The sequence below is a fragment of the Chamaea fasciata genome, unplaced genomic scaffold (assembly GCF_029207755.1).
Source record: "Chamaea fasciata isolate MVZ Bird 193981 ecotype frontalis unplaced genomic scaffold, bChaFas1.0.hap1 SCAF_5, whole genome shotgun sequence".
In the NCBI taxonomy this organism is placed as follows: domain Eukaryota; kingdom Metazoa; phylum Chordata; class Aves; order Passeriformes; family Sylviidae; genus Chamaea; species Chamaea fasciata.
The window spans coordinates 37,579,633-37,723,811 of record NW_027094090.1 but is presented as its reverse complement, the minus strand read 5'-3'; the positions used below and the strand labels follow the sequence as shown (position 1 = coordinate 37,723,811).

General features: G+C 39.8%; 2 protein-coding genes across 9 annotated transcripts; both read left to right on the top strand.

Moving 5' to 3' along the window:
• The first annotated feature begins 43,302 nt into the window (after positions 1–43,302).
• On the top strand, positions 43,303–127,483 carry OSBPL8 (oxysterol binding protein like 8). Of its 8 annotated transcripts, XM_066183280.1 has the most exons (25): positions 69,247–69,265; positions 70,529–70,686; positions 72,479–72,582; positions 77,884–77,920; positions 81,687–81,821; positions 98,501–98,571; positions 101,925–102,005; positions 102,805–102,906; positions 103,601–103,804; positions 107,578–107,662; positions 108,783–108,954; positions 112,570–112,804; positions 114,134–114,318; positions 115,017–115,098; positions 115,817–115,915; positions 116,161–116,257; positions 116,594–116,692; positions 117,455–117,552; positions 118,246–118,335; positions 118,911–119,047; positions 119,363–119,548; positions 121,854–121,941; positions 122,343–122,445; positions 122,990–123,095; positions 123,331–127,483. In XM_066183280.1, exons 3-25 carry the CDS (start codon positions 72,541–72,543, stop codon positions 123,464–123,466), a joined length of 2,670 nt encoding a protein of 889 aa, XP_066039377.1. In that variant the 5' UTR covers positions 69,247–69,265; positions 70,529–70,686; positions 72,479–72,540; the 3' UTR covers positions 123,467–127,483. The 8 variants fall into 8 exon arrangements, with proteins under 8 accessions (XP_066039376.1, XP_066039377.1, XP_066039378.1 ...); XM_066183279.1 differs by lacking the exons at positions 69,247–69,265; positions 70,529–70,686 and adding an exon at positions 43,303–43,440; XM_066183281.1 differs by lacking the exon at positions 69,247–69,265 and having other exon boundaries at positions 70,517–70,686.
• Positions 127,484–127,647: 164 nt separating this feature from the next.
• BBS10 (Bardet-Biedl syndrome 10) lies at positions 127,648–129,692 on the top strand. Its single transcript, XM_066184588.1, has 2 exons — positions 127,648–127,835; positions 127,905–129,692. Exons 1-2 carry the CDS (start codon positions 127,648–127,650, stop codon positions 129,664–129,666), a joined length of 1,950 nt encoding a protein of 649 aa, XP_066040685.1. The 3' UTR covers positions 129,667–129,692.
• Positions 129,693–144,179: the final 14,487 nt, after the last annotated feature.

Below are 144,179 nucleotides of genomic sequence, written 5' to 3'. Positions count from 1 at the left end.
TGCAGATGCCAGCTGGATTACCCCCTAAGGCTCTCAGCTCCAGAATTAGCAGAGCCAGTTCATGTGAGCCTCGCTCGGGGTCAGGATCATGCAGAGCCAGCTGTGCACGTGGTCAAAGATGCACAGCAGAACCAAGTCCCAAACGTTTTTACATTAGTTTTACGAGAGACAACAAAACAAAAGAGATCTTCAATTTAAAGGAAAAAATGAAGAGACTTCAGACACTGTAATGCAGTTGCCCCACAGAAGCACAACTCGTGGCAAGCTATGTTGTGTAAGGCACTGTGCTGTTTGGTTGGAAACCCAGTCAGCCCTCACAGTTTGCCCTTCACAAATGTCCGGTTCCTAAGACCCAGGTAGATCCAAATAGAAGGCAGATCAGAAATGCAAAATAGCAAAAGGAGCCACATGTAGCTGTATTACTCTTTTAAAGAAGCAATACAGGAAGACCCACAACATTGGGGTTATGGTCATTCTAAATCTTAAAGCTATCTCTTATGAGGCTTGAGCACTTCAAATCTACGATTATGAACTCCTTGCTTACCAAGCCATGGGTTTTCCTACACATAGGCAGCTGCCAAAATTGGGAAGGAGGCAGTAGGTAACCTTTGCAAGAAATTGGGTGGGAAAAAACCCAAGAGTGAATTTAAAACATTAAATATTTAAATATTAACCATGAGTATTTATCTCCTTCTCAAATTTGCTGCTTGGCAAGAATGAAGCGTCTCAGAGTTCTACTGGTGAGATAGGTGGTTAATGAGGAACCTGGTCCAACTTCTCTCATGCACCCTAAGTGGATGAAAGCCAGTTTCTGTAGTGGTGAGAGAGACCCTACATCCTGCCTGTGAAAGCTATAGCACTGTTCAGACATCAACCTATCATCCTGTGTTAAGATGGGAGAATTCGTGTGTGACCCCCAACAGAGGCTACTGTCTTTGGCACTCCACTGGAGAGTGATATAATTTCACCCTATCACTCCTCTGGGGGATATTTTTTTAAATTGCTTTGGCTCCAAAGTAATGTATGTTTTTCTGAAGATAATACATTTATGCAAATGGATGACAGCTTGAATCTATGTGCATTTGTTTTGCAGTGGTATTTCAAGTGCTTGTCAAATGCATGGCAAAGAAGGTGTTTGTAATGAAGGAAGAATAAATGAAAAAACTTGGCAGCAGTAGCCTCAAATTGTGAGACTTTTGCAGACATAAACCTTACATTTTTTTCAGCAAAATCAGTAAAATCATTGTAGTGACCTGCCTTTTAGTGAAATATCTTATGCTACAGTCTTACTTGCTTCCAGAAGGAATCACTGGAGTTATATGGAGAAAGTCTATTGTGATTGTCTTGCTGTTTCATTTCTCAAAGTGTTGTTGACTTTCAGGTTCCCCGTCTTCTCCTTTGATCCTAAAGAATATCAACAATCTGTAGACTTGGCACCTTCGTAGCAGCCAGCTGGTAGGAAATCTCCCAAATACTGATACTGAGAAATCTAGCCTGATTCCTTCACATGCTGTCCATTCAATTCATTAAGATATATATTCCTTAAAACATCTGTTTGGAAGTGCCCATTATATGTATGAAACAGGTCATATGCAATGCTCCTAAGAAGTCTTATTTATCTATGACATTGCTTCGGTGGTGACAGAAGGAAAGACAATGGAGGTTTAGACGTAATATTAATTAGAAAGCTGATTAATGAATTTGACACCTTTATCTGAAAGACAGGAATATATTTCTGTGTAGTTCTACTTGTGTTGCAAGCACAACGGACATCTGAAATATAGTATTCTGGGGACAGCATTAACATGCTTTTTTTCAGTGGTGGTTTTTGTGAAATTAAGACTACCTAGGGTAGGTGAAGTTTTTCAGAATATGAAGAGGATGAAGTGAAAAGCATGGGCAGAAAGAACAGCAAAATATGAAAGGTTGCAAAATTGTCTTCCACCCTGTAGCCTGTTATTCTGCAGTAAAGAGGCTGGCTAAGAGAGGAGCCTGGCCTCTCTGATGCATTATGACAGAGGAAAAAAGAGATATGTGTTCTGTTTATCTGCCATGAATCAACAAGAAAGAGGTCAGCAGGAACATGAAATGAATTTTTATGAGAATGTTGGACATCAAAAATTGCTTGCTCTCTCTTGCCTGGATTATCACTCCAGGTTTTCTTTCTGTATTTATGGTTTTGACTTCTACTGGGAACAATTAAAAAGGAACAACGAGCCTCTGCTGTCCCGACATAAAATGTGCAATAAAATCTAGCCTCTGGAAGAAAAGCTTATAATCCTTCAGGGAGAAAATACATCCCCCTGATAATTGCAATGGCAGAGCATTCAGGACCCTCTGAGGATATGAGGCATGAGATTATAGATCTAATAAAAATGTCTGTAAAATAGAAAGTAATTGAGATGTTTTAGAATATATTCAGCAACTATGAAGGGACACAATAGGACAAAAAGATATCAGTCTGCTTGAAATAACAGAATCAGCAGCCTTGCAGTGTTTCCATCAAGGACAATAGCGTGGGTTTGGGGGGTTTTTTCTGTACTATACCTTGGAGGAGTTTTCGGTTTTTAAAAGCACAATAGTGCCAGAGCAGGTTCTGTCAAACATGAATAATTGAATTTGAACTGAAATGCAGAGACTCTGAAAACACAACTGAAGACTTTGGAAAACACTCAGAAAATGTACAGGCTAGGTTTGCTGCTCCTGGTCTCATATCACTAAACTTGGCCTACCTCCGCTGAGAGCACTGAAGTTCTGCTGGTGCAAAATTTCAGCAGATACCTGTGAATCAGGCCCAGTATTTGCAGGGGTCTTTCTTAACTAAAAGGATCAGTGTGTATCTTTCCAAACATTGGTGTTGACATTATCATAATATTAATATCAATTAAATTACTTAAGACTTCCATTAATCCATGCTCTGAGATCATCATCTGCTCTTCTCTTTTGCTCCAGTGACAAGTCGCCACTTTCTGATTGTGCTTATTGCCTTAGGCACTAATGAACCTCAATGCTTTCTCCAAGGGCACAGTGCAGATTACTGAAGCCTAATGACTTCTTAAGTTGTTTATTCCTCAAAGAGCTCACCAATGTGGTCCTGCTCTCTGCCAGTACCCTTGTCTTAACCTGGCAGCAATCTCAATAGATAGGTTAAGAAATAAAAAGAGGAACGGACGAGGTGCAAATTAAGGAGTGGAGGGGAACGTGCGAAGCCAGGAAAAGATCCTTGAATGGAAAGAAAATAATATGAGTCTGTAAAGCTTTGGAGGAAATAGAGAGAATTGCAGACAAACCATTACAACAGGCAGCAAATGGTAGAGAAAGAAGGGTACTAAAGAGGAAAAGAAGGGTGGCTAGGGAAAGAATATGGGTTATCTCAGCCATGTTCCCTAGAAGTTTTCTTTTTCATAAAGTATTTGTTAATCTTAAAGGCACTGCTTTATAATTTTTCAGTTGTACTAAATCTTCTGCTACAGAATGTAAACAGCCTGCAGGCTGGAGCAAGGGAACAAGGCCATGGGGTCTCATGCACCTGAAGTGCAATACTAGCCATAATTTTTTCTTTCTCTGTGATTGAGCAGTGTTTGACTTCTAGCTTAGCTGACTTTGAAATGACAAGAATAGCATCAAAGCTTTGGCCTGTTTCTAGTGTTTCAAATCCCACGCACTCAAAAATGGAAAAGAATATACTTTCTTCCCCAGGGCTTTGCAGATAGAGGGTATTTCCAAAAACAATACATAGAGAATCAGAAAATCAGGCAACAGAACCTCCTTTCTAACCAAGCAGCTGCTGTTAAAACTGAAGACTGTATGCACAGTGTGCCATTAGTGCCATTGCTAAGAGTGGCTTTACACTCCACATGTACCCCCTTGAAAAGAAAGCCCCACGCAGACAATTCCTTGTATATATATCTAAGTCTGCATTTCTTACTCTCCCACACTATGAATACAAAACCGATTTATTTAAAGATCAATTTACTCCTGCTGGATAGTCCTTATTTCACCTGGATGATATCTGGTAAGTGGTTCAAGACACCTGAGATGCAGAAAACATCCTGTTGTGTCAGAAAAAGGCCTGTGTGTTTGTCTGATTTGAAAATTCATTGACTATTGATGACTCAGGGTATCTTTACGAACAAAAATCAGTGCAGTATGCCACTAGAAGGCTAATCATTATCCAGTCCAGCCTTCCAAAAATGTACAGCAGTTTGTTTTCTAGGCTCAGTGGTTCATGAGAGCTTGAAGATTAAAATCACATTACTTTCACTAACATCCTCTCTGCTTGCATTGATTCACTAGTTCTGACCCAATTTAAGTGGCTGCTGCCTCCAAGTGATTTATGTTTGAAACAATGCCATGTTTCATCTGAAAACATATAGTCACAGCTTCCAAGCTATGTGAAGCATTCATCTCCAACTCCAGCACTTTGTGGAAGTACTGGCTCCAAAGCTAATTCAGGATTTTAAAGGTATGGGTGAGAATTATTACAATTGTACAATTTCCAAGGTCGCTATTATTAACCATATTCAATTTTTTCAGAAATTTTCTGTTGAGACTGTTCGGTAGTCTTCTAACCAGACAGAGCAGCATATATGTAAATAAGAGAAAATTGGAGAGCAGCAGATAAATAAGAAAATTAAACAGAAAGGAAGACACAATATCTGTGAGCTTTCAGGGGGTGAGGAAGCAGGTGGGACTGGGAAAGAGGCTCTGCATCACCAAATTCAACTCCCTGCAATCACACTGTCATGGCACCGACATCTGGATCAGATACATCCTCAGTGTATCTTCTCTCTCACCTAAACCTCACACCACAGAGCAATCTCTGAGACCATGTAACAGCTGCAAAACCATTAATGCAAAAGGCAAAAAGTCTCAAAAATTACACCATGGCATCACTTTTAGGAGAACATAAGAGAGGCACAGCACTGCCATTAGTGAAACGTCCGTGGAGAATGTCTGACAGATGGACACAGCACTATGCCCTATAGGAAATTTAACCCTCAAATAAACACCAAAACTGACAATTAGTTTGGTCCTGGGAATATGAGCAAGATATTGCAGCCAGCAACCTGAGAGATTTGTCAGACTGTGGTCCTGACCCAGCTCTTGTTGTGGCCAATCCTATTACATGTCAGAGAAAGTGGATCACAGACCTTTCTCTGTGCCAATACCTGGTGGTAGCATTGCCAAATATCCGCTACAACAGAGGATATCAGTAATAACAAGCTCAACTTCTCTGGCATATATGAGACAGCACTTTCCCTCATTTGTCCTCTGCTTACCTGCTCAAGGTCAGACCTGAGAATTGCTTCTCCCAGAAGCCTAGCAAGTGACTGGGAGATTTGTGCATCAGCCCCTAAAACCTGACTCAATCACATGATCAATGCAGTGACTACTGTGCTGTCCCTACACCTGACCTGACCCAGTCCAGAAGGAGCTCACCCTCTCCTCTGTAGATCCTCAGCTGTGAGGCCTTCAATGTGTAAAACTGAAATAATAAACTTAATCTCTCTGTTCACTTACACTATTATATCCAGACAGCTGAGGATTCAAATTCATCCAAGCAGCGTATCCTCATATTCACCCAAACGCCAGTCTGAAGACCATCTACCTCAAAGGCTTCTCTCTTCTCCTACTGAGAATACCCCTCTTCCAACAGATCTAGCTCCAGCTCCAGTCAAATTCTAGCCAGATAACCATCAACAGTAGCAAAAAACAACAGAATCCCTTTCCATTTCCCTAAATTTGAAAATGCAGAAGACTCAAGCACTCCAGCCTAATCTAGGCTAATTTCTGCTTCTCTAACTGGTGGTGTTCAAACAAGGCCAAGAGAGATGAGGTCATTGGTCATAATTATAAAGAGAAATAGCATCAGTGCACAAACAATCCATTTTCCAACTGCACCTGCAGTGAAATCCCAGCCCTCTTCAACAGTGCCAATATTTTCACTAAAGATAATTCCTATCTTAGAATTAATTTGCAGACAGAACCAAAGCAGAAGTATTACTCAAGTAACTGAACCACAGGAAACGATAATGCTATAGAAGAGGGTAGTTTAATTATAAGGATTTTAGGTATTTATATTTTATCTCAAAAATATCAGTAATGTAAAGATACAATTTCATTTGACTTTGTTTGTTCAGTTTTAAATATTTTCACCATCCTATCTCCAACTAACTTGCTAGTCATTAAATAAATGTATCTGGTCTCACTAGATTGTTTGTTTTACCAAATTCACCAAGTAAATTTACTGAGTAGTTTCAGTGTAGCAGAACGGGAGTCAGTACCATGTTATCCCATTGGGGACCAGCATATAGCATCAGCAGGAACTTAGTGCCATTTGCAAGTCTAATAAATCCTGTAGCTCCAGCTGAAGGTAGCCCAGTTCCACCAGTTCTGAGTTTCAAAGAGACATGTGAGTTTGATTTGGGGAAGGGGGAGAAAGGGGTAATCAATCTTGACTGGTCAAAAAGAGCTGATGGCACACTTCCTCAAGGACTTTTGTGACTGACTCTGCCCTGACAATGACTTGTGCTCAGTAGGACCACAGAAAGGAATCTACATTGAAAAGTCTGCTAGACATACTGCCTTGTCACTGAATGGAGATGAGAATCTGACAATGCAACAGGAAAATAGGACTGAATAAGAAAGGAGTAAGTTGTAGACTGAAAGTGAAACTTTCCATCTTAATACACTCTGGAGGACTCAAATAAGTGTTTTCTAATTAGCTTGCATTTCGCTTGACATATTTATGGCTGTCGCAGCACAAGTAGACCAATATACAGGGCTTTTTATTAAAGGGTCTCCAGAGAAAAGCATCCAAACCTGCCAGCAACCATGTTTCAAAGGTTTAACCTCTCTAAACCTTTATGGTTCGGTTAAAGTTCTTCCTTCACATGTGCCAAATACATCATTCTGCCAAGTGAACTGTAAGATTGACTTAGGCAATTACCTTCTCTATTTAACATGCAATTGCATTCCTTCTTATTTGTGGTCAGTTTTGTATTATTTCATCATAAATCTTGCCTAATTATATAAAGATATGGTAACACAAATGCTAAACCTAACTATTGATTTACAGAAAGCAGATGTAGCAAGCAGACACTGTGTTCATGACCAGAAGATCACTATACATTGAGGCATGAGTAATCCACACAGCATCTAACCTGAGCAGATGTGCCGTGCTACAGCTTGGTTTTCTGACCTGTGCTGTGTTACACAGGTCCCTTTGCTGCAGAGTAAACTTGGGTGCTTGCTGGATGAACCTGCAAGCAGTTTGGCAATCACAGAACCTGCATGTCCTCACCTTTATCTGAAACTGCAGCAAGTTCTTCTCTAAACGCCCTTTCTATCTGACAGCACAAATGATGAATAGAGTTTTGCTTTAAGAAAATTCTGAAAGAGCAGGAATTAACATAAAATAAAAGGTAGTTTAAACTTCTACATGGATGGGATCTGATGGCCTGTCTGAAGCTGCGCAATACAGCGTTAGCAGCATCTGGAAGGACATAAGATTATCTATACTACCTGTCTTTCTCTATAACACTGATGCAAATAAATAGCAGTGCTTGTCAGAGTCTGAATGCCTTTCTTACTGGGATCTTAAAACCTAGCACCTCCTGCTGCAAAGCAGCAGCTAAAAAAGCAGTGTCCAAGTCTGTACTCTGCTTTATCTACTGCACTGGTGTCATCACTCCCATAATTTTTCTCTAAATAGCGAGGTGCTTAATTGGACTGGAAAAACTGGATCTTGCTTGAATTTCTTTTTCCTCATCAGCTGGGAGAACTAGTTTGATTTTCATGCTCCTAATTTTGGTGGCTTTTGTTTGTCCAGTACAAGAGGTTGAGACTTCCAATACTACCCTAACAACCTCTCTCTCTTTTTTCCCTTTTCTTGAGGTTTAGTGTAACTTGATTCTAGCAATGAATTTTCAGGTCATCAACCTACATGTCACCAACCTCCTGGCCACTCAGTCCAGCATTTTCCTGACAGACCCCTGCCTAACTATCCATGTCCATCTTGGTTGCTCAAAATTTTTTTTAGCATTGACTAGCTACCAAGCAAATGAGCCAGCTGCATGTTTTACCCTCCAAGTGAACATTTTTCAGCCTGTTTGTTTTCCTGTTCTTCACTGAACTGGGATAGAATGATGTTAAGATATTTGTATCTGGCACGAATTAACAAGTACCACCCATCAGAGCTGCTAAATGTAACCTTGGTTTTATCCCACAGAGGGATTCAGGGATTTTTTTTTTTCATGTAGCCCCCATGCCTTCCTTCACAATTGTTCCTTCTTTTTCCCCTTTGGAAGAGCACCATCTTTTTATCATTTGCTTTCAGCCAGAGGTTCCCTAAGGGAATCCCTCAGCTATTTCCTTGGATGTGTCCCTTGTGTCTATAAAGCACACTGGAGCATGATGTAGCAGTGCTGACTTGGAATCAGCTGAACAGAGCTCAGCTCCATTCCTGAAGGTGTCACTCACTTGGCTCTGCTGAGAAACGAGAAACATTAAATCCCAGGCAAAAGGCACAGAGATGCCACTTCCTTTATTTCCAACTCCTAAAATGTGCATTGTGTATCTTTTTCCCTAGTACTCCTACCCTTTTTTTTGCTTACACATGTATTTTGAGCAACTGTATATGAAAACATGCTTTGAGTATTGTCACTATGCTAACTATTCTGAAACAAGTTTGTATATATTGCAAATATATTTTGTATATATTATATATATCTTTCTCTAAACTGAAATCCTACTTTTTTCTTGATTTGTGTGGGGTGGGTTTTTTTTTTTTCTCAATCTCTTCATGGATTGTCAACATTTAATCTTACCCAAAGTGGAATATGTCCTTCTCTTGCATGTGTCACAATGAACATCCTGAGTCATCTGACAAGGAAATTAGGAAAGTTCGTTAACTTTTCTTCCACTGCTTATGTTCAAGCAAAGGTGAAATGAAAATGCTTACAAAGTATACCTGTATACTGAGGGAGCTGAGGCTGTTTAGCCTGGAGAAAAGGAGATTCAGAGGTGACCTTATCACTCTCTACATCTTCCTGAAAGGTGGTTGTACTCAGGTGGGGTCGGTCTCTTTCTCCAGGCAGCAACTGACAGAACAAGAGGATACAATCTTAAGCTGCGTCAAGGGAAATATAAGTTGGATATTAGGAAAAAGTTTTTTACAGAAAGAGTGATAAAGTATTGGAATTGTCTGCCCAGGGAGGTGGTGGAGTCACCATCCCTGGATGTGTTTAAAGAAAGACTGGATGCGGCACTTGGTGCCATGGTTTAGTTGAGGTGTTAGCATGGGTTGGACTCAATGATCTTGAAGGTCTCTTCCAACCTAATAACTCTGTGATTCTGTGGTTCTGTAATTCTGTAGTGGTTTGACCTGGCTGAAAGACTGGTATCCATCAAAGCCACTCTGTCACTCCCCTCCTCAGTTGCACAGGGGAGAGAAAGTGGGAGAAAAGGCTCATGAGTTGAAATTAAGGATAGCAAGAGACCACTCACTGATTACAGGGAAAATATACTCCATTTAGGGAAATTAGCTGAATTTATTACTCATCAAAATCAGAGTAGGATAATGAGAAGTAAAATAAATCTTATAAACAGCTTCCCTCCACCTGTTCCTCCTTTCCAGGCTAAACTTTATTCCTGATTCTCTACCTCCTCCTACTCAGTGATGCAAGGTCACGGGAAATGGAAGTTACAGTCAGTTCATCACATGTTGTTTCTGCCACTGCTTCCTCTGCAGGGAAAGGAGTCCTTCCCCAGCTCCAGAATCCTCGACAAACTTGTCCAACATGAATCCTTCCCACGGGCTACAGTTCTTCATGAACTGCTCCAGCGTGGCTCCCTTTCATGGTGGAGTCCTTCAGGAACAGGCTACTCCAGTGTGGGTCTCCCACAGGGCCACAGGTCCTACCAGCAAACCTGCTCCAGTGTGGACTCCTCTTCCTAAGGGTCTGTCCCTGCCAGGAGCCTGTTCCTGCACGGTTTCCCACAAGGTCACAACACTATTTTGGGCATCCACCTGCCCCAGTGTGGGTCTCCTCCATGGGCTGCAGGTGGATCTCTGCTTCCCCATGGACCCCCATCAGCCACAGGAGGACGGCCTGCCTCCACCACAGGCTGCAGGGGAATCCCAGTTCTGGTGCTTGGAACATCTCCTCCCTCTCCTTCCTCACTGACTCTGGTACCTGCAGAGACTTTTTTCCCACAGTCTCACTCCTCTCTTCTCTGGTTGCATTTACTTCTGCTCAAGAATTTTACTTATGAAATATGTTATTACAGAGGCATTACTTCCATCACTGATTGGTTTGGCCATGGACAGCAGTGGGTCCGTCTTGGAGCCGGCTGGCATTGGCTCTGTTGGATATGGGGGAAGCTTCTTGCAGTTTCTCTCTGATGTCACCCCTGTAGCTCCTCAGGTCACAGTGAGGCCTGAGGGCAGGGGGGATGTAACTAAAGTCAGCCTCTCTGAGCCTCTATGCTCCCCTGCTGCCAGAGCACTTGCCATGCAAATGCTACACAATAACCAAACAAAACACACACACACACACAAATAAAAAATCAAAAGATACCTTTGTTCAGTGGTGACTCAATAAAAAAGAAATTATAGTAGATGTATGATAGCTAGATAAGATAAAAAATAATCCTTAGGCTGTGGAAGAAAATCAATGTAATCAAAATGAGCATGCTCAGTATCCATACATAATTAATATACCATTATTTGTACCGGGTAAATATTTTTCACTTAAACAAGAAGTTTCAGTCTTTCATTGCAAGGACTGGGCAAAATCCAAATTGCTTATTGACAAGCTGCAGTAACTATGTACAAACAAGAGATGAAAAATTTTTAGCTTGTCATTCATGATATATCCTAAAAACATAAAAATGAATCATTCTCAAGTAAGCCCTAGGCTGACTAAAGCTAAAAGGGGAATCTCACCCAAATTTCCATAAAATAATTTTTAAGAGGTGCCTAGAACTTTTATCTTTTGCAGTGGTTTAGTGCTCAATACTGGCACAGGAAGTCTGAACAGAAATTAAGGGTTGCTTCCTTGCAAAAAGGAATAATTGGGTAAGCATGAATGTTAATTTTTTAGGAGGAGGAAAGGAAGAGAAATGGATTTCAGGAAAGATCATCTGTTTTGCAAATTGAAACAAGTGTTTAAAAATTTTAATAAACTTAGGATCTTGGCAGCTAAAATTAAACACGTCTGTTGGTATGCAGTTTGGGAAATAACCTAGCAATTGAAGCTAAAACCCAGTAATAGTTCTGGAAAAATTGGATGGGTGAAACTGATATGAGACACAAAAGCAGAGAGAGAAGCTGTATGAGCACAGGGCAGGTGGTGACATCTCCATATGTGAGCAAATTGCTGGCTAAGGGGATTATGATGCTGCTTCCATCCTTTGGCTGTACAACATGACCAAGGAAAGGAAGTGCTGCTTGTATTGATAAGGCTACACCCTTTTATGCTAGTAATTTCCCTTTAGTTTTCCTTTCCTGTCAAAAAAACAGGCTGCAGCTATCAAATGCCCCCTAAGTTGATAAAGAAGGACCTCTAGTAATAGCTTGACCAAATAGTTTGCTTTTTTCTTCCTTGAAGTATAGAACACAAGGATTTGGTCATGCTGTTGCATGTATAGGTCTGGGTGATTGTGTGTGTACATACACACATATGCACACAGACTGGTCTATATTTTGATAATATTTTTTCAACTATACCAGACACATGTGAGTGCATTAAAGATAGCATCTTAATAAATTCTAGCCTTCCAGTCCTCTGCTTTGCTGATTATGGTCTTCTAAATTGCACATTTGAGGTGAATTGCCTTAAAAGTACTGCAGCTGGAGAAAAAAGGCAGGATGGGATAAAAAAACTCCCAATAATGTTCCATTAAAGCTGTTATCTCAAGTCTTGGAGTAATTTTATTTTTTTGTAAAATGCTTTATTATAACTCAGAGGCAATTTTCTACCCAGGTTAGAGAAATTACGTTGATTGTCATTTACCATGCAATACTGAATTGTGTTCATTAATGAAGTGCAATCCTGTAAATAACACAGGCATAGCTCATGAATACTATATACTTAGTTGGGGTCTCAGCTTGAAATGTCTCCCAGCTGACAGTGAAAGACAGACAACATTATCCTAGATGTAACCCCACTGAAGTGATACACCACAAATATCTTACTCTTTCATGCATTTAAGGGAATGGAAATAGTATCCTGAAAATGATCTAAACAATGTGCTAGTCTTTCATGCTTTCAGACCTGTGTCAATGATTCTCATAATGGCCTTGGTCTCCAAATAACTTTCGCTGTATGCTCTAAAGCATTTCCAGCCTGAGCACTGTTATTAAAATACTGAGACTTTCTTAGAGAAACTAATTTGCTATTTTCCTTATTATATTATATAGCTTAGGACATAAACACTTGCATGCCCTGGTAAAGGAGAAAATTGGAAAAGCTAGCACCATCCTGCAGCACAGAGTTTAAATTAAACGATATATATGGATAGTGTGCCTCAGAGACCTCTATTACCTCCTCAGTGGGGTCAAACAAGTACAGAAACTGTTGAGAGTTACAGTAACAAGAAACCAAATGTATTTTCAACAAGCAAGACAATAAAAGCATCTTTTATTAGCTATCTACAAATAATGTAAATTCCTATATATGACCCAGTAGAGAGGGATTTTCTGCCAAGATCATTGTTATAGAATAATTCAAGCTAGAAGTGCCCTCTGGAGGTCACCTAGTCCATTGGCCTCCTCAAAGAAGGCATAGCTAGAACAGATTGTTCAGAATCCCACCAAGGGTTAGTTAAGTATCTCCAAGGAAGGAGAGCCTGTAATCTTTGAGGATCCCTTTTCCTGTGCCTTATCACCTGGATCCCCAGCCTCAAAATCAAGCTTTTCAAAGCCTCTGAGTGACCGTGGCCATTCTGTGTCACAGTGACAGTTTGAAAGTCATCTTACACACAGTGGGCTCTACAAAATCAGAGAGGTCTCCAGTGATGCAATGGGTGGAGGTGGCTTAATCCTGTATCACCTTCTCAGCAGTGCTCCAATGCTGCTGAAGCACTTTGAGGCTCCAGGGAACTGCTGTGGGTAATGAGAGGTTAATGAGAGACCTCTCCTGGGGAAGGCAACTGCAGAACCACCATTGTTCACACATTGATCGTTTTGGCAACAAAATTAAAAATATAAAAATTAAGCCAGATATTTGTAGTGGAGATTTTAAAAAAGAAAACTCCACTTTGCAACCTTCTTCATAGCACAAAAATTGCCTGTATAAATTTTGGAACAAGCTTAATATTTAAATTTATGCAGTACCTTAATGCCAAAATACAAACACAGGGTTTATAAATACAATACGGAAAATATAAATATCTAATTATGTTGAATATTTGTATGGTACTTCTCATTCTCTAGATTGTCAGCTTGACTCTTTTGCCTTCATACATAGAAGCAAGTAAAACTTTAATAAAATGAACCAAAGTCCTAACCAATCACTTCTGCTAAGGATGTGAGTTCATGGGCACTCATTTCCATGTGGGCATCATGAAAATCTCAATAGTTATCATAGCCTTTTCTTTTGGCATACAGTTCACCAGAAACATTCAGACACTGATCATGCAAGAACTGAGGGCCTGTGGAAGGGCTTCTAGACACTTCAGTCCCTTGTGCCTACAGCAAACCTGTTGACTCAAGAATTGCTTTTCACCAGCTGATAATAGCCAATCTTTGTATGGCTTCACATAGCAGCCTTTTTCCTCTTGAGCCTGGGTGCTGACAAGAAACTTCACTGATTCTGGAGAATAGCTCAGCTCCTAGTGCAAGGATTTGAACATGGTTCTCTCTCTTGGTTACTCCTGAGGCTGAATGATGTAGCATTCCAGCCCAAACCCTCCTCTTCACAAGAGAACCTGGGTTATGGCTAATATCTGCATAATGGGAGTGGTACAAACATCTCATGCTTTGTCAAGCCACTGCTTTCATCCCTACAGATGGTTTGTTTCCAGCACAGATCTATCGGGCCACACCTCAGGGGGTGCAAGTGGACTGTAGCAGGCAATATCATCATGACTGAGCAACAGCATGGACTCCAGTGGAAGCTGAGCACTGAGCAGTCATGGACCTGGCCATTTGCACGTTCCCTATTCAGCATGCACACAGCTAGCAGCAGGCTGAAGAGTGCTCTCTCAGCCTACCACCATTCTCAGCCACAGTAAGTATTTCTTGGTTTTTATACACCAAGAAAGTTCTCTGGCTGATCCTAAAAAAAGAAAAAATGAGAAAAGGAAGAAAGGAGAAAAGGCAGAAAGGAGAAAATAAGAAGAAAAAAATTTAAAATATAAAAAGGAAAAAAATATAAATAAAAAAGGAAAAAGAAAGAGAAAAAAGAAATAAGCTACAACAACCACAGAATAAGGTAATTTCACTGGAATCTACCCCAGCAGAAACCCATCCTGAGAGACCTTCTCAGATTGTCCCTGCTTCCCAGCTTCTGGCACACCCCTCTTCACTATGTATGCCACACAATCAGTTTTCTGCCGAGGTGACTTTTTTCCTGGGATGTCCCACTGCAGCTGCTCCCTTTGATACCTTCCTTTCTACCTCTGGAGGCTCACAGGGCCCCAGGAGGGAAAAAGTTATGCAGGCTTCTACTTAGAAGCACAATGAGCCCTTTTCATCCCACTGTTCCTGCTACACTCCATTATCCTCTGCTTTTTGGCACAAGCGAACATCTGGTCCTTTTCTGTAACCAACATTTTCCAGAAGATTAGAGCAACTTCTCTTGTACTGATCTAGTGGCCAAAGGGGACAGCTAAAATGTGACATGGCAACATCTCCTGGTGAAAAGAAGTGCCTACAGGCACTAAATTTAAAGCTGTGTTTTAGTTGACTGAGTTACCAGATTGTGTTTAAGAGCAGCAGTGATACTTCTGGTAGACAGGAGGTTTTGGAACAGATACTGCTGTAGCAGAACAATTTGCATGTGATACTGGGTGAATGAATACAAAAGTCTAAACTCAGTTCTCCACCAATTAAAAGAATGAATCAAGACTAAAAGCCTTAACTATTGAGACCACTGTCTCTCTGGCTGTCTTTGGAAATGTTCCAGCAAGAGACTGGATTCACCCCATACAGTATGACTTCTCTGCTGTTAGCCACCCGATATTTCATTAAATAGTTTTCTTTCTCCAGTCTCTTCCTCTTTCATGGAATCGTAGAATAGTTTGAGTTGGGAGGACCTTTAAAGATCATCTAGTCAAAACTCCCTGCAATGAGCAGAGACAGCTTCAACTAGATCAGGCCGCTGATATTTGGTAAATATAAATTAAATACCTCCACTCTTACTTATATTTATCACAGCTTTGCTCCTCCGTGAAGAGGAGGTCACCGTGAGGTTCTCAAACACAACAATCTGGCATTTCATTGAAGATTAATGTAGTTATTTCTGTGAACTGTTCTCTGTGAGACTTCTGTGGTGCTAAGGAGGTCCTCTAAGTCAAATGTTCTACTTTTAACACAGCCCATATGCATCCCAAACAGAACCAAACCCATCCACTTATTAAGATCTAGCCAATAATTAAATATTTAGTAGCACAAAATTACATGTGCCTAAATAGTATTTTGTACCTTTCCAGAAATATAAAATAAAATTGAGACCTTCAGAAAATCAAGAAGTAAATGTGAAGCCTTAAATTTAATAACTCATCCAGACACCTCTTTTATAGGTGGAACATAAGAGGAACAGATGGAACATTAGAAAAATAGAGACTCAGTTCTTTATTTAGTTACATCAATAAATTATATTACCTTTTTCCAAACAGCACAATGCTGTCATAAAAGCATCTTTGCATTGGTTGGTGTGACAAAAATCATTCATTCCAAGTAAACATTTAATGGAAACATTTTTGTATTTGCTGGGTAAATACGACTAAGTTTTGCTGTCTGTTGACCACAAAATTGATTTTACCTCTTGAATTACAAATTTTCCCAGTTGAGCCCCAGCTTGTAATGACCAGCAAACCAGCTATGAAGCTTCCTCCCCTTAAAGTCATAGGCTGCCATAGGAGATCTTGCCAAGCTCCACATTATCTCCCTGTGTAATTACAGCTCTTTAGTTCAGTGGGGTGTGATTAGCTCAAGCTGTAACTCATTAAGTGCACTATAATTACAGTGCACTCAGCTTCACAGTTGGTTTTGACCTAGAAAGGGTGTGTTCCTGGGGTTATTTTAACAATCTGTTGGCAGTGCTCTTAGGCACTACCAAGCCTCGCAAGGAAAACATCTGAAATTCGACAGGCACTTGACAGTCTCATTAGTGGCTGCCAGTGCTAAACGTGTCTGGATATTTCTGAGTGTTCTGCATGTTGGTCTCATTCATGTGTCTTTACCTAACATTTCAAGATTATCTCTTCTTTTGGCAACAGATGCCCAGTGGGAAAAAAAAAAAGGTTTATTTATTAACTATGACATTGTTAATTTTTGAATAGAATAATCAAAAATATAAAAATGCAGTAAGTGCTGGAGTTGTAAAAGGCAGTAAAAATAACAAGCTTTTCACAGGAGAAGTCTCATTTTATGATAAGGAATTATATTTTAGTGCAATTAGGGCAGCAGATGCTTAATGCATGACCTGAAAACAATTAAACACAGTTTCCACAAAAATCTTTTATGACAGTTTGTCATTACAGATGTGTATAAAAGAGCAATATCATAGCCATCTTCAAAAGATTGTCCTCCATTTTTTGCATTTATTTTTAACCCTTTATTTGAATAAATCATTGCATCAATTTAACCACACCCATGAAGAAAAGCTGCCAATTCATTTCCGTTATGTTTGGTGGCCTAGTGACAAAAAGCCTTACCTGCTAGTGTCTTAGGTTTTGTAACCAAAAAGAAAAAAATACAGTATTCTATTCCATCTGTTGAAACCCACTTGGGGAGGTGTTTTTCTGTTGTAACTCCAGGAGGGAGGGTGCAACCACCTTTTGGAGTACAAGCCAGCTGTTAAAACCAAGTGGGGCATTGTTTCTTATCTCTGCTCACCCTCTCATTCCCCCTGTGGGGATATCTTTTGTTAATGGGCCATTAAAGCTCACCAATGACATGACACATTACATCATCCCATTGTGAGATGCTCTACCCAGGGAGGAGGAGCCAAACCATTTCCATCCAGATAAAAGGAGCCACAAGTGTGCCCAGACATGCGGTGTTCCCATGGGATTCCCAGAGGAAAACTGGACCCATTGCTGCACCCTTGGCTTCACAGGACCATCTCTGCTTCCAACAGAACCACTTCTGCTATTCCAGGAGGGCTTACTTTTGGACTGTTTCCAGCACCCTGACCAGCAGGGTGTCAGGTTGTATTTCTGACTCTGTCAGGGTTTTCTAGGATTTCTTGTTTGTTTGTTTGCTTGCTTATTCTGCTGTACTACAACATTTGTTTGTTTTTTATATATCCCTAGTAAAGAACTGCCATATCCATTCCCAAAATCTTTGCCTGACAGCCTTTATTTGCAAATTTATAATAATTTGGAAAAGGGAAGAGGGGGGCTTACATTCCAAGGGAGACTCCAATCTTCCCTGGCAGATACTTGTCTATCTAAACCAAGACAGCTAGTCACATCAAATATTCTCTTTTTTTCTGCGTTAAAAAGAGTCTTCCTGAAAATCTCTCCTCTCTTTCTTTCAAGAGGTGTTGTTTTCACCAGTTATTTCTGGACATATGAATGCTGATAAATTGTTTCTGCAAGACCAGAATTGCTTTTCACTTATTAATAAGCAAGAATTAATCATACAAACTATAGAGTAAAGACAAAATTAAATTGGACTTTTGTTTGATCAGTAGGGGAGGAGAATATTTCATTCAAAAAACTTGTGGAGGGCAGGGCAATGTTTTTAAATTACACATAATTAAGCACAATGGCCTGCAGTATTGTGACAGTTTTGTATGACCTTCTCTTGGAATTTTCTACCTTCAGGTGGCCAAAAGGGGTGCAGAAAAGCATCACTGGTATAAATGTGACTAAGAGTAGCCTGTAGCATAGTAGATAGACTACACTATTGTTGCAGAAAACAAACATTTCAGCTTTGATTCTGTGAAAAATACCCCTGCTCCACAAGAAATTCTGTTCCCATCAGGGGAGCATAGTGGAAGAACTCAGAAAAGTGGCTGCCAAAGATGTAACAGGTGGCTTTTTCTCAACAGTGGGTTAACTTCACTCTTTCATGTGCAAGACTGAGTTCTCTGAATTGCTCTGAAGTTCTGCTGCCACTTATGCCTCACTGTTCTGGTCTTTTAACCCAAAGGCCTGCAAGGCACCCCCAGCCAAAGCACGAAGAAACATCCCTCTTCTCTGAATGATGAAGGTGTCCCAGCAGATTAGCAGAGCACTGCTTGTGGCAGGCAGTATCTGTGTGAACAATGGACTACAAAGCCAAGGCACTGTGCTTTCTTACACAGAGAAATTGAAAGAAAACTATCAGTCAGGCCTGCTGAGGGAATCTGAAAGAGATGAAACTCAAGGACCTTCAAGAACTCCTTTTCTTTAGGCTCTGCATGCAACTGCCTGTTGTACAGCCTCCATGGCTAAACCATGCTGGTTAAAAGCACAGGGAAGATCATGTAATCTTCTAAAGTGACATTATTACAGATGGCAACTGTGGGAAGGATTCATTTACCATCCATCATTTACCACCAAATGCTGTGGCTACTCTTTACACATTGCAAAGCTTTTCTTACATGTCCCAAAGGGTTGTGTAATTCTAGCAAAAGCTTCTGCTGCTCTAGCCCAGGATAGTTGGCATTTGGGGAAGTTTTCCCAAGGTCTTGTCTGGTTAAATACGCATTTTATTAAAAGCCCAAGTCTGCTACTGTTTGCCACGGTGAGAGATGTTGTGGGCAGTCAGGGCAAAGTCTTGAGTCCTAAAAAATTAGGCAACAGAAATTTTATAGATTGACAGACTTGATTCAAAGTAAAAATACATCAGGCCTTTCTTTTTGTCCTCTTTTCATTTTTCCACTGTCACTTTTCTGAGACATTATTTCACAAATTCAGTTTCTACAAACATAAAACTGGTTATAAAAGCAGTTACTTCTTCATGAAACACTGCCCAGCTGATTTTATCACTAGAGGTCCTGCTAAAATAAATAAATGATTGTGCAGAAGAGGAGTGTTTCCTTCCAAGCAGAGGGTAGAACATATGTCATGAGCTAGTTACTAAAATACCTATGTGCACTAGTGTGGATGGATACACCAATCAGGTGGTATTCCAATGATTTTATTAACACTTTCTTTTATTATTATTATTATTTTCTAGTGGTATTTTAACTGTTCCAGATACAAAGTTAAGAAAAATAAATCTTGCAAATTAGAATTCCATAGATGTACTCTTCAAAGAAAACATTTAAATATGAGTTTTATCTTTGTGCAGGTGATTGCGCTGGAGTCAGCAGAAGTTTTGCAAGAGTGAAGTCAGCTTCTCAAATGTTTAGGACATGCCTAGTGAAGTCGTTTCTGCAACTCAGTTGCTGGGTCAGCAGAGTAGGATGTATGCAGCTTGATTCAAGTCTCTGTCTTGGTGTTTCCACGCAGAATCACAGAATCATCAAGGTTGGAAAGTACCTTTAATATCATCAATTTCCAACCATCCATCCAGGACAGTCACTGGTAACCACCGAACCACTAAACTACATCACCCCGCACCAGATCCAGACACCTCCTTAACACCTCCCGGGATTGTGACTCCAGCACTTCCCTGGGCAGCCCATTCCAATGCCTGACCACCCTAACAGTAAAAATCATTTTCTATTATCTATCATGATACTGACAGCAAAGAACTTAAGAAAAAAGAATAGATAATACAGTCTGCCTTTTAAAACTGGGCCAGCACACAGCAAATAAGATTTCCAAGGCAGGGAAACAAGAGAGCAAGAGGCAACATAAACCTGCAGCCCAGTGAAAAGAGAACTTGATTTGATTTGCCTTTCTCTCCTCACTAAGCTATGTGCAAGCTCTTCCTTGTCCCAAAAATTTAAAATTTTCTTCTCTGCTGTCACCCTCTAAAAGGCAGAGTGGGGAGGGAGGGCACTCAGAAGTCAGGTTAGGTGCCTAAGAGAAAAAGGGAGTTCATCCTGGGATTAGGAGAGAGCTGAATTCAGGAGCATTCCCTACAGTACGGTTTCTTCATGGCTGTGTTTCCCTCAGCCCATCTTATCAGCAGACAGGCTTGTTTTCATCCCATTTCTGACTCACCACACAGAGAGAAGTTGCTAACTTCCACGTGTGAATTTTAGGATCTGGCTCCAGCACTCAAGTTTTGTGCATCCAAATCAGTAAGAAGTAGCACATCAAAAAGGACATACTGTTTAATTACTGGGGTATCAGGGGCCAACTTCATGCCCTTTGGTCATCTGCCTAAAGTAACACTGCATCAAGGCCCTCAACACATGGCAATTACTGACAGCCACTCCTGCCCACCTGAGAGTAGAGAGTCATCTCAGACCTTCCTGGTCTGTTCTATTTCCCCCACATTTCTTTTCCTTTGCGTGAATATATCCATATTGCACTTATAAGGGAGGAAACAGCTTAGCATACCTGCTCTCATGCTTCTTCCTTTTTCTTTGTCACTCTTCTGAAATACATTCCAGCTCCTTACTCTGCTTGAACTGACTGGAATAATGAGGAGTCTTATTCAACATCTTGGCTGTTCTCTGCCTTATGTTTCACTTCTTAATGAGTGGAAAAGGTCAAATTACTAGTATAAATTCACTCCAGCAGCTGATCTGACTATCCACTCTTTCAGCCAGTGCTGCTTTACTTGGACCAATTACCTTCTTCTAATTCGCTTTTTCTTGCCAGTGTCAGTCTCTTGGTGCCTGACACCTTCTTACAGTTTCCACTAATACATCTCTATCCAGCAGCTCTGACCCAAAGGTGCCCCTCTGCCCTTTAGGAGAGTTCAAACATCTTCATTACATTACTGGAATCATTCTCTGGCTTTCTTCACTGTGAAATGTAGTCAGCCACTTTCCCCAAAGGGAGACTTCTCTCAGTCTGCTTTGGGAAGCGCATTTTCCTATGGCACAATGCAGACACATATTTGCTGTCTGCAGGGCTCAAAAGTTAACTCAGAAGTACAATGAAAGCATTGGAGGTGATAATTCCTCCCCCTCACCCCCCCCACCCCCCCCCAGCTGAGAATCACAAATGTAAGGAAAAGAAATGAATGAAAAGTACGGGTCCTTTTGTTAGACTACAATTTGAAGGGTCTTGTAATTTGACCCTCACTCTCTAAATCCTTGATCTGTCTATGGAAACACAAAAAAATCAGAAAGGGTTAAAAGTTACTGAGAGAGACACTTTTGTAGGTCATAATTAATTTTTTCATTGACTTTCTTTACTTACATTACACTTTCTTGTGCATGTCAGTTTTAGTCATGTGTCTGTAAGTTGAAATGAACAAACACTGCTCCTTATCTCTGCCACGAGGGTAGCAGCTATCCATCAGCGTCACATTAGGTTATTGGTCTGATTATTACAAACCCAAACTTGTGCCCTATAGAAGTATCCTTTTGAAAGATGTGCCCGTTATTTACTGACTACTTCTTGCAGACAATTGCTAGTTTAGAAGTAATTGTTCTTTTCAGGGATGCATGCCTCTTGCTTACTTTTCTAAGGTATTACCTATTTGGTACTCCTTGGAAACCCATGGCGATTCATCAGGAAATTTGCAAATTTGTAGATTTTAAAAGAGACCAAGAGGACCTCTCTGTTTAGACAGCAGTATAACAACATCATCAAGTGGATTATGTTGATTTAAACTGGTTTCTGATGTTAGGTTCACAGTGGATGATATAATTGATGCAAGACATTTATTGCCAAGTGGAAATTTACAGTCATAATAAAAACGAAATTAATAAGCATTTTTAAAGAAAAACAAAAACAAGAACAAGAACAAAAAAAGAAAAGGATTTTCACATAGTTCTACAATATGAAATGAGATTTCGATTACAGGGTGATGGGCTAAACAGGGATGACTCAGGTTATTAAACACATACACCTTCCTTTACTTGAGTAATTTGGTATTGGTTTCCAGTCAAGGAGAAAATATTAGTAGAATTTGGTGCTGCAAAAGCATAACAAACCTGGAGATGTAATTTTTTTAAGTCTAGAAAGGTCATTCAGGTGTGTGCTGAGAACACTACATTGCTCTTTATTGAACTGGGTAACACACACAAATTCTAGTCCCATCTGTACCAGACATCCAGAGATTAATATAGGACTGTAATATTATAGTTGTCATTTTAAAGTCTTTCCTCCAAAGATAAAAGAGCCTCAGAGTCATTAGTGAATGAGATCACATGCAGTATTCCACTGAAACAAGCTTTGCAAAGATGAAACACAGGAGCAGCAGCGAAAAGGACTCAGTTTCCACTTGCTTCGAGAGGTGTGGTGGAGCTGTGTGTCCATTTGTGGTTTCCTTTTATCAACAACCAGCAAAACACAATGGCTGCAGAAGGAGGTGCTTACACAATTGGAACTGGAAACCTCTCTCTGTTTTGGGCTGTATGGAGAGCTCTGTCCATCCCTGTTTTTTCTCAATCCCAGGCTATGTGCTCCTTAAGTCCTAAAGGACACATACATGGCCTAAGGGTTGGGCCTGGCACAAGGAACAAAGTTTCACTCCTGATGCCCAGAAGCAGTGCAGAAAAACAATCCTACACAGAAGTTAGCCATATAAACTGTATCTTTTTGGCAAGTCAGTAGCAAAACTAGAAACAGAATCCCATTTTTCTTCCACTTTTCTTCTACACAGGCACAATTAATTTAGATGTTCACTCCAAAGGAAACATATTTGAGAATGCTGAGGCTTTCCTCAGTACTGCTCTGTGTCCAGTGGAGTCAATGGATTGGCAGCAGGGATGAAATTTCTCTTGGTCTAATTCACAGTGCCTAATTAGACAGCTATTTGCTAAGGAGTCCATTTTCACTTATCGTTCTTACTCTTTTATTCTCCTCTTCCATTTCTGCAGTTAATCCTGTTCAGTCTTTCTGCAGGAGCTCTACAGAGGAAAAATAATGAAGTTACCAGTATGCTGTTAATTAAACTCCCTCCCTTTATTAATTGTGCCAGGAACACTCAGAAGTGAAGGCAGAATTTTTATGATTTTGTTGATGACGGAACATTGCCAGTTACTCTAAATTGTCAACAATATAAAACAAATCACAGGCATAACAGTGCTTCAACAATTAGTGTAGGAAGCTGGAGTGCAAACTCTTCTAGAAAGAACAGTTGAATGGGATACATATGAGGTGAAGTCCTGTAAGACTTCCTGTAGGAAGTTGCTGTTTCTGGTTTTAAAGCTGTTCTGTAATGCTTCATGACAGCTCTTGTCATCTTCATGTTTATTTTCCAGATATCCATCATATTTTTTATCATATAAAATATGATGAATGAACATATTTTAAATTACTTTCCTTTTCTCTGTCCTCTACCGCCTCAGTATCCAAATGTTTCAAGCAATATCTTTGCAGGTCTATTTTATTGCTAGTCCCTCTTTCTTGTCTCTTGTTCATCCTAATTTCCATTACTAGTTAATTATTTTGAATATTGTTTTCCATCTTATTTAGAAAGAGATTGTTGGTCTTTCATGCTTTCACAATGTCGTTTCTTTTCCTTAGGAGTAACTAATTTTTCTTGCATCCCAGACTCTTTTCTCAAAGTACAGGAAATTGTCAAATCCCTTATCCAGTTTTATACGGGTTCTAGCATTTGTCCTCTTCCAAAAACTCCCTTCTCCAGTGTTCTTTCTAGGCACCTTGCCCCTTTTCACCACTCTACTCCAACTCCCCATCACTCCCTGCTGTCCTCCAGTTCTTGTCCTGTTGCTGCCAGAATTGATGCAGTAGAAGGAGCCCGGAAAATCCCAAATAGGCCAGCTCTTTGCTCTCAGCTGTTTTATCAAGAACCACAGGGTGCTTTGCTGGAGCTGGATTTGCACCCCCTCCCCCCCAGCCAAGGAGAAGCAGGATCTGTCAACAAGAACCTGAGTTACCCTCGCCTTCAGGGCTGGTCATAACCCTTCCTAACCTGGATGTTCACATTACTCAAAAGAGGCTCTGAAGATCACCATGAAGGGTCAGACTATTACCCAACATGATAGTGAATCAAATTATGTTGACAGCATTCACTGCTGCATCACTCCAGCACAAGATTCACAATACCTCCCTACCAAACCACTTTCAGTTCTGCTCTCTTAAAAGAGTTTTGTTCTGCCCTACTCTATTCTTGATTTTTCACCTTTTTGGCTTCTGGAACTGCAGATGGGTGTGTCCCTATCCATTTATCTATCTTTGCTTCGTATCATTAGACTTAGCCTCTGACTTGCTCATAAAGAATCTTTCTGCTTCAGAGATGTGGTTCCTAATGCCAACCCATCATTTCAACACAATCAGATAATATCCCAATTCTTGCAGTCATTTACAGATAAAAGTAGCATTAGGAAGTAAGGGTTTGGCTTTTTATTCATGCATCATAGTACCTAGGGAAAAGTAAGAATGAGTACTCCACATTTTCTGTGAGTCACCAATAATTTCTCTATGAAACATGGAGATGTTGAATGTAGCTGTGCCAGGGAGGCTGGTGTGAGAAGGAAGTATGGAGACAATCTCCAGTCTTCCTCCCATGTGGCTGATATAGAACTGACAAGGTGAAGCATCAAGGAAAGGAGAGCCTATATGGAAACCATGAACTACCAAAGTGCATGCACAGGTGAAAGATTAACAAATTCTAGAACTGTGACCCAGGCCTGAGGTAAGATCACTAAATCAATAGATATTTTTGTGTGTGTTTATTATTCCCAGATCACTTCCTCTACTAGCTCTGAAATCTTCTTACCATCTCCAGTACTATTCCACCTTCCAAAGCACAAGAAACTATCTGCCTCCATTCTCCACTCCCTCTGCACCATGCAGAGAGGTCAGCTGTGCTTGTGGATTTAGGGGTGTGCAACTGAGGGAATAACTGGCCATCTTGCAGATAGTTATGCCCAGAAGATGCATCAAATTTGCCTTCACTTTCCTCCTTCTCCTTATTCCCAGATCTCAGGGCAGTAAATTGCTTTTGATTTGCTGCCCCAGCAAGTCTGACCAGCAAGTACAGCAAAAAGGAATCAAGGCTCTGCCCTCTGCCTGGCTACCCTTGGTGAGGGGAATCATATAAACAGCTCTGAACATTCAGGTGTCAGGTCTCAATAGAACTCTTAAGGTTGTAGGTGAGCTTCTCAACTTCCAGGACTAGTACATGGCTTTAACCACGGTCTAATTCTGAGTTTTACCCTAATCTGCAGGGCTCTGAAGCTGTTAATTCCTGATGCTTGCCTGCCAGCTCCCAGCAGCACCAGTACGCAACAGAAGGCTCCAAATGTTGCTCTCACTGACAGTGAGAGCAGCAAAATCTTCTGGGGCATATTAGTACTGCTGATAGGTGGGAAGACAACAGATGGAAAATAGGTTTTAAAGCTCTGGGAACATCCACGATGCTCCAGGGACTGCAGATGGCTGGGAATGAACACAGTAAAAGCTGCAGCAAAATTATTCAGGGTGTCTTACTGTCCTAGAGTTGAAGGAGTGATTTGGCTACTTTGTAAACAACGCCCGTGACAGATGGTTGAATATCTATCTGTTCAGAGGTTGCTAATAGAAGTGCTATGGCAAACCTTGAATTCTGCTAATCCACAAATTCTAAACCTGCACAAAAGGTACACGGTAATGTTAACTCAGAAGCCAAACAGCCTAAATAAAACCGACACATCTGGAGACATGAATTGGTATTTCCTTACTCTTATTTAATGTGGTTCATTTGAAGAACAAGAAATATATGACAGCTGATTTTTTAAGTGACATTCTGTCTGCTCCACTGACCTTGATTTTGAATAGAATGTATGAATTAATACAGAGCCACACTGCATTCAATCCTCTCCTTACTTCTACCTTCTCAGAGAGGGGGAAAAGTTCTTGAATCCTCATCTATTTAAAATTCTGCTTGTATTGAGAGAGCACAGGCAGAAGAATTAACTTGCATTGTAGGGTTTCACAGCTGGGCTACAATCTGAGGAAGACACAAGCTGGTAGCAGAGCAGGGAACTGCACCTGCCCATCAATTCTAATGGATTGACTTGAAGAATAAGACATCAGATGAGAAATGTGAGAGAATTGGACTCTGAAAAAAATTATTTGACCACATACTTCTGTAGCTGAAAAACATTCTATTTATTTATCATTAAAAAAATCAAGCAAGACAATAAAAAACAACTTTGGCACATACTGAATGAGTGTCAGATAACTTGTTGCTGTTCCCAGTGGAAGTACACCCTTCCTACTTGGGCTATTAAAAGAAGTTTCTAGACCCTAAAACAAAAATTTCAATAACAAAACAAGAATGAATTGTTATCACTAAGAAACCTAAAGTGCAGTGTTTGCCAGAAGATGAGATCTTAGGAGCTATTTCAAAGTTGAACTAAAAGGATGTATTTAGATCAAGAGTTCATGCTTACAGTCCATTTCCTAGTCATCATTCTAACTCTTCTCTATCGTATCTGAGCACCTAATAAAGACAAATTCATACAAAGAATATAACCTTATCTCTTAAGGGCATTGTATCAATTTTTCAGGTAGAAAGTTGAAAAACTCACTGATGAGTGACTTGCCAAAAGGTGTACAGAGAAAAAGATATCGATGCCTGGAGTTTAAACCCTGCTGCCTTACCAAGCAGCTGCTTTACCACATAGTGGTGAATCGTGAAAGTTCTGGCTTCTTTTTCTGCCAAGGTCAGGATTAATAGCACGAGAGATGAAGTTTGGGTTCAGACTTAGATGTTTATTAATTCTTATCTATACTCCAGCCTCACAAGTCGTGAGTTCTGCAGTACCTCTAGTCAACAAGGTGCAAAGTGGAGTACCTGTCTATCTCTACAAGGTCTTTTCAAGGACAATGCGTCCACCTAAATTATTTTTACTTTAAACCCAATAACTACCACTTGAAGTCCACGATGTACACTTTATTAACCAATTACGGAAAACCACCCAAACCCATGAAGAAGAAAGTGAAAAAAAAAGAACAACTAACCTCCACCCTAAATTCTCCGTCTTACTCCATATATAATTACTATATACCAAAATCTTAAAATCTAAGTTTCCAGAATTCCAACAGTGAATGAAGACTTTAAAAGCATCTGTAGCAAATTATTATTTTCTCACATTATTTAAACAATTTACTAGAGTAAGTAGCATAGTCAAGCATCATAGGAGTAGCCATATGATGTCATTTGAAAGGTCTATCTACTGCAGTATCCTTCATCAGTGGCTGAAAACAGATGTTGAGAGCTGTCACAAAAGCTGGAATATCCTTCTACTACCCTTCTACTCAGCACATTTGCTTGTCTGAACTTCCTCAACTGCATGTCAAAGCTATCTGGAAAAACTCCGTGGGCTTTCATACGTTTTGTGGAGAAGGTATGACAATTCAGCTGTAGATTAAATCTGAGCTACATGGACTATTGCTAGCTGTGCTGCCAGGTGACTTCCACATCTCTTCCATCAGAAGACATTATTTATTTTCTTATCTGACTCCATCAGATTTTTCAGGGATCTACAAGTAAAAAAAAGGCTGGATGTTGCTTCTTTAGAGAACAGGTTTTGGGTCATTCAACTTGCTGTTGCCAGTTTGTAGCCGAGAAAGTTCTGCCATCTGCTGGAGAGAAGAAAATCCACTCTGGTTCCTGCAGCTGTAACTACTCCTCTTCCTGCATCTCGTGTTCTCTTGTCTCATTGTTGTTTCAGTATTTTTTTAAAATTATTATTAATTTTAAAGTTTAGGGAGGTTTAATTATCCTGTCTGCACAAAAATTTGTCTAAGCCATTTGTGTGCCTGCACATGTTAATATCTTGGGCATTAACTTTGTCTTTTAATTCCTGCTTCTGTTTCACAGGGAGGCAAACACAGACTAACATCATTTGTACAATAAGCTGCATGCAGAGAAAAAAGCTTACTCCAGCATAGTTTATTACTTCTTGAGGTGTAAGGTGACTTGATCTAGTACATTTCTGAAAAGCAGGGTTTTCTTGCTGACTAGAACAGAATAGAAGCAAATTAACTCAATAGTAGCACTTCAATCCAGTACAGCTCATTAGTTATCACTTTGCAATTTCCCACTAGCTTATTCCTAGGAACCAAAACCAGCAATTCTACCTGTGCCTTTGTCTGGGAACGGGAATGGCTTTAGTCAGCTCTTCAAATCCCAGTCAATATTGCAGGTGAATTGAGCCACTTGAACAAAGCACTTGTCACAGCAGATGTTCTTCACTTTTCAGAGGCCATCTGAGACTGAAAACAAGGAGAAGCCCCTGAACTCCATTACCTGCTGGGTGGTTTGACACCATTTTTTCTTACAGTACACAGTATATGCAGCGCTGACCCATGCACTACCTGTCCCTTCCAGCAAAAGGAATTCTGTGAAGGACTAACATGGGCTGGCTGTGTTGGGAGACAAGATATCTCCCCAAGAATCCATTTCTCTGGGACCCTTTTCACAGCCAGCCTTCTTCAAGACCCCAGACCACTACAGAACATGTGCCCATTACACATTTAAAGCATGATAACAGTTTCTCTTTGTCCATCTTGCCACCCTGGTATCTGTTTCAACACAGTTCAAGTTGTGTGAAGGATGAACACATCACGGTGACATTCCTGTCCATGTGAGTGCACTCAATGGCAGACCCTGATTCAAGAAGACAGAAGGTTGGCATATTTGCCATCCCCGCCACAAGGTGTTTGTGCCCTGTGTTAAACACAGGACACCAGCTCTTAAATGCAAGCACACGTACATGCCTGCAAGCTTGATCTTGCATCCTGCCTCCATCTGCCAAGGCTTTGATGTATGCATTGGTTGGAGTCAGAGCAACAGTTATGGCCCTCTCTTATGCTGCTTCTCCTGTAGCATCACCCTGACTCCTGCAGCAAGCCCAAGAGCAAAGACACCAGCAAAGCATTCTTGGATGGGTCTGCTGGGGTTGCACAGAGCTTGGCCGTGTCACAGACATTTACTGCAACTCTACCTACCTTTTACCCATGTAAATACTAGTGGTATTTCTCTTGCAGGCAACTTGAGCTTTTGTGCTATGATAGAGCATAACAAAAAACTGCAGGAACTAGGCAGATAGAAGTTTTTTCCTCTATTCTTCCTCAGTTGCACTATTTAAACCCCAAATGTAACCCCAATGTCCAAGGCATACCCATCTAGGCTGCCTGTTTTTAAACAGTATTTACAATGATGTACAATCTAGGAGGTGAACTCTTCCATAACTCTGGAAGTCACAGGTTTCAAAAATACTATTTTATTCTTTTTACCATGTGTAAAGCAAGAAAACCAAAAGCAATGCGATCCCTATTTTGAACATGCTTATTCTGCTTTAGTCATCTGCAGTAACGTCATCAAAAGAAGCAGAGTGATTTATAGCCTAATATATGTCTGCATTATGAAACAGTAAAACTAAAAGGAAAGTAGCTAAAGTATCTTTGATTTCATATATTATTTCTCTTCTCAAGCACATAAATGAAAACAGTAGGTTTCACTCTGCATTCTGTGTATCTTGTACCTAGAATAATAAAATGTACCTAGAATCATGTAAAAGGACATCTGTCTAACAATCCAAAATCCTTTCTTTAAAAAGGTGAAAATCCATCCAGCCAAATGCAGTGTATCCAAAGATGGAATAATCTAATTCTGGCAGATCATTTAGTTCTAGGGAATTTTCTGCAAAATGGAAGTCAAGCACATGCTGGCAGGGAATGAGGGCTCTGGGAGATTTTATTACAAAGTTACAGCCTGGAGTGGTAGTTGCAAGGTGTGTCTCCACTGATTTCTATTCTATGCACTATTCGCAGCAATGCAACAGTTACCATAAAACTTCTGCCTGACTAAAATGCATTGGGCATTAGCCAGGATATTCTCCTTTTTATAAGACACTGCTTCAGATTAGAATTTCTTTTCATTGTACAGCTAGGTAAGAATATCATGCTGAAGTCTCTTGATGCTTTACATTTTCTGCAAGAATAGCCACATACAGAATTGAAAAAAAAAAACCTAGAAAAATAGCTTGCACCAAAATAAGTCCCTTGGTGTGCCTAAGGTATTCTAAACAAGAACATCGTAGATTTTCTCAGGGATTATCAGAAAGAAATATTGTAAACAATTTAAAATGCATATATGCAAGAAAATGCAGGAAAGATGTAAAAATAAAAAACTGGAAGAAGCAGAACAGCTAATTCTTATGATGTTTGAGTGACAAGAGAAAATCCACACTAGAGTCTTGCTTGCAGACACAGCTATATTACTCCAGGTAAATTATGACTTAAATTGGTTTATTTGATGTAGCACCCCTACAGTCTGCCCTATAGACACCCACACAGATTTTATCAGCTATTTGTTTGGACCATCAACTTGATAAAAATCAACATAAAACAACTTAGGGCAATATACATACTGACCTGCATAGGTATCATTGAAAAATTCTAAAATCTCATTGAAATCTGTACGTGGAGAAGAATTGAAATATCTTACTGGGTAGTGCTCAAACCAGCAAAAATCTCTTTTGGAGAATCCATTGCTAATGCTTCCATCATTCTGGAAACCAAGGTCAGAGAAAAATGCGTTCTCTCCCATAGGCCTGTGAGTGAAATGAATAAGCACATCCTTGCTTTACAGCTCTTTGATCACTCTAGCTCCTTAGACACCTATGAACCTCAACACCACTCAGGTTTACGCATGCAGGGCCACACATGCCCAAAAACCAGGTTTGGAAGAACACTAGTGTTTCAGAAATGCAGAGCCAGAAAATGAGCAAGAGAAGGGTGCCTTTGCTGGCTTGTTTCAGTGCCTGATCACATGCAGTCCTCACCCAGTACAATTTCTCATCTGAATCAGCACAGGGAATGTACCTGTACTGGGGATAAGCAGTAAGTAAACAAAAGGTGCCTTCAGAGATCAAAACAGGGATAATTTTAAAGGTAACAGATGCTAGTAAGAACACTCAGACACTGAGAATGTTCATTCCACTTGCTAAGAAGGTCACCATCATGAAAATTTTGGTAATATTTTTAATTAGAAAAAACCCCTGCACCGCCCAGTTGAAATGAGACTTCTCGCCTGAGCCCGCCCTTACCAAATTGGCAGTTTAGTCCCTGTCTCCCACAGCCACTTGGTCTAGTCATGCTCCAGCTACAGATGTCTTCCTCTCATCTACAAGTTCTTTTCCTCACAAACCCTGAGGGTTTCTGTTCACCATATTTTTTCCTATAGCCTTTTCTCTCTCAGACTGCACCCTCCCACATCGCTTGCTCTCTGTAGCTGAGACAATTTTGAATACTCCCCTCATCTGGTGTCTTGCTCCCCCATTCACCCTCTCAAGTAAAAACTTCCTTGAACAAAACTCAATCTATAGCACAACTGTATTTTTTACAGACATGTAAAAACTACATATTTTTATATTTATTACAGGCATGATTGTAGAAATCCAAGCCAAACGCAACATACTTAACAAGCATCATGAAAATAGCTCCCTAATGCCAGCAACAGAGACAAAAGCTGTGAATTCTTTTTTTCTGACTGACTCTTATTTATAGTAAGCAGGCAAGCACTGGGGTGACTGCAAGTGACTCCAGGCCAAACAGGATGATGGTGAGATTTGCCAGGATGTGAACCTGTCATCACGCTCTCTCACTGTAAAACACAGAAAAATAGGGAATGAGGCTTTCCTGCCTTCCCCAGGCTTCTGAATAGCCCATTCTCTACCTCAATAAAAGTACAAAATGAAGCAAGCATTTCTTCCTGCAGCAGTGTGCTAGCAAAATGATGAGGCATTGGTCTTCCTGCTAGCTGAAAGTCTTGTGCTTTTTGGCAAACTCCTTGTTATTTGAGATGAATTTCCCTGCCATTTCCTAATGAGTTAAAATGCCCAAGGCACTGAAAGAAACAGCAGGCAGATGGTGCTAGTGATTTATGCATTGTCGGGCACAGAGGATAAGTGAGAGCTCTTATAGGAGCCATCTGCAGCTTCATACACTGATCCTACAGTCCGTTCATTATATTTGGGCTTGACACCAGCAAGGGGAGCCTCCAGCACACAGGTGGCTGTGAGCTATAGTGCAAGTGTGCTAATGTCAGTTGTAATAAAGATTTTGAGCTTCCCGGGAAGAGTAGCTTACCTTAGCCTTGCTGAGGCAGGAAGCTCCTGCTGAAGGTACCCCAGGGCATCACTCGCAGACAAAAGAGCCTTTCCAGGGTAAGACTTTCTTTTGTTTGAGAAACAGCCATAAATCCTGACATGCTTATTCTTTGGAACCTGGGTCAAATTCTTTAACTTTCTACTTCAATACATCAATCTATGAAAAAAAAAAAAAAAGGGATACTTTACTTAGCTCTTGGAGATATTATGAAGATATTTCTATATTATTATATTGCTCTTTACATGCAAATGCACTCTACAGTGAAATACAATGTATATTGCTTTTGAAAGGCTGCCAGGCCGTGTTTTGGGAAATTAAAAAGCATGAGTTTCAAGACTGTTTCTCCAATGTACAGTAGAGATGAGTCTTACTTGTAGTAATTCAGACAAGGCTCACACTGTACCAAAACATTTGACTTAGTTGTTTAGACTGAAGAGTTCAGGGCCAGGCCTATCTACTTTAGCAGACACTGACCATGAAGGAGAAATACCATGGCTTTCAGATAAGGGAAAAATCCTGGCCCCATGGAATTTAATCAGAAGTTTGACTGGGGTCCAATTTTAGCACTTCAGGATGGAAAGTTTGACAACGTCTTTTTGTTATCCCTCAGCCCCTGGCTCGTAGATCTGGGTAAGCAATACCAAGTTTGGGACTCAAGCCAGAGAGAGGGTATCAGAGTGTATCCCTACAGCTCTTGAAAACTACAGGACGGAGAACACTTCAACAAATGTGGAAATTTATCAGGGAGACACTTTCCCATGATTCAAAGCAAAGGGATGGCCCAGAGGTAAAGCACATCTTCATTAATGCAGACAAATATTCTTGAAAAATTCTGAGCAAGCTGGGACAGTCATGACATTGAGGAAATGAGAAAATACAAACACTGCGGCATTAAGACACCAATTTAGCAAGGGGAAAAAATACCCCACATCAAACCCTGAGTAACACCCTGAGCATACACTTTTGGGAAAAATATTTCTGAGACTGCCCTTCACCTAAAGTCTCGGCAAATACAGCAATAGAAGAAAAAAGCTTTGTGCCTCTGAGGCTTTAGATTCAAATTGCTTAAGAAGGCAAGGCATTTTCACAACCCATCACCATCCTCACAGGCTGGTATCACAGCAGTACATGATTTGCAGAGATAGAAAAAAAAAAACCTGCATATGTGAGAACTTTCTGTCTTTCAAGAAGAAAACTTAGACTTCTGGGGACAAAAGTAACTTAGCTACCACTTGATCATATTATTGTTCACAAGTGTTTGCACTAGCAGAGATGGAGTGCCTGGAAGTATTTTGGCTTGTTTTTAGTTTTCACCACATAGGGCCACTTGGCAAATAGGTTTAGTAAGAGGCAGTCTCTCCCCATCATCAATAGGCTGCTTTAGTGGACACAAAAATTGTATCTGATGGAAGACAGCGGAGGGTATTTAGGGGCAAAACCACACATTTGCACCTAGATTTGGGTTGGATTTAATCAGTAGCATTTTAAAACTTTTCAGTATAAGATTGTTTAAAAGTAACATTTTCTTTCTAGAATTTTTTGCATGTATATGAATAGTGGTATTAACAATTCTATGGCCTGCCTAGCCATTTTTGCAGTACCAGAGAAAACCATGGATTTACCAGAAAGAAAAGGTGTTTAAGACCTCTGTTACAGCAGGGGATGTCATGTAAAATGTCAAGGATATGCAGCCCCAGAGAGGCCTGAAGAGAAGAAGTGAGAAAGGAAGGGGTTGTAGAGAGGAGAGTGGCAGAGAACAGTCATGACACAAACACTACCTCCCCCCGGGGTGATTATACGTGACCTGCAGTGAAACAGGAGACTAGGATGGCAGCAGGAGACGTGTTTGGCCGATGCAGAGCCTGAGGAATGAAAGGTGTCTCTTAAAGTGTTTAAATATGTTGTCTCTTTTTTTCCACCTAATACCTGAACCAGTGATTAGTATCTGGTGCTAACTGGGAATAAATAACGTAAAAATTCTCTGAGCTGAGAGTGTTTCACCTGAGACAGGACAAAGAGAAAAAAAAAAAAAAAAACAAAACCAATAAACCCAAACCCAGCTATCTCCCCTCCTTGTAATTCCAGGAAATTCAAAATTGCCTCCCTCCACTTTTTTATTAATCCTAGCAAAGGGCTGGTTTCTCAGAGGCTCACAGGCTGGGTATCTACCAGCAGTTACCCTCCCATCTCTCACTTGTGCAGCTGCGCCCTTCACTGTCCTGCTGCACCACATGCTCTCTCTTTTCATCTCATTTGCTATCAGGTCTCAAATCCACATTTTTTTCTCCTGTTCCTATTTGTATACCTCCCTCTGCTGATTGTTTTTTAATTCTAGATTTCACAGTTGTATCATTTGTATGTATGAAGTACAGCAGTTCAGAACACATTCTCCCAACAAGCAGTACTTTTCTAAGGTGTGCTAGGAGAGAAGCAGGTGGTTTTAGTCATATTCACACTAACACTATAATGATCACTCCACTGACTTGACAGAACTCTACCCATGGAGGCAGGATTGAATTCAGAATCACTACAATTTATTAGAAGTAATCATCTAGGTTTAGACTCAGTCATTTTTAGTTATGAGAAGAATTATTTAATGGACCTATTTGCTAAGATAAAACTTTCATGAAAAAAATCAAACCTTGAAACTACGTTTTTCGGTTTTCAGGATGCAATAGCTTGAATCCACACCCATTCCCTCTGCTGAAGCTCATTAGGAAGAGGTAGATTCATTTCTGTAGTATAAAAGTACCACAGTACAGAATCAGGTCAGAAATGCACACAGGAGAATAATGTAATAAAGTGTCTAATTGCAGTGGGTTTTTTTTACTTATATGTGCTTGTGGTTATTGAAGAAAGCTTACACTGGGTGAATGCTTTCCTTCAGCAAATAAATGCTGTAGACTGACTGGACTTCATGAACTTTCACATTTATTTCAATACAGTACATGGAATTAAGGATTTTAACCACGTTCTAAAACCCACAGGTGCCACTGTCAACTTTTCCATTTCTCAAACCAGAATATTAAAATACAATGTATATTATATTCCCACTTTACAGATGTTATATGTAGACTGTATCCTCGTACTTACTACGTTATTACCAAATTTAAAATATATTGACTTTGACTTATAAAACATAATGACTTTGTCCCATTCAGAAAATTCCTTGGGCAGAGAAAACGAGGGTAATGCCACATGATTTTTTCTGATTTATTAATGCCACTGTTGCTCATTACCTTGTTATCTTCTAGGGGTTACACATAGATAACTTATGCTGGGCTATTTCTAGGAAAGGAAAAGCAGTTAAGTGTATTTTCCTTGGTTGTCTTCTCCCCTTCCATCTTTTCAAAGGTGGCCACTGTGATTTCTATTTCACAGGCCTCTAGCATTTCCCTCATCCTTGATAATCTATATTCTCTTCTGCAAATAAATAAAGGGCTCAGGACTCAGGCTGTTGCTCATGGACAAGTTTCATGACAACTGTACACACACAAATAAAACCTAAGAGGAAAAGACAGCTCAGATATTTCATAAGACAGAAATGCAGAGCCATCTAGGCAACTTCCAACTAGATTTGCAGACAGCAAGACTACAAGCAGAGACGAATGACAAGAAGTTTCCTGTGGCTGGGGCAATGGTGAGCATATACATCATATTTCATTTGTGATGTTTACATCTATAAACATAGCTCTGAGCATATCAAGATCAGCCTGTCGAGGACCAGATGTGAGACACTGACCTTTTATATTAAGAAGATAAGAAAAACATGAGGAAGAATGCAAAACATGGAATTGCATGACTTGGAAAGGACCTAAAATCACATGGGGTGTGTTACTTTTACATAGTTTTCTCTGCATCAGGCTTTCTTATAATAAAAACAAAGTGTCAGATGACACAGGAGCTGAAAGAGAGAAAATTGCTTGAGCTGCCTTTCTCTGATTAGAAAATGTTTCATAAGCTTCTGACAGGCTGGAGACCATGTAATCACAACACACATTTGCAGAGGTGGATGGAGTCTTGATTCAATTGCCCTACTGCTAAATAAGAATCCAAACAAGACTCTGAGAGATGTTTGTGCTTTACACTGAATTAATGAATGCTTGTCTGTGAGAGGAAATGGAATGTGACAGTACACTTCCTTTGACAAAATCCCCCAAGCACTGACTATATAACTACCCTGAACAGTGAATATATGTTTTGTTTTCAGTAATGATGTGCTGGCGAGCAAGCATTTACAGGCTAACTGAACACAGCTATCTGCCAAGAAATGAAGGAACAGAGACATGATCAACACTGCTTAAGGTTACGATGAGGCCTGGGAATAGAATATGTTTTGTGGATTATGCATTAAGGACATACAATATAAAGAAATAAAACCTACATACATTAAGGGTATGAATCAAGCTGGCAGTCAAGGAGGGAGGCTTATAGCAAGACAGCATCTGCTAAGGACCAGTTGCAGTTGTTGCTTCACCTTAGGCATCGATCTCAACAGCTAGTCACAGGGGGACCGTATTGGTAACTGTCATAGTCCAGCTGAATGGGCTTGCTTAGCAAGCAAACTAAAATAGATCTGAGAAAAGGGAGGGCCTGGACTCATTCTGAATGACATGAACTTTCTTTTTCCAAATTTAGGCTATAAAATGGTATTGCATCCAATATAGGAGAGAGCTATAAAAAAAAAAAAAAAAAAAAAAAAAAAAAAGTGCAAGAATCAATAATCATCCCAGGGAACAAAAAAATTCACAAAAGAAAACAGAGAAGAGATCCTTGATAAAAAGCCTGTAATGGAGGGACCAGGAGATATCGCCCACTGACTTGACAAGAGAACAGAAGCCTCACACTATGGAGGTCCCTTCCTCCCCCCCACAAGTAGGCTCTCTCCTTTTGAAAGACAGGTTTATGAATATATTTATTCCATTCTGTAACTGAGGAAAACACAATATATCAGCAAGAAATTATGGAACAGAAGGTCCAACCTGGAGCATAATCACCTTAATGTGTGTATATGTTCCTTCCTTCTAAAAAAATTGGCATGTGGTAAAGGAATTGTGCCAATGGGTTATCGGCAGCCAGCATCTTGGCCCCATGCAACTGCCCACTCATGCACCCCACACCCCCTCCGTGGGATGGGGAGAGAATCTAAAAGGTGAAAATGAGAAAACTCGTGGGTAGAGATAAAGATATTTTAACAGGGAAAAAAAAGCCACCCAGATAAGCAAAGGAAAATAAGGAATACATTCATCACTTCCCAGCAGCAAGCAGCAAGAACTGACACTCCCTACAATGTGAATGTTTTACATCTTTCATGTTTACCATTCAGTGCAAGAGTTGATGCATTGTTGCTTTCTATTTCTTCACAATACCAAAACTAATACAAAGAGTTCTGAGAAAACTGACTGCAAATGTGTGTAAGCTAAGTGGCAGGTGAAACAGGTGCATTAGGTCTCCTTGCTGGAAGAACTCTCTCTCAACAGGATTATTGGATTAAAATCCTACTGATACAGCTAAATATAATCCTATCAAGCTCAGTTCACTGTACAGGAGAAATGTGAAGTTCTCTGCATGAAAGTTGAAGGCTAAAAACAGACACATGGGGGGAAGGAGCTTCTCCAAGACAGAAGAGGAGCTGATACAGCAGATATTTAAAGAGGACTTGTCAGACAAGAGCATACTGAAATCTGCAGAAATGACAAACCAGATCAGGGCTAAGAATACTTGAACTGGTGATGCAAAAGAATAAAAATATGCGGGTACTTGAAAAATGCCTGAGTTGAATTAAAAATCCTGTACCATCATGTCCTAAATAACTAAATATAATGCAGAAAATCAGGACTGACATATCTCATGGAGACAAGCTTGGATCTAAAGGAGGGAGGAACATTCTGCTGTGTCAAGGTTTGTGACAGAATGAGTAGCTCTGCATCTAATAAAATAAAAATGTGATCTAACTGTGGAAAACAAAGTTTGACTTCTTTTATGTTAGCCCTGTGAATGGCTGGGGTAAATGATGGATTACTGCAGCAAAAGTAATTTCCTAAGGATAGCATTCATAACTGTGAGGAAATTGAACACAGTAAGAATTACTGTACTGTAAATAAGAAACACTTCAGATACCTGCCATACAGCCTTTAGAATTAAAGTGGAATTATTTTCATCTCATTTTAATTAGCGTAAATGTGCTGACTTTAAATGAGACACTCGAATCGTTAGCAATGTCAGTGGTTTTAAAGCTTCAAAACATTTGTTCTAAACCAACTGTGCATTACCAAACTCGATGATAAAAAGGCTACCCCTAAACATTGTTCCCTACCATGTACAATGTACTTACCACTCAATAATAATTCTTTCTAATTTTAATTAAAATTCTAATTTCACTGACGTCAGAATGCAGATAATTGCTCCAAAATATGAAGCTGTGCAGGGAGGCCACAAGAGCTCAGAGGCCACAGAGCTCACGGCCCTATCAGCAGCAAGCTGGTAGGCTTAGCAAGCAGCTAAGGCTCTCCCACAGAGAAAGGACCCAAAACTGAGCTTCCTTCCATCAGAACACACTAAAACCACCCTAAGCGAGCCTTTACCTACAAAGCTTTTCACTTCTCTGCCAAACCCCTGCTGCTTGTTAATTAAAATCAAATTTTGTTAATTAGAACAATGGTCCCAAATTTAACTTTTACTTAAAATTATTTTTTTAAGCTAAGAACAAAAGCCTCTGCTCTCTTTGACAGATGTTGGAAGCTGAAACTTCCAGGAAGTGCAAGGAAGACAGCTTCCCTGAAAACATCAAATTGCTGTATTTTTCCTCTTAATATTTTTAGTACAGTATTTTTTTATCTGGTTTTGTTGATTTCCCCATGTTGTCAGAGTTCCCTACATCTGTAGACGTAGCATGAAACTACTATCCACTTCAGAGAGACCAAAAAATAAAGTGAGTTTGTGCAGAAGTCTCCTTTGCTAGGACTGCAGAATTCTCACATTACTTCAGAGTCTGCTGTTGCTTTTAGTCTTTCTCTGTTTTCCTTTACCAGTAAAGCCCCATGTGGTGTGTGTTAACACTAGATAATAAGACAACACCCAGCAGGATTACAATGAATATCCTCTAGCTACTCTGCAAGCATGTTATCTGAGAATAATGCAAATTTTATCTTCTTTTAGAACAGATCTTGTTTGTGTTTCTATAGTATCTACCAGCCCTTATCATAATCAAAGAGGTGTACAACCACAAAACAAAACATTCCGCCTTCTTGTTGATCACCTTCAACTGTGAAGTATTTTATCTTGTTTTCTGAGAAAAGGTGCACTTGGGAACTAACCCTGATGTGGTGGCACTGCCAGAAGCTCCCACACTTCATGTGGAAGTTGTTCTTCCTGTGGCTCAGCTTCATGTCTAGCACACAGCACTTCTGTCACGATTTCACCTCTTCATTTGCAAGAGTTGAGTCAGAAAGGAGCAGCTGTAGGTAGCTGAGGTGAAAAGCTTGCTTCAGTATATTACTGTAAATTTTATCCTGCAAAAGAAAAAAGGAACCAGATGAACTCTTTGTGGTCCTGGGTGCACTAATAAGCCTTAATGGCTCTAAGCAGCCCTATCTGCAGCTTCTACTTATACCCATAGGCCCAAGAGCTCTCTTTAAGCACAGCCCTGGGCCCTTATGCCTTACTTGAGCTACGTTAGAAGAGTATTAAGTCTGTGAGATAGTAAGTCTTGATTCAAGCTTCAACCTCTGGCTTGACATCAGCCTGCTCTCCTTGCCTTGATGGTTGCTGGACCTCATCCTAAACACAAATGAGGGGTTTTCCTCCTGGCTACCTCACATCTCTTTCTTCATTGTGATATTGCCTTATGATCTGGACTTCTGGCTGACCGTGACTGTCTGTAGGTCTGTCTGGCTGAACTGAATGTGAGAGTGGGTCCTGGATGGTGAGACACCTGCCCTGACAGGTATTTTACCTATTTTGGCTCCCCTTTCCCTTAGGCAACAGTCCTGTCCTTGCCATTCCCTGGAAACCTCAAACATCAGATCCTCCTTCAAGTTACTTGAATCCCTGCTATTTTAAATGGGTTGGAAATATGCCCTAATTAAAAGTCTATGTCAAAGATGGAAAGCAGTTTCTCCCCTTTCCTGAAGTAGTTTTCACATCCTTTTTCTGACCCTCAGATTAACAGGATTGGTAGGTCTGGTGTTTCTACAGGAAAAAAAAATAGATAATTCTTTTATTCTGCTAGCTGTGGGCTTCCTGTTTGTTTATTCCTGGTCACAGATGTATACAGTGCAGGCAAATGCTTTCCCAAGTCCAGAGCTTCCACCTCTGAGATCTCCAGTGTAAGAAGGATCTAGACCTGCTGAAAAAAGTCCAGAGGAAGGCCATGAAGAGGATCAGAGGCATGGAGTACATCTCTTATGAGGTTGTGAGAGTTGGAGCTGTTCAGCATGGAGAAGAGAAGGCTCTGGAGACCATATGTCACCTTCCAGTACCTAAAGGGGGGCAACAAGAAAGCAGGGAAAAGACTTCACAAGAGTGTGTAGTGAGAGGATACGGAGGAATGGATTTAAACTGAATGAGGGCAGAATCACACTAGATATATGGAAGAAATCACTTACAATGAAGGGTGGTAAAAGACTGGAACAGGTTGTCCAGAGAGGTGGCTGATATCTCATCTCTGTAAGCATTCAAGACCATGTTGGATGGGGCTGTGAGCACCTGGTCTAGGTGGAAATATCCCTGCACTTGGCAGGGAGTTTGGACTAGATGACCTTTAAAGGTCCCTTCCAACTCAAACCACCTATGATTCTATTTGTAGTGATAGTACTTTTTCCACCTGACTATCCTAAGAAGTGAGGTGCAAACTCACACTATTCATCAGTTCTCTGTGTCCTCAGATCTGAAGCTGTGATACTTTAAGGGCATTTCACCCCCATTTTCCCTATAATATATCCTTTTATGAAAGATATCTGAGACATAATTCAGCATTATGTAACCCATGAAAGCATCAGCACGCATATGATTCAGTGTAAGCCCTGTGAGGAGAGGCCTGAGTTCTCCATAAACTCTTGCTACTCTGGTGTGCTGCCAGCCTCCCCCTTCTGTCTCAGACAGGAATACAAGAACTCTATAAAGCTAGGAAAGCACTCTGAGGAATAAGTAACAAGAGTTTACCACTGCTCTCCAGAAGAAGCAAAAAGCATAGTGTGGATTCACTGGCATATTCACTCAGCTGCACACAACAGCCTGATATCATATACTTTGTATATCTGAAACAGTGACCCCTACGCAGGTGTTTAGCACAACTTGAAGAATTCCATGTTTTTTATGGAGCTCTCAAAGTGTCAAAGTGTGAAATATGGTGTCCTTGAAAATAGCTTTTAAAGCATTGCTCTGTCACAAGGCAAGACATAAATGAGTCATGAATTGCACACATGTGCAGGACTGCTTCCCAAAGCCAGACTCGGTCTGTTCCATAGACTGCAACCACCCTTGTGAATTAAAGCTCCACAGTAAGAAAGCCTGGGTGAGTAGCTCTCGTCAGAGTGAATTAGCTCATTTCAGAGCCTTCCTTTGGGAAGAAGTGTTGTTTAATTATAAAAAGTTTTGTACAAAGAAACTTCCATTTTGTTTTCATCATTAGATATGTTCTCTGTATTATTCCACATTTTATACCTCATTGCTGAGAAGACAAAGCAATCTTCCACAGCCAGGAATATATAAACACATCTTTCCACATCTTTCTACAGAAGCATTAAAAAGTACTGAGGGAAGAATAGTCAGCCTGTTAATTAACTCTGATTCCAAGGAACAGAATGAAAAGATTTTGAGTGGAACATTAGCCCAAGATAATGGACTCCTAGTCACTCTGCTATGTAATTGAGATATAGCAGATGATTTTATGAAAATTGGATGGAGCAAGAAGACTTATTTTTGGAGTTGGGAACATTAATCCTGTGTCAACTTTTCTGCGTCATTCGTTGGGGGTCAGTGCTGAAGGTGCCAGATATCTTCTGGATGTACTGACAGTACTTTCCCTTGAAATAAGTGAAGATGCTCTGCATTTTGAAACTGTTTTTAGCGCTGTGAACTGGCAGGTGATAACGACGTGAGGTACATGCTGATGTTACTTGAAATGCAGTAATATATGTGAGTTGCTCGTGGTGGTTCTTATTACCGAGGATGTGTTTAGAAGTGCTAGAAGAGGAGGCTCAGGGGTAACATTACTGCCCTCTCCAACTCCCCGAAAGGAGGGTGTAGCCAGGTGAGGGTCAGTCTCTCCTCCCAGGCAGCCAGCAACAAGACAAAGGGACACAGCCTTAAGATGCGGCAGGAAAGGTTTAAGTTGGACATAAGAAAAGATTTCTTCATAGAAAGGTGATTAGACATGGAGGTGGGCTGGCCGGGGAGGTGGCGGAGCCACCCGACCGTCCCTGGAGGTGTTTAAGACTGGATGTGGCACTAAGTGCCGTGGTCTAATTGACATGCTGGTGTTGGGTCATAGGTTGGATTCGATGATCTCAGAGGTCCTTCCTGACGTAATTGATTCTGTGATTCTGAGAAGTCACATTTTGAGGTGATTAAAAAAAAATAAGGAAGAAAAAAAAGCAATGCGGGGTTCCTGTTGTGATGTTCATCTGAGACCACGTCTTGCAGTTTTTCGGGTATGCTTCAGACCCCATTTAATTTCCGCTGTCACTACCTTTCCGCTGCCTAAGTTATCCCGTAACTCCACGCCGGCTGATGTTCCAGCGCTGGCGTGCCACCTCTGCCCGGCCTTTTCCCCGCGTTCTGCGCAGTGCGCGGTTCCGGCGGCAGGAGCGGCGGCGCCCGGAGCCGGGCGCTTTCTGTGGGCAGCCCCAGGGCCCGTCCCCGGGGCCCGCCCGCCCGCCCGCCCGCGCGGCTCCGCGGGGCGGGGCCGCCGCCGCCCGCGCCTGCGCGCGCGCCTCCCGCCGCGGCGGATGAGCGGATCAGGCGGCGACCGGGCGGGGCCGCGGCGGCAGCAGCGGGAGCGGAGCCGCGGCAGCGCCCCGTGCCGCGCGGGGCAGCGGAGCCCGCGCCTGCAGGGGACGGGTCCCGGCCGCCGGCACCCCGCACCGGCCGGGCGCCCCTCCGCGCCTCCCGCCGGACCTGCTGCGGGCAGAGGTGAGGGCGGCGGCGGCTCCGGGGCAGCGCCGCAGCTTCCGCGGCTGCGGGCGGGAGGCGGGGGCGTGTATCGCGGTGCCACCCGGGTCCCCGCCGGCGCCGCGCTGCCGCGCGTGCCGCCTCTGCCCGGCTGCCGGGCGGGAGGGGGTTGCTGGGAGCCCCCTGGGGTCTCCGGCAGCGCCGGGCCCGGTGGGTGTTGCTGGGCGCCGGCCGGGCTGGGTCCCGCGGGCGAGGCTGAGCGGGCTGCGGCGGCTCGGTGCGGTGTCGGGCCGCCAGCACGGCCCCGCGGAGCCGGGCACCGCGGCCGGGGGCTCCGGAGCCGCGGGCCGACTGTTGCCGGTGCCGTGCGCGCACCCCGGGCCCGCCCGCCCGCTCTCATGCCGCCGTTCAAACCGGTCGCGTTAAATGCAGTTACGATGTAGCGCCTGTGGCTCCCGGTAACCTCCTCCCCTCGCACTGGGAAAATAATCTCACGCTGTAGCCGTGCCTTGGGGAGCGGAACCTGGTCACTGTCCCCAGTCCCGTGGCGCTGCCAGCCGCGCTTCTGCATCCTATTCGCAGGCCTTGCAAATGGCTCACTTCCTAAAGAGCCTGGGCTCCAAGGGGGTTCTGCTCAACGAGCTCGGTGGTCGTTCAGATGGGGTTCACACGGTTGCTTGAAATAGTGTAGTGTTCGCAAATTTTGTGTTACTGTGGTGTGCTGCAGAATTCTTCTCCTGAAAGGAGGAAAGCCATCAGCTCAGTATGTCACTGAAGATGTTTCTGATGTGTTTTGTCCTGCCACTGTCCAAAACAGAGTTCTTGGGACTGAGATCAGGATTTAAAAACCTTTTAAAAACAGTTGATCTTCACCTGGCAACTTGCATAACTTCAATCATTTCAACTTAATCATAGGAAATATAAATCTATTTGATCTGTTAAGTGTTAAAGTAATCGGGGCCCTGCTGATATTTGTTAATTATCAACCTCAGTTTTGAAAAGGCAGGAGTTAGTACTGAGGTGTTGGTCCACGGTGAACTTGATGGGCAGCAGCAGAACTGTGTAAAGAGCGGTGCTTCCTTCTTGCCTTTGTCAGGTCTGTTGTTTGGCAAGTGAGAGTTTAGAGTTGATACAGTTCTGGTTTTAAATGATGCAGAAAATAAGAGAAGAACATAGTTGCATTGTTGGCTATCAAGTAACTGTAGAAGGGACTGGTGAAATTTTGTGTGTGCTGTTTTGTTTTAGAACTCCCTGCAAACTTCTGAGGTAATTTGTCGTTTTAGCCAAGTACTAGTTTTTAGTCAAAACTCCTGAGCTTTGAAGTAATTTGTTTTGTGATTATACAACTTTCCAAAACCTGGCAGTAGAGTCCTCCTTTCCCGATGCTGATTTGAGGTGTTTACTTCAGAATTGAAACTGTTTGGGGAAAAAAGAGATGTGTGATTGTGGTCAGTTGTGGACCCTTTGGCTCCTCTTTTTTTTCTTTTGTTGTTGTTGTTGTAGAATTCTGAAGATCACAGACTCATTTAGCTTTGGAAAGACCCTAAAAATCATGTTTTAAGTAAACCAAATTTTTTGAGGGTGATGTAGCTTAGACCTAGCAATTCATAATCCTTTTTCTACTTTAATCATGGGTCAGGGAAAGAATTCCTTTTAAACGTACTGCTTTGTCAAATTAGTTAAAAAGTGACTTTTTAGTAAAGGCCTATCCAGCTCATATCTCTGCTGCATGTGTAAACCCCCAGAGTACCTCAAACTCTGTTCTATAAATGCTTGTTGGTGTTTGTTAACTTTTACAACACAAGGAGGAATTTTCTGATGTTGCAGGAAAAAATGTTGTACTCGTACACCTTTTACGGGGAACTGAACTGGACTTCTGTGCTCCTGTTCTTTTAATAGTGCTTGCTATATTATCTCAGGTTTTGCTCCTAAGAGAAATAAAATGCAGAAATGAAAGGAAAATAACTTCGGGGGAAGGGAAGTTTGTTGAAGATGGCTTAATTTTAGATTGCCTTTTCTTAAATTCTGTTGAAGTGATTGAGAAGGGTCTGAGGCGATGCAGCTCTTACCCATTTTCTCTTGTCTGTTCTGCTGTTACATTTTGAAATAAATGGTTGTTCAACTACCTTGTAAAGAAACTATGCATGCTTTGTATTCTGTGAAGTTGTGTTCCAGCCTCCTCTCCGTCCAGTGAATCTTTGCATAGAACACTCAGCCAAGTTTTAATGAACTGTGTCGAGTCAGTTATTAGGCTTTCGTCTCTTCACTGATTACTGTTTTACCACCTGCTTCCCCACTGCATTTCCCACAAATTCTGTTTCCTGAAGCATACAGAAGAGTTTTCTAAGGGCCTTTTCTCCCTTCCTTCTTCCTGTGCTGTGTAATTCCTCTTGCATTAGGCTCTCTGTCAAATAAGTTATCTCTTAATCTCTTGGTCTTCTGTTTCAGAACAGAAAATAAATTTGTTGGAGAATTTACATAATGTCGTATACTTTAAACTTCCCAATGGGCCAAGCAATGTGGTTTTAGTTCTGTTTGTTTCTTCTTAATGAACAAGCATCAAGCTCTACATTACTCAAATTAGTGATTAAACACAGAAGAGCAATTTTTATTGTTCAACAAGATGGAGAATTGTGAAGAAAAACAGAAATAGACCGTCAGTGAAGAAATAGTGATAGCTGTAGAAAACAGCATAGGCTTACTCCCTAGAAGTGTGGGTTTTTCTCCAGTCTATGCAATGTAATTAAAGTACAAACATAGAAGTTCCTATTCTCTGAACTATAATGTGAATGTCTTGGTCAGGTACATTGCGTTTCATAATAGACTATGCTGTTAATGAAGATCTTGCTTCTACAGCAGATGGACAGTTGGGAAGCAGAGGAGCAGAAGCAGAAAGCTTTTTGAGGGAGGTATTTGTATAGTCACTGTCTTCACAGGAAGAGTGAAGCAGTGTAGTTCTTCGCCTAGGCTGTTTTGGTGAGTTGGTGTGGAAGTTAAAAATACTGCTTCTAAGTGTGAAATGATTCTTTAGATGATTTCCTGAGTGAACTGCCTTTGCTGTTGGGCTTTTTTTTCCCCTCCCCTCTCAGTATTCTGATGTGATCATAATGATGTTGAATTAATTAATCTTTTCTGGTTTGTTAGACAGCAGTTACAATTATCTTCTATTAGAACAGTTGGTGGACGGTAATATAGTTCAGAAATAAATCTCGTTTAAGACAGAAGAAATGATGGGAACAGTCTTGGTAATTTGTTTTGTTTAAAAAAACCCTACAGCAACAACAAAAAAAATGTTTTCCCCAAAGCCTTTGATTCATTTTAGAGGACTGTCTCTGAATTTTGCATGAGTGATTTCTTTTGTTGTTCTTTTGTCTTTTGGGTAAAGTTGATATGCTCTGTGTTTAGCTTCAACTGGTAAATAGTTCCCTTCCTTTCCTCTGCTGCCTATGCCTCTCCCACGAATACAAAGTGGAGAGTCATGCTCTGAGTTTAAAGCTGAAGCAACGTGGAAGGCTTTGTAAGGCTCTTGCTTCCCTTGAGAATGTGTGAAACAAATATTGAGACAAGTGTGAGTTGCAGAAGTTTTCTAGGTGTTGGAAGATCTAGTAACCAGAAGTAAGAGAAAAAGAGTTATTGACTTTGAAAAATATTTCATGGTATTGATAACTAGTAGAGGAGATATATTATTGCTGCCTTGTGGACTAAGACCCTGGGCTTAGAGAATTTGCATTGATTTGGGAGTGCTTTTATAAATTAGCTTCTGATCAAGGAGGTAATTTCTCTACCTAAGAAACTCCATCAGTTTAGATGCAGTAGAACGAGCTCTGTGTGGCTTTGTCTTAAACCATATGCTTGTCCAGCTTTGGGATCAGCAAATTGCATGCTTTTCTGGTAATTTATCTAATTTTGGTAATTTCAGACCATGGTGGAGCTTGATGTTGTGAGGACTGACATTGGCTTTTAAAAGGAAGCCCTATATAGAGTGTTGAATTCCATAAATGTAGCAAGTGAAGTTTGAGAAACAGTGCTCATAATGGGCCACTGATTAGTAGAAGATATGTTAAAAGTGTTTTATTCAGAGTAACTGGTTCTGGATTGTACACAGTTGAGATCTGGAGCAGTATTTTGCTCTATTTGTTATAAAACAGTGTTTAATCCCATCTGTACTCTACAAGAAGGAAATCTGTTGCAGATGTAATGTCTATAGTAGCATAAGAAGCTTCTTGAGAACAGCTAAAACTGTTTGACAGATGGTAGGAGGCATTTGGGAAGTAAGATTTTTCACTTTGAGGAAATAGCTTGGACTTCTGGCGCTAGGAGAGGAATTAATAAACCTCATTTTCTTCGCACTCATAATTGTGGATGTGAGATTTTATCTCAGCTTGTTCCTTCAGCACAGGGTATAGCACTTATTCATCCGCTAAAAATGCTACATCTGTCTCTCTAGAAGTTCTTAAGGTTACAGTGACTTTGATACAATATGGGAATGTGTATCTTCTTTCTCTTTTTTTTTTTAGTTTTATTTAACATTCCATTTATCCATTTGAAAGTGTGCTCATTGCATCAAAGCTTGAGCTAGATCATATGCTATCTGTATGTTCAGACATTTTCCAGTGCCTTTATCCTGTCACCCAGTGTTCGTGTTGCAGTACTGCAGAAGCTGTTAATACGACTATTCATTTGAGATATGGAAAATCAGCATGTTTCCTTCCAGAGTTATCTTTTTCTTGCCTGCAAATTGAAGCTGTGGTATTTTGAAGGTTATTTCAAAGGACCAGTGAGTTTCTTTTGAATAGGCTTGGACTTGGAAGTTTAGGTATAACACTGGTCATTTAAACATGTGGAAAAAAAATTCATTTAACTGTGTTCTTGCTCAGCTTAGGGAAGCATGTGTGTTGTAGGGAGACTTTTTTTAGTTGACAGTTTTAGCTATTTAAGGAATTACACATGAGAAAATAAGTGGGGTTTTATTAGAATTCACATGTTTAAAGCCAACAGTAAGCAGATGGTCTAGTAAAATGAGTTGGGTACTTAACTGTGGCCTGGGTATTATTTCTCTCTTCCTAAGCATTCCCAAGGCTTAATAAATTAAAGGATATTTTTCACCTCTCATTCCATCTCAGAGTAATGAATAACACCCATGAATTGTTTACATGACTCTTCAAGTAGCAGAAGCATCATTCCAAACCTGGCTTTGTTTTATGTTCAGTAGATATTTTTCTAACTACCTAAGAGGTCCGTGTCTCAGTGATTGGCATCTTTTTCCTCAAAAATGTTCTTTAGATGTTGTGTTTCTTACAGATGATTTAGAGAGTTAAGGCAGACAATTTATTACTTATAACTGGATGGTGATACTTAATGAGAGAGTCATATTGTTGACACAAGATCTGTGAAAGTTATAGATTTAGTTGGTGTTAAGTTCACAAACTATAAAAGATTCCTGGCCTTATTCTAAAGGTGATATGTGATGTGTTTGTGATTCATTAAACACTTGGCCAGGTACACAGCAAGTTCATTTGCTTGAAATTTCATGTGGATTTTTTTCTAATTACTTCTAAGACATGTTGTAAAAAGCATCTTTTATGGGCAAAGTGAATACTTCTTTTTGGTATAATATGGGTTTAATACAATATGAAGACGTTTGCTTCAATATTGCATTGACTTAATTTTTTAGTTAATATATTAATATTTTATGGTCTTGCAGTCCTTGCAGCTTTTAAAAATTAAGTGTGTTAATGCTGTAAATCTGTGAATAGAGACTCCTTAACTGGCACTGAATTGAGAAACTTGAAACATTAGTTTTCCCTGGTCTGGGTGCAGTGTAGTAGAAAAGATCACTTCATGTGATGATACATTGTGATGGATATAGCTCTTTTCAGTACTAAATAGCATATTTTTTCTTTATTCTTGCATATTTAGTTCTGATGTAAATAGCTGCTTATGGGTCACTGTTTTTTCTTTGAAGCAGGCCATATCATGGTTTGTTTCTGCAGGGCGTGAAAATAGTGCCGAATGTGTGACTGGAGTTAGGGAAAAATACTGTTCACAGCCATGTGAAGCTTTCAGAATAAATCCCAGGTTTGCCACTCCCTGTGCAAACTGTTCCTTCCAGTCTGAAGGTGTCAGTCAGAGTTGGCTGCCCGAGAGACCTGCGATGTGCGTGGGGACGGGTGCTGGAGAGGAACCGGGTGGGAGGTTTTGTGTGTGTGGTGGGATGCTGGTGCTGCCAGGAGAAGAGGAGGTGATTTATTTGTAGTGGAGGTTTTGGTGTAACTTGTGAACTTTTGTTCTGCGTTAGTCAAATATTGTTCTTTAGCACAGAAGAAATAGCTGGGATATTGTTCAGGCATTAAAGCAGCGGGTCTGCATAAACTGCAGTTTGTTGTTTGTCCGCTGTGGGACTCACATGCAGCAGCACCATACTGTACCAGGAGAGCGGGTTTCCTGTTCTCCTCACTGGAGAACCAGTCTAAGAGAAGGACTGAAGCATACTAGAGTTTCAGTCTGATACTCTAAATACATAACAAACACAGAAACAAGTATTTAACACGGCTGTCGAAAGTCACCAGTCTCTTTCTTTGCATGACTTTACTGTTGTCTAATAAGAGCTCTGTTATAAGGCCTTTGATGTAATCAGAGCTCTTGTGATATTTCTTTCAGTACTTTTTCCAGTGGAAAGCAATCACGGGGAACAAGTTCATTTGTGTCTCTGAGCAGAACTGAGCCAGTGTAGATCTCCATTTAGAGTAGTGCAATTGATTACATAATGCAAGGAAAATGTTTTGGTCTAAACAGATGTATTATGGCAATGCATATAATGCAGTCTGTGTTACTTGGGCCTGACTTTCAAGAGTGAACCACTTAGCTTTTTCTTCTCCCTCATCCCCACCCTCGCATGTGCAGTATGGAAATGAGGCAGCTCATCTTCTCGATGGAGGCATTTATTTGTTCTTAGGCAGTTTACCGTTGGTGCATCTCCTGCTTTGTAGACAGGCACAGATAATCTTTGTGCTTCCTGTGTAGGAACTTGTCAGTCGTACTGGCTCCTTGCCACCTACACCATCCATGGCTGCTGAACGTGAAACTGCATTTCTGTGTGCTGTACTGAACACTGGCTCCGTGGAGTTACGACTAGGAGCTAGATTAGATGTAAATTGTAGGAGTGGTGCTGGGTGGGGATGGTGTGAACCCCTGGGACTGTTGGTTTCAGGCCTTGGCCATTTTCAGGTGAAGAGTGCCTGTGAAGTCAACCAAGTGCTCTTTTTCCCCAAATAGGTAGATGTATAATTTAATTTTTTGGTAGAAGTTGAATACTCTGATATGAATAATGCTGGTGTTGTCATTTTTCCACATCTTGGAAGCTGCTGTACAGTACTTTTTGAGGGACTGTTGGACACTCAAGATTACTGGGTTTTTTCATAAAGACGACCGAGTAACTTTAAAAAGAAGGATATATATTTTAAGTACTTGAAACATGATGATTCTATTAATACATAGTCCATGCATAAATATGGAATAAAGTAGCCAAAGACATCAGGTTGGTACCCAAGGGAAGTATTAACTGTGTTCTAGTATACCAGCTCTAGAAATAGAGGAGGGGTTCTGAGTTGAAACATGAACAAGATGAAAATGACAAGACTAGGAAGTGGAGCTTCTATTGCTACTAAGGAGCATTCTAAGGAACTATTGCTCCTTTTAGCAAGGTGTGTTTGAGTAATTATGAATGTGTTTAATCCAAGTCTAGAGGAAACAAAGTTTGTCTAGATACAGAGGTAAATACAAAAAAAGGCTTAAAAATTATTTGTTGAAGATGCCAAATAACGGCTAGTGTGATTGGGAGGGAAAACTGCAAAGGAAAAGTTCTACTAATTGACACCAGCTCAGTGTCAATTCATTGTTTCTGATAGCTTGTTCTCCTTCTGTACAATATTGGCACATATTGTACAGAATATTATAATGGTGTACAGATATTGTACACTAGCTAAACATGGTTAATAGTCTGCACTGTAAACCTGGGCCAAATGGAGGGAAAATGTGGCTTTGACTCATCTCAGTGTACAGCCACTACGCATTTATTCTGGGTATAGTATGCCAGACAATATAATTTTGGAAAACATTAAATATTGCTAGAATGACTGTACAGTTGAGTAACTGATTATGCTGCAGCAGAAGATAATGCAGACCTGCTCTCTTCTTTTAATTCTCATTATTCTTAATGCCCTCTTTCCACTTTAGGAGACAAAAAGAGAGGTCTCTGCAACAGGAGAAATCATTTAGGTCTTGTATTGGGGAGCCAAAGGACAAGGTCTACAATGAGAAATTTCCATAGCAATATTAGATTTTAGACTTGCTTATTTTCCAGCTCTCGAAATGGCTGATCATGAATGATTCTCTGAATAAGAAATCTGCTGCTCTTCTCTTTCCATTTCTTATGGGGGAACCTTGCAATGCTACATTGGCGTCTGATTTTTGTCCCTGCTAATATACTTTTCCAATTCAGGCAATGTCACAGCAGTTTTGGTAATATGCAGGAGAGGGAAAGGGGGAGGATTGAAGAATACTGTTAAATTCTCACGTGAAGTAGCAGATAGGATTAATTTAGTGTGACTGAACGTCTGGCCATGCTTTTGTAGCTGATGTCTAGCATACTTAAAGTGGATGTCATGTGCACGTTACTGAGGGAGGAGTATCTTTTGTGAGTGAAGACCACTCGCATCACTTTCCTAACCTAACAGCATCTGCTCTGCCAATGTTGAGGTGCCCTTTTTGCTTCTCTTCTGTCCCTTTTTTTCTGTGTAAGTAGGATGGTGAGGGCCTCCTTCTGTTAGCTTTATTGAGGAAAAGACATCTGGGATTGCTGCTTTTTCTTGTGAGATATGGCCTGTCTGCTTAGTCTGCAGTTCCAGCTACATTGCCTGTTCCATTTTCACTGGATACTTACCGTCTGTCTTCTGCCTTGGTCTCCTACAAAAATCACCCTTTAAGTGTTAAAGGGAATTTTCTGTCTGATTTCTTGTAGCTCTAGGCACCATCTGACTAAATGTGGCTTTAGCTGTTTTTCAGGAGATCATAGTTTTAGAAGAGGGCATGATGATACCCTTATATTCTCTCCAGATGGATCAGACACTGTGGAGGACTACCAGCTGGAGGAGGGTTTATTTTTTCCTTAAGTGATATGCTTGCCTGTGTGTGCTATCTGGATGTGATACAGGGCCTATGTAGTATCTGCTTTGCTGCAAGGACTTGCTGAACCTGTAGAATATAATTTGTGTATGTGCATATATACATTTGCATAGGAAAGAGTGTCCTAGCAGTACATGAGAAGGATTTAACCTCCTGTAAACTGCGAGCTGGCAGTTCTCAGTGCAGGGCTCCCACCTAAGTCTTCAGACTGACACAACAGTCAGGGTAGCTGTGTCTTGCAGTCCTTCATTTTATTTGCAGACTTCTATAGAAAAAAAAAAGAAGTTTTTGGTATGGGTAAGTAAAGCAACTTTGCTTATCTGTATGATGGAAATTGCAGACTTTGAAGGTATATCTGCTTCAATTAGTGTCTTTAAAAAAAACCATAAATTGAATCTGCACCATACATGAAAAGTTACAATTCTAACATTAAGGGTCTTGCTGGGCTGTCTGTTATGATCTCTTGGAAGCTGGGAGATTTATGTTACAATACATATTTCCTCTGCTGAAATTACAATTCTGTAATTTCTCATCAGTAATTAAAGTGTACTCTGATTGTACAGAGAAGCCAATAAGCTAACATTTGGATCTTGTTTTGTACACAGAATTAAGGACACCACACTAAATTGCCGATAAAGATTTACTGCTTCCTGTTTTTAAAAACAGTTTCTTGATCCTAGCTTGCAAACGGGAGCGTACCTAACTGAAACCTGTGCTGCCTTGAAAATGGTCAGGGTAAACCTTAATTCAAACAGCTACATTAAAATACCTGGGGTAGAAAGTCATCAGAGGAAAGCATGGGCTTGAGGCCTGTGATACTGGCAAACAGAAAGAATTTCCTCTACAGAAGTGACATCTATTTAAATAGCACACAAAATTACTAAGCATAAGCAGAATTTTTAAGACACAGTTCTGAAATCATCAACAAGAATAAATGTTCTTCCTTCATGAAAAAAGTTCTTCTTTGATTAAAAAAGAAAAGTCTGCTAAAGCAAAGGAGCACCGAGCAGAAAGCTTTTGTGTTCTAATCAAGGTAGAACGCAGAACAGACAGTGAACTGCCCTATAAAGTGAAGGAGAAACTGGCAAAAAATAAACCTGAGAGAGTGTACAGATGGATCTGTACCGTGTCAGCTACTTTAATTAAATATTAACTATCCCCACTTACTGTCAGTGCTTCAAAGAACACCACTCAATATTCCTCTTCATGCACTAACAAGAATATTTTTCTTTGAAGTGTAATAATCAGTTTTTTTCAGTGTCACCAGCTCTGTTTGGCTGTCAGCTTGGAGCAGGGAAACATACTTTCTTAAGTAAACTAAGAACTGGGGTAAGGAAATGGGGCCTGTGGTCTGACAGGGCTTGGTTTTTGGAGTTTTTGCTTTGCTTTTTTTAAATTTGTAGAAGACCTCTGCTCTGGTCATGGTCAGATCACATGTTACAAGTTGTGCTACTGTGTTGTTCAGAGATACATCCTAATTGAATTAAAACAAGCTTTTGGACTTTTCCCCCAGTTTTTGACTTATAAACAATATCTGTCTTCAGTAGACTTGAAAAATTTCCTTGTGTATCTTATTGTAGATTTCTACCTTCTTCCTAAACAGATCTTGATTTATGTCAAAAAGAAGATTAAAGATCTGGTAGGTGTGGTTATTTTTCAAGTATAACAAATCGATGGCCGCATGTTGTACCATTTATCGAGTATAAATATTTATTTTTTTGTTACTAATTGACCAGAGGAGGACTTCAATAGACGTATTTTTACTATTTATTTTATCAATGATCAGATTGTATTTCATCCTTCTTTATGAAATGAAGAAAACTGTTTTGTTTTGGTTTTTTTTTGCTTTAGTCACTTTCCTCTGTGATTGTTTTTGTAAATATAAGCTTATAAACAGGACTTGTGTTATCTCTTAATGTAAATATACTGAAATAATTTCCATCTTATTAATTGCCATATTGGCAACATAGGTGGAATTAAGGCATGAAAAGAATAAGGCATAAGTCAACACTGAGCTGTACTGTTTCTGTTGTTTTTTGTGAATGCTTCAAATTATTGCCTACAGTCTTCCATTCAAAAAGAGAAGAAATTATTTATCTTTACATCCTATATAAATTAAATATTTGGCAGTAGGAATCTCAGACAAATATATTGCAGATGTTGCTTTGCCTGTCTTCCTGCATTTTCATTCTTTGTTCCCTTACATGGATTTATTTCTGAATTCTCTTCCTTAATTATTCTGGATAATAATTTGTGGACTCCTCCTTCCTCTCATTACAGGTACAAGATTTCATTATGCATCTGAAATACTTACCAGCATGACATTTCTCATGCTGAGAACAGTTAAAAATCATATCTTCCTGTCTTCATCAGAACTTGCAACAGTGTATTGTGCATCAGGTTGATGAAGATACAGCAGAAAAATTAGATGGCTTAGTCTGCTTTTGGAAGAAGAAACCAGTAATTTTTCTGTCGCAGCATGGACACTTGGTAGTGCTGTGTAGCAACAGGAGGCTCAGGCTTCTCAAACTGCTGGCTCTTTTGGGTTTAATTTTAAAGATCAGGAAGCTAAGGCTTGTTGCATTTTAAGAAAACCGTGTTAAGGGTAGCTTCGTTGTGTATTGTTCTTAAAAGCTGAAGACAATGAGTTTTATTTTGTTTTTCCTTTTAATTCTATATGCGGATTATTGTCTGGCAGTTGACCTTTTGTGAATTTAATATGTAAAAAAGCATTTGTGCTGGCAGCCCAGGAAGAGGAAAGGGAAATTAGAGTGAGAGAGACATGATGTTGATTTCAATGTACAGTGTTCAAGAGTGATGGGTGGAATATGTCTGTGGTATCACATGTAAATTTGAACTGTGATTCAGTTTGGCATTTTGTAGACATTTCTGTAGGTTTATAAAAATGCATTAGTTTCCAGTGTTAGCGAAAAATTTCATTTAAACAGTTTGATGGGGTTTTTGTGGTGTGGTTTGATGGGGGTTTTTTGACTGTTAGTTTCTTGTAAGTGATTAAAACATAAACTGCTTGCTTAGCAATCTTGCTTAGCAGATATTTCTATCTTACAAGTGCAGATTTTAAGAAGCTTGGGTTGTCTTTCTTGCCAAATGAGTAGCATCTGTTGTGATTCGTTTGGCTTTAAGGTGTTGGGGAAAATATTGTGAAGCAAACTCTTGGCTCATAGAATAATTTTCTGAATATAGTTTAGTGCCTTCATAGAGATGAAGATGTTTGGTTGAAGAGATGTTTGATTTTGCATCTCTATAAACTTTTGGATGGAGGGAAGGAAGAAAGGGATGTGGGGCTTTGTTAGTGTTTTTTTTATTTGTTGTTGTTGTTTTTGTCAGGGAGCAGATGGTGTTTTAATGACTTGTAACTTGCTATAGCTGACCACCTGCAACCTGCACAGTGTGTTCTGCAGCAGGGCAGCCCAGACAGGGGAAACTGGGGAGGAGTGAAAAGTATTTGCTAAACAAGTTTCATGTGAAGTCTTAGAAAAGGACCTGAGTAAAGGAAGGTGTGCATCTGTTTTCAGGGTTTTACCTTTCAGGCTGAAAGCTCTCACTGAATCCTCTCTCCCTTCTCCAGTGTCAAGGGTCCCAAGAGCTGAGTGGTGAGGGAGAAGAAAAGAAATTATGAGGCTTTTTTATTAGCACTCACAGGTATAATAGGTGCAGTTTTCCAACTCTACTTAGCATCTGTCCTCTTCTTGTGACACAGTGCTGCTGTTGCCATCAGTACTGAACAGAAGCCCACTTGAGCTCTGGCAGCCTTTGTTACCATCCTGTTGCAGGGTCATGTTTGCGTGAAATTTGTTCTGTGATTTAGAAAAAATACTTTCGTCTCCATATTTGGCTTGCTGTAGTCCTCTTTTAGGTGATGTCCCTGTGTTATTAACTGTTTTGGTTATAATTATCTGACACATCTCAACATCTTTTCTCCATCCCAGCTTTATTCTATATCCAGAAAAGTTTTATCTTTAGCCTCACGTACCTCTCTCCTTTCATTTAAGCGTATAGTAGCATGTTTTTTCTTCTTTGCTGCTGCCCTGCCTGTCTTAGCAATTCAGAAACCTAGTAGCATTCTGTGTTCTTGTGCTTTGCTTCACTTTCTCTGGAGAAAAATGCAGGTATTCACTGTTGGAAGCTTGCATGATGTATGGATATTTTGCAGTTGTGAAATTTTAAATGCCTTTACTTGAATCCCAGGCATGACAAACTTTGCTACTTGCCTTGCAAAGATCATGCTATTGTAACAGTGTGGGGGAAGCTGCAGTTCGGGTGTCTATGCCAGTGTCTCCTCCCTCCTCAAATTACTGCAAGCTTAGGCTATAAAGCAAAATTAGTAACACTCCACTCCTCCCAGTACTGAGTCCAGGGAGGTTGTTATCAGCATAAGTTTATTTGCTCTGACGAGCACTTGTAGGAGCCCTACTGCTGATACTCTGGTGGAATGCAGTAGTATCAGTCTGCTCTCCATTACAGCCTTGGACTTTGTTTCCTGAGTTAATGAGGATGGCATATTATTGTCTTGGCTTCTGCTCCTTATTCATCCCTGTTTCTGGTGTCTCATGCATCTTGTAGTTTGCAGCGAATGTTTTGCTGAGTAGCAGAGACAGTAATTTTGATCTTCAGCAAGGCTGTCCTTCCTCATAAGGAATAGAAATGCTAGACTCCTATGAATTCTGATTTGTGAGCGTTACAAAGACAGGCTTGCATGCTTGATGTCCTGGCACCTGGTGTTTATGTACTTTGCTGGAGATGCATAATGAGGCTAACAGCTAGGGGATGGATTTTATCTGGGGGAGCACTGAAATTGCTGTTGAGGTGGTTCCTAAAGCTACTGACTTGGTAGTGATGGAGTCATTATGGAGTTCATAATGTGAACCCACCATGATGGTAGCATGGGATTTGCAGTTTGCTCCTCAGTCTGCTTCTGGCATGTGCAGCAAAACACGTGAGAGTTGTAGCAATGGGATATAGCATACTTTGCTTTTGTCAAGTCCTGCTAAAATTTTAGGAAGGGAGAGAGTTGAAAAAGCAATATATATACTTGGATTCGTGTTACTTATATTTTCCAGGAGTGAGTGGTAGTTCATTCCTGTGAAGCTCGTGCTGTGCATGCCATGGTGTGAACAGTCAGCTTCCAGACAAAAGTGACTGCTTTTGGAGGGTTCTGCATGGAAAGTGTCTTACTGACAGACTAGACCTGTATTTTCAGTGAAATATTTTCATTTTCATTTCAGTGAAACTGAGATATTTTCCGTGTAGGCAGTTATTTTCTGAAAGTGCCTCAATTTCAATTAAAGTGAAAGCCCGGGCGATCCAGATGTACACCTGCACTAGAACAGCACTTTCTAGTCAGAAACATGAGGTTATTATGGAAAACTTGATTTTTCTTTTGGTGATCTGAAGCAAAATGTCTGAGTGTGCTCAAATCCCATACATGGGAACAGTTTGTTGTGGATCTCTGTTTTCAAAGGATGATCTCACCTGCGGTAACTTGACTTTTTTTTTTGACTGGTGTTAACGGTACATTTCTTTAGTCATCTGAGAAGGCTGCTTTTCCAGTGAAAGCATTTTGTATTCTTTCTTAACGTGTGTGGTATGCTGTGGAAATGCCTGAAGATCCTTGAAGCACCATTACGGTGTATTTTTCCCTGTATTGCAGTCCTTAGCCTCAGGTTAGGGCGGGGAGGTGAGCTCTGTGAAATGCTGCCATCTACAGCACTGTCAAGGGTGACTGAACAGCATTGAGAGAATTTCTTGGAAATTATAAGGCATGAAATGTGACATGAAGATGTTTCTGACTTTCAGCCACCTCATAAAGGACCTGTTTTCAAAATGAGGAGCTAACTTAAGCTTGTTAAAATACTGGAACAGATGCCTGTTAAGCAGATATATTGTGAATATTTAAAAATAAATTCTAAAAACGGGGAAGAAAAAGTAATCAATGCCACTCTGAACTCCAATAGTGGATGAAGTTATACTAAAATATAACACTGGAATATATCACTGGAAACAAAATTTTGGTGTTGAAACTGAGTAGTAACTATAAAATGGTACTCATCAGCTCAGATTTGCTAGAGAATCAGAAATCACTTTACTTACTTTTCCTTCTGTTGAACAAGTAAAGTTATGAGAAGAAACGTGATCATCACAGTCACATATTTCTGAATTTCATAGCAAGTAGGCATGATTTTTTTTTTGTAAGAGGAAATATCTGTGATGTAGGAGAGAAGAAATTAGAAAAATAAGAATTCTAACTCCTTCTGCCTGTCTAATTGTTCTGCTGATTTCAAAATGGCAGACATAAAAAAAAGCAGGTTGGGTGACATAAATAAGTAGTAGATTTCCTTGTCAGTAGGCAATCTAAAAGGCAGAATGAATGAGAGAGAGAGAGGTTAAGCTCTTTGAATGCGAACTGTGCTGTACAATTAATATCTGTTGTTAGAGATAGCATGAAAAGGCAAAATGAAACTTCAGAGCCCACTTAGATCATGTTTATCTTTTTTCTCTGTGGCTGTTTTTTTCTATTAAACCTTCATTTTTGCTGTCATAAACCTTAAATATTTTAGGATCTTCATGGAGAATTGAAGAATTTTTCAGCTCTTGTTAAAATATGAATTATTTATGGATCATAATTTTTACTAAAACAGCTAACAGATCCTTGATGGTGTCTAAGAAGACAATTGTGCTATGCATTTTTTTTTTTTTTTGATTGAATGCTATTCTCCAGTCCCGAAGTAGACAGACTGCTTAGCATTTTAATTGGTTTTCAAGATGAATTCAGGTTTAATGTTCAAGGCCAAAGACAGGGTTAGAAGGTTAATTATACTTATCAACATTTGGGAACAGTCAATTCTCATTGTATGTGAAGTGTTGGCATAGTGCTTTTCTCTTGGGGGGAAATTGCTTATTGCTTCATGCTGTAACTGGGATGTTTGTGTGCTTATCTTGGTTAGGTGGTTTTGATGGGTGCCTCGGTTACTTTACAGTTTGGTGTAAATGGCTCTGAAAATATCTAGCCATAAATGGCTATGGAAATAGACGGCTTTAAAATATCTAGCTGGCTATTCATTTTTAATGTGGATTTTATTAAGTTAATAGCACTCCTGGAGTGACAAGCCCTAATTTCATATTCCATGTCTGTTGCAGACAATTTGGATACAAAAAGGCTGCAGTTGTGAATTTCACAGACTTTCTAGAAGCTGTCATGGGTGTGTAAAACGTGCCGCTGTATTAAGAACTATTGGCATATGGTATTTTTTCTCAGGTTGTGATCATCAGAAAGGGGACATCTCATCCTTCTCTGAATTCTGTTGAGGGCTACAAAATGAAACAAAATCCTTTCTTATGGGAAAGATTATGTATGCCAAGCTAGTTTTGACATTAGAGGCTCTGCGTGCTTGTTGCTGTCATTAAAATCAGTATAACATGGACTTTTGCTTTACAGTTTTGGAAAAGACAAAAACCCAAACCAATAAATTTTTACTCTCCTACATGTTCATTATAAGATTACTTGCTCAAATCACAGTTTCTAAAAGTTAAAGACTGTAGCTGTAACTACACTGTACCTGCTGAAGTTGACTGGTTTATATCTGTGGGAGCTGTTTTCTGACATCTCAGTGCAGTGTGTGAGAGTGAGTGTCAGAGGTGGGATGTGCCAGGAGCACACTCTGACTCTATGGCTAATTTGGGACATACATTTTTGTTCAGTTACAGCTTCTGAGCTATTGCTGCCTAGCTCCATTCACTTTGTGAAGCATGGAAATTAACGTTTCATTCTTTTCCTACACGTTAGACTTGGAAATACATGTGTAAGCTGCCTTCAAGGGAATAAAATGTGTAACATTATACATAGAGGTGTAGTTAACTGTTTTGGCAGAGATACAGGGTATTGAATTGCTTTATGCTAGTATTATCTCGGTATTTAAGCTTGTGTTATCTTGGTATTGTGTGCAATTTTAAATATGAAAGTAAATTATAAAATGTTTATAACTGATAATTCTTGTAAGTTGGGGGACAAGATTGGAATATTGTAATTCTGTGAAAAGGAAGGATGTAGGTTTTTTCCTTTGGAAAAAGAAATACATTCCCTCGTGTAATTATTCTTTCCCTTATTTATCATCAAAATAGCAATTGAATTTGTTTGCGCTTACAAGTATTGCATCCTTCCTTCCCAACGTTTGTGTCTGTCTTCTGCATTCCTGAACTCTGTGATGGCTCTTGCCCCTCAACTACCTCCTTTAACTAGCTGATTATTGAGGGGCTGGATAGAGGATGATGGGGAGGCAGGACTCAGAAGCTCCTTTCACACAGTCCTGTGGGATTGCAAAGCTGAGAGGGTTATATTCACTTTTAATCAGATGCTCAAGCTATCTGATGGCCCCATTAAACCATTTTATGGGAAGGAGAATTCCCAGTACTTGAGTAGACTGGGCAGAAGAGCAGGAGGAGGTTCCTTGTCCATAAAATATTTGTTTAGTCTTGAACAGAATTGTAACTTTGGTTCCTACCTGAGATGTTTTGGTTTTCTGAAATTCTTTTCCCAGGGAATTGTCTGTAAACAAGAAAAGTGTTTTTGTAACTGTACCTATGTTTACATTCTTTCCCTAGGAGGGACTTCTTGATGTCCCTCTGGTCTGACCAATGTGATTGAAAAGGTTTGTCTTCTTATCACCAATCAAATTGGTCTGTGTAAAAAAGTATATAAGGAAGACTCATCCCAAAAATAAAGGAGTCATTTTCAGCCTTCTGAAACTTGGAGTCTGTGTTGTTGTAGTGTACAACAGTGTCACAGAATAATGCTTTGCCTAGGATATGATTTTTTTTCTCTCTTTGCTTTCTTCTCCAAAGCATTTCAAAGAACTTCCAAGGAAGCGTCAAGACTTTGTTTTCCTGTCTGTGCTTACCACCACTCCCTGGTTGTCAAGGAACAGAACCTTTTATCCCCAACCATGACATGTTCTCAGTTGATTGAAGCAGAAAAGATAGTATCTTCTTTATTGGTCCCTGAAGAAGAACATTAAAAGTACCCTCATATTATGTGGTTCTTGCTGTGAATAGTCTTGGCGTCTCCTTGCAGTACTGGGAGCAAAAAGCATTCTGCTCTTCAGAAATGGGATAGCTTTGGGAACAAATATGTTCAGTTTTTGAGGGCTGGCTTTGATCTGAGAAAGACTTGACTTTCTATTTTTCATTTCTGTCAAAAATTATTTTTATATAAGTTGCTTGTTTGTTGCAAATAGTGTGAGCAGTTGCTTGACTTACATTAGGCAGTGATATTGACCTGATTTCTGAGGGCTGTGAATTGCAGGTAAGTTGTCGATTGATGATGTTTGTGGTTTGTCCATAGTTGTTTTTTATGGCAGGCCAAGTGCTTCTCATTGCCCAAAGAAATGTCATAGAGTAGCTTGTAATTTGTTAAATAGAAATGGGTAGGTAAACAAGAGGTCATTTGCCAAGTCTGCAATGCAATAATATTGTACAGTTCCTGTGGATCAGACTGTATTGTTTAACTATTATTGGTTCTTCCTATTAAGCTAAAAACTATGCAAGATTGTTGCAGCAGTTCCAAATCAAATTTGATCAGCAGTTACTCAGTAGCTTCAGAAGACAAGACTGGATATTTGGTGCTAAAAGCACTATTTCTTGTTAAGCCTGTATGAAGCCTATTTGTAATTTTTTTCTCCCATATTTATACAAACCCCACAGAACGACAATGAAAAACCTTCAAAAAAACAGCCAAACTTTCCTCCCTAGGACCCCCCCACAAACCTCACAAACAATAAACAAACACAAATAAAAAAAACAACCCTGCCAAAAAAGCCTATGAAAGATCCTGAATTGTGATCATGTGGAACAGCACTGACATCTAAAAAGCAAATTGGATTCATGAGCTCGTTTTACTTTAGTGTTAGAGTGAAAAAAAACAAACTTGGCATAACCAATGGAAATCTAAATTAGACTTTCTAAAGCTTTTTAATAAACCATGATGTGTAAACCAGATACGATTGCTGCCTGTTTGAACCTGCTGCTGCTTTAAGTTAGGATTTCTAGGGTTTTTTCTATTGCAGTAGGCTACTCTGACCTTTTGTTCTTAAATTCTTGAACAGATATCCTGTATCTTAAACTTGTGTAAACTACCTTTTAGCACTTGCCAAAAGAAATTGAAATGAAGGCCATTTATTATGTCATCAACTGTTTTAATGTCAAGAAGAGGCACGGCTGCTAAAATAAGAAATTGAATTGTACATGAGAATAAACATAAGGTTCCTGTTTGAAATATCTTCATTTAGGCGTGCAGAAAGCCTGTTTTTTAGAACCCTCTCACACAACATAACTGTATTAGAGCCAACACAGCTCAACTGAAACTTGTTTGTCTGTGTTAAGACTTCTTTCATATTTTTAATCTTGGAACTTTGGTCAATTTTTCTATTTAATTTGTTTCAGTTTAGAGCAGAAATGAGGATTGTAGTTACTCTCTGAACTGACTTGCTGTGAAGTGTATTCATGATGCTCATTATGGAGGTAATCTCAGTTCTTATTTTGCATTATGGTTACAGAAAAGTGGTTCTGTGCTGGTCGGTCTTTGGGAGATCTGACACTTAGTGTGTCCTTTCAATAACTATTAAAATTTAAAAGAGGCCCTAAGGTCTGTTTCACCCTTGAAAATAGGTTGAGCATTCTTTGCAATTCTCCGAGGTGGCAAAATACGTAGTGCGAAGGAAGGACTAAAGATCTAGTAGAATTGCCATTAGAAATTTGGTCTTTGCACTGGCTCAGGTTTGGAGGTATATTATTCATTTAATGAAAAAATCTTATGTTCGTTTAGGGAGTCAGCCACAATAGCATCTGATGTGGCAGTTAATTCTCTGCGTGTTGGTACCTAATTGTCCAGGCAAAATCATTGCAGCTTCTGAGATACAGAAACTTTATGGTAGTTTAAGCTAACTTTTTTACTTTATTTGCAGTAGGTGAAAAGCACTCACCTAGTCACATATAGTTTAGCTAGCAGTTAATAATTCATTGGTCTGTAATTCTGTGATTACTTGCAATTGTTTATAAATACTCTCAGAATAGCTTTCTGAAACTTTATTCCTTATGAAGTAGATTGTATTCTTGACCTGCAGATGAGTCTTAAAATATTTGTGTCTATGATCTCATTGTAACTAAAATGTTTAATACATCAAACGATGTATCTAAAGTAGACTTTTAAGATGCTCTTATTGAGGCTTTTTCAGCATGATTAATTAATTCTTATATTCTTAAAATGTTTTTCATATGTTTGTGTTTTGTTTTGGGAAGTTCCATACAGAAAAAATCCAGATCTATTTGTTCTCTCAGGAGGGTAACTGATTCCATTTTGGCATCAGCATCAGAAGGATTTGTTCTGCCACCTATCCATCTTGTCTGTGGAAACATCTCTGCTGACTTACCTTACCTTTTCATTTCAGGAAAACCTCTAACAACATTGCTTTTCCTTTTACCTTGGCTTTATTCCCTTCATTTCCTGAAGTAGTTTCCAGTTGGTGTTGGGGGAGTCTGTAGCTGTGAACACAGTCCGTGCTTACCCAGGCTGTTAGGGTTGGAATGGAGGTGAGTGAAGAGGTGTCCTTCAGCTGTTCAGTGCCCCTGTGACACCAGGCCTGCAGAAGTCCCATGACCAAGCTCAGTTTAACTGATATGCATTTTGTGATTGTCTGTTTAAAATAATTTGCAATAGTGGGGATTCCTCTTGACAGAGAGAGTTAGGGAGCACCTGCACAGACAAGTCTGCAGGCAGTTCAGAAAAACCTCAGCAGCAGTGGGGAAAGAGGTGGTCAGGACCAGGTGTGGAGGACTGGTGATCTCCCAATCCCTTCCAGCTGTCTCTAGCAGAGTGCATCACACTGCCTCTTCATGCAGCTGCCTAAATGGGAGATGGGAAAGACAGTACCGTGTGGGAGACTATTATTATATTTTACAGATTATTGTTATACTCTACAGATGTGGAAGAAAATCACAGGGTGGGGTTTTGAAAGGAATATGGTTTGCAGTGTTTCTACCATTTAGTTTTAGTCCATCTTTTTTTCTTCAAAATCAAGACTGCCATTGGCCAATTTAACCTTGTATTAAGGTTGTGTATGATACCCACTTAGTTATTTTGCTGGTTAGTAGTGCAGCAAAGTAACAACAACAAAAAAGTATGTAAAAATAAAATGCTAAATTTGGTGTTATAAGGTTTGAATAAATCTTCCTACTTCACAATGAAACACACACACAAAAATATCATCTGAATATTTTATAAAACTTTATAGATCCTCTCTTAAATAAATAAAGTCAATGGTTTATTGCCTCTCTTATTTTTGTGCTCCAAAGTTAGACTGAACCCTAGGTAAAAATGGCTTGTGGAGGCGAAGTGTATAATGCTGCAGGGAAGAAAAAGACATTTTTACCATTAAGACCAACAAATCATTTGAGTCATGGAAGCAGTCTTGTACAATACTTATCATGAAGACTGGGATAAGTTTTGGAGCTTTGAAGTGTATTTTCAGTGGCCAAAGGGCTCCAGAAGCCTTTTAGGAACTCGAGCTTTTAGAGAGATTATTGAGATTTAGTACCTGTAGGTGACCCTTACCATATTTTCTCTACTCCTTCTTTTTTTTTTTCAGGACAAGTTTGTTTGCAGAGCCCAGTTTAAGGTAGTAATTATTAAAATTGCAGTGGGTATTCAGAAGTTTTTTATACTTTCCTTAGCCTTCATTGCCATCTACTCTCTCAAAAGACAGCTGAGGTATCTGAGGTGTCTGAACTGTGCCAGGTCTTTTCCAGATGAGAGATGTTTGCAAGTCCTGTTCTTAAACATTTCAGCTTTCCTGGATTTTTTTGGTGGTTTGATATTTTTTTCCCTTCTGAAAACAGCAATACAGAAACAGAGGAAACAGCTTGCTGTGCATAAGGACTGTTTATTCAGGAAATGAGAAGGCAGGTGATGAAACTGAGTGTGGAAGGAAGTGTTTCATAAGGGTAGATGTGGTGGCTGATAGCATTAAGTGAGCACAGTGTGCTTGGGGAACTTGAGGCAGTTGTTGATTCTAGTGTATTTATACTTGTAGCAGACTTGAGCATTCAGACATTGCAATTCAGAGTTAATGTAACTATGTAGTTTCTCATCTATGACTTCCATATATAATTACTGATTTTGTCAAGCTCTTCTGTTTGGACTGGTATCACAGTAGAAGGAATTGAATCTAGAGATTTACTCAACTCTCAGATTTCTCTTCTAGAATTGCAGAATACAACCAGTTCCTGGTTCATCTGAGTTATTGTTAGTGTAAGATGCTTAGTTTGAGAGTTGAGAAAAAGTTGTGATTTCTTTATTTACCAGATCTTTTGCTGAAATTTTTGACCCTGTTGCCCCTCCTCCATTTTTACCAGTAACTCTGCTTCAGTTCCTGCTTTCTTGGAACTGATCTCAACAAACATGGGATACTTGGCATGCAGTGGCACTGTGTCATGTGCAAGAAGCTGGCCTGATCTGTAGCTTGATAATGAAGTGTACTTGGTGTGCAGACTTGTTAGCTGAGAAAGATGATCTGTAGACTTGTGCTGCAACCAGGAGTCTGCTCCTCCTTTGGTGCACTGTATTCGAAGAGCCATGGGAGGCTCTTTGTTACCTCTGTTGCCTTCTGTGCTATTGCTGCTTCCCTGCTGCATGGAGCAAAGTGAAAGTGCCTTCAGCAGTCATACGGCAGCCTGAAAGACACCTAGATTTTTTGAGAACCTTGGTTTGATCACCCTAGGTAGCTTTAGGGTGTAGATTTCCTTTAATCTCTTAAAACTGTTCCTATACCTCTTAGGAGTTAAAGGTAGCCATAACTGTTACGGTTAGCTTTTAGTATCTAGGGAACTTGTTCTATTTGGTTTGTTTCAGCACTTTAACACCTTTGTCAAGAGTATTACCTTAAACTTCCTCGTGGACCTTATAGAACTGCTTACCTGGAGTTCACCTGGTTATCTTGACAGAGTTGAACATCAGTCAGTAACATGCCCTTGCCGTAAAGAAGATGCATGGTGTTCCTGAATGCTTTAGACAAAGCATTGCCAGCAGGTTGAGAATAGTGATCCTTCCTCTCTACTCAGCACTGTTGAGTTCGCATCTGGGGTGTTGGGTATAGTTCAGGGCTCCTGAATGCAAGAGGGATGCGGTTATGCTGGAGAGAGGCCAGTGAAGGGCTGTGAAGGTGATCAAAGGCCTGGATCATCTCTTGTGTGAAGAAAGGCTGAAAGAGCTGGGTCTGCTTAGCCTGGAGAAGAGAAGGGTCAGGAGGAACTCATCAATGTGTATAAATACCTTGAAGAGAGGGTATAAAGCTGAGAGATACAGCTTTCCAGTGGTGCTCAGTGATGGTACAAGAGGCAATGGGCATGAACAGAAACACGGGAAGTTCTGTCCCAACATCAAGAAGTCTTTTTGACTTGAAGGGCGACCAAGCACCTGCTTAGGTTGGCCCGGGGATTTGTGTAATCTTTATCCTTGGAGATATTTGAAAGCTGTCTAGACATCCTTCTGCAAAAGGGGGCTTGGGCAAGATAACCTTCAGAGGTCTTTTCCTACCTTGACCATTCTCTGATTCCCTGTGAAATAGTACTGTTATGACTCTGCTTTCCAGCAGGGACCTAGGTGAATTTTTATCCTTCTTGACATCAATGTAAACAACTAGTTTTCTTTTCTCCTAGTGTGCTTTGCCCTTGGTTGCTCCCACATTGATCTTTAAAGTCAATGTACTATGCTTGTGTCATCTTAAAAAAAATTACAGTATATTCTTATCTGATACTCATCTCAGGCAATTTAAATACTTTTACCTCTTTTAGGCTTTAGGGGAAAGAAGGCAGGCGTCCAGCAGAGCTTAGGTCAGTTTGGAGGTCAGAGCCCCCGAGAACACGTTCCCTCTGGAAAGGCTGAGTCAGAAGGCAGCAGCTGTTTCACAGGGCAGCCCGGCAGCAGGTCACGGTGAGGCTGGGCCTTGCCTGTGAGGTTTGGTGCTGGAGTGCAGGAGGGTACCGTGCTACTGTAACAGATCACAAAACAGGATCGCAGTGCAAGTGCCCTATCTAATGTCCGCAGGTGATAGGCCTTAGGAAGAAAGCTAAAACCTGCCTATATAATACAGGATGCAAGTATTCAAGTAACTCGGTCCACTGACTAAAAAGAAAATATATTAAATTCAGGGGTCATCTCTACCACTTGCACTTTGTGGCTGAAATTCAGGAATTTGTGTGGGGGCAGTGGGGACTCTTGATGGAACTCTCCAGATTTAGTGAAGTGTTTGAACCGAAGCTAATCTTGTGTGAGAGAAGGGGAGGAATAGTTCTTTGTGAATTGAATTATGATTTAATGTTATAAATATACCACCAATAGGGTATTACTGCCACGGTGTCAGGGCTAAACTCTCTAGTGCCTGGAACAAATATCATGTTTGGTGATGAGCTCTTGTTACGCTGGCAGAAAAAGGGCCTTGCATTGCCTAATAACCCCTTTGTTTAGTTAAGCGTACCCTGCAATAAAAGCTTATGTAATCTGGTTAACATAGAGAATATGTAAGTCAGTGCAGAACACTGCCCTGTCCACTTCACTGATCTCTATAGGGCTGAGCAAAAGCTTGCCGCCAGTTTCTGTCATGGCCAAGGCACCTAAGTTGTGCTGCTTTTGATCTGTGGTCTGTGTAACTATATCTAAAAAAATATTGGGTGACAGTATAGTACTGAGACATCTATTTTATGGCTTGTGGAATTTTTTTTTTTAATGGGTGGGAGTTGTCTTCTTACCTCTTCCCCTAGCATTCTTCTTCAGCATGCATGTGTGTAGATAGTTAGAAAAGATCCTGTTCATGCAGAGTGGTAGCTTTCATTGATACATATTTTTCTTTCCTTCTGTGGGAGACCTAAGGAGGATTTTCCTATTATCAAGGTGCAATGAACTGAAAACCGAATTGTTACATAAACTACCAATGGCTGAAGCAGTCTCTTAAAACCATGGAACCACAGAATGGTTTGGGTTGGAAAGGACCTTAAAAACTATCTAGCTCCAATCTCCCTGCCATGAGCAGGGATACCTTCCACTAGACCAGGTTGCTCAAAGCTCCATCCAGCCTGGCCTTGAACACTTCCAGGGATGGGACATCCACAGCTGCTTTGGGCAGCCTGTTCCAGTCCCTCACCACCCTCACAGTAAAGAATTTCTTTCTAATATCAAATATAAACATTGTGAAAGAGGAGTAGATCTGTGAATGACCTGGTGGACTGACCTGCTGACCACGCTTCTTCTGATGCAGCCCAGGATACACTTGGCTTTCTGGGCTGCAAGCACTTGTTGCCAATATCCCCAGTTCCTTTTCCTCAGGGCTGTTCTCAACCCATTCTCCACCCAGCCTTGGGTATTTGTGCTTTCAGGTATTTGTCCTGCGGATAGATAGCCCCAGCCCAGGTACAGGACCTTGCACCTGATCTTGTTGAATTGATGTCCTGAGGTTCACACAGACCCAACTCTGAAGTGGGCCAAGGTCCTTCTGGATGGCACCCCTTCCCTCCAGCTTGTCAGCTGCACCACACAGTTTGGTGTCATCAGCAAAAATAAGATGGAATACAGATGTGAACAGGACAGGTCATGGACTATGTGGTAAGGGGAAAACGTTTACCTTCTGCTTTAAATATATGTTTTTGGCTTGTTCAACCTTCTTCACAGTTGGAGAGAAGGAACTTATTTTGTGGCAAGATTTGTCCGTTTGGTACAGTGCTTTAAAGTAATTAACATCTTTGTGAGTGCCTGATTGTATCTGTTGTCTATAAAGGAAAAATAGCTGACTAGCTGGATGCCATTATAAAGTTATTTTCAAATAATTTCATTTTGTGTGTGCCCTCCTGAACACTTAAGCTTTTAAGAATTGTGAAGGAGCATTTGTTAGTTAAAACCTCTAGCTGACCATACTGCAAACCCTTGTGAACGTAACAGAGAGCAGCAAAAGCATGTCATGAGCATTCCCCGAAAGCCAACACCCCTCCCCCCACCCCCAAAATTAATAAAATGATACATTTGGGGTTCTGTCTTCAAATCTAATGGTTGGATTAGCTAAAGTGAAAAGTGCTTGCTTGCTTGCTTGCTTGTGAAGGCACCCTTCATAATAGCCTGGGTGCATTTACAAATAAGAAAATTCCCCTTCCCTACATTGGTTGGAAAACTGTTCCAAAGCCTTGGGGCTCAGATGGTTAGAAGCGTTCTGTAATTTTCAAAATAAATCTGTTCTCCAATTTCATACTTATTTGACTCTTTGGCAATATCCTTTTGCTGAGAGAGCCCTTTTCCTTCCTTTGTATTTATTTTGGCATATGACAGAAGCAATATTGTTCAGTTTCAGCCTTCATTTTGCCAAGAAAAATAAGGCAAGCTGGCTGTCTACTCATAAGCTAAACAGCTCGGCGGAGGGTAGTCCTTAACCATTTCTGCACCTGCTTTACTGTTTAAACATGAGCAGGTAGAATTTTTTCCTTCCTTTTCCCAGAAAACTTCTCTGCAGCCCTTGGGAGCATGCTGGATTATGAGTCTTTGGGACTGCAAGTGCTCCTGAATGCTGAGAATTAGACCTTGGGGTACCTGTCCAATGGTACTGCTCTTGAGACGAAGATAAGGAAGGCTGTGTTCATGTGAATAGATGGAGAAGCAGAATACACCAGGAGCATTGACAGTGAAAATTAAAAGATGTTAAATATAAAAATGGATTAAAAAGTTTTTTAAGCTGAATGTTCCTGTCAGCAAAGATCTGTTCGTTCCAATAACTTGAGTATGGTTACAAGTTTGTGTAACTAAAAAAAGCTGAAAAACTGCTTTAAATAGCAGTGCTCACATCTGTTTGTAATGCCACTCATTTTTCATCCTATTTAAAAGAGTTTGGTGTTTCTGCAAATTGAATATGCATGTGGTCTGGTGTTGCTGAATTTCCTGCTAATAAGAGAACCTAAAATGGGTGTGTGGGGGAAGAGATGACAAGGAACAGACATGAAAAATCATCACCCACTTCTGCATCTCATGCTGCGGTGTGGAAGGTAAGGGACGCAAAGCCTGCTGCTCTGGGAAACTACTGTCTTTCTATGATAATGGCATATTTCCTTTTATTAATGCAAATTAATAACTTGTAGTCGTCCCCTTTCAGATGTCTAGTGTTTATAATTTACATGAGAACATCTAACCATGCTTCCTTGTTATGTGCCGCCTCAGTTAATCACTCAGGTGCTTTAGCAAGATCCTCCTCAGTTCATTGGACTAAGTCAGAAAACTTTTAACTTTGCAATTTTGTTAGCACACAGTCATTTTGTTAAACTATTTTTTAATGGTTCCTTTTGTGGTTTACTGGCATATGTTACACTAATTAGTTAGAGTATATTAATGCTGTATGTTTTTTCCTGAGGGAAAATTCTAACTTGCTTTACATAATACAAAACCAAAAAAAACCAATTATAATAAAACATGGAAAGCAGTTGAATAAATGATTATTCTTTTTAGTGAGATTTGCTTTTGTGAGTGTCTGTTTCCTGAGACAGACCTTGAACCAGAAGATCCTGTGTATTCTGGTTATATGTTTGCCTTTCTCCCATCCTCCTGAATTCAGGATGTTCCTTCGGGATCCCTGGAGGGACTGTGATGTATCTTCCCACCTCACTCTTCTGTCTTCACTTAATCTGTTTTTTTTATACCTTGTCAGTAGCTTGATGCATAGATTAAGCACGGTATGCTAACATAATAGCATAAAAAAAAAATCACCATCCCTGTTCTACCCCTGCTTTTGCACAACTGTTGGTTTAGCAATTGAGTTTGTCATTTTGCTGCTTCCTGCCCCCTCACCCCAGCCAAGACAAAAGGAAAGAAGAAAATTGTCCTTGGGCTAATTCTCTGATCAAACACTTGCTGTGGCTGGCGGGGAAGGGCAGAGTGAGCACGGCTTTGTGGAGGGTGGGACCACAGGGTTTTCTCCCTGTGCGATACTGACTGTACTGTTTCAAACAGGTAAGCACACAGCCTCCTCATCCACTGCAGTCTTGTTTGATGGAGGTCTTGGAGAGAGACAGAGTGATGGGCTGTAGCTGGACATCTCAATATGCATCCCAGTTTGATCTGCACCTCTTCTGAAACTTGCTTAACAAATCAGTGGTTAATGCACTTTTTTTCAACCAAGTTTTGCTTGATACTGCGGTGTGTGCTTGTCTCACTAGTGCCTTTGAATATGCTGTGAATACTAAGATTCATTGTAGGTTTCATCCTCTTGCAAAAAAAAGTAAATAGCAAATGCCTAGAGAATGAGGCATTGCTTTCTGGCTGTGTGTGGTGACACCCAGATGAGTGCCTGCTCTGCCACGGAAGGTGCTGGCACACACAATATTATATAATTTCTGTGTTTTGGTTCCACAAAGCAGTACATGTCTGTTTCTGGAGTTATGCTGGGAAGCCCTCAACTCTGGCTTCTCCAGAATAGCTTTGTTTTGTACCCAAACACTTGGCGTGCACATGCCTGTGGGGTGGGAGCAGTGCGCTGCTGGAAACTCTGGAACAATGGGAAATGCAGGGCGAAACCTGTGCTTTTCTCTTTTTTTTGCATAACTCTTCCTTATTTGTAGAAGTAAGTGCTTGCCTCTGTGAATAGTTCTTGTTTTGGTTATTTTTTCTGAAACTGTTCTCTCCATTTCTAAGTTGATTTCTCTGGGTAAATGCTCATGTTTTGCAAGGTAAAACGCAGAGGTTACCGTATACTATATAGCCTCTAAAAACAGAGGGAAGAGAAAGTGTAGCTTTCTATTGAATTTCAGCCCTTGGAATTAAATTATTAAATTTTTCTTCTCCTAGGATCTTGAGCAGCAGGATGGAAGAACTCTAACTGATAGAGTCAGAGAACTGGCCCTTTCGACATGGAGAACGTTTTAGTTGATGGGGAACTGGATAGAAATTCAGTGAGTAACTTAAGTGTGCCTTTTTGTAATGAGATGAATGTGAAGATGCTTTTGCAGGGAGAGAGTTAAATGGCTTTAATCTGTTCACTTTTGGTTTGAATTGATACTTTTCTGGTGAATGCATTTGGAATATCATGTAGTATCATGTATCATTTACTAGATTCTCATGGCAGGAGGGCTGAATGTCAAAAAACTTTCGGATTTTGGATTTGATTTTTGGATTTTGTCTCAGAGTCCCAAAGGGAAAAGGTGTTCCTCTCAGTCTAATTGGCACTTTGGTAGTTAGTGACAATGGACAACAGAAAAAATAATGTAGTTCTTGGTGGAATGAAGAGCAGAAAAGACAGAAGTGATAATTACATGTTATCAGAGTAATCTGAGGTGTAAAAGTTGATAATCTGTTGATAATAAAATTTCCGAGGCAGTGACGCTGTATCTAAGCACAATTAAAACCAGGAAAGGCTAGTGAGTACTATTGTGCATCATCATCGTCATCATCATCAGTGTTGAAATTATTTAAGAGTTTAGTTTTTCCACAAGCTGTGTCATGTAGGAGCACTTGAATAGCTGAAGCAGGAAATGTTTTATAGTTTCCAAAGCACTGCCCCCCAAAAGCAAAGTAGGATATGTTTTCCTGTAACTGAGGTCAAGGTCAAATTTAACACCTCATTACTGACAAACTTTATTTGTGATAGTCAACTACTACATGGACCTATTAATTTGATCAAATATTTTATCTTAAGTGGTGGGTTTGGAGACAAACTGTTTTGCAGTGCATTAAGAAAATTCTTGGCTTGGCATACCCATATATATTCATGGGTATGCAGCATGCTATGAGTGTCAACTGTGCAGTAGGGTATTTTCATTTTTTAAAAAATGCTGTCAGTTCAGTTGCTGTGCTCCTTAATTCATCAAAATATAAAAGTACCAGTTTACAAAACACTTCAAAGTAACATAAAATGTGCTTATGTCATGCCTTCAAAATAGCATGGTCTTAACATGGTCTCTGTTTTACCAAGACTCCTTTAGAAGAATGCTAAGTGTAAGGATAGATTGCCTTTCTTCATCCTATGTGCTTCTAAAGTGTCATCTCAGAATAATATTTTTTAATTGGTGGTATATTGTAATAGGCTACTTTAAGCATTTCTTGTCAAAATATTAGCCAGTGGAGTAATTGTCTGTCTAAATTGCATATACAATGTCAAGTTTTGTGTGTTGCGCTACAGGTGTTAAAAACGTTTTTGAAAGCTTATTTCATAGTCTAATATGCAGTCTAGTGTATATCATAGTAAAAAAAAGTGAAAATTAAATATTGGAAATACCATATGTATTTCAAGAGAGATTGACCCAGTAGTTTTGAAGTCCTTTAGTCAGTGCAAATCCTGACACTTTCCAGAAATTTAAATTTTTTGAAATCATGTTTTAAATTTTTCAGTATTCCAGTCTTTTAGATGCAATCTGTTTGTTTGGGTATTTTTTTAAGTTCCATTGTCATGATAAAATTCATAAAATGCTTGTGTTGCATTGTGCATGAGAAATACTGATCAGCTCTTTTCTCTGCTTTTAAGTCCTTTGGGATGTTTCTAGGAGGTATCTTTGAAAAAAACCTTTCTTAAAGGTGTCAGCTTTCTAATTTGCTTTGTTGGCTTGCTTATAAAAAGAACAAAAGATGAGGAGATCACAGACTTTAATGCTGTGCTTTTTCTTTTCCAGAATGGGTATACGGAGAAAAGTCTTGTATTAAATGCTCTTCCTGTCTAACAATTAGGTTGATATGTACTGAACATAAATTTGAAGACAAAGGCTGTGACAGCTCAACAAACTATTTTTGTAGACTGACACCATTAAAAGAATGCAAAATAATAGATGCTTTGAGTTCTTGTTCGAGAATAGTTTTTGTCTACTTTTCTATAAAATAATAAAAATAAAAATTTAATCAAGTCTCACTGCCCCAGAGCTTAAAACATTACATGGAAATGTAAGGTATAAACCATTCTTTTTTTGCAATATATATTTTTAGTGATTTTTAATCACTTCCATTTTTTGCTATGGCATATATTTAATAAATAATTTGCCTGTGATATAACTTGTACAGTCAGTGTCAGTTCTTGCTACTTAATACATCAACAGTCATAAAAGCACCTTTTTTCCTTGAAGCATTGAATAGAGGTCCTTTTTATTGGTCAGATTTGTAAGTTGGGTCGGTGGTCCTGAATTTAAATCTAACTGGATTAATTTTAATGGTTTACACATATCAGAGACTGCCTTCAGGGAAAGTCTGTCTTCAGCAAGGTGAACACTCAAACTTGGCTTTAGAATGTTCATTTAAACTACGAAAAATTTAGCTAGATTTGATTATGAAATCAGTGTTTTTAAAAGTTTTAAAAAACTTGTAGTATAAGATTCTGACATGCTAGTGTGACATATGCTTTTGCTTTTACCCTAATACTCAACGGTAAAAGGATTTTGTTCTTTAGAAGAACTTGGCAGATATAACTTAAGGTTTACTAGCAGTTGTTATAAGCTTTATCTCTGAGAAATGATAATCTCAAAATAGTGCTTTTTTGAAGCATGTGAGCTGTCTTTGTGTAAAAATAATTACAGCTGCTGTCTCGTGTGGTGCTTTATATTGCTGGATTTGTATCGCTGGTTTTACTTCTAAGTCTTAGTCAAAAACTTTACTGGGAGGAGGACTAGGCTTCATATATTTTGCTAGCAACATTTTAAAGTAATTGTGCCTCTGTAGAAATGAAATTGATCACATTGTTTTGAGAACCTGTCAAAGAACTTGTTCTGTAGTCTGTAATCAAAGTCATCAATTATATAATGTGAAAAGCAGAGTAGGCTGTGCCTCTGGGAGTATGTGTATGTTTATCTTAACTTTGTACATTTAGAAAAAGAGTTGTTGGCAGTGATGGACAGGAATGTCCTGAGAGCATTCTTTTCAGAGGAAACACTGAAATAGTAAAACTGTCATGTTTTGTTCCCTTAGTTGTTTGGAACCGCAGTCTGCTGTGGTATGAATTGCAGATAGAGGTGCAGTAGGCCATTGGAAAATGAAAAGGTCTTTTTGGCCTAAACAGTCTCATTTCAGTACCTCAACATCTCACACCAATGTTTAGAAATATATATTCTGCAAGTTTTAGGTAAAAGTACACACCCAAGTAACATCTGATGATGAGAGGGGGTTGTCCAGCAACAGAGGGAGTTTGGTGTGTAAACAGAATGTCAATTGGAGAAGATCAAGGACAGGGTTAGACAGGCTTGTGTTTCAGCCTCTGGCATAGGAGCTGTTTGTACCAGTTCATAGGATTAACCACGCAATGCTAAAATATTTACATGAAAAGCCCGTGCATCGTCATCTCGGGTGACGGGCTGCCCTGCTCTCTGGTGTCATATTGTACCTTGTCCGGGGCTGCTTGCAGGGCAGGCAGGGAGACAGGAGCTGCTGTGGTGCCTTTTCACTCTTATTTCTTCCACACATAAGTAACGCTCTGCGAGTGAGCTTCTGGCTGAGTCTCAGGTACTGCTGATCCTGTGTGTCTGTTTACAGTGTAATTTTCCAGTTCTGTTCTCTTGCTTTCCAGCTGCCAGTGACAAATAAAGCAGCGCAGTGCTGGGTAGCGGTGCTCCCAGTCCTTCAGTCAGTGTCTGGATCTCTGCATAGTTTCTGCAGGCTTCTTGTTCTCTTGTCAGCCACTATTCTCTTGAATCTAAAATCAGCATAGGGTAGGACAGTTCCAGTCTGAACATAAACTGTTTCCTAGTCTGCGGTTATGTTATCTGTACATTAAGAATAAACACTTTGCCTTGAAAGCCATTGAATTCTTGAATACATTTCATGTACTACTACCCAAACCTGTCTAGTAAGTTCATGGGTTTCACTCTTTGACCTGAATTTAGTCTCTGGCAGGAATAAAAAGTTATTTGCCAAGTGTGCTTATATTTATTTTACTTCAGTTTTTCTTGTTCAGTCAAGTCCTGTTCCAGAAAGTGCAGAATTATGGAAGAAGGGTTCCCTCACCTTTCCAATGATGTGTACTGCACTTGCTGTATATTCATTGCAGTACTTCGCATTTGCACATTGCGCTGTCAATTTACAATTTAACACCCTTAGGCAGATGTGAGGGATAAAAAAAAATCAGTGTTTTGAGGTAAGCAGTGCAAGAAAAGATTCCTGCTCACAAAGATTTTGATTATGATTTTTCTTTTTTACATTTTCTTCTTCTAAGTCCTGATAAGAGAGGCAAGATTGGATCCTCTTTAAAGTAGAGCACGGATTTTGCTGCTTTATGGAGCACAGGTTTTTATTTGCAATATAGAGGATATGTCATGTTTGGATTTATTTTTTTTTAAGGAGGAAATGTTCATTCTGATCAGTATTCTTGTTTTCTCCTTTCCTATTATTCACAGATTTCAAATGTAGTAAATCCTTAAAGACCTAAGTGGAATTTGCCTTTTATCTGTACATGGCTGAGCACAATGGGATTTTAGCCTTGATTGTGGTCTTGGTTAGCAAGGATTTAAAAAATATTCCAGGTCAAATACCGGAAAGGCACACAGGCTATTACTGTGTAGTTACCCTCCTTTAGTGCCTATATTTGATACTTTCAGTGGGAGAGAAATTTTGTGCAACTTGGTTTTATGGAAATACTTAGACATAAAATATCCTCTTAAATTTAAAACTGCGCTGTTTGTCTTGCATCCTGAGCAATTTCAGATGTTACCTGTGTTTGTAGCTGAACTGAATCTGTGCCTTCAAAGTTTGTGTTTGCACGCAAAAGCAATTTGGCTTGGATCTAGCATTAGTAGGTGCTTGCACGTTACTTAGAGTTTTAAAGGGTTGGTTTTTTTTTTCCCTTCTGAAACACTTTTCTGAAAGTGGAGTGGTTTTGGAAACGTTTTGTGTTATTTCAGCTTGCTTCAGAGCTTCAGTCTTTTGAAACCACTCCCACTTAAAATTCATTTAAAAATGCTGTGTATCAAGTCATAGGAGCACTAAATTGCTGCTGGAGAGTTTCCACTCAGAAGAAGTGATTGAGACAGTTGCTGTTTACTAATGATGCTTCTAATAATGGCTTTTCTATAAGCATATTTGTCAGATTTGTTGCTTCAACTTTTCTGAACTGCGGTCTCTTGAGGTCTTGCCTTTGGCATTGAGGTGCATGTTGTATTTTAGTTATGAACTAACACTGTTTTCATTGTCCTTCTTTCCCGCTGCTGCTTTTTGTGCACTTGCTTCTTCCTGGCGTGGATTTTTATGTTTGCTGTTCTTCATTCCTCAATTATATGTGTACACAGCATTATGGTGACATCAGAGACTCTCCTGGACAAGCAGGTAAGTAGCTCCTCTCTCCTACATTATGTTTGCACATATGTTCATAGTACTTAGCAGATATCTTTGCATATAGTTGGCTGGGATAAATACTAGATTTTCTTCTGTATCATAATTGAGAAGTTAAAGTGTGGTGAAAATTTGCTGTTGGAAAAGTATTTTGCCTGGCATACCACTCATCCAAATGTTTCCCTACCATAGTCTTTTTTTTTTTTTAGTGGGAAAAGTTTATTCTTTACCTATCCCAGTCGTGGCCAGGAAAAAAAAATCTTTTATATTTATCTGGAAGAGAAAAAGCTATTTATATCAGTTTTAAATGAAACTTTTAAATGCTATTGTAGTATAGATAGTAAAGACATGGAAATAATGGTTCAAAAACAGTGTTTTATTTTTGAGCTTGTCAATTTTTAGTGCTCTGTGTGGTTCCCTTAATTTCAATAATTTCACATACTCAGAATTGAACGCTTTTATATATATGTAGTTTTTCAGGATTGGATCTGGTGAGATGCTGGGGAAAACTTCAGATATATGTATGTGATTATATGCAGCCAAAGACTTACTGGTGCCATTGGTTTGTAGGTGTTAGTATGATAGCATGATTGGCAGAGTAATTTTGCCTGGGATTTAGAGTTTGTGTATGTGGGAAAAAGAAAGGTGCAGGCACGAATTGTTTCTTTTTTTATGAGAAATCTGTGCAGAAGCTGTGGTCTTAGCTGATATACTTATTATAGACATTAAAAAACAATCTTAAATTGAATTGTAATAAACCTCTTCCTGTTTATGATGTCCTTGTGCTATTTTCAGTGGTGTAGGTACTTTCACAGGCTCATTATAGAAACAGAAGTGGGAATCTGACACTTCACATTTTTTTTTCATAGCTTTATCCGAAATAAATTGGCTGTAAAGACCCCAATTTATGTTTCTTCTAAGGTATGAATTGTACTGACAAACTTTTATATTAGTAATTTGATGACCAGTATGATGAACATGAACAAAGTATGTATTCTCAACCCTCAGTAGTTCTGTTGGCATTGAAATGTGACCTCTAAAGAGTCGCAAGGAGGCTTTGATATTTACTATTTGTTGTTTCTTCTCTAAAATAAAGCCTTGTCTTCTCCCTCCCCTCAGAGCAAATATCTGAGCATTAGGATGAGGCATTTTGCAGGAGGGGGTACAGCTTCGTCCTAGTGGCTGCTTTGGTGTGGATAAATAGTTATATTCTTAACTGATTTATTTCCCCGTTGTTTAGTACTTTTATGATGCTTTGTATAAAAAGGAGATTTAAAACCTCTCCTGCAAATCGTTCTTCAGCTTTATAGATGGAATTTCTCAAAACCCCTGTTGGTTTAAGAAGTTCACCTTGAATTTCCAGGCATGTGAAGTGCTGGCCACATGGTATTCTGTATTAGGTGATACATAAACTCTGTTTGGTAGGAAAAGAGCCTTTCTGACAGTTCTATAAGTTGTTGCAGGACCTAATTGACTCCTAATGAAGAAATATGAATTTTACAGTGAGCTTGAAGCTTGTAGTCTTGTTAGTGTGGCTGAGTCACAACTGCTGAATGTAGCTTATGCTTTAGTAACACTCATGTGCAGAGCTTACTTATGCTTGGGGCTACTGGCAAGTACTGCCTGAGAAATTATTGCATTGTGACAGCTTTAACCTTTGGAATTCCCAAAACTTAAAACTTAAAAAGAGTTGGCAGTGCTTTATGCTGCCCATTCACAAACAAGCTTTCTGCACAGGTTGCTCAGGAGAGGGTTGCTAGTGCAGTTCCAGCTGTGGAGCCCACAGCATCACCTGCTGCAGTGTCATGGGGCTGGTGGGGGCACCTGCAGAGCACATTCCACTGAAAAATCCCATCCCTGCAGAAGCTGAGTGGCCAGTGGCTCATCGAAAGGGGTTTTCAGCTAGTTGGCTGAAAGTTGGTCCTCCTTCAGTGCACTGTGCACCTTAAATCTTGAAACAGGTATAGCTCAGTCTTCTTGCAGCGACCCATTTTGTGCAAACCTGTGAAGCAGCTGTTTTCTTACCCCACTTTTATTTTCACATACATGACCTTCTGCTGTGCAGTCCCTTCCCAAGACTTCAGCAACTGCCCTGCTCCCCACTTTCCCTTACTTGTAGTTGCAGAACAATAAACAGCTAGTTTGGTACAACAAGAAGATCCAAATCAGACATGACTTTGAAATACTGGCCTTTTGGCACTGATAGACTTGAATTCTGTAAAATTAGCTTGTAAATGAGCTCATTGCCTCCCTTGTCCATTTCCTCACATATTATTCCTCTGCAGCAGTTCACATAGAGTATAGTTGGTCTGGAGCAGAGCTTTAGATGGCTTATTTCTTGTAGGAAAATAATACAGGTGGGTGTACTGCAATCCGTGCATTCTTCGTAGAATCATTTAGGATGGAAAACACCTTTTACAATCATCAAGTCCGACTGTTAACCCAGCATTGCCAAATCCACCACTAAACCATGTCCCCAAGTGCCACATCTATGTATCTTTTAAATATCTCTAGGATTGGTAACACTTCCCTGGGCAGTCTCCTCCAATGCTTGAGAAGCCTTGTGGTGAAGAAATTTTTCTAATATCCAATCTAAACCTCTCATGCCACAACTTGAGGCTTTTTCCTCTTGTCCTATCACTTGTTATGTGGGAGAAGCTACCTTTCAGATAGTTGTAGAGAGCAGTAAAGTTTACCCTGAATCCCCTTTTCTTCAGGCTAAACAATCTCCTCTCCCTCAGCCATCCTCATCAGACTTGTGCTCCAGACCCTTTACTGTCTTTCTTGCCCTTCTCTGGACACTCAAGCACCTTTTTATTTTTTCATACTGCTTTGTGTTCATTCCAGGTTTTGCTGCAAAATGTTTCCACTACTGTAATAAGAGTAGTGATAAAGCTAAGAAGGCCTTTGTACTTTGCAGAGTCCATCCAGAGAATAGAACTTGTTTGGTTTGACTCAAATCTTCTGCTGAACTTTTAAGGAAAGCTTGGGAACTCTTAAAATCGTCAGTGTTGTAAGTTCCAGTCTTTTCTTTAGTAAATATTGCTTGTTTCCCTCTTTGAGCACTTTGTCAGTATATCTGCTTTCCCACAACAGGTGTTACAGAGACAGTCATTCTTTGACTATGAAAAAAGGTATAGTTTTGTTGTGCTGCTTAACAAATTGTACAGAAACTATGAAACAGGATGGCTAGCCAGGTGATCCTAAAAATAGATAAGAAGATGCCAGACAAGTCTTGCAGACTGATGAGGTTCAAGGAGAGTAATTCTTCTGCTTTAAGCCTTTGCCTTGACAGAATTTGTACATGATATGAATTGCTAAGATTTGTTTCTTGTGATGTATACACAGACATTCATCTTAGCTTTTTGGGATATTGGTACAGCTTGATCAGGCAAGTTGTTTCATGGGTTGGCTGAGTTGTGGCTGGTTAAACCAAAAGGTATCATGGAAGTGGCAAAGAAAAGAAGTATTTTAGAAGATAAGCAACAGCTGAGTGCTGTATCTGTACTGAATATCAGCCTTTCCAACCTCATGCTAATTTTTGTTTCCATCTTTTGCCTCATGTCTTAGACCAGTCTTACTGGCTTCGTTCTGCCATCCTCTTCAAAGCAAATATCTGGTTTGAAAACATCAGTTTTTAGAATGAAATGTTACAAAACAGCGGTTGAATACCAGTTTCATAAATAGCAGTGAAGTTCTTAATAGAAATCTATGCACAAGCACATAACATCATTGAATGAGCATCCATTTTGTATTTCAGTAGTGATAACAAACAGTGATGAACACCCAATAACTCCAGGAAAAATGAACCAGCACCAGGGGAAAGAAGCCTATTTTACTCCAACCAAAGAGTTACTCCAACCATGTCTCAGTCCAGGAGCTGCCCATAGTCATGGTAAGACAAAGTTATTTTTTACTCAGATTTGAAAGAACTTAAATTCTGACATCAATTATCTGTCCCAAATATTGGTTCAAAATCACTGCCTTTTACAGTAAAGAGGTAAGGAAAAAACACATTGAAATTTTGTATGTAATTGTTCTGTATCTTTATGTGTTAATCTGAAACAGGAAAATATGCATTATGTGTTGCACTAGTTTATTAAGGCATGCTATGATTTGTTTAATGGGAGAACAGTCCACATGAAGGTAAATTATTATTTGTGTGTAGTCCTGTAAAACCCATGGTAACGTTCTTTTCTCAGTATTCAAGTTGTCTTTCTGCAGCAGTGTTGCGATGTACCATAAGTGGATTTTTTGTGGAAAGATACTTCAATTACTTCTACTGAAAGACCCTTCTCTTTAGAAAAAAAAAGAAAAGTCTCAACACTACTTTTTGCTGGCTTTCAAGGGGTCCCTTTACCTTGTGTAAACCTGTTGAAAACAAGCTCTGTGGATCCATGAGAACTGACTGGATGGAAAGTGAAACTCATTAGTAGACCTGACATGCTGATAGACTATTCACGAAATAAAAAAAACAAGCAATAGATGCTCTCCTTGTGCTTATTTGCATTTGAAACTACTTGCTTTTATTGGTTAGGAGTTCATTGGACATCTTTTTTGGGGTGCATGAAGTTCTTAGTGAAAACTTCAGGCTTTTAAAATTAATATTCTCTTCCCTTTTACAATTGGCAACCATGCTAGTCATCCATGCTTCCATCAGTTTTTTTCATGTTCCTGACATGGTTTTATATTTTTAACTGTTTTTGGTATGAGTCTCCCAAACTTGCCACAGCTTGCTATGTCAAAGTAATGATACTAGTGTTTCAGAGCAATAAAGGCAGTGTCTTAGGTAACATTAATCATATTCTTGTTTTCTCATTCTGTTCTATTAGACAAGAAAGAGCCTTTGAAACAAAGACAGTTGTTACTGTGCTGAATCTGGTAGTATTTGAGTATATTCTAAAGTTATTATGGTAGTATTTTTGGTACTACACACAGCTAACTCTGATATATTTTCTAATTCCTGGTGTTAACTCACTGGAACAGCACTTGATGTCCTCTGGCTTGTGTCAAGCTTAGTCTGGAAATATTTTCTGTATAATATAAATATAACTTGTTTGTAATTTTTATTATGTTGAAAGAGCTTTTTGTTGTTTTCTCTTTGTACTGTGTTGTATACTTTACTAGGCAAATGCTGCAGTTATGTAAGTGTGTTTGAATATTCTAATAAATTCTTCCTTTTAATATTGATATTCCCACTAAGTTACAAAGTCAAACTGTTGTGTTATTTCAGGGCTTTCACTCAGAGGAAAATCATTAAAATGGGCTTGAAAAGCACTAAGACTTGATTGTCCTACATCAAGCTCCTTGAAGATACTAAGTTTTCTCTCCAGATTTTTTTTCTTCTGACTATTTCAGGCCTTATATATGAATGTAAGCCAGTTAAATGTATTTGTGCCTTTTTTAGCATCAGCCATCACTGACTTAGTTTTCCAGGAGAACTACTAAATATAAGGCTGTACTTTAATGAAACAAGAAATTTGGCTTGCATTCAGTTTTAGTAGAGAGGTGGTACAATGTGGGCTGGGCTTCAGCAACCCACAATTACTGTCTTGCAGCCTATCTACAGCATGGGAGGTGATTTTTATGGAGTGGGTTGATCAACATTTAAAAATTGGGTGAATATTCAATGGTAGTTATTCCTATGGCAAAATTACAGTGGTGGTGAAAATGTGAGCTTATTACACTGGAGAAAAAAAGATGTAGTGGAAGTCTGAAAAATATGAAGTAGAACCGAGCTTAATGTGATGGAATACTTGAGGCTGACTGTAGTAACTGAAATCCAGTTAACCAAGGTCTTTACGATGTGTCCTGTGGCACAGTATAAGATAGGAGACGTTTAGATACAGATTTTGCAGGCATTTACAAGGAACTAAATGGAAATACTTTCAGTCACTGACACCTGAAGTAATCCTTAGCAGACAAGTAATCTAAATAAACAATTCAGTATCATCCTAGGCACAGAATAACAGAGAATCAAGCCAGAAAAATGTATGATACTGTCTACAAAGAACTGATTAAATATATATAAGGGAGAACTGTGACACAGGTACCTTGCTTTTGTTGCCGGTCAGTTGGATGTTGTGCAATGCTATTTGGCCACTTTTACCTAGGTTGTTTCCTGCTGCTTGAATAAAAAGCACCTGTATTGCTAGGCCACTTTGGCATAGAACTTGTTGCTCAAAACCAGATGAGTGGGAATGGAACAAAGCCTGTGATGGGGCAGTCTCTTTGGTGAACAGCATTAACCTTGGTGGTAATGTGGAAACCACCACAGTGGCTGTCTAGGGACAGGCGTGCTCAGTGACTTTTTTGAAAAATCTACTGGAACAAGCTTAATTTGTCATCTGGTTGTGTTTTAAGTAAGATCCTAATGACAAGTATTACAAATATGGTTAAAACTACACGAGTCTTACTGTGAGGTATCGGAGATAAACATTTGACATCAGTTTGAGCCACTGACTTCTTACTTGGAACAAAGAGAACCATGTAATATGTCAATGTAAAGTTGTAAGTGGTATGTATTTCATCGTTTTAGGTGCTGCTGTGTATAAATACCATGCTTTCATTTCTGACCATAGCACTGGATTTCAGAAAGCTTCTATTTTCCTGTACTTAGTTTCTTAATCTAAAACATGTCTTCCTCCTCCCTCACTCCTGTCACTCTTGTGAGATGGAGCTTAGTATGTTGTCTGAGACAGAGATGGGAGTCTTCTTGGAGTCCAATACAGATTTATTTTATAAATGTAGAGTACAATTTGATCTGTCAGCATTGTCTAGTGATTGTTCAGCAAAAGTCTATTTAAAATGTCACTGTTCTACATGATTTTTGCACTGTTTTACAAAATATTTTTAAGATCCCTGAACTTATGCTGTCCTCTATTCTGAGGCTGTGAGGCTATAGATGGCCGTGTGTAGGTGTGAAGGTCACACTCACTTCCATAGAAAGCTTTAGCAAGGTTGTTTGATAGAAATGTATTTTTAGAAAAGGGTGGTGAAGATTTTTCCCATGATTTTAACTTGTTTATGTAGAAAGTTTAGAATTTAGTGGCCAGACACTAACTCGGCCATAATATAGCATTGATCCTGATATGGGCTTTTAATTTTAGTTTTTGTGAACTTAATTTATTCCTGCCTTGCCCATCAAGTAGTTAACTAGTGTCAGAATAGCCTAGTTGTGATCATAATACTACAATTAATGTGTCTTGAACTTACTAAATAATGATACTATGCTTTTTTGCTCAATATTTTGACTTGTCAGACTTGGAATAGGACCTAAATAATTCAGTAGCCTTTTGATGGAAAGTTGAATGAGCTTGAGGGGTCAGCTTTATCTGTGAAGCATTGCTTATGTTTGTGGTAAGGTGTGTCTTTGGGCTCTAGTGGGCAGCATGGCCTTGCCAAGTCACCAAGACCATTTATTTTTAAGTGTAGTGTGTATAGATGTTAGTACTGCTAAATCATCTTTCAGTTTTAGCAACTGACACATGGAAAGTATGATGCTAATTTAGCTCATTTTCTGTTTTACATTCAGTGGTTAAATTGTTACTAACTATTAATGAACAATTAAACTTCTATTAAGCTTACTTTTGCTTGCTGATGTCTTCTGTTTGTCAAATTATCCCTGATAAATTGAATTCTTGTAAATCTTATTAACTCACACATAGTGATTTATTCTTCGATAAAATGAATTAATGCAGAAATAGTGATCACATAAAATCTATGAAAATCAGCAGTCTCCTTATATTTGATTAATAATGTTTTTAACTTTAAAATATTTTCTTAAAACATATTTCAAACTTGTTATGAAGACAGCATAGATGCTTCAATAGTAATATTTGTGGTAAATAGAGGAATAAGATAGTATTATTAAAACATCTGGAATAGAATGCTTGAAAATGTTAGACTTTTTTGTATTTTTCCTGTTTTTATTCAAAACAGCAGTGAGATGAGGATGAGGTGAAAATTTGAGTGTGTCCTTGTGGGATGTGTGTGCCCAGAAGGAGGCTGACAGGAGATAGGACACAGGGTCTGCCTTTCTTTTCCAGCAGAGCAGTAGTTGTTAATTGAATTTGCAATGCAATTAAAAACATATTGTATTATGTGACTGAGACTCAGAAGTGACTTAGATGCAGAGGGAGGGTTGACAGTGGAAACAAAATTACATGTCTGCCAGTGATGATGGTGATCACCATGAATTGGAAGGAAGTGAAGGTGATTTTGGGGAAGAGTGAGGGCATTTTTGTCTGTGCTGAGCTCGTACTTCAAACAACTCCAGATGAAACATTTAAAGGATATGCTAGTGTTGGGATTTTAATCCACAGGATGCTGCATTTTTGGAGAAAATAGGAATTTAACTATTTTGGTATGTGAGAGAAGGTGGAAAGTGAAGAATAGGCATTTTTAAGCTGTAGGTCCTAAAGAACAGTTATTAGCTGTTGAAGGGATGAGATACTTTTTGGAGTCTTAATGACCCAGCAAAAATCAAACTCAGATGTTACTGGCTGTGTACCCAAGGCAACTAACAAGTTAAAACTGATTTGTTGTCGACCTGTGCAACCGGCAGCTTTAAAAAGACATTTATTTCAGTTGTTTGGCTCAGATGGCAGCAGGAGCACATTTTGTTTCACTGGGCAGTAACAAAAGTCTTGGAGCTCCGGACTCGTCATCCCTGTTCCGGGTTTCTGGTGTTCAATGTGCAAGAAGCCCTGGAGATACAGCAATGCATCTCCTCTTAACCAGCTGTCAGTGGAAGACAAATTCATGTGGACCAATAGAAGGAAGGATGCAACCCTGTGACAGTGAACTTGAAGCCTTTTCAAAGTATTAGCAGCTCTACCTGAGACTTGGCTGTGGTGCTCTGGGCACGTTTCTGCCAAGGGGTCACAAGAGCCTGTTCTTTCATATGCATGCATGAGGCTGAAGCCACAGCACAGGGTGAGTGCCTTGGAGCTGGGGAGAGAAATCCCACTGCCCATAATTACAGCAGATGGATGCTTTGAGCACAGGCCAGGCTGTAACACTCCTGGGAGCTAATTGCTGCTTAAATGCTAGTTTGTGCTGGGTTTTTTTATTTTTTTTTTTTCCCAACTAACGCTTTCAGTGTGTTAGTAATTGTTTTTGATAATAGTATTTGGCTTGCAGATGGCAAAATCTTGCCAATCTCTCTGGTTCCAAACGAAGCTGTTTCCTGGAGAGTTGGGTTATATTTTATCTTTAATAGTAATTCCTGTTTTTCTTTTCACCTTTCCTATGAGTTTACTCTCTGCATGTAGGCAGACTTAGTCATGGAAGTAACTTCATGCAGTCTCCTGTTTCCCTTTGCTATATCTGTTTTTTTGGATAGAGAAGCTGAAAAATGGCTATATAACTTGACAAAGTAAGAACAATTTGTTACTAAACATGTCATGCTTTGTTACTTCATCTTCCTATAAGTCTGTCTCATTGTCTCACTGCTAAAGAAGAAACTGTTAAAGGTCTACTTGAGGCTCTCCAAAAAGCTTTTTTCTTAATGCTTCAATATTGACAGTAAGTGTTGCTTCTGAAGTAAGGCACCTTCTCTGCAGAGTAAATGCATTTAATGTCTCAGAAAAATGTTAACACTTGCTTTCTCGTGTCACATAAAAATTCTTTCTAAAACCTTACAAGCCCCCATGCTTGGAGACTCTTTGGTCTTTCTTGTTGTTTTCTTAGGAGGTATTTTGTCTTGCCTTGCTTTTGATGATGAGGAAGTATTTTGTAATCAACAGTGTGTGGGAGCCATGGGCACTGGTTGTTCTTTAGGTGGTATTAGATTAATGCCTGTTGTCCTGCTGCAGGGTCCTGAGCCTAGGGACACAGGTGGTCGCTCTTCAGTTTTTTGACAGAGTGAGGAAGTGAAGCCTCAGTTCCACATAACTGTAACTTATTTCGAGTAGCTTTAGTGATGCTTGTCTTAAATGGGATGTGAGTGAGGCTCTGGTCACAGTAGGAGGGAGGAGCTTGAGCCCTAAATAATCTGTTCTTAGTCTGTGTTATAAAACTGAATTTCTTGTAAAATATTTTAAGTTCTGCTGTGTGTGGTTAGTCTCCTGAATGCACTATCCGGACCTCCTGCTTTCTTACTGTCACGCGTACTCTGGCACATTCCTCTTTGCAAGTCATTGTGTTTATTTGAACTTGCCATTTCTGAAATGCTACTCCACCCAGTATTTGTGGCTTGGGTAAATTGCATATACTGCTTTCTGTGTGGGTTATAGCTTTATGAAACTCTGGTACTGGGTTTAAAAGGCACAGCAGGGCTGATTGCTGTGAAACATCTCAAGAGAGTTCTTTTTCTTCATGACAATCTCTGCAGGACTGGCCTACTTGAACCTGAGCGTGACTTTGAGAATTTTGTAAGGGTTGAGGTGACAATGTTGAATGAAACCTGAGCAGTGAGCAAACTATTTACTCTGTGTGGGAGGAGCTAAGCAGGCTGTTGGGAAGTGAGGAGATGCAGCCAAGAACAGTTGCCAGCAGTCACTGGGAGTCTTGGTGGTCATTCATCACCACTCTCAGGCTTGCCTCTGGAATTACTCCTCAGCTAAACTGCACTGGATTTGGAAATACCAGAGAACAGAAGAATATTTGGTGAAAGAAATTTGGCTCTTTCAACTACTCTCCAACTTGTAGCCTTATGGTTTAGGTATAATTTTTTCTGAATCAAATATCAGTGCTGAAGGCAAGTATATCTTTAATACCCTTTTTATTAAATAGGAAAAAAACGCTTCACTTCAAATCCACATGTGAAAATCAGGTGTTGGATAAAACCTTTGTAGGTATGATAGTCTAGCTGTTTTCTTTTTCTGTTTTCTGCATGCTGCAAAGAGTGTGTTTATACTGCATGTAGAGAATTATTTATGACCTTTTCATGGACTGGGGGGAGAATTCTACTGGAAAAGGTAGTGATGTTGAAATGTCAGAGCAAATTACTGTCAAAATGGCAGGGCAAGTCTGAAAAGCTTCTACCTTCCTCTACTACACCAAGCTTTCCTTCCTCTTTCTTTTTTTCTCTAGCTTTCTCAGAGTTTGGTTTTAAGAAGATTTTAGCTTTTCCTTGGGTACCTGTAAGGGGAAAAGGATTATTTTTTTATTTTGCATCACTAGACATAGTCTTAGTTGTATTACTGCATTAGTATCCATATTTAGACTGTGTTAGTTATTCTGAACTTCAAAAATCTCTATGAAAAGGATTATTATAGTGAAGATACCTCCTTGGGTAGTCCAGATAGATTTGATTTGAGTTCAATTGCATTTAATTCATGCCTTTACAATTTAGAGAGGTCTTTTTTTTAAAGACTGTGGTTTTTTTCAGCTGTAAATATTTTTTCATTGGAGAAATGTTTTAGAATTAAAACCAAACATTGTCAAAAGTGTTCACAAGTTGTCGGAGCTCCACGTATCTTCTATTTGACTTTGTTTTGTACACTGAGATTTTACATTTTGCTCCAGGCAATATCCTGGAAGACTGTCTTAAGCACAGGATTAGGGTTGGTTTTTCAGCCAGCATTTTCTATTTACTGTTGAAGAAGCCCTGATTCAATATCTGATGTGAGAAATGCATTCTGTCCTTTAGAAAAATATATACATTAAATAAGTTTTCCTCCTCTAAGGAGATTGACTGAGAATGGATTCTTCCCCTTGTACTCCCCCCCACCCTCCTGCCCTGAGATACATGAACTAAATATTACAGTCATGTAGGGATTTTTGTCTTCCTACTGATATAGATATTTTATAAAACAGAGAAAGCGGGAAACTTTTTTCTGTTTCAGTGGCATGCTTAATCTAGTGCCTCCTATCATGACAAGCTTCTGTTATGAAAAACCTCATGTATTCGCGTACAGATGCACTGTGTCATGCACCTGATGCCTTTAAGCTAAAGTGCAGATACTTCCTTGTTTATGCAGGCTTTTCTGCCATATCTGACTTATGCAGTTGGACTTGGCTATAGTTCTATTTGTGAGTATCTGAAACTGTGTAAACTTCTCAACTGAGCATGAGAGTGCATTTTCTAAATATATCAATTCTTAAAGCACTCGAAACTAATATCAAAAGGATAGAAGGCTGACTGAGACGTTAGTCTAAGATCACAAAGTCTGCTTCCGTCAATAGATGGACCTATTCTGTCTGAATTTATTTTCAGGAATGCGAGAAGAAGATAAAGGATTTATAGGAGTTTTTGGTCTTTGGGTGGGGGGGGAAGGGGTGAGGAGATGAAGGAGGAAGCTTAAATTAGATTTTTTTCTTTTCCTCCTCTGTTTTAGTGGTGAGACAGAGTCATATTTTGGTAAAAGGCTCAGAGCCTGCCTCTCCTGTGTTGCTGTTGAGTTAAAGCAGAAGGTGCTTAGAATACCTGGATAACAGCTTCCTTGACTGGAGAGAGCCTCAGAGAGGGGAAATGTAACATTATCCATACTGAAATTCTTAATTTTATCTACCCAAAGAGTTCAGTTTCAATTTGAAATGGAGAAAAGGGCATAGGAAGGAGAAAGAGGTATTTTAATCTGTTCCTGTTTACAGTTTGGCTACATGAGCAGTGTCAAGGGACCTGAGAGGGCATGGAGAGAAGTAAGGGAAAGGCCTTCAAGATTATGTGGTTTCCTGCAACCCCTGGAAATACAGCCACTTCTCAGTAACATGAACATAAGGTGGCAGAGAAGACCCAATTGTCAAACAAGCTGCTGGGCTGGCAGGTAGGGCTCAGCAGCTGGAGGCAGATGCAGACCAAGTGGTGTGCAGGTGTCTAATGGAGGGGTCTCCCCTCCCTTTAGTCTGTGTGACCCAGCCATTCCGGTACCAGAGAGACATGGAAACACCGGATACCAGTGTCAGCAGTGTTCTGGGCAGGGTCACAGCCCGGACTCTGAAAGAGGAGATAACAGCCACATTAACTGGGCAAGGTAGGTCTGTAATGAGAGGATACAGTTCCTTCTGTGTGTAAGGAGAGTTCAACTGCTGCTTTCTCTTGATTTTAACTAGGAAAAAAAAAAAAAAAAAAAAAAAAGGAAATGCATACTCTGAATAGATTTGGACCAAGATATTTGCTCTGTTTTGTAGTTAAGACAGATTTGGAGAAGTGATATGAAGCTGTGTTTATTAAAACAAGCAAACAAAAAAACCCAAACAGAAAGAAAGATAGTGTTATCTCTCCTTGAATTTCCTCCTCATTGCCCTGCCACTCCACTCCTTTAGTTTTTTAGCTACTTTTTCTGTTCCTTCTGGGACATCTGGACAAGGACTGTTTCAGCTGAAGGAAATGAGGCACAGGATTGGATAAATGGAGACAGGCCTGAATACATGATGTTTATCCAGTTTTTCCCACTCCCTCTGCTTAAGTGAATTGTGATTTTCATATAGCAGATAATGGTTTCTATTGATGGCTATCCATGCCTCATCTTTGTTTTTTTTTTTTCTGGTACATCTTTTTTACCTTGGCATATGTGGGGAAGTTAACTACACTTCTTTGTATAAGGAGATGGAGTAAATAGTATTATTTGAGGATTAATCACGTTCACGCCACTATTGATTTAATTTATGACGCGTGATTCACTTTGTAAGAAAAGGAGAACTCTAGTATGGAGTAAGGTAAGAAGTCGAGTTCTTATTTTCAAGGTAGTTCTTGGTCTCCTATTGTCTTGTTTTTCAGTAGAGAAGGTTTCAAAACCTGTTTTGTCAGAAATAAGGTTTGATGGGGAAAATGAGACCAGTGGAGAAACACCAAATGGGAGTTCCACATTTGCAAGAGGGTGGCTGTGCACACTGGTCATTGTGGCAAAGAGGCTGCTGATGCAATGAGCAGTGGATGAAGGTGTTAAGGAGAGATTATTTCACTTTAGTAGCTGCCAGCAGGAGGAGTTTGGGGCAGCAGATTTCTAGTCTTGAAGCACAATTTACTGGAATCTTACTAATGTTTAAATTTTAAGCTGGCCCATTTAAGTGTTTTATTCATTGAATAAAATATTTGGCACATTAATAATAAAAAGCTTTTTTTGTGGAGATTATTTGGGGCAGCTCTTCTATGAGTCAGGCTGGTTTGTATATAAAAATATGGGAGAGTTTTAAGAAGAAAATGCAGTTGTCTCACCTTTTAAAGAAAAATAAGAAATAAAGATGTAGAGGCAGTCAGTTGACAAAAACTAGTTAGGTGAGTGCCTGAACAGCAAAGTTCAACTTGGCTGTGTAATGCAAACGATTGACTCCCTTTTCAGATTCCCATAGTGTACCACAATATCAAACACGGAAGGCACAAAGCTCATGAGTTGTCCTTTGTGCAGTATAAATTTGGGACTTGAAAGATTAACAGGAACTTGAATTAGGGAATCCTTAAAACAGAAGTACCATTTCTGTGTGCTTAGAAATGAGGAGGACCAAAACTGAGAGGTAAAAAATGAGAAGTGGTGTGTTTCCCAGAAAAAAGGAGCTGAAGGAAAGCCATTCCACTTTAAGCATCCTAAGGGCTTTGATGAGAGGAGTATAGTGTTGCTTGGCTTGCTGCTGATTTGGCAGCCTCTGTCTCTTCACTGCATTTTTCATGTGCGCCCTTCGTTTGTTTCTTTTTTTTCCTCTTTTGTATCTTACTCATCAGAATGTGAGGTAAAAGGCTGCTACTGCAACACACTTGCTCCAAGCAGCTTATGCTAACCAGCTTTCACAGAGAACATAATCCTTACACAAACACCTTAACTCATGAAGGAAGAAGGTCCAGTGCGACGTAGATTTTCTTCATGTGCTGGGATTTCATCTGTGTTTTCTCCAAGAGCTGATGGCCGCAAGCTCGTCCGGAATGCTTCATTTGGCGGATATAACGAGCTCTCTCCTGCTTTACCAGGTTTGTTTCGGTCTTGCATTTCTTAGAATGTACAGAAGTGAATGTAATTTCCACCTCAAATTGTCACGCTCAAATGAGAGTAATGTACTGAGATGTCGGTAGAAATCGGAAGTATTTATTGCTTGTTTGCATTTAGATAACAGCTCTTTGTAGTGGCAAGATTTGCAGAGAGGAAAATGAGTAACTTAGCTTTTACAGTGACACAAATCTCACTTTAAAATGCATTGGTGTGTTTGAGGCTGACTGGAATGTTTGTTTTGGTTGTTTGGGCTTTTAGGACTGAGGTTCTGTGATGTGGTTTATAAATGCCTTCCTCTCTTGTACTTTCCACTGCCTCCCCCTCCACCACACACACATAATGGTTCTGCCTTAAAATTATAAGGTACAGCAGAAGGTTTTCATTTAGCTGTAATAACTAGAAAATCTGCAGGCTGGTCATCAGTGGTTTGACATAAAATGACGAGATAGAAAGTGAAGGCTAAAAGCATAGCCTTGTTAAACACTGTAGTGCAAGATTTTAAAGACTTACAACCCCTGAAAGGGCTTTAATCTCCTTTTGCTCAGATTTGTTTTTTCCTGAAAGTCAGTACTGGAATATTGAAATGAATTTGTGGATTGAAATGATCATTGCACATCATTGTTCATAATGTGCACTTCTGCCATAGGTACCTGAATTTCGGCATTTCTTTCAGAAAGCCTCAGTGCTTGAAAATGTGTTACAAGGTCACCCATTCCTGAAGGGGGACATAGTACAAGCTGTGCATTCTTTCCAGAATTGCTCTGGATGTGGGATTTGTCGTGTGCATGCGCAGAGATGCACTTTATTGTGTAGTCCCATGGGGCCAGGATGTTGGGGGGGAAGGAAAGGGAGGAATAAAACAGTTTTCACTTTCTATTGCGTGCCTCCTGCAGCATGGCTCACTGAATTTGTAAGCCCTGGTTCTGAAGCCCTGGAGCCGAGTTGGATGCCGAGCATGGGGTGGTTGCATGTTTTATTAAACTTGTTTTGTCCTGGAATGTTTCCTTTCACTCTGTTTCAGGAAATGGTTAGCCTTCTTACAAGAATCTAACATGAGGTTTTTTCAGGCTGCTTACGAAATAAAAGATCTCAAAGCTTGAAAGCATGGGGTTGGCAACTAGACAGGTGCTTCCTACCTTTAAAAGAAATATGTGTAATCTGGTAATTAGTGGAGAAAAAAAAGGATCTCATTTTGAATTTGCTTCCTTTCTATATAGAATTCTGCAATTAAAGCTGATCACTGTTCATAAGCAGACAATGAATGACTACTTAAAATGCAGAGCAAATGGAAAGCAGTTTTAATGAAAAAGTTCAAGTGTGTACATAGACTTAAAAAATGCTTTCTCTTTTGGAATCTTCCATATATTTCTGAGTAATTTCAACATTCCTAACATGCTTAATGAACATTCTTTATATACTCTTTCAGATTGGTTTAAGCAAAGAGCAATTGTCTGTTTTAAATATACTCATGTATAGTTAGTGATCACAGTCTTTGATTTATTTTTTCTTTTATATGGTGCTAGCAAAAGAAAACACTACTGTTAGAAAATACGTAAAAAGGACTTTGCTTACTTTCCTGATAACTTGGCTTTCAAAGTTCTTGGAGGAATCTGAATTAGCTAATATGGGTTTGTACTCTTAAATCTGGTTGTCGATAAACTTTTGAAAGTCAGTCAGTTAAAAAGACTATGGTTCCCTGTGTTTAATTCTTTAAAAAGACTTTTCCTTTTTTTTTTCTGATGTGTTTATTATATACCACCAGTATTGATAATTCCCACTAAGTACAGCTCGTAGTTCTTCCAGAAGCATTTTCCAGCTCAATTATTTGCTCCTCAAAACTGCACATGCCTCCCAGTAATCAAATCAGGCTGTTCGTTTCTTTTCACTTGGAAGTCAGTAATATTGTTGCTTGGATTGCTGTTTGTGACTTTTCATGCATTGCATTGCTGTTTTACTGTTCTTTCTGTATGTTTGAAATAGAGCCTCCAGTGGATAGTAATTATTTTTTTAATGGATAAAATAGGTCTGACATTAAAAAGTGACATGCTTATTTTCTGATGTATTTTTCTCGTGTATTGTAATTGCAGATGGCATTTGTTGAGAGGCACAAAACCAATGTTCAAGATGTAAGAATTATGTGGTTGGTTTTGATTTTTCCCTTCCTTCAAAATTGAGTGATGGGACAGATTGTGGGTGCAAGTTCAAAAAGGATATGTTATGCTTGAAAATTGAAATCTATTACCTAGCCAGGTTTTTTTTAAACTGTACCCTGCCATAGTCTTTAGTTTTGCAGTGTATGTAGCCTCAGGTTTTGTCAAAAAGTGTTTTGAAGTTTTTTGTGGGTTTGGTTTTGGGTTTTTTTTTGGGGGGGGGGCAGTGTTTTTTTGTTGTTTTGAGGGGGTGGGGTTTTTTGTTGTTGTTGTGTTGTTGTTGTTGGTTTTTTTTTTTGTATAGACCACATAATCTGTCTCAATCTCTAAAGCAGCGCTGTTTGATTTTGTTTCTTTGACCTCTTGTATGAAAGGGTTCTGGTTCCTCTGTCAGGCTCTTAAATCTCTCTGAAAGCTCCTAGTGAGTTTTAATGTAGGTTTTCACATGCAAGTTTTGGAAGAACATGGTGAGTGATCCCAGTAGGAATGCATTAATGTTCAGTTTCCCTTGGCTTCTGAGGTCATACCATGAACTGTGGCTGTCAGCGCTGGCATTGGGATCAGCTTTCAGAGCCCATGGCATCTGAGCTATTAAGATAAGGAAGATCACACTGGGAGAAAGTCTGTTAAGATGTAGTGTTGCTCTGAATGCAATTGCTGATGCTCAGAACTGCTTTAGAGTACAGTAGTGGTGCTCCTAATTCTAAAGATTGCTTTCAGGATTGTAGATAGAAAATCATACATAAATTCAAAGGATTCAATAGAGATGAAATTACAGAAAGGGACTGACTTCAACACCTGAATTTCTGCATTGTGTAATGTGGGCTCAGGTTATTTTGTTGAAGAGCTGCTGATTGAATTACAAGGTGGGAAAGAACAAGTCAGCTAAAATATTAAGCCCAAATCCATTGCTGATAAATATTTTCATAAACATGAAAAACTTGAAACACTTTCTTTTTATTACACCCTGCTTTTAGCCTCTTGTGCTCAGGCCATCTCTGCTCCAGACAGCTGTCTGTGTTGTGAGCATAACCCTCTACACAGGGGGAGGTGACCAACAGGATGTTGGGGGATGCAAAACTGGATGGCTGGGTTTTCTCACAGACTGAGATGGAGCAGTGCAAGCTGTTCCAGGAGGTGCAGCACCCTGACTTGGCTTTGCTAATGAACCCCTGAGAGAGCCCTTTTCTGTGCCGTGGGTGAGGAGGGAAACAGTCCGTGTGGTGGGTAAGTTCATGGATCAGCTGGCACACACACACCTCTCCAGCTTGAGACACTGAAGGCAAGGAGGTGAAGTTCATGGAAATGCAACTGAACTCTGGTCTTCATGTCCAGTTATCTGGGACAGAATAGTTCTTTCTGATTTCATTTCTTTTTGGTGATACTGATGCAAAGCTTGTTTATGGAAATAAAAAATGTATGTCTATTGGATAAGGGTGTGTAAAGTCCTTAAAACTGTTGGGCTTTCAAAAGCAAGCTTAGAATTACAGCTTCACTTCTGTAAGAGCAATCCTGACTTAGCGCTTCCTTGCTGATTCCTCCTCACTAAGGCTTCTGTATGTGCCATTAAAAATCCAGTAACTTCTCAGTGAACTAAGGCAGGTGTAGCTCCTCAGGCTTTAAACAACCTTTTGTTTTGTTTCATGCCTGATAACTAGTGCTGTAGAAAATGTGCTTTTGCATTTGGTATTATGTAGGAAACTCGGCTTCTGGTGTCTAGATGTTTTGTGGATTCCCTAGTACTACAAATCTTCTGCCTGTCAAGGTACTTCTTCCCTGTTGTCAAATGGTCTTCCATGTTAGAAGTTTTCGTTAGCTGAACAAGTCAATTGCAGGTGTTTTGGAAGAATTTAAAAATGAAGAATTTAATGAACTATGCCCAGGTGGGGCTTCTATGAAGATGTGTGTAAGTTGTTTGTAAAGGCATGTAGGGCTTCCTTTCTGTGAGCGTAAAATGAGACTTTGTACTGCAGTATATAATTTTTTTAAATCTGGTCTTAAAAAGGAATAGCTGCACAAAGTAATAAATATAAAGGGAGAAAAATCCCTGATAGACTGATTACCAGACCAAAATCAAGAGGAATCTTAAGATTTCTCATGTAACCTGGAGATCAACCTCATGTCCCTTTAACTCCATGAATCTTCCCAGGATGTGTAATTGTGACAAGTGAATCAGTTCTGTCTTAGAGTTTCTAGGTATTATAAGTTGTGGAAGGCTGAAGATAATAATAATAATAATAATAATGAAAAAAATTCTACTATGGACAAACTACCCAACACTGCTACAGAAAGTTAAAAATTGTTTCAAAGTTCATAGTTTCCCCTCAAATACACACATTCCCCTGAAGAATGTGATATCAAGGAGTTTCTCTAGTAAGTCTTCTCATTTCAGGGTTCAGAATAACGATTTCTGTTTCCAAGGCGGGACCATGCCCAGAGGGACACTCCAAAACACTGGTGGTGTCCAGGGGGTGCAGTGTGCTGGCTGCTCCGTGTCTGGTGCAGTGTCTGAGGATGCACTGTCCTGCTGGTGCCGCGTCCGTGGGTGCAGGGTGTCCCTGCTGGTGCACTGCCCTCTCATGAGCACAGCTCTTGGACACCCCTGTGCTAGGCTTCTCAGCTGCCCGGGCTCTTTTGAAATCCATGCATGACTTCACAGTCTCATCTGCCTCCTCTCCAGAGGATGTATAAACGATGGCATGTTGACTTACTCAGATAAATGCATTGTGCAATTTGTTTTATTCCTGTTTATAAAAGCTTTATGCTGCCACTACCCTCTTCAAATAAAATGGATCAAGTAAGATGTTGTGTCTCGTAAGCACAGTAGGTGATTTTTCTGCAAGATGGTGGTGCCAGGTCCCCAGAAAAGGTTCTCTGGCACATAGCAGCTGTGTGGCAGCACTCATACCAGTTTTGTCCCTGTTTTCCACTCACTTTGCTTTTTGGACACTGGAGAGTATGGGGTTTTTCACAGAAGAGGAACATGGATTTTGACAACTGTTTTAATATAAATCCTTGTAGTTATGCTTCTTCAGTGTCAAGTTGAAAGTATAAATTCAAGGCTAATGTAAGGAACTTTAAATATTTTCATACAAAAAAATCCTGACTGGTGATTTTAGTCAAAGTTATTTTCATGTAGGTGGTATTTAACAATTATCTAGTTCAGAAAGCTACAGAAACGAACAAACAAAAAAAGGCTTTATTTAGTACTCTATGCCTGCGTGTAGGCAGGTAGGGGAGAATGAGAAAATAAAAAGACAAAAGTGGGCATGTTATGTTTACAGTTCATTGGGGTATTGGATCAGGTACAGCATTTTCCAAATACAGTGGACTGTTCTTGCCTCTTAGTGGCAACTATTACATCAGTGTATTTTGTAGTACCTGGTATGTTTTTAACTGATGAGATGGATTGGTATGTATATGTTATTTGAAAATCTGATTTACTTGTACTTTTTTATGCTAAACAAACACATTGGCAAATTTGTTTCAAAAGCTAGTTCATATAAATTTTGTTAATGAATTTAGTTTATTTGCAACAGTGCTGTTTTTTCTTTAAGGTTTTGACAAAGGGAAGGAAGATGTGTCACAAAGTAAAGATGATGCAGCCTATTCTATGTCAAAAAGCAAGGTAAGGAAAACAACCTCCTAACCTGTCTTAAAAATGTTGGTGTGTAAAGGAGTTACACATTTTTAATTAAAGGCAAATATGTTTAACTTTCTTGTAGATAATCTTGAAGATTACTCTTCAGATTCAGCAATAGATAAAGATTAAAGGGGATCTCTTAATATAGTTCCCAGGATGATATCACATCCAAATCAGTGATTGAAAGTAGTGAAAATTAAATATTAAGTCTTCTTGCTGTTGTCTTGGAGTGGGATGTTGCCTTGCCATAGATTTTTAATTGCATTGCCATACAGTTTAGAGGCTCTAACTTACCCAGCTGTGTGGTTTTCTGTTTCTGGCTAGGATGTCCACTGTCTTTTTAAAGAGGTAAATGTGGTAACAGACACTTAAACAGATTGTTGGGGTGTAGCAAGTGTGGGTTTCTCTGGAAGGTGATGACCTGATCTCGAGCACAGCTAGCTCTCAGGGGAAAGGGGGAAATTCCTGCTTTTTGCTGCTTTTGCGCACAGCTGTTTCCACAGCTCTCAGTCCTCAGCACAGGCAGACACATCCCTTGGAGACAGGGTTTGCACTCCAGGTCTTGACAAAAAATTTTCTGTGGTATTTGATATATCAGAGCCATAATGAGAAACATTACAAAGATGCTGATGGAAAACAAAGAGACTTAAAGGTTATAGTAGCATTTCCAGGCTTAAATGGTGTCATTGAAATTTCAGTGGGATAAGCAGTTTAGTTTCTGCAGCTGATGCTGCAGTTTTGTGGTGTGTAGTTAAGCATTTCAAACTGTTGGTGTCTTACACGTGACTTGGAATCACAGAACTTTATATCATTTTGCTTTACTGCATCCTAGAGCCTCACTTGTCAGGGATAGCAAGAAAGTATACTTCACCATCTGGCTTTCTTGTGATCAAAATATTTCTATTGATCCAGAAACCTGAAAATCGGTTAGACTTGGAAATGAAGTTAATATGATCTCTCTTGACTTGGATTTATTCCAGACTCTAAAGATCATTTATCTTTGACTATCCAATTCCCTTTTCCTCTCCCTTGTTTTTCTTAGTTCTTGTCTTAACAGGATCTTAAGTCTCTGGGTTCTTTGCTATTACATCATTTGTGTCTTTCTGTCAAAGATGAGACCAATATTCCTACTTCTACTACTACATGTTTTTCTTCAGCCTTTTTTTCTTTTTAATTGCTGCACGTGGGGCTTGATTTTACTAGTGGAAACAAAATAGCAGCCCTTCCTTCTAAGGGAGAATGGAAAAGCAGTGATGGGACTTGCCTGGAATCTGGTACTGAATGTACCTTGCTGGGAGTTATAGCAGGGTTTCTTAAAGTGTTTTCTTCTAATTTTTTTATCCCATCTGCTCTGTGTAGATCCAACAGTGACAAGGTTACTGGCTTAAAAACATACAGATTGGTGACCTGTCTCATAACATTGAACAGCTAAATGTAGACCTGTACTCAGTGTCCTATTAATGAGTTGTAAAACTGAGACAATGAGAAAATGAGTTTTTGTGGCCTGGGAAACTTACTGGTTGGAGGCTTTTCTATCCATGACCTTTAGATTACCTTAGCTTTCTGTTAGTGAGTGACTAGAATATTTATGAATGTTTTGCTTAAGTTGTTCCATTATAGCTTGCATAATGAGTTCATTACCTCTTCTTATGTGACAGTGATAATCATTTTTCCCCTCTTCTGTTACTACATTTAAAGTACTGTGTTTCCTTTAAATTCTACAGAGGGGAATTTAATTTCAAGTTGTACACTCATCTTAAAGCTAAATTTTCAGTGTGGAGAACATACCTTTATTACAATATGTTTCCTTCATTTTTTCCAAGACAGATACAGAAATTAAAGAGCATTTACTTGTCATTAAAATAATTTTGAGCAAAAATTACTTTTTGCCAGTTATTGCACTTTTTTTTTTTACAGTAGCTATGTAGGCTCCTGTAAAGTTTTAGTTCTGAATTAAAGAGGTAAAGTAGAATCCAGGTTAAATTGTTCTGTACAGCTTGTGACTCTTTAGGCTTTGTTTCTTTTGTTTGAGCAGCCTGTGAGTTAAGAGAATGCTCAAGTGTGCTGCTTTTATTATTGCTGTTAGTTTTACTCAAAGCTTGTATATTTTTTGACTGTCATTTTATAGTATTCTGAAATACAAATTAAGTGAATAGACTTTGCACTGTAGTTTGAGATTTGATATGTGGAACACCCGGAGGGTCAGTTTTGATAACATTTCCTTGAATTTGAATTGAATACACAGTTTAGAATGTTACATTGTTTTGATTTTCTTTTTTTGACAATGCAGAAATTTTGAGTCCACCAGACTTATGTTTCAGTGCACAAAGAAATACAACTCTTTAGTTTACCTGAAATTTGTATATAGTGAATACCTAAGTTTGTATATAGTGAATACCTACTCAATGTTCTCTGACCTCCAATAGGAATGGAATGAAAACTCTGTCTTAGACTCCTCTTTTTCCTTTTTTTTTTTTTTTTTCCCCCTAAAGAGTGCTGCTCCCAAAGTGAGTATTTGGTGGCTTAAGTTCCCTTTCAACTGGTCAGGAACAAACTCTTAGGAGTAAACTTTGAACCTTACAAGACATGGGGTAGAGGCGGGGGAGAATCATGTGGTGCTGAGGCAACTCATTGTCCTGCTTGAACAAGACTTGGGTGTCACGAACAAACCTGGGTCTTGTTCCTGCCTGACGCCATCATGAGCTTTTTGAAGATGACTTGCAAAGTAATCAGAGCGTGGAATTAGGGTGCAAGGAGCAGAACAAGTGCCATTAGTGGGCAGTTACACTCTGATGATTTATAGAGCACTGAATCCTAGACTGAAGAGGCTATATTTTCCTTCATGAGTCACAGGGTAAGTGCCTTTATAGCAGTCCATTTGGAGAAGTTGTCAAGTTGTGGATGAAGACAGCTGATTCTATATTCTGATTCATATTTCCTGGGAATGACTCCTGTCTTAAAACACCTGTATTCTCCTAAAACATTCTCTCTCTGCTAAACTAATGCCTAACTATTCAAGCACCCTCTGTCTAGGAACAGTCTACATGAGCTAAATACTACTGTTTACAGGTTAGCTGCTTCCGAAGGAACCTCAGGGTTCTTTCCCATAAAATCCTTATGAAAAGAGACTCCATGAATAGGTGGTGAACAGCTCATGTTACAAGTTGTGGTTTGTTGGTTTGTTTGGGTTTTTTAACAGGGGAAGCAGTAGAGAAGTGAGAGGGAATGGGAACTTTATAAACATAATTGCACTTCAATCACTTTCTAAAGTGCCAGCATCAGTAATATTCTTGTATCTATCATTGTCATTTATTTATTATGTGTGTTGTGAATTTCAGTCTGAATCCAAGCTTTTCAATGGCTCTGAGAAGGACATCTCTCAATCTTCAAGCAAACTTACAAAAAAAGAATCTCTCAAGGTGAATTAATTTCCTAGTAACTCCTCATGGGTTATAAATGCATTCACATAGTTTTACCTTATTCTCTAATGAGAAGACAAAAATTCCAAATAATGATGAGACTTAGGGAATATTTAAGTATTGTGAGAAGTTGTGCTGTTGAGTCTCTTCAAATTTTACTGTATTTTTACTTGAATAACGGCTTCTATAATGCAGTCTGGAGAATGGCACAATACTGTAGAATAACTCAGAAGATTACAGATTTTTTTTCAGATTGGCAGGGACCTCAGGACATCTACATACAATGAAATGACAATAGAATTATCAAAATTGTTATTTGAATGTGTTTCTACTACCTTCTTCCCTTTGTACTGTAGCAAGACCAAATTCCACTATTTGGTAGATACCATTTCAGGAGAAATGTAAAATTATTTGGCTTTAAATGAGGGAGATACATTGCTGCAAATTTCTCCTGGTAGGGAACATAACTGGTGGGTAAAGACCACAGATCAGATTATGTGTCCCTAAATTGGAACTTAGTTTGGTTGGTTTTTCCTCCTCTTTGATCCTAACAGGAGTTTCAAAGTCTTCTCTTTAAAAAGAAAATTGTAGAAGAATCTGAAATTGGCTACGTTGTAGCTGCTCTTGAAGTAATTGTTCGCACTTTGAAGTCAAATACTGTTTTATAGCTATTTTTCTGTATCTGTATTGCAAATTGAATTTAGCAGGTTTTTCCTCAGCTTGTGTTGGTTGATACCTTTTTGTGCTGATAGCTGGCTTATGGCCATGACATTGTAAACATCTTTCTAATTATTTACAGGTTCAAAAGAAAAACTACAGAGAAGAAAAGAAGAGAGCCACGAAAGAATTACTTAGCACGATCACAGACCCCTCAGTTATTGTTATGGCTGACTGGTTGAAGGTCAGAATCCAAGTGTGAAACCTAAGTTGAAGACAGAGCAGTTAGTTGCTTGCTGCTTTCTGGCCAGAATACAAAAGGCTCAATCTTTTACTTGCTGTTAATGTTTTTCTACAGGCACAGCAGCCACTAATTGCATCCCAAGGTCTCTGTGCTCAAATTCTCAGGGACTAATAGGGGGACTTAGCTCCCACTTACTGCAGTCACCCTAGTCACATTACTCTTGTGTGCATAGCCATCAACTTGGGATGAGTTGGCTATGCAATTCTCATTTTGTCCTTCTCATTTTACACTTTGAAGTGGCTCTGTTACATACATAACAATTGCAAAAATGCTTCAGTTGGATATTTGAAGGCAGGTTTCTTTGTGTATCTCTGGTAATTTTTCTTTCCTCTCAAGAACCAGCTGGTACTGTTATCTTGAAGATAGCAGTTCATATTATCAACTGTAGTGCAGTTAAGTTGTTGTACTTCCCCTATCTAGATGTGTGCATACCTATTTGTAGAACTGAGTATTCATCAAGGCAGAATAACAAGCATACCTTTATATTCTTTAACAAACCTGGGTAAACTTTTGAAAGACCTGATAAACTTTACTTTGAAATAAAAGCTAATAAATTTCAATTTTAATTTTGTTAAGGGGGATGGTTTTGGTATTGACTTCACTGAGATACAGCTCTTAACTATTTATCTTCTAGATTCGTGGTACCTTGAAGAGCTGGACCAAACTGTGGTGTGTACTGAAACCAGGAGTGTTGCTTCTTTACAAAACTCCCAAAAATGACCAGTGGGTGGGAACAGTGCTGCTGAACGTTTGTGAACTCATCGAGAGGCCTTCTAAAAAAGACGGCTTTTGTTTCAAACTTTTTCATCCTTTGGAGCAGACCATATGGGCTACAAAGGTTAGTGGTAGCATGCGTGGTTCTTAAGGGATGACTAGCATTAATCAGCTATGAGTAAAGACAACATTAATGAAAAGCTGAACTGTGTTTTCTGTTTCAACTTCAGTGGTGTGTGTTGATTCTGAATATAAGCCCTCCACATCTAGTCCCATTTAGAAAAAGTATTTGATTTATGTTGCTGTGTGCAGCATAAAGAGTTTCAGAAGTGTGGTTTGCAAAGGGTTGCCATTAAAATGGTTAAATGCCATCACTGGCAATCGCATAAATTAAAGGACTGAGTGTTTAACATTATATTTTACATCAGTCAAATGTGAAAAATTAAGGTGAGATTTGCCAAAAATAAACGAGTTTTGTTATAAGCTTTTTTTGGTGTCTGACTCTATATTCATGTAATAAAATGTCACCTTTAGTAACATTAGTTCAATTTGCTTGTAAGAGTCAAAAAGCATATTACTTGCTTGTGCAATGGTACCTCATATTGAAACTTGTTAGCCAAGTCTGTTCCTTTTTGTTATGATCTTATGAAGATAAGTGTTTTCATTTGGTTCTCATGTCTGTTTGCCTTGTCATACATGGCATAATATTGTGAGCAGCTCTTAGCTGTGTTGAAAAGCAGAGGAGTGTTCTGCAGAGCAAAGGTTTATTTCAGCGTCTTGTAAGGATCTCTCAAGCTTGCTCTTACTCATTGTTTATAATCTGATAAAGTACTGTGGTTCTTGTTTTGTGTTTCCATGTGGAGAGGGGATGTGGAAGCACAGCACAAATGAATTTTCTTTCTGAAATAACATCTTGCTTTAGATGAAATTACTGTACAGTATTAGGACCCTTGTTATAATTAATTGATTATACCCTCTAAAATACACAACTTACAGTCTCACAATTAGCTCTTCTAAATCTTAAATTGAGATAGACGTACTGTCATGTCTGTAGAATATGCTGTATGTAGAATATTTGTCATCTTTTTCTTATGGAAGTCAGTCAGTATAATTCCTGATGCTTGTGGTTGTTCTGGATTGTAATAATTATCAGCGTTATCTAAATTTACCAAAGATAAAAAGCAGAAAAAAATTACTAAGACCAAACCACTTGTTTCTTTTGAATAATTTTATTTTATTGTTGCTTAGGCAAACTTTTCAGTAATTAGTGGTGATCTCACATTTGCAGAACACAAACTCCATATGCTTTTCCAAAGCTATATCGTTTGGTGTTAATGTGCTTTATTTATGATATGTATACATACATTGCAAAGTGGTGGCCTGTCTGCAGAAGATCACAAATCAGTCTTATATTTCTTTATTGCTTGGCAATGAGAAATGGATTTGTTTGTTTTTTTAACTAGATATTTAGAATTTAGAGGACATGACCTACCAGATTTTTACTTTTTAAAGGTAGGTCAAATTTTGAACCTAAACAAGTTGATATTGTCCATTCTAAATGTGCTGAGAGCTGGAGTGGCGTTTGTTCATTTTGGTATGGCTATTTGCAGTTGAGAATTACTGGATTCCATTAAATGACAAGCCTTTAAGTTGAAACCCTTTTCTGCCTTGTTTACCTAGTCAATCATAATGTCCTAGTTACAGATTTGTTATCATGAGGCAAACTTGAGTAAGTGTAATAGCAATTGACTGGTCTGGAATAGATTTACCAGAAAGAACCTCAAGTCCAAAGCAAAGTGAGCCTTGTTTGCAGTTAGTGCAGAAAGACAGCATTGCAAAAAACATGTATAGAGGTATTAGTGCAGGAGATTTTCTCACTTGAACACACTACCTATGGTGTGTCCTTCTGGCAGACTGCAAATTCTCTTCTGCAGTAGTTTGTGGCCAGTTACTTCACATGCTCCCTTAAGCCTGTTGCTGTGGTCTTTGATGTTCCTCCTGCACTCTGAGGTAGCTGATGCACTGTACCTTGTTTGTCTTCCTTGTGTGCCAGGTCCTGATGCCATTTCAGTTTTCTGAAATTAATAATTAGAAAAGTTAATGCAAATATTTTTTTTCTGAGTAAATTTAGTCAGGGGTGACTGCATATCAGTTCTCACTGTTGTCTTTGAAACAATGTTCATGGCATTTGAGTTTTATTGGCATGAATACTCTGTAAGAAGTAAACTGTAACATTTTTTAATCTAATAGAATTTTTAACTTGACCATTGGCTTGGAATAGTAGCATCATTCCATCAGAAACAGAGACAATCCAAATAAAGTCACCCAGCAAACAGAAATTAATGTGCCTCTTGTATAGATTACTAACTACTGGAAATTGGTTTTGAAGCCATAATGAGTGATACCAAAGAAAAGTATCCAATGCTGTTGGAACAGTAACCAATTAGAGGAAATCAAGATCCATGAGCAGTTATATAAAATAAGTCAACTTACTTAAATCTTTGCTAAAAATTACTCACTTGGTTTTAATCAACATACTTTTTAAATGCTTAGGGAGTGTAACTTTCTTGCATTAAAAAGAAAGCAAAACCAGACACCAAAACCACACTTCACCTCTAAATTGTAGATGTCTGGTACAGAGTAGGGAGTGTACCCTTAAATGCCACAGTATAAACCCAAAGGGCAGATCTCATGGGCAGAAGTCTGCCCTTAGTCTTCCCCACTGTCCTGTGATCCAAGAGTTTCAAGGCCTTCTGGTGGCTGAGTTCTTTGCATGGTGCTGGCAGCACCCCAGCACCTCTCCCACCCCTGCCTGGTGTGGTGCCATGGTGCTCTCCTCTTCTTAGGTGACTTCTTCCCTGCCTTCCACCCTTGGGGTGAGGAGTGGTCATGCATTGGGGTTGTCCCTCTTGGTCCTTGGTACCCCCTAACTCCTAATCCCAGTGTTGCTGCTTCACCAAAGACTTTTCGTAGGCACACCTTTCCACTCTCTGTAAGGAAGACTGAGATTTGGAATCTTGTTTCTAGCACCCAGTGGCTCTTACTTTATACTGACTCCTCAGAAGTTTCTGAACATCATTTACACCAGCACCAGCTTGTCTGTATTGGTATTTAAGTGCCACCAAGACTACTCCTTTACTTGCTTCTCACCCTTAGAAACGTTCTGGCTGTTTCATTTGCTTGCTTCTAAAATTACCTGCCTTTATCTGCTTTTGCTGAAAACTTCTGCTGGCTTTCCAATTCCCTCTTCTAAGCCTTATATTGGCTTTCCATTAAGCCTCTCTGAGGGAAATCAGTAAAGATCAAAATAAGTTAACTCATCAGTTAGGCAGGCTTAACCCAGCTTTCAGCGATAGCTTCAAGTATGTTTAATACAGCCCTCTTTGCCTATCAATTGTCTTAAAGTTACCATAGATAAACTTCTTTTGGGAGGAACTTTAAAATGGTTATTTAACATTTTATTCCAAAGTGAAGGTTGACAGAGATGGAAAAGTCTTTTGAATTTATTTTTTTTAAACGGGAACTGTGAAGAAACATCATAGTGAAAATAAAACTTTGACCAAGTCTGATTTAGACACCAAAAACCACTACCCCCCCTAAAATAAACACAACCAAAAAACCGCACAAAAAAACCCCAACCAAACTAAATTTTTTTTGAATCCCAAAGACCATTCTTTTGAAAAGTGGTCTTGAATTGGGTCCCATACTTAGAATGAAGTCTTTGAAGAAGAAATCCCGTGAAAGAGGGCTGTCCATCTTTCCATTTGTGTCTTCATTAGATGTTGCTGAGTGACAGTAAATAGCCCTGCAGTATGTCAGCTTCTTATTATATTGAATGATAAACTGTACAACTGAATTAAAATATGTGATGCTGTTTCTTGTTTTGTGTATTTCAAGGGTCCTAAAGGTGAAGCAGTTGGTGCTATAACTCTGCCATTGCCCAGCAGTTACTTGATCATCCGAGCTGCTTCAGAATCAGATGGTAAATAGATACTTCATTGCTTTTTAGCAGTGACAACAGTTAGTTATGAGAAAGATGGTTTCAATTGTCTTATCATGTATGTTACAGCACTTTGATTGCAATTGTTGTTAAGGTCCTCCTTTATTTTACAGCATTTGGTTATGTCGGTACTAGTAGTTTTTCATGGTTATTAGAGGAGAATACTGACCTGAAGGAAAAGATATTGAACTCCTGGCAATTGCCTTTTGTTGGCTGGCTAGAGGAGGGGAAAGGGTTATCTGTGATTTAGCTATATTAATGTATGTCTAAATATCAAGTGCCTTTGTAAAGTGCTAATATGGATGTATTCTTATTAAAGCATTTCTGTGTTAAGTGCACCAGTTGCACAGAGTTCTTGTAGTAAAAATCCCTTCAAAATGTAGTTTTGTAAACACCCTTCACTGGGAAGATGGTGATCAGTGCAACTACCTCCTAAAGTTACAATGTGAAAAAAAATTTAAGACTGTTGTGTAGCTCTTTTTAGCAGGTGCTTCTCATACTTGTTAATTAAGCATATCCTTGTAGACTTTAAAAATAGGACTCACTTTGCCTTCTGTATTGAGAATCAGATTAGATACATGGAAAAGAAGGGGAAAAAAACCACAAATCTGTTCAGTTACTTTTTGCCAAAGAAAATTAGAATATTTGCCTTTTATCTTTTGAAATGTTATTTATACACTATCATTACAGCTCTTTTTCCACACTGTTATCATATTACTTGGGCAAATTTTGCCAAATGATGCAGTTGCTTAGTCTTCAGAACTAGAGCAGGGCTGCAGGCAACTTTGGGGGCATTCCACAGTCATGGCCTGTGTAGAACCAGACTTGCCTTAAGGAAGAAATGCTGGAATATGCGCTAACAAAATCATGATTTACCTTGCTTGTCCTGCCCTGAAGCATCCCTTGTACCAAAGATTGGTGGCTGTGAGTTGTTTTTATGTCCACACCGGCCCCTATAATCCAGTGCATGTAACATGGAACAACTCTGAAGTGTATCTTCAAAGGCAATGCAAGCAAAGGACTAATTTCCCAGTTAGGAAACAGAAGTGGTGTAGTTCTGTTAAATCCTTAGTTTTTAGTCTAATACTTAATTTCTCTTTAGGCAGGTGTTGGATGGACGCTTTGGAGCTGGCACTGAAATGTTCAAGTCTGCTTAAACGTACAATGATTAGGGAAGGTAAAGAACATGATCTGAACTCCTCAGCCGACAGTAGTCATGTCTCTTTCTATGGTCTGCTTCGTGCTAACAACTTGCACAGTGGAGAAAACTTACCGTAAGTGAATTAATTACTAAATCTGATTGCTTTTTGGCTGAACGTTGTAGTGATAATTTCACCACAAGGAGGCTAAGGCTGCAGTTTGTTTTGCTCCTTAGTTCTCTTTATATGTCTTATTTGCAGTGTGTTTTATGCCCTGCATGTAAAATAAAAAAAGTCTTTTTTTAAGCAAAGTGGATCCAGGGGAAAGTTTGGCCCAAGGAGCTTGGAGTATCACATCAGTAAGTTTAAGTACTCAGTTAAATTGTTCAAAATAGGAAAAAATTAAAATTTTAACTTGGCATCTCTTGTTAGCTTCAGCAGAAAATCAGAAGTTTAGTACAACAAGACAAAATGTGGTAGATGTGAATTTAAGTTGCTGTTCTTTAGTTAAAGAAACAAATAATCCTTTATTTAAATGGTTTCAGCATGAATCATCAGATGGATGAATAATAATTCAGTCACCTTATGATTAAATGCATAGAAGTTAAAATTGTCTTATTTCACCTGATATCTAATGTCTGAGAGCCCTTGAGTTACTCTCTGATTATTTCAGTAAATACTTTCAGCCAGGTTTTTGTGAGCATAAGCGTTTGTGGAAATAAATTAAGTGTAGTGAATGAATGGTTGTAGTGGGTTGACTGTGGCTGGATTCCAGCCACCCACCAAAGCCTCTCTCTCACTACCCTGTGCAGCTGGATAGGAAGACAAAATTTAACATAGGGTTCATGAGTTAAGGACCAGAAGAAGTCCTTCAGTAATAGCATCATGGGCAAAACAGGGTTAAGTTAGAGAGATTAATTGAATTTATTGCTGACAAAATCAGAGCTGAATAATGAGAAGTAAAACAAGACCTTAAAAAACAACTCTTCCCTACCTCTTCCTCCTTCCCCAGAGGCTCAGACAGACAGGGAATGGGATTTCCAGAGGAGTCCACCATGGAGTCCCTCCCACAGGAGCTAATTCTCCGAACTTCTCCAGTGTGAATCCATCCCATGGGCAACCATTCTCCACAAACTGCTGTCACATGGGTCCCTCTTCCGCAGGGGGCAATTCTTCAGTCACAGCCTGCTGCAGCATGGGTCTCCCACAGGGTCACAGATCCTACCAGGACACTCCTCCAGCATTGGCTCCTCTCCCAATAGGTCTGCAAGTCCCTGCCAGGAGCCTGCTCCAGCACAGGCCTTCCGTGGGTTCACAGCCTCCTCTCAGGCATACACCTCAGTAATTTTTCACCAATTCAATATATTTTGTGAAGATTTAGCTGTCCACTTGTCTTTTCTGGATGGGCGTGAATTTTGTAGTGTTGTTACAAGCATGGTCTCCCAAAGAGAGACTGAACTGGAAGAAATGCTATCCTCTTAATGCAATCCATAGGTGGCCTGAGAAAAGCACAAAAAAGGCAAGTGCTTGCCCCCTGCAACAATTAAAGGCCCTATCCAGATGACCAAGCTTGGCTCAGCTGCAGTTTTGCTCCTTCTTCTCTCTCATAGAAACAATATGACTGCTGTGTACAATTCAGCTGGGGATCTGAACTACTACTCTGGAATAGTAGTTTAATATCAACTGCTGGCCAAGATTACAATCACAGCAATTAGCTACAGCTGTTAAGTCTAATTAAAACTAATGCTTTAATTAAGTTCATCTTTTGGTATAGCATATTCTAAGGGTACTCAGTGCACTTAACTGTCTAAGGAACAAAACTGGCAGGTCTAGCTTTAATTGGGTGGCAGAAGAGGGAGAAGAAAGGTGAAAGCAATTTTAGCTTCAGCTGAGAGAGAGTAGGTTAATAGCAAGAGAAGGTCCAAGGAAAACCTTGAACCTATACTTGTTGAAGATGGTCACCTGAAAAATAGGGATGAAGAAAAAGCAGGCATATTCACTGCTTTCATTTTTTTTTGCCTGAGCTATTAATGCTACTAGTAGACTGGGCTGCCTGATCACTTGACTTGAAGGCCCATGAGTGCAGAATTAGTGACTTCCCATTTGTGGGCACTGAAATTGTAAGAGACCAGTTGTGTGAGCTGAATGTTTGTAAGTCCATGTGGTCTGATGTGATTCATCACAGGGTAGTGGAGGATGTTACGACAGGATACCTCTCAATGGTCTACCAAGGGTCTAGGGAGTCTGAGAAGGTTCCCACTGACTGGAAACTAGCCAGCAGTATTCACATTTATAAGAAGGGCCTGAGGGAAGACCCAGGAATATAGACCTGTGAGTCTAACCTCAGTACTTGGAAAAATTATGGAGAAGATCATACTGTGTTCTGTTGAAAGATGTTAAAAGAACAATGAATCACCAGACACAGTCAGCATAGGGAAAGTCATGTTAAGCTAATATGATATTCTTCATGAGATCAGATCAGTTCCCTACTGGATGAAGGTAAGGCAGTGGATGTAGTTTTTCTGGATTTTAGTAAGGCTTTTGATATTGTCCCTCACAGGATCATTTTGGATACGTACTCAGCTGTGAGATGAGCAGGGTTACAGTGTGCTGGTTGAAGAACTGTGTGAATGGGGCTACATCTGGCTGGCACCAGCAATGTCCCTCAGGGCTCAATCATGGGGCTGTTCTGTTCAGTGTTTTTATCAGTGGTCCGGATGTAGGAGTTGAATGTACTCTTAGCAAGTTTGCTGACAATACCAAACTGGGAGGTGCTTTTGACTCTCTCGGGATAAGAGGCCTTGCTGAGGGATCTGCATGGATTGGAGGGTTGGGCAATCATCAATGGCAGGGAATTAAAGAAGTCCCAGTGCCCGACTCTGCATGTTGGGACACAAGATGTGCCCAGATTATGCTGGGCACAAGAATAACTTGGCAGAGGATTGGCTGTGGAGCAGCCCTGCCCTCACAGTGGCCTGAGGTGACCGTTGGGCGTGAGGCGGGCACAGGGCCAGACGAGGGGCAGCGGAAAGGGGCCACGGGATCTGTCTCACAGAGGGATCAGCACGGATCAGCAGTGAGCCCTGACAGCCAAGAGGGCAAACACCATCCTGGGGTGCATCAGACAGACATTAACCAGCTGGTCAAGAGAGGTGACTATGCCGCTGTATTCAACATTTGTATGGCCTCACCTTGAGGGATGTGTGCAGTTCTGGGCCTCGAAATTTAGTGGGGTTATGAAGGTTCTTGACTATGTCCTGAGGAGGAGCAAATCTTGTTAAAAGAGCTGGAAGGCATGGCCTGTGAGGAGGGACTAAGAACTTTTTCTAGTTTTGAGAAAAGGAGGCTGAGATGCAAACTTGAGGCTCTCTTACAGCTTTTTGAGGAGGGGAACTGTAAAGGGAGGTGCTGAACTCTTCTCCCTGGTATGGAAGCATGGGAATGGTTTAAAGTATCACCAGAAGAGGTTTAGACTGGACATTAGGGAGCATTTTTTTGCCAAGCATATGGTCAGACACTGTAACACGCTTCCTAGAGAGGTGGTTGATGTCCCAGACTCATCACTATCATTTGATACAGTTCAGTGAGAAGAGTATACATCCATATATTTCCAGTAAGGCTAGTTTGACACTGCTGCCACCTCAGGCTTGACACTGGCAATTTTGGTGTGTATTTTATTAAGATCCGGGTTTGGGTACAAGGGAATGATTGTGTAAAGTTGAAGATTCATTTAGCCTTTGTTTTTAACAGGTTAAATGACAGTGAAATGGAAAGGCATCACTTCAAAGATCAAGATACGTACTCTGACAAGTCTGATAAGGAAAATGACCATGACCATGAGGAATCTGATAATGATGGATTGGGGAAAAGTGAAGAAAGCGATAGTGACACGTCAGAGCGACAGGATGATTCTTATGTTGATCCAGAACCCATTGATATCAGGGAAACTACTTACTTAGAACAGAGTCATGAAGAACTTGGGGAGGTAAAAGTGCTGTTGATGTACTGAGCAAGCAGCTTCTCCAAATAGTAAGCTGATATTTTAAGGGTCAGACTACATTTGAAAGCTGACTTTCAGGATTAGCTTTCATATTCTCAGCAGTAATGTATAGAAAAGGTTCTGTTCACCCGTGTTCTGCTCTGCTTTGCCACTCTTGTGCTAATGTATGAGATTTTAACAGTGATAATGAAATTACCTGGCGTATTGCTCAGACACCTGCAGCAGAAGTTTGTCATGGCTACTTGTTCTTTTGTTGTTACTTCTGTTTGGGGTTTTTTTCTTCAAGTAAAAATCTTTGAGATGAAGGTTTGCGTGCAACCTGACAACTTTTTTTCTCTCCTGCAAGAGAGAAGTTAGGCAGTTGTAGTCTGCAGAATTTAGTGGAAGGCTTGCTGTGCTTCTGATGTCACCTTGCATTCTAGTGACTCCCTAGAGCTGCTATTCCACTTCTGCAGGTTATTTATTTGTCTATACAGGCAAATATGACAGGGATTTATAAAAAAAAAATCTTGGTAATAGAAATTGAAATAAGTCTTTTCACAAATCTCCTCTTTCTCCTTAAGAGAAATGACTGATAATTTTTTATACTCATGGAAGTTGAATATCTAATGCTTTAATGCTTTCTAGTACCATGTCTAGACAAAGCAGTACTTTGAGAAAAGCTGAGGAGCTTTAAGTGACAAATTTGAGTATGCATTTTAGAACTGTTCTGGAAAAAGGGATGCCTTTCCTTGCTTTTCCTACAGCCACTGCTCTTGATTTCAGAAACTATATGGGATAATATCTCCCCTCTTCTTGGACAGAAAGGAACATGGAGTGTGGCTGCTGGTTTTGCTCAGTTACCCCTAAGCCATGTATTTTTTTAAGGAAAACCACTGATGCTGCTGACTGAGCCAAGGCAGTGAAAAGCACGGATATGTCAAGCTTTTATGGCTGGGAAAAGCTTGTAGATTGAACAGCCCTTTGGTGTATAAGTCTTGCATTTGAGAAGAGAGTAATGCAGGTGATGCCTAGGAAAGGACCAAGGAAGGATTTCTGAACAGCATTCTACCTCAAATTTTTCCAGCCTAGACATGATGAAGACAAATGTAGGTTTTAATGCTGAATAGTGTATCTATCATACTTCATTAAAGATGTATCATAAGCACATTTATAGAAACTTGATCTAACTTCCATAGTTGCTTCAGCATCTCAGAGTGGCTTATTTTAAGTATCCATTTTCCATTCTCACTGCAACCTTAGAATGTGTTGACCTGTCTTCTGGAGGATTGCTTGCTTTCTTCTTTCTGTAAGCAGTTTTTTGGTTCATCCTAGGCAGGTGAGGCTGCTCAGACAGAAGAAGTGTCAGAAGAAAACAAAAGTTTGATCTGGACACTATTGAAGCAAGTCCGGCCAGGAATGGATTTGTCCAAGGTTGTACTGCCTACATTTATTTTGGAACCTCGCTCTTTCTTGGACAAGCTGTCTGATTACTACTACCATGCAGACTTTCTGTCTGAGTAAGTCAATCCTGTCTCTGGTTTTCATTCTTACCATTTCTTAAATTAAAATAGGTTAATAGTGTCAGATATTGTAGTTTTCTGAAAAGCTAACTGCCTTGAATGCTCATACAGTACATCTTGAAGTTTGGCCCCTCTTATAATTGAATAGTAGTCATGTTGCAGGCATTTCTGATTTTGCTTCTGAAGACTGCTTGACAGACTTCTGAAAATGAGTTTAATTTTTTTTCTCCAAGAAGGACATTTAAAATGAGAAACCAATACTAGTTAATTTTTTTCATACAGTGTTAAGTTCTGTCCAGATTTATAGTTGCTGCTTAAATGTAGCTAATAAATTAAAGACTGTAAATTGAAATATTATTCAGCTTAGAGCTCTGCATGTAAGTAGGCTGGTAGTAAAAAGATACTAAAGTAGTAACCTATAAATGGAAGAACTTGAGTGGGGGTGGGACAGAATTTAATGTTACAAAGCACAGACTCAAATATGGAAATACCATTTCTGGCTTTTTTTTTAACTTCAATTTTCAGACAATTATTTGAAAACTAAATTTGGTGAGATCAGGCTAAAAGTTTTACAGTTGTGCAAATCACAGACCTGTTTCAGTCAGCTCATAGATTCAAGATGTCACAACAATTGATAGATAGCATGTTATAAATTATGCAGTACTGATACTTGATCTGTGTGTTCTGTTTCACAGAGCTGCTCTTGAAGAGAATGCTTACAACCGCATGAAAAAAGTAGTGAAGTGGTATTTGTCAGGATTCTACAAAAAGCCAAAGGTATACTTGCTTCTATACCTTATTTTGTCTTTAGTCATTGTGTCTAGTTTGAGGACTTAGGGATATGCTGGAGTAAGTTATTCTTTTTAAATTTATATTTTAATGCATTTAAAAAAAAAAAAACAAAGTTAAATTTTCATTGCTTGTCGAAACACATCAGGGAAATTTTTGGTCCCTAGCCATGATTAAAATAGACTATATTCAATTGTGTTTGTCCCTTGGAGTAGAAGTTGAACTAAATATTTTTTGATAAAGTTGAGCCAGTTCTATATTTACCATTCTTCAGTGATAATAGTCTGAAATTGGAGATTTAATGTTTCCACCACTTCATTTAGCTTTTTTCTAAATACTCTTCATAGTCATTTTGTTGGGAAATAGTATTGACAGAACGTTCTTACTACTTAACTTCAGACAAAAGCTCTGTCATAATTTTGAAAAAAAAAAAGAGCAAAAAACCCCCCAAAAAACCCTTATATTCTATGTGTCCTTACATATAGAATAGTTTACTGGATATACTGAATGTATGACCATTTCTTTAGAATGAAAAGCAGCCTAATAGAACATAATATTCAAATGATTAAATCAAGTACCATGTACTTAAGCATATATATTATGATAATTCTTTTCCTGTGTGTCTTATTTTCAGTGATAGACTGATAAAATCTTTTGTGACTTGTGTACATGCACAGTATGGTTACTCTATTCATTTTCTGTTTAGGGACTAAAAAAGCCGTACAATCCTATACTTGGAGAGTTTTTCCGTTGCATGTGGATTCATCCAAGGACAAACAGCAAGACTTTTTATATTGCAGAACAGGTAGATGGGATAACTGGAAAATATATTTTTAAGAAAAATAAATGTATTGTATTTTTGTGTTAGTTAAATGCTATGGTAGTTTCAGAAAATATATTGAAGTGTACAAATAGTATCCTGAAACCTCTCCTGGTGAGCATGGTTTTGCACCTTAAATTTTGCATTGTCATTATTAGCTCTAAGTTTATACTGTATTTACTATATTGCTTGTTTTTGTTTTTCTCAAATATGTGGTTTTTTTCCAACAGGTGTCACATCATCCTCCAATATCTGCCTTCTACGTTAGCAACCGCAAGGATGGTTTTTGCCTTAGTGGTAGCATTCTGGCCAAATCAAAATTCTATGGTAAATAATGGGTTTTGGGATATATGTGTATTGAGAGATGCAAAATTGGTGCACATGAGCTGTGTTTTGTGGATGAAAGAAGGCTGTTAGAAGGGTCAGTATTTTGGTTGTTGTATTGTCCTTTCCTTACAAAGTTTTTGCTACTGGTCTTCAGAATTTTAATTTCTATTTTTTGAGTGGTTTAATTTTTACTTGGAGACACTGTATTATAGTGGCTTCACTGGACAGGTTGCAGTGTTAAATAAACTGATGTTCTTAATTGTATTGCTTAGTTATTAGGGAATGTTGACTGTTGTCTTCCAGGATGAGAAATGTGACACTGTCTTTGAATTTCAGGGAATTCATTATCTGCCATACTAGACGGAGAAGGACGGCTAACGTTTCTAAATAGGGGAGAAGATTATGTTATGACAATGCCATATGCCCATTGTAAAGGTAGTGCTTTTTCTCATTCTCCAGATGGCAAAGTTATGAGAAAAGAAGTTTGTTATTCTAAATAATATGCTGCGTTAGATTCAAGCCTGTCGTCTGGAGGAGAGTGTTCTGAACATTGGCAACGTTGGTGGCTCTAGGCTTCCACATATTTTATCAGGAGAAAAATACTTCTGTTGTTTGAGCCATGTTTTAATTTTTGACACAGGACAAGATTCTTTTTTTCCATAACTAGTAAGAAATAGTAAGAGCATGTATATATAGTTATTTGTCACTACACGACATTAATTTACTTTTTGAGTTGCCTTTTTTACAGCAGCTTTGAGCTTTTTCTTCTAGTGAGCATAAAAGGCAATGTAGTATCTACACCACAGTGTGATTTGATTGTAAATCATGAATGTTTGTCCTTAGTTTCACTATGGGAAATGGGTCAGTGCTTTGTAAAGTTTTCTGGAAGGTCAGTAATAGCACAAAATAGATTGGAGAATTGCTCATTTTTAAGCTGTAACTTACTCAGTATTATCTACCCATATACTTCAGAATTCTTTCAGAATACACAGAATCACACAGGAAAGGTCATCTGAAAATACAGTTTTTTCCTCTGGCACAAGTATGTTTACTCTAGGAATTGTACCCAAGTAACTTAGGGATTTTTTTTTTGTTCAGTTAAAAACATTTGTTTTAGCTGGGTTTTTTTGGTTTTTTAGGGGGGTTTTTTGTTTGTTGGTTTTTTTTGGTTTTGTTTTGTTTTTTTCTCTCTTGCAGGAATTCTTTATGGAACAATGACCTTAGAGCTTGGTGGAGTAGTCAACATCACCTGTGAGAAAACTGGCTACAGTGCAACAATCGAATTCAAACTCAAGGTTAGTGAATGCTGTGAGTGAGCAGAAGGAGGAGAATGAACATAATGTCCACATAAGCTAACATAATGTACACATAAGCTAAACAAAGGTTTCTGAACTACTTCTGGATGGCTTCTGAAAAATGCATCTGCCATCCTTGAAGTGGAAACTGATTTAAAGCTGAAAACAAGTTTTCAAGAAGTGTGCACATGGAGAGGGAAACTGTATTCAGTGGAAATTACAGGGGAAACATAAAAGTTGAGAGGCTGTGTTAACTGACAGTTTGCCTTGTCAGTCCACCGGATACATGTGCAGCCTGTCAAAAGGCCAGAGAAAATCCCTGGCAATCGTTGTTGTTTCTACAAAAGATAATCTCTAGTAACAAATGGTCCTTGGCAAAGATGTGAAATTAGTATAGCAAATGACTGTGTCCTTTGGGATACTGTGTCGCTGTTTTCTGCATTATTTTCTGTTTTCCTTCTACATTTGTTAGACAATACTTTTACTCAGAAAATCTTTTAAAAAGAAGGGAAGAAGAAACTTCTTACTCTGGTTTTAGGCTTCATTAAGATTAATGGGTAGAAGATACAGTATGAAAGATAGCAGGGCTGTTTACAGCACGTTTCATAAATTCACATTTTTCCTTAAGACCAAACATATATACAAAAATAATATGTTAAAATAAACATGAAAACATTTCTTTTTGTTTTGCAGCCTTTTTTGGGTAACAATGACAGTGTTAACCAAATATCAGGGAGAATTAAGCTTGGCAAAGAAGTTCTGGCTGTTTTAGAAGGTCACTGGGTAAGTAGTGAGTGATGATGCTCTTTTATAATTTCTGGCTGACGGTTGAGACAGGTAAAATAGCACTTAAATACAGAAAAGACTCATGTTTGAAAGAAGTTAAGTACTGCCTTTGCAGAAAGTATTCAAAGTATTCAAGTATTCAAGAAAGTATAGAATCAACGTTGTTCTATTTGCAGCTCTTAAAAGGTAGAAAATGGACGTTTAAGTAGTTATGAAGAAAATGAAATGTTGCTTCACAATGAATCTTATGAAGTGTTTTGGTATGTGCATTAGTACTATGAAGAATTTTTATGGCACCAGCATGAAATATTTAAGGTAGTTTCAGTTCTGGTGAGGTGATGTGGCATCACTCATTTCCATTGGAAATTATTCCAATGCATCTCTGTTCTAAGCTAGAACCTAGCACAGAGGACAAAAACTGTTTTAAAGTTGGCATATTTAATTTTTCTGAACTGCATGCATTCTAAAGAAAATAATTCTTAATACCAAAAAAGGGCTTATTCCTTGCTTTTTGGTTATCTTGGTACTCTTTGAAATAATTGCAATTAAGATACCAATCATATCTGTTACAGGACAGTGAAGTTATTATTAGTGACAAGAAGACAGGTATTTCAGAGACATTCTGGAACCCAACATCTGATATGAAGCAGCGTAGATTACACAGATACACTGTGAAATTTGAAGAGCAAGATGACTTTGAGTCAGAGAAGTAAGTTCACTTTAGACCCATCAATTTATTTTGCCAAAATAAAACTCATCTTTTCCAAATTTGAAGCAAATTATCATGACTTTCCCATGCTTGATTATACTAGCCTTTGATCATAAACAAAGTAACACCATTAAAGATCATTATTTATATTAAGGAAATCTTGATAGAAATGTAGATAAAACATTTATTAAAATGGTAATATTCTCTTTGGAGGGTGGTCCATTTACTTAGGCCTATAATTGAGGAAGTTGATTGTAATTATTTCTGTCAACCAGATAGTGACTCTGGTGACTCTGTATATTGTTCATTTGTCAGGCTTTGGCAACAAGTGACAAAAGCAATAAATAATAAAGACCAAACAGAAGCTACTCAGGAGAAATATATTCTGGAAGAAGCTCAGAGAAAGAGTGCCAAAGAGAGGAAACTTAAGGATGAAGAGTGGACATGCAAGCTGTTTGATCAGGATTCAGTCACAGGAGAATGGCACTACAAATATGCAGAGTGAGTTCTGGGGTGCTTGGTAATGTTGCTGAGCCTCTTCCTGTGGTTTCAGCAGCAAAAGAATTGATAAATATAGCTTATTTATGTGTAACCACATAGCTGTGTGTTTTGTTCTAAATTTTTTGGGGCTTGGCAGTTTGGGGTACATTGTCATCCTTTTTTCCCCCTTGACTGACCAGAACATCTACACAGATTTTCCCAAACTGGAAAATATGGTGCATATGGGCATACCAGCTGGAAATCAGAAAATCTAGTGTCTGAAAATCAGAAAAGCCTGTGTATAGTTGGATTGAGCCATTTAATTTCTTATATATTATAATAACTCTGAGAATAGCAGCTATACAGGAATAGTTAATGCTGGGACCAGGTGACTATGCCTGGCTGTCAAATATGTCCTGCACATGAGTGTCTGTGAATCTCTTTGTGTGATGTTCTGGGTCAGAAGCTGAGGATGTAGCCGTGTCCCTGACTGCTGGAAGGATGCATTCTGTGTCGTCACCAGTGTTGCAGAAGTCAGCTTGAAGCTGAGCCCTTTACTAGTGATGGTTTTCACAGAGCACCCATGTTCTGCTGGTTTGTTTTTTTTTTTCCAGTACCCAGCATGCTTCTGTATTGTAGGGATTGTAAAAGTAAAATAGCCAAAGATGATACACACACAGTTATGTAACTTTGAATCCATGCATGCTGGAAGCATATTCTCACAGCTAACCCTGGGTGGCCTTTACCTTTCTGTACAAGAATGGTGATATTGAGGTCATGGCCCAAGTGTACGTACAGGGAGGAGTACAAGAATCCTGAGTACTCTGTATGTCTCCAGCAAATTTTGCAACTTGGAGGTTTCCTGTAACCAAACAAAGAATCTGTGTATTTACCAACTCTCAGTAAATTAATTTTCCATGAATTTCATTGGTTTCTTATTAAGTTTGTGCAGACTTTCACCACTGAAAACATCATACAGCAGGGAAGTTCCCCAGCTAGACTAAATGCTCAGCGAAACACCCTCTCTTGGTTTGAATCCTCTAGTGCTGTTGATGTTGGAAGAGTTGTGAACAGTCCAGCTCAATGAACTGCCCATACTCTTGAACTTTTGCAAAACCATTAGGAAGATAACTGTACTTGAAATCTGTTAGATATCCCCTGCAGCTCTAAGACCTATCTTGTTAAACTGCATTATTCCCGATATCCTTGAGGCCTTGTGGTTCAAGGATGTGCGACAGAAATTTTGCTATGTGCCGGAAGGCAGCCTGCACTGACAGCATTCCCTGGAAGAAGCCTCTCTCTCTTTTTGAGCTTATAATGCTGGCTCACCACCTGGTCCATGAAGAGACCAGTCTTCTACACTTACTGTGAAAGATGTGTTTAGTGAGCTGGAGCATTTGTTAAGGTATCTAGATTATGGATTTAGGCATCTGGATTACAAATAGAGAAGAAAGCAATGCCTAGTTCATAACCCAGTTAGCTCAGATGACATTTAAGTCAAGTTAAGCTAAGATGCAAGTGCAGGTCTGTGTTCACAACATCTGAAACAGCTACAGCTCTTTAAAAGGTATACAGAAAGACACAAAAGGAAATCCATGCCTAATCTACTCTCACTAAAGCTGTGCGTCAGAACATCCTTCCTGCAGCTCACTTGCCATTTCTGTCCTGAAAAGTCTGTAATCAGTGGTGACGTCGGTATTTTCCTTTGGCGGCTTGTTGTTCTCCAGTGAACTATGTCTTATGCTGTTGTGGGGGTTTTTTAGTTCTGTATCAGACTAATTGGAAAAGCACTCTTAAAAAATCAGAACAAGAAAACTGTGCATAGCTCATTAGTGTCTCATGAAACCAGTCTTTATTACCATTAGCCACTTTAGGATGAAAGCAGTTTTGAGGTAACTGATTCTCAAACTCTCCTTCATAGGCATTTTTAAGAGGAAAAAAGAAAACTCAACAAAAAGCAGTCTAAATATTTTTAAATTCCCCTAGTTTCCCAGTAGTTCTAAAATAATAACTGTATCTGAAGCAGGAAATTTTTCATGTTTGCAAATACGTATGGTTGGTGAAAAAAATTCGTAATGATATTATTGGTTAATGTAATAGTTTGTACTCCTATCAGCTGGCTGAGAGTTTGATCTGGACATGAAGTTCATTTTTTAGCTCTGGCCCTTCAGGTTAAGACTGGACCATAGGTAGAAGATAAGATCATGATGCCATATCTGATTTCTATATCGGGAGACTTTTAGCCTCTTCACACTGAGTAGTTTCTGAGCAAGGAAACATTTCTTACTTGAATTGCTGTAGTGCTAATAGTATTTACTTTGTCTAGTACCAGACCATGGGACCCTTTGAATGATATGATCCAGTTTGAAAAAGATGGCACAATCCAGACAAAAGTTCGACATCGAACACCGATGGTATGTTCCAATTCTGACAGCACATGCAAGATCCAAGAACTTGTATATATTACACAGTATGTGTAGAAATATCATCATGGCATTGGGACTGATGGGAAATGCTGTTATCCTACAAAAATGTTGTTTACACAGTCCATACAATGTCTTTCTCTTGTGTTCCATCCTAAGCGGTAGAAATTACTTGTTTGGATAGGAATATAAAATATGCAAACTTGAGCTCAGCAGTTTAATGGGTGTTTTCCCTTAAATGGGAAGATGCACAAAATTCAGACTACTAATACATCAAAAATTTTAACTTGGACTTCTCTTAGATATTATTCCTTTAACTGTCATTGTTGGAATGTGCTGCTTTGCTACAGTTCTGGTTCTTTGGAAATAACACATAAATTTATCAATTTTAGGTTACTGTTCCAAAAATCAAACGAAAGCCATCCAGTCAGAAGAAAGGAGAGTGTGGTTTCTCATCCCCAGAGCCTGATAACCAGGATTCCTCTGGGAGTGAAGGTACGAGAAGAAATGATAAATTTAACAACTGAAGAGCTCGGTGTCACACATGCTCTTCTTATCTCAATGTTTTTATTATGCTTTAGTTCTATCCAATGTGAAGCACATTCTGGAAAGCAAAAGGAGCAGAAATGGCTCATGTTTTTAATTGCAAACTTTCCTGTCTTTTTAAATGCAGTGTAGGTAGGCTTAAAAGCTGCATATATTTAATATCTGGGGGGAAAATGGTTTTCATAAACTGTTTACTTTCTTAAAAGGTTAATTGTTTTAATTTGTAGATTAGTATGTGGCTAGAGGGTAGATTTTTGTTGTTGATTTTGCAGAAGCTAAATAATATGACAAGTGTTTAAAAGATATTTCAAGTACTTAAGTTGCTGTTCTGTGGTATAGTGACTCTGAAATATGACTCTGAAATAAAGTTTTCAATAGAAACTAGTTAGAACATTTTCTCCTCATTTTTACTACAGGTTTGTCATTTGTACTTTGTTCCTTTTATGACAGCAGTCACTTCAGTCAATTACGTCTAGTTTTTGTATCCTTCTAGCACAACTTATGAAGCATAATACAAGAATAAGGAAAAAAGGGGCAGACCTTGGTGAACTGCAGAGTGCCATTGAGTCTATAAAGGACACGCAGGAAGACATTAAGAGGTAGTACTAATTAAAATGCTTTAAAGTGGTTTAGAGACTAATAATCTCATAGGTTTGGGGTTTTTTTTTCCCCCCTTAGATGCTGGTATGGGTTTTTACTCTTCTCAAATATTGATTACTCATTGATGTTTCATAGTTTTCCTCTAAAACTGCCTTCTGTAGGAAGCCCTAACATAGTAGAAAATGTCAAATTGTCTAGTCTGTAATTTACAGGATGTTGTTTTCTATCTTACAGGGAGATCATGGCGCTACGAAATAGAGTCACTTCTAATTCATCACCCTGGGACTACCATTCCTTGCAGTTTAAGCACTATGTCTTCGTCGTACTCATGGTTCTGCTACAGCTTATCATTAATTTCTTGTTCAAATAAGAAGTGTGAACAAGGGCCTTCTTGAACTGGAATGTGAACAAGGGCCTTCTTGAACTGGAATGTGAACAAGGGCCTTCTTGAACTGGAATGTTACTGGGGACCATATTTTAAGCTGGACTTTAAATAATGCAATATTATGTAAAAGAACTGTGTAGCAACAACTTATGGAACTTTGCCTCAGCGTTCATGGTTCAGAATCATACTTCTGTCTACCCAGTTGCAGTAAGAATTGTGTAAGTGCCAGTACACTCTTGCTCCTGGTGTGTGCCTCTGTCTTGCAGTCATACGACATCAGCCTTGTGTTTATATTACGTCATACTGATGAATCTTCAGGAGAGAATAGATCAAGTTAAACATTGAGGTCAGACCCCATAGGTAGGATGTAATTGCTGTTATGGTAGAATGATCAACAGGCATACTTCATTACATATAAACTTATCATTTTTGTAACAAAGAAACTTTTGAAGTAGCCAACAGCTTTTGTAAATGGCGTTGGGTGTTTGGAAGTAAACTTTTGTTTAAAGTCAAACAAATACATTATTGTGCAAAAAATTGTGTTAGAAAATGGCAAGTGAAAAGCTAAAGTCTTTGGGAAATCTGCAACATAATGTCCTTGACTTGTTTTGGAAGTATGAGGTTTTTATCCTGGATTACTCTAGGCTTGCAAGCCAGCTGTTTTATAGTTTTAAAACTTCAGATTCATCACAAAAACATTCCCACATCTACTGTACAGAGCACATTTTTAACAGCACAACAGCCAGGGAGGTACTGTTTTGTCTACTCTCTCTCATGAGTTGCAAATGTCAAGGATTTCTGGTGTGTTTGTAAGTCTTGAAAAACCTGCAGTTTTGGATTTACATTTGTGTATGGCCATGTCACAGTAAGCAGACAGACTGCTGATGCCAGGACTCATGGTTATTTTTGAAACAAAATGTGAAGAGATGTTCTTAGTGTGTAGCTTGAGCTGAATCTCCAAAAGGCAATGTAGAATAGGATTTTGGCACTGTCATGAGTAGACCTGCAAATGAAAATGAGTGTGTTTACACAGGGCAAGCTCAGAAATTGTGTGATGGCTAACACCACATATCTCAAATAAGAGGAAAATCCAAGTGTTTGTGAAATCCCTCTTTACTGCAAGTATATACTACCTACCAGAATACATGGATGCACCTTCTTAGTATGCTGTAGCCATACAAATTCATGCAAAACCAGGGTTTCTAATGTTTTTTATTTAAAGAAATATTATATGCATGTATAGAATTTGTAAAATTCCAGCGAAAAATGTAGTGCTGGTGTTTATCTGGTGAGTTCCCTGTGCCAGTCAAGCATACCAAGGCAAAAAGGGGCTGTAGAATTGAAAAGGTATTTGCAGTATCCCAGGTGAGTCAACAGGAGGATGAGTGGCACAATGTGAAGGACAGCCAAGTTCGTTTTCAGAGGATCCTCTCAGAAATCAAATCCATCCTGGGCCGTGGAACAGTTTGAAAGTCATGTTTGGCTTTTTGCCATGGCTAAGTTATGCCTCTGCCTTGGGCAGCCTACCTGACTCTCCAGGTGATCTGCCTTTCTGTTCTGCATCAGTCTCACTAGTATTGAGTGAAAATACTGTTTACTCGTTTGTCTGTCCAGCTTATATATTTCTGTGGCTGACACTTTCACATACCTCCCCTTCTCTTTTACCTTTCCCCTCCCTTGGGCCTCAGCTATGTAAAAGTTTGTTGTTAAGCAGTGAACTTCAGCATATTTCATACAGTTTCACATTAGCATGGTTTGGTCTTGAATAATTTTTCTGGAACGTGTTACGTTAACCAGATCTTGTAGCCATGGGCAAGACCAAACCTGGTTGGACTTCTGTTAAATCTACAGCTGATGGGGTAAGATTTGTGAATATAGAAAGTCCCTTCATAAACAAACAAAATAATTACAAATGCCTCAGTCTCCAAATGGAAGCTGAAGTTGTTATCCGTGTATGAAATGGCATTTAGAAAGCGGAGTATTACGGCATTCACTTTAACATTCTTGGCCTGGAATTTGGCTGTTCATTATTGCATTCAGATGTCAAAGCTTCACCTGTCTTAAGATCCATTACAAGCCTTTGAACATACTCTGAACGTGAGAATAATCCAATGAGTGAGATTTGGGCAATAACTTCAATCCCCTAAAATAATACTCTGCTAAATTTGTGGTGCTGAAACTCTTGACTGATAGTTACAAGCTTTTATCTCCCTCGTAAATAGAAACATCCTTCTGCCTTTTCATGCTGATTTTTTCAATCACTTCTATTCAAGAGCAGTGAATAACACAGTCTGCATGCATTTTTACGTGGACCACATAGTAGTGACTGGATTTGACCCAGCCAGCAGGCTGGCTGGCAGCTTGATGTTGGACAGTGTCAGACTAAAAAAATAATCCATAGCTGAAGTTCATGCTCAGCTCAAGATGAGTAAAAGACTTGAACACAGCAAAACAAAATCCTTATGCTTATTTTCCTTTTCAACTTATTTTTTAGAGTTGAATTCTGTTGAAAAAGTGGTTTTAGTGGTGATCTGGAAAGGTAAAGGATACATGATGAAACTTCTTGAAAAGGAAAATTGCAGACTTCTGCAAGACTTTATGATTAGATAAATTCTGAAAAGTACAGTGAGAACCTAGTAGTTCTTATTTTGCTGGGTTTTTGTTTGTTCCCACACTTGAATAGAACAAAGCAGCTTCTTCCCTAATTTTTACTGTACAGTTGGTCAGAGACATGTATGGATCCTTTTCTTTAGTGTGTCACCACTGTCCTTTTTAGCCATGATGTATAGCAGATCTTGACTACTACCTGCTTAAGACTGAGCTCTGCACATATATAAAAATTGATTGTACAGTTTGCAGGTGTTTGAGGGCTGTGGCCTTCTAGTTTTTAAAGTTTATAACAGCACTTGTTTTCACATTTGATTTCCAGATCCTGTTTTGTTTGGGATTTTTTCCTTGTACAGGGAATGTCTGCAGAATTTATTGCCATGTGGTTTTGTTGGGTTGGTTTGTTTGTTTTCAGATGCACTCTATGCCTTTAATTTGCCTTTTAGGTACAGGTTGCCTAATTGGGTAGAGATAACCTAAGCTAAAAAAAAGTAAATATGCCACGTGAAATGCAACAAGTATCATTTTCAGCAGATGATGTTTCTTGAATTTCATGTGTTGATTCCTTTTAAAGAGTTGATATTACTTGATGAGGGTGTATGTATAGCCCGGTTTTCATGTCCTTCCTCCCACTGGTGAAATCTCACAAATTATTAGCAAGGTTGCCCTGTAAAATGTAATGGCTGCGGTTTCTTCTTTGTTTGCTGCCCTTCTGTGCCTTTGGCTTTTTTTTTTCTTCCTAGACTTGTGTTTATGAAACAGACTTGTAATTCAGTGTTTCTTAAAGGCTGTCATTTTCAGCTATTACCATTGTTTGTGTAATTAATGTGTAACAAAACTTCTGTACATCCCTAAGTTTTAATTATTTTTATTTCAAGAGTACCCGCAAATCACAGGAAATTTAGCAGATATTCAAGTATTGTAAACAGTGCCTTCTTGATGGATTTCTATGCTGTTCGGAGACATGTAAAGATTTGTCAAATTTGTGCCATATATAATATTAGACCTTTTGTGAGGGCTGTTGTGTTTGAGAGCTGATGTTCCTGCTTAATCAGACTCTCGGGGAGGGAAATCAGTATTCCTCCTTTCTGGCTCGTGAGCCGAGACTGGAGGATCTGGGATGTTTACAGTAAAGCTACACTACTTTGTGCTAATACAGAAATAGCTCGAACGATGTGACTTTAGGGCGACATTATTTGGGCTTCTTCTCCTTACCTTTTTCTCCCTTGTGCCCTATGCCAGCCTTTCGTTCTGCTAAGCGGGAAAATCAGCCCTCGGGACACAGCGCCCGCTTTCCCGTCCCGCGTGTCCCGTCCTCTCCGACACCCGGGATCACCGCTTTGTGTGAGGGATCTGAACTGTTACGGGCCGCCTCCAATAAAGATGTGTCGCACCCCCGCGTCTCTGGGCTCTGTTCGCTGCTCCCCCGCCGCGCTCCCTCTCCCGTTCCTCCAGCGCGGCTCCCGCTCCCCGCGTCGCCCCCGTCCCGCCCCTCAGCCGCCGCCTGGGCGCGGCCGTGACGCGCGGCGGGCGGAAGGGGCGGCCCGGGCGCGGCGGCGATGGCGGCGGCCGAGGCCGAGCGGCCGCGTTTGTGGCAGGAGGCGGCGGCGCTGGCGGGCGCGGTGCGCGGCGCGCTGGGGCCGCGGGGCGGGCGGGCGCTGCTGCTGCGGCCCACGGGCGAGGCGGTGCCGACGCGGGACGGGCGGCGGCTGCTGGAGGCGCTGAGCGTGGAGCCGCCCGCGGCCAGGTACCGCGGCGGGGGGGACCGGGCGGGGCCGGCGGCGGCGGCTCTCTAACGCTGCCTGTGTCCCCGCAGGGTGATGGTGGCCCGCGCCTGCAGCCTCCGCGCCGCGACGGGGGACGGCGCCAAGAGCTTCGTGGTGCTGCTGGCGGCCGTGCTGGGCGGGCTGCGGGCGGCGGGCGGCGGCGCCGGGCTGCGGCGGGCGCTGCGGGACTTCGAGGCGCAAGTGCTGGAGCGAGCGGCGGCGCGGGGGCTGCGGCGGCACCTGCGGCCGGCGCCGCCCGGCTTGCTGGAGCCGCTGCTGGAGCCGTACCTGGCCGGCCGGCTGGGCCCCGGCGGGCGGCGGCGCCTGGCGCGGCTCTGCGCCGAGATGTGCCGCCGCTGCGCCCCGGCCGCCGCCGCCCGCCCGCAGGTGCTGCGCCTCCTTGGCCGGCGGTTCGCGGAGCTGCACGCCGCCGTGCCCGGCCTGCCCCTGGCCAGCTCCAGGGTCCTGCCCGGCATCGTCCTCCGCAGGGACTTCGCTGCCTACTGCCCGACGGACGGGGAGCTGCGGGCCCTGCTCGTCACCGAGCCCCTGCGGCCCGCCCTGACGGCCCCCGGTGTCGAGTTTGCTGTAGACTCCGAAGGTCAGTATCAGGCTTCCCTGCGCTGGATCACTGAGAGGACAGAAGCCTTAATGAAACACTTGCAGAGTAACAACGTTAAGCTGTTACTGTCGAGTGTGAAGCAAGAAGAAGTAGTAATCTACTATGCCAAATTATACGGTGTGTCTGTGGTAGAGTGCTTATCATCAGAAGAAATGGCCCTTATCAGTGAAATCACCGGTGTCTCCCCTTACGCACCTTTCGGTGATAACACGGACAGAGAAATCACCGAAACTGCAGCGGTAACGTTTTGCCAGCCCTTGCTGCTCGTCTCCAAGAGATGTGTCCACATTGGCTTCACTAGTGTGAGTGCCTTCCAGCCCCATTGCCTGATCCTCTGTGGGCCGGTCGTTGGCGTTAATGAGCAACATGCTGCTGCTTTACAAGGGGCGTTCACAATGCTGCTGCAGCTGTTTGAAACAGTCGATCGGAGGGAGGAGTGGAAAGTGGAAGGTGAAAGGCACAGTGAGGCCTCAGATGTTTCCACTTGGCATTCTTCAGCTACTCAGAAACAACTGGTAATAGAAAATACTTGTAATAGTAACCAGGTTTCTGAATGCCGGCTGAAAGCACTTGGTTATGAAAGAGAGAGAAAAATTTTAGACCCTGATAAAAGTGATCTGCTGGTCCATAATCAAAAGAACCGCAGCGCTCCTGTGTTAGTGGCACATAACACTGATAAAGTCAGTGCTTGTGAGTGCCTGCGTGTTGGCAGAGGTCTAGAGAAAACATGTTGCCATATAGTTCCGTTTAAACAGGGGGAGAGTTGTGCAGGTTCTGGACAGGATTACTCCAACTGCCTCATAGAAGCAGGATCAGTTTTGCCAGTAGGGGGTTACTTTGAAATCCTGTTACATTATTATATTCAGGACTATGCAAAACAGTGTCAGCAGTCAGAGGTAAGCATTGTATCTAACGTGGTTGCTGATGCTTTGCTAAGTATTCCCAAGGCCTTGTACCGGACAGCAGAACGAAATGGCTTTACCACATTCTATCTTGAGGCGATTAGTTTACTCCAAAAAAATCAGCCACTGCCCGTAAACAATGAAGGCTTAGAGTCAGTGTATTGCAAATACCAGTTAGTCATTTCAGTTCTTCATTGTGTTACAGAGCTTCTCTCCATAGACTTAGTAATTGGTATTAGGCGGCCGCTCCAAAAAATTGAGGATAGTGACTCAGAAGATGACTCTTGAAATCATTAATAAAGAATGATTTTGAATATGTGTTGTTTCCTTGTGTCTTCTTGTCAAATGGACACCCTCAAAAGTCAGTGCTAGAGACTAAAAGATGCTGTTTCTCTTAGAGGAAGAAGGCTAACCAACTGAGACACTAGAAAACTGGGTTTGTAAACAATGTGAACTTGACACTTTCAGTGTGCGTGTAGCTGATTTCCACTGCAGAAGATGTGCAGTGCAGTCTCCATCCACATGCTGAGGATTCTGTGTACATTCAAGCCAAGGATCAACTTTGCCTCTTTTGGTGGATTGAGTGTTTTCACAAGCTAGATGTGATTTGTTTTCTTGTCACGTTAAAAGTTGCCAGTATGACACGAGCCACTGAACTTTCAAGTTACAAACCAAGGGGCAGATTTTATAGCCTTCATAATTAGCTGCATTAAATGTTTTTTTAAAATAAAAATCCTTTGAATGCATTATGATTTTAACAATAAAGTGAAAAATGTCACTGTTAGCCTGTGCAGCTGGGACAGGCAGCAGTAAACCAATGTGCTGTATCCCAGTGAAGAATTTTCTGATACGTGATGTAGCATTATCTTCCATTGAGTTCATTTCAGTTGAACTAGAAGGGTTAATAATTTCATACTGTGTCTTCATGGGAATTTCTCTGGAAAATTAGTTAATGTGACATTGCTTAGTACAACTATTAAATTTAACTACCGTGGGTTGAGTTGTGGTCCTGGTATAAAAGGCTGTGTCCTTATGGGAAAAGTTTACCCAGTTATGTGTGAAAAACCTGAGACAGTTCGGTCTTGACCATTAGGGATTTTTTTCTGGGTTTGTTTTTTTGGTTGGTACTGTTTTTCCCTAATTATTTTTTCCCCAGAATTTTCACCGTAATAATATTTGCTTTAAGCCCAATAGCACCTGCATGTGTACATCCCTTTCTGCTGGATCCGGAAAACTACAGGTTTGATGGAGGAGGTGTTTAAGTAACTTGACCAGCTGCAGCTGATAATGGTATCAAATTGGTTCTCTGTGCATTTCCCAGTGTTGCATTAACACTGAGAGTAATGGCTTCTTTTTTCAAATCTACCATTAAATAAAATTTAGTGGGCCTGTTATAAAACCATAGGCATAAATCATATTTACCTGCTATACCTGAGATAATCTCAACTAGAAAAGAGATTTTTTTTCCCTCCATTAATTTATGTGTTTCCTTTTTCAGTTTCCTCAGAAGACTCAAACTACCCAAAGTTCTTTCAGGTGTTTTGTCAGCAATGCTTAGTTTGGCTACAACTTTCCACTGACATTTCACATATATTCCTGGCAATATAAAACATGGTAATTTTTTTCCCTGTCTAATACACTCTTACAGACATCTGTAGATGAATAATAGCGAAACTCGGGGCACACTAGAGTGAGTTCTTTAATAAAGAACTAAGGACAGTAATTCTTTTTTGTTAGAATCTTTTGGCAGGTGTGGGGGTGAGGGAGAATTAAACAGGTAGGAAAAAGAATCCCATTCTTGTTGCTGGCACGTGCTCTTGGAAGCTGCTTAATGTGATAGCTCCAGTATGAGCCAAGAGAAATCTCTGTTGTGGAAGGTTTTGAAGCTGTGTCCCCTGTTCTGCCTGGACGGGACGTCGGGAGCTCCCACCAGCACGCCCTTGAGTCTGCGTTTTACTGTTGTGATGAGCTGATGAGACAGTTCTGCTCTTGCACAAGTTTCTGCAATACTTTCTTCAAACCACTGACCAACTTGCTGACCAAAAAAGAGTGATTCGCTCTGTGGTAGTCTAACAACTGTGGCATAGAACATGTGAAGCCTGGCAGCAGCGGGGATTCTCTGGAGAAGCAGCTTTTGTATTCCAAATCAAGGTGCTGTCTAAATAAAGAGAGTACTGTGTCATTTCACATTACTTTACACCATTTGCACATCTGGTTACTTTCAGATTTACTGCAGTTTCTTTGAAAGGTTAAAAATATTTTATTACATGAACGGCCTTCTGGTTGTTTGATCTAAATTGTGTCGTTCTTACTGAGAAGAAGAAAGCTCATAAATTTTATTATATATAGAACTCTTGCTTTTGCATGCCAGAGATGCAAAGAAGAACTAAAAAATGACAGTTATATAAAACTTTTTTTTTCTGACCTGTTTTTGGTGAAACTTCTTGTGTCTGAAGATTCATTGAGGCAGGAACTATATTTCTTCGACTTCTCTGTCCTTTTATATTTTATGAATGATCAGTTTTCCATTTTGATCTACTGTTTCCCTGTTCTCTCTGCAGAACTGGGAACCTGGCAGGCTTTTCCCTTGGAGGGGAATGTCCCTTCCTTCTTTGTCCTGGCCTGCAGAAGTGGATGCTTATTCAAGATTTGACTGTTTGGTTCCAGTCCTAGAGTCTAAGCTCATTACAAAATGTGCACCAGCTCAAGGGGAGGAAAAAAAAAAAAAACAAAAAACAAGGCATTAACTCAGTCTTTGGAGAGAAGAACAGATTTACTGCTGGATTCAGCTTGCTCTTATCCTTAGGAGTCTTCTCCAATAGTTAGCCTGGATGTGTAAACACGATCTATCTTAGAAATTATTTTGGGTTCACTGCTATCCCATCTACCTTTTAAGAGAAAGGCTGCTTGTAGCCCTGAGAAGCAGCTCAGTCTGTCTTCTGGGCTCTGGCTCAGAGCGCTGCCATTTCTGCTCTGCTGATGTTTCTGACCTGCTTCAGCAGCAGCCCCACATTGCAGAGGCTGCTGGGGCTGTTAATGTTCCTTGGTGCCTAAGCTTTAGGTGTGCAATAGTTCATGGCATCTCGCAGCTATCCTGATTTTTAAAGCTGGCTCTTAGGTGTAGCTTGCCCTTTGGTAGGGGGACAAGTGATCATTTGACACAGTGACGGGGACCAATGAGGTTACCTGGGACAGCTTGGGACAATGTGTTTACTCACTCAAAACCACAGGGTCCGTGTTGGGGCATTTACTGGGGTTGTAACAGCCTGCAGCTTTTACTCCAGGCACGGTTTCACAGAGAGTATTTCTAGTTTGCAATATTATTCTATTATATTTTTAAATATGGGTTGGCCTCCATGCAAAGTGGAAGTCAAGTACACATGGACATGTGTTTCAACTAGATCCAGTCTTGAAATAGTTGTAAAGTTCAGGGATACTGATGCTAATAGCCTAAGATTAAAAGAATGGCTTTAAAAAAATCTTGATGTTTAACTCTCCTTTCTGCAGCCCTGAGCAAACTTAGATTCTGCCCCACATGAAATTCATCAGAAAATTTTGAAAACATTCACCCCACCCACAAGGATTTGTGCGTATATTTTAAGCAAGGTAATCCTATTTGTCTGGTATCAGATTCACATATACAGGCAGGTAGTTTCTCTTTTTCCTTAAATTTTAAAAACCCCAGTTTTAATATATGTATCTAGTAATGTGCAATGAGACTAGGTTGGAACTGCCTCCTACACACAGTTCTTGAGAACAGGAATAATTCATTTACATGACTGGAACACACTGTTTTTTATTTATTGATTTGTGTGGGGGTCGAGTCAGCAGAGTTTTGCAGATGCTGGGACCACAGTGAGGCAGCCTCCGTTCCCCAGCTCTCCTGGAGCCTCTCTCCCCATTGCTGGCCACGCCAGCTCCTCGCTGCTCAGCACCTTCCCTGGCCCTGCTTGCTGCTCTCCATGACACCAGCTCCCTGGTTACCAAATAGGTATTGCTTAACTTCTTTAGTGGAGTTATGCAACCTGAGTGTGGCCTTACATTTTCATTCATGCTTAGCTGACCTTCAGCGTTTTTGGCAGCTATACAGACAGCATCATTAAATAGGAACCAAGCACAACAAAGAATATTGTTCTGTTGTGCCACGAATCTCACACTGCTGAATCACATTTGTAAGAGGGGATAGGAGAATGCAACATTTTGTTTAGGAACATAACTTTTTAGTGGCATATTTTATATTTTTCTGCATATTTTATATGCAGAGAAATTACACTGTTTCTGTTGCTGTCTCTAGAAGTCATCTTTCAGAGCCCAAAGGTAGGGGATTAATCACACCATGTGAGAAGATAAAGGAAGATTAAATTCTTCAGATATCTCCTGGACTTCACTAGAAGTGCATTCATGTGTTCTAGATTTCGTTTTTGTTGCATGACAGATCTGCTATTAGTGGTAGAAACTTCTATTTTCATTGCTGAATTATTTCCATGCTTGTTCAGGTTAATCTATCCTTTTGCATATTTTTTTTAGTCAGGTTCTTTCAATTCTCACGTTAAGAGAGAGAAACCTTCAATGATCAGTTGCAATATTCTATTAAGTTTAATTTTGATCTTGAAATCTAAGAAGCTATGTGGTTTTGTCACTAGTAAACCCAAATATTAAATAGTTGCTCTATTTACTATAGTATTTATCCCATTATTGCTGTTAAAACGAAACAAAACAAGATAGTAAATGTCTGAATTTAACACCAGTCAATTACTTCTCCCTTAATAGAATATTAAGATAATATTACTTCCAGGAATAATAATTTTAATTTTTGCATTCCAAAACTAAAAAGAATAGCAAAAATGTGATAGATGTAATACATAGTAGCTCCCTCTTTATTATATGATGCAATAAAGGACCAGACTCTGTAACTGATGGTTATTCCTGTAATAGATCAAGCAGTGTACTCTTTTTAAAAACAATCCTAGAAAAAAAAAAAAAAACCCAACACTTTTCCATAGGGAGACCATTTGTGCTGGTTCAGCAAACAGCATGTTTCTCACAAAGTCACCAGCAGATAAAAAAACTGTTAAACTGAGGCTTTGGTCTAGTGCGGGATTAAGGGCACATCAGTAATGCTCTGTTGTACATAGCTGTATCCTAAGCCATCAGCAGCAGAAATCACTAAAAAAGATAAAATTTCCATTAAAGGTATTTTTAAAAAGGTATTGTTTTATTGAACAGATTTTCTTATCTGTTCTTATTATGAGATTCCTGGTAAAACAAGCCAGCATGGTGATCTTGCTTTTGATAAGAATCATGACCTACTTTCAGTGGCTGTCTTCATTTTGCAGGCTAAGCATCTGATTAAATATTACCTTAAAATGGGAATGCAGAGAGGAAATACATAGTGGGGCTTTCTCTGTGTACATGGGGGAACAAACAGCTCCAGATTACAGTAACATCCACTGAGATATTAACTTTAGATTTGATACATGTCTGGTATCATGTATAAGGATTATATTTATATCCTACTGCTTTTGGAGCACTGAAAGTGATTGTAGAAACTGCTGGATTATATTCAAAGAGCAAGTAAACTGCTTGGGAGCTTTTTCCTAAAATCAGAAATACTCTGAGACTTTTAATTACTGATGCAGTTCTGAAAAAGTACAAAATAGTCACAAAGTGCTGCAACAATTTAAATCTGTTATCAGTGTTGACTGTACTGGAGATGTTATTGGCATGAGTGTTTTTAAACGTGCTAGTGTTAGGAGTATAATCCTGAGGAGCAGTGCCCCACAACAGGGCTGCTGCTGCCAGTCCTGTTGGTGCTGAAGGTAGCTCTGCCCTTGCAGTCACACAAAGACAGGTCCCACAGTGCCAAGATTAGATGTGGTAGAGTTCACCTTACCAGAGTGTTTAGGATTCAATTTCAGCAGCTCAGTAAATCTTGCAAGCTGTGGTGTAGGTAAGCAGAGGGGTTTTTGTGGCATTTCCAAACAACTAGTGCTTGTAATGCAGCAAGTATCGGAAATTACATTCCCTGTAATCTGAGACATTTTTGTCACCTTGCAGAATTTTTCAGTGAGACACGTTTTAAGACTTGGCAGTGATTAGCAAGTAGTATCAGGATCATTTTGTTCTAGGACTCCCCTCTGTTAAGAAGTTTGCCACCTGGGCTATAATCCTAAGTGCTGCAGAAGTTACAAGAGGAGCCAGTGTGTAATCATGCAGAAAGCAGGAATTTTTCCCCTCCTGTGTCATTGCTTTTTCTTTCTGCTTGACTGTAGAGCTCATGAGGCATATGGTAATAACTCGAGGGGTGTGTGGGTGGAGAGGGGGAGGGACAAGAATAAGAGAAAACAGGAGATAAGACCTAGTTCAAAAGGAGGAGGGAGGAAAGACGAAGGTTGATTGATGAACAGACATAGAAAAGGACTGTCATGTAGAAGGAACAATATAGAGTCTCGGATACATGAATGGGGAGAAGCAGCCCCAGCTTCCACACCTCTCTCCCTGGAGAAGCAGTAGCAAAGGGAAGACATTAAGTCCTCCTCTCCCCTTGGAAGACTGGTACATTGTAGTTGCCAAATGGAAAAAGATAAAATCCATAAAACTGATTTTCCCCTGTCCTGGCATAGGGGAGTAGCTACCTTGGAAAGCGTTAGGAGCTGTGGAGACAGTCTGTCTACATATCTCAAGGTGTCCTGGGCTGTAAACTTGCAACAGCCTGAGATAAAGATTCACATTTCTGTTCTTGAAGCTCAGTGCCTAGAAGTGGGTAAGAAATTACTGGGTGTGGATTACGTTTCTTTAGATAGCACATCTTGTCCTCACTGTCCTGAGCCTCTGGAACGTGCCTTGCTCCTTAGGTCTTTCACAGGTACAGGCTGGTATCAGCAACGCAGAGTTTGGCTCACCAGCTTCAGCGACGAGGGGCTCAGCGCTGAGCTTGAGTGGTGCCTTGTGCCTGGGGAATGTGCCCAGGTTTGTGTTTCAGGGCACCCGGGGAATAACACACGGCTGTAGTAGGAAGTTGCTGGTTTTACTGCTTTGAAAATAATTGTATGAACTCTTATTTAAGTCATAAATCATCAGCTGATAAATTTGCCATCTGCGAGGCCTTAGATAATGAATCTAAATTTACTTGTTTTAGAGCACAGAAGGTCTGTCTAGGACCTCCAAGCTTGTTTTTCATAGTGAAATATAGCAGGAGTTCAGTGCTTTTAGCCTCCTCATTGAATTGTAGAGAAAAATAATTTTCTTGTGTAGTTCTGATTTCTCATAAGACTGAACCTTTTTAAGAGAAAGAATTGTTGTAAAAATCATAGGTTTCCAGCATCTCCAATACCAATCCAGTATTGGTAGCATCTTGTTTGCTTAATAGCTAGCACTTAGGAAAAATGTCTGTCCCTGCTGAAAACAGCAGGTTTCAGCCTCTGCATATTCAGACCCCAGACCTCTAATCCAAATGCATTCAAGTGATTATAAACAGAAGATACTGAATTGACAGCATACCAGACCAGTAAAATTAATTGCCTAGCACTTTAGAGCAGAAGATGACTGATACCAGATTTTTTAAAATAATAGTTCACATTGCTTTTCCTGCTGAAAAAAAAAAAAAAATACATGGTTGAATTAAAATGCATGAACAAGATCATCAACCATTTTCTTGCTAGTGTATTTAACATATTTGAGTTTTTACCATTTATTGTGTGGTGTCTCTAGGGCTTTGTAGATATGATTAATATATTATTTCATAAGCCTTTTATTGATTCAGTAACTTGAGTGGCTTTGGCTGTAGCATTTTAACTGCAAAGATCAAATTGTAATAAAAATGTCGGAAACATCTCTGAATATCTTGGAAATCTGACTCCATGAACCATTGGGGGAAACTAGTCGATTTTTTCTTCTGGAGTCTTATAAAAATTTGTGCCTGAGGTTAGGATTGGATCTTGAGCCAGCAGCATCTGCAAACGGCATCTAGGATCTCATAAACTGTGCAGCTTTTTAACAGTTGTACCTTTACCTTTTGACATTGCTCAGGTTTATAACGAGGTTGGAATATATATTGAAATGCAGAGAAATAAATTTCTCATCATTATTCCCTCTGGATTCCTGTTGTCAGAATGAGTGGGTGTTCACGTCAGAAGGTAGAATAAATGCTAGTGCCTTGAAATGCTGCCTCTAAAGCTCCTAATGGTGTTGCACTTGTCATCGTGAGCTTTCCAAATGCTCCAGTTTTGAACTTGGAATAAATTTGCTCCACTCGTAAAAACACCCACGTCTGTAGGAAGAAATGTGTGCATGTACCTTTCTTTAGTTTCCATAATGTGACATGTGTTTTCCCTCTGTAATTTTCCTCCCTGGCATTGTTTTGATGTGACATGTGACACTGGCCATTCCTTATCCATATTCTTTCCTCAAGGTTGAGAGTTGTCAGGTTTTGTTAAAATCTTTGATGGCATAATTTCTCTTGGCTTACTATTTATCTGTTCACATTTTTTAAACCACCCTATTCAAAAAAATGTTTAAGAGTCATTGAATGATTCAATAGAGAACAGCAGATATGAATATTCAATTTAAAAAAGGCAAATGCTGAGGACTTCTCAAACTTTTCACAATACGAGGCATTATTGTAAAAATAACTAACCAACAGTTGGTTTTCTGCAGGAATAGCTATTAAATACCATGGAGGGACAATAATCAGCTACAGGAGGAGGCAGAGTTTAAGACCCAGGGTTTTATCATTCCTGGCACTGATTTACTGCATAGCCTGTAGTAAGTCAGTTAATGCCCGTGTGATTAATTTTTCATCATGAGATGTTAGTGGGCTTCATATTCATAAGGGTTTCAGACCATGCTTTAAATCCTTGGGAATTCAAGGATACATGCAAGTGCAATCCTTGTCTGTTTGAAAGAAAAAAAAAAAGTATATACATATATATATATATATATATATATATATATATATATATATATAGTAATGTATTAGATATCCTTTCAGTCTTTCAATTATCTTTTTATAGAGTGAGGAACACTGTTTTTACCAGGATTGCAGATATTGCATATTGTTTTCCTTTACCCATGACCGCTGTAGGAAAACTGAGTTGCTAATAAAGAAGCAGGCACCATTTCCTACATTCCTTTCCCTTCTGATAAAAAACCAACTCCCTCACATGCTAAGGATTTCTGCATGCAGTACAGAGAAATGTTTAAAATGCAATGGTTTTAATGAGCCCTTCCCTTTCCTATACTGCAGCTCCATTTTTTTTTTTTTTGTGTTTCTCTGAGCCATTGCTTGTGATTTGAAATCCAAGCAGCTTAGAACAAGTGAAAATGTGATTCTGTGATTCTGTGAAAATCAGGATTTGTGCTGTGTAGCCCAGCCAAGACAGGTAGCAGTGACTTCTAAAAAGTGCAAAGGAAGCCCTGATATCCTTGGCTGAGGCAGCCTTCAAGGGCAAGCCGCCTCCCTTCTGGAGCTGGCATGGCCTGTGTGTGGTATAATGATGTCCAGGTCAATGGTATGACCTTCCCCATAGTCAGCCAACCAGTAGTATTGCCACACTGCCTGGCACCAGCTCTGTCTCCTAAAAGCAGTGGAGGAAAGGTGTATGGAAAATCACTGCCAGGGAAACTCTCTCTTCTCCCCTTGCAGCCAGATTTTTCATTTATTTGTTCCTTAATCCAAGTCCAGGTCTAACTTTTTAGGGAACAACAAACGGTTACGTAGTGTGTCACTTGGTTTGCTAGGAGCCTGGGTTAAGTGTGCAGCAGACTACCCATGTAGCACTGAGTGATTACATTAGGATGAAACATGTGGAGATGGAAACTATTTAGTGGGTTATACTCATCACATAATTCCAATACTTGCTTCTGTTAATCATCAGCACAATGAAAATGACTTGCCATTCTCTTTTGACTACTGAACTTTAACAGTCTTCATGAAATAGTCTACACTTCGGAAGACTTCTTACTGCCATTAAAATAGTGAGTCCAATGCCTACATATTTATCATTTACCTGTGTATTTTTTGCCTATTTCTTCATAGATCCTGGAGATCACATTTAAAAAAAATAATATTAGAAACTTATAACTAATAATTCATAATTTATAATTTGTAACTTTACACTAATGACAGCTCCATCTCTAGGTCAAAATCAGGTACTTATCATGGATCCTAATCCACATTTCAATCCTTCAGCCCTAATCTACAAAAGAGAAAGAAGTAATTTTGCTCAGGTTTGCTCCAATGGACCAAAAGCAGCATTTTTGGGGTGTTATGAGAGATTGATTTGGGTTGCTTTGGAGTCCGCTGCATAATACTTAATTCACATAATACCATTTCTATAGCAGTTCTTGTACTCTGAATGTGTAGAGTGTTAGATATTTTTTCATAGAATTACGTATGTTAATTGTAGACAGGTTGTTACAATGCTCTGATGTTGAACTTGAACTTCCACAGGTACCTTGACAGAACATCCTAGCAGCAAAGACAAGGACAGAGAGGCATGATTGTGTTAAAAAGCTGATTAATTATCCTCAAGGTTGTATGGGAAAGTCAGAGAGAACTGAATCATATGCCATTAGCAACTGAAACCTCAATTTTATGTTAAAAAAAAGAAGGTCGATGCCTATTGTTGCTCATAAAACAATCAACAGATTTTGATTAAAATCTGACTGCTGCTGCAAAGCAGATTGACTGGAGAAGCCCAATCCCACCAGTGCATGGGTGACATTAAATGTCAGAGTACTGATGGAACTGGGAAAAGGGGGGAAGGTTTTTTGGCTTTGCTGTACCACAGAGGGGCAGACTGGTTTAATGCCCTGGGCCACGGAAAGCTGCCTGGAAAGGTGCCTTGCCTTCCTGCTGCTGAAAGAAGTCACTTGCAGTGATTTGCCTTAATATATAAAAATCAAATTCCCGAGTACAAATGGGAAAAATCCAAAGTGTACAGTCCTGGAGCTTGAGCTCTCCTTTGCATTTGATCAAATGGAGACCTCTTTTGTTTCCTAAATTCAAAATACTCTACAGAGTCTGGGTTCTCATAGGATGGCAACTTGAAGGTTTTACATTTATAAGGCAAAGGACATTTGGGAAGGGCTGATACTGAACTCCAGAGAGCTGATGGAATGCTTGCATGGACTCCTTAAATTTGAATTCAGACTGCAAGTGCTGTGAAATGGGACTGGGACTCAGGGATTGGACGGAGGGGGCCTATTTGCATTTGTCTCTCGTTTCATTGAGAGCATCCTGCATGTTTATCAAGCCGAGGATATCTGCTGTCTGCAAGGCAATGACTCCCAGTTCCTGCTGAGATGCCAGAACTGCAGGAGACAGAACTGGCTGTCTTCCAGAGGCGAGCTAACGTTCCCTGTGATGCAGCAGCCTCCCATGCCGAGGTTGGCAGTCTCTCTCTGACTGCTGTGTGTGGCACTAGAAAACCTTCCAAAGAGGAGAATTTTTTTAAAAAGAAACAACAATTTGTATCAGTAATGAGAACAGGTGTTGACCACAACAGCCTCAGATGCCACATCTGCTTCAGGTATCTTGGGTGCTCTTCAGAGCCGTTTACAAAAGCAGTTTAGGTATTTTTATACTAAATGGACCTGGTTCCCCTCTATCTCTTTCTTGATCTGGATGAAAGGAAGTATCTTTCTTTTCTCCTTCTCTGGAGGCCTTCCTCCTATCCCAGACACTTTCCATTGTTGGTCTGCTTGAAATGTCACCAAATGATGATGGAAGAACCAGGAATCCCAAGAAGCTTTTCAAGCATTTGCTTGGTAGGTGTCAGCCAACAGGTTAAAAGACTGGAGAGCCCCTTGGGCTGAGCTGGTAGTCCTGATATTATCTTACAGTGCCCTTCTTTCCATCCTCTTCTTTCTTTCGTGTTAATGTATTTTTGTAAAGTGTATGCAGCTGAAGCACCTGGTCTCCTCCAGGCTGCTTCTTGCTCTTGGTTCCTTCAGTTCCTTGAGGCTGAGAGGAGAACCAGCTCCAAAGTATGGAATAACATGGTATTTTTGGTGATGGACAGGGTTTGGGTCTTCAGCTTTTTTAATGCCTGCTTGTCTGCAGAGTTTAGATGTGAGGGCATGTGCCTCCTGGAATTGTCTTAGGTGAGCTGGGTCAGAGAGAGCTGTGAGCTCTCCTGTTGCTTATGAGAGGTTTCGGATATAACAGATAAGTGGATAGCAGTGCTTGGTGTTTCACAGCTGTCTAGGCAGGCTGCCTTTTAGTTCATATTTGCTCTGTGTGGGACAGACTGGCACAGTTCTGCCTACAGCTGATATCGCTGGTGGGATGGGCTGGGGGGCAGAAGAGCGTGTCATGGGGTCAGAAATCTGCCCAACCCTCCTATTAAACATAAGCCAAGCAACACCTTCCTGACTGCACATGAATGCACACTGCTAAAGTTCATAACTGTGTATGATTAAATGGTGTTCTTCACTCACTATCCACTTTTCTACTTGGTTCATGCACAGCATTCACTGAGTGTTTTTTAGTAAGTGGTGGTCTCAGTGCAGTTGGCAGTCACAAGAAACAGCAGAGGAGAAAGCTCCTTCCACAGGAAAGACACAGATTAAAAATAACATCACCCCTGGAGGAGGCAGTAGTTAACACTGGAACTTTTCAACTCTCTTAATTTGCTAATGTTGTAAAAGTTGGCAGCTATTTAAGTTGGTGACAGCCCTCTAAATACATCATGAGTTTTGGTTTGTTTTTTTCTTGAAGAAGTAATCCATCAGAATGGCAAAACACCTTTGGAAAGAAGAGCATTGTGATATTAAGTTCATCTAGAAGTCACAGAGAAAAACATAGCCTGACTGTTAATTGTTTCACTTCAATGCCTTTTGCTGATATTGAGACCTCAGAAGAGCTCAATAGTGCTTTCAATTACTTGGGTGTAAATCCAGAAAATGACAGTGGAGTTGGTCCAGATTTACATAAGGACAAATGAGATTTTAAGAAATGTCTATACAGTTTCCTTTCAGGCTTTAGATATAATTATCTTAATTAGCCTCTCAATTCAAGGGTCTAATTTCCACCATGGTTAATGAAGAACACTTATACTTGGTGACTGAATTATCTGACTTGAATTATCATTTTTAGGGAATATTCTAAAGACTCCTAATGAGAAAAAAAGCCTCAGAGTTCTCCAGCTTTATTTTTCCAAATATAAAGACTAAATATAGCATGTGTTTCCCAGAAAATGTGAGTGACAGGGATTAGTAATTCATGAACAACACGGCCCATTTACAGTCCTACCAGCACAGAATTCACTGTGGCATGGAGAATATCAAACAAAACAACTCTGTTGACTTCCATGCATTTAAAACAATAAGGAATAAAGGCTTAATTCAGACTAAAACTCCAAAAGCTCAATGGATTTAGTTAACAGTAATGAAAACATTGAATAATAGCTTAGAAATAAGCTGAAACTCGTATTTTAAAAGGCTGAAAAATAATTAATTAAATCCCAAAAGTATTAAAAGTTGTTGTTGTTGAAAATGAAGCTGTGTTTTGTCACAAGTCTTTGCTCAAAAAATACTTGTCAAAAGTCCCACCAAAACCCATGGACTGCGTTTAATTGTCAGTGTTTTAAATCCCTGCCAGCCCATTCCAAGAGGTGGTATGCTGCAACTACATCGAGACTATGATGTTTCTTAGCAGTTGATAATTTTTGCGTGGTTTTCTTTCAGAACAGATCTCAGGACTGGTTTGCAGGGTGCCCAGTTCCTCAGGACTCATTTGGAAAGGGAGCATTTTTGGCTTGATGCCCTGGGCAGGTGTGGAAAGCAGAGCAGAGCAGTGCTCCCAGGCAGGCTGACTGTGTCCCCTGCTATCGGCAGAGGAAGGTGCACTTGTGCAGCTGCTGCTGCAGCTGGGGCTCCGGGCCACTGAGGTGAGTGATGGCAGTGGCTCTGAGCAAGGATGGCAGAGCACACTCCAAACCCCTGAGAAGGGACACCAGGTAAATGCCACCATGGCATGTGGCACTCAAGTGTTGCAACTGCCTTCACATCTTGCTGTCTGTCTGGAGCTCCTGCAGTGCCAGCAAAGGAGCAGCAAGCCTCAAATGTCCAGGAATTATTGGGTAAGCTATGGGATCAAATTACCTTTAAATGGTTGCTGTATCACCAGTTTTTGAGACTCATACTGCAGGCATGTTTTTGCTGCATTGTCATAAAGTAACATGGTAGCTTGAGCAGGAATTGCTTTCTTTCTCAACAGAGGTAATGTGAATTACCCAACCAAAGCACTCCTACTCACCATCTGAATGTATTGCATATTGTATCATCAGAGGTGGCCCTTTCCCTGATACCACTCTGATTTGTTCTCGCCTGCTGACTTCTTTGAGCACAACCTGCTATTTATGCCTGCCCAGTCATGCTTCTGGAAAAGAAGTTGGTCCAGCTGTACCTCCAGTGGCTGTGGACAGGAGGTGTTCACGTGTTTGCTGCCTTCTCTCCCCTTACAGAAGGAGCCCAAGTCCTTACAACTTTGAGTTTCATTGTGTACCTCTGCTTTGCTTCAGGTATAAATCACCCACAGCAGGCATTTGCTGCCTGCTACACTACAAAGCATCAGGCATTATCTGTAAGCACTGCACACAGTTTTGCTGCAGTTCAGTAAACAATGTACATGGCTGCTGTGCTCTGAGTGAGTCAGAGACCTAGAAATGAGCTGTTACTGAACAGCAGGGTACAAACTAGGCCTTTCTCTACCCAGTCCAAGCATATAAAGCAAGTTATTGCTGTAAATATTTCTCTCTCTGGCCTTTTCTTCACTGCAAAAAGAGGTGCTTTCCTGA

Excerpts from the sequence above, each read along its gene's own strand:
- OSBPL8 (XM_066183279.1), top strand. The coding sequence starts at position 72,541 with ATGGAGAACGTTTTAGTTGATGGGGAACTGGATAGAAATTCA. Across the intron at positions 114,319-115,016 it reads CATGCAGACTTTCTGTCTGA|AGCTGCTCTTGAAGAGAATG; the intron begins GTAAGTCAATCC and ends TCTGTTTCACAG. Across the intron at positions 115,099-115,816 it reads GATTCTACAAAAAGCCAAAG|GGACTAAAAAAGCCGTACAA; the intron begins GTATACTTGCTT and ends TTTTCTGTTTAG.
- BBS10 (XM_066184588.1), top strand. The coding sequence starts at position 127,648 with ATGGCGGCGGCCGAGGCCGAGCGGCCGCGTTTGTGGCAGGAGGCGGCG. Across the intron at positions 127,836-127,904 it reads GTGGAGCCGCCCGCGGCCAG|GGTGATGGTGGCCCGCGCCT; the intron begins GTACCGCGGCGG and ends GTGTCCCCGCAG.